Source organism: Rhinolophus ferrumequinum, chromosome 21 (genome assembly GCF_004115265.2).
Source record: "Rhinolophus ferrumequinum isolate MPI-CBG mRhiFer1 chromosome 21, mRhiFer1_v1.p, whole genome shotgun sequence".
NCBI classification, from domain to species: Eukaryota; Metazoa; Chordata; class Mammalia; order Chiroptera; family Rhinolophidae; genus Rhinolophus; species Rhinolophus ferrumequinum.
In genome coordinates this window covers 27,614,901-27,754,900 of record NC_046304.1, presented here as the reverse complement: position 1 = coordinate 27,754,900, position 140,000 = coordinate 27,614,901, and the positions used below count along the sequence as shown (strand labels likewise).

The 140,000-nt window shown below is 48.0% G+C and overlaps 3 protein-coding genes, 1 long non-coding RNA gene and 1 other non-coding gene across 11 annotated transcripts; 1 reads left to right on the top strand and 4 right to left on the bottom strand.

Moving 5' to 3' along the window:
• The first annotated feature begins 9,546 nt into the window (after positions 1-9,546).
• On the top strand, positions 9,547-19,329 carry LOC117013063 (uncharacterized). 2 transcript variants are annotated; one of them, XR_004421272.1, is made up of 3 exons: positions 9,547-9,679; positions 12,283-12,372; positions 15,613-19,329. It is a non-coding gene; the product is annotated as an uncharacterized LOC117013063 (long non-coding RNA). The 2 variants fall into 2 exon arrangements; XR_004421271.1 differs by lacking the exon at positions 15,613-19,329 and adding an exon at positions 13,932-14,099.
• On the bottom strand, positions 18,557-23,346 carry MRPS23 (mitochondrial ribosomal protein S23). Its single transcript, XM_033089762.1, has 5 exons — positions 23,193-23,346; positions 22,466-22,636; positions 20,285-20,362; positions 19,949-20,075; positions 18,557-19,563 (listed from the first exon to the last, which is right to left on the bottom strand). The coding sequence occupies exons 1-5, from the start codon at positions 23,234-23,236 to the stop codon at positions 19,411-19,413; spliced, it is 573 nt and encodes a 190-aa protein (XP_032945653.1). The 5' UTR covers positions 23,237-23,346; the 3' UTR covers positions 18,557-19,410.
• A 12,155-nt stretch (positions 23,347-35,501) lies between these two features.
• On the bottom strand, positions 35,502-106,459 carry CUEDC1 (CUE domain containing 1). The gene is given in 11 exon segments (XM_033089761.1): positions 35,502-35,557; positions 35,560-35,568; positions 36,362-36,420; positions 37,139-37,232; positions 38,110-38,181; positions 39,966-40,049; positions 40,942-41,134; positions 41,852-41,978; positions 45,974-46,101; positions 50,307-50,937; positions 106,057-106,459. Coding segments are annotated over 10 exon segments (1,158 nt in total). The 5' UTR covers positions 50,643-50,937; positions 106,057-106,459.
• Positions 106,460-116,939: 10,480 nt separating this feature from the next.
• Positions 116,940-132,778, bottom strand: VEZF1 (vascular endothelial zinc finger 1). 6 transcript variants are annotated; one of them, XM_033090228.1, is made up of 7 exons: positions 132,601-132,730; positions 130,545-130,702; positions 127,182-127,876; positions 126,360-126,423; positions 125,056-125,257; positions 123,306-123,443; positions 116,940-120,286 (listed from the first exon to the last, which is right to left on the bottom strand). In XM_033090228.1, exons 2-7 carry the CDS (start codon positions 130,578-130,580, stop codon positions 119,859-119,861), a joined length of 1,563 nt encoding a protein of 520 aa, XP_032946119.1. In that variant the 5' UTR covers positions 130,581-130,702; positions 132,601-132,730; the 3' UTR covers positions 116,940-119,858. The 6 variants fall into 6 exon arrangements, with proteins under 6 accessions (XP_032946119.1, XP_032946118.1, XP_032946121.1 ...); XM_033090227.1 differs by having other exon boundaries at positions 116,942-120,286; positions 123,306-123,446; XM_033090230.1 differs by having other exon boundaries at positions 116,942-120,286; positions 123,306-123,446; positions 125,056-125,239.
• Positions 123,987-124,060, bottom strand: TRNAI-AAU (transfer RNA isoleucine (anticodon AAU)). The gene has a single exon. It is a non-coding gene; the product is annotated as a tRNA-Ile (tRNA).
• Positions 132,779-140,000: the final 7,222 nt, after the last annotated feature.

Sequence of the window (140,000 nt, the reverse complement as noted above, 5' to 3'; positions counted from 1 at the left end):
TCTAGTACTCACATAGTTTTATTTTTATATTTTTAATCCATTTGGAATTTATTTTGGATATGGTAACAGAAAGAGAATTAAATCTGAATTTTCCCCAAAATTCACAAACTATTCCCAACAGTTTATTTAATAATCCATCCTCTTACTCACTGATGTGAAATGTTACGTTTGCCATATACAGTAAGTGTGCACTTGACGTAGTCAATAGGTTCTGCCACTTTAAGTGAAATGACATACAATGAAACCAATTTTACCATGAGCTAATTGATATAAACAAGAGTTAAGTTTCTACATCATCTCATGATGAAACAACATTGTATGAAATGACATTATTCAAGGACCTGCTGTACTGAATGCCTATACATACACAGGTTTTTTTCTAGACTCTCTGTTGTATTCTCCTAATCTGATTTCCTACTTATCTACCTGTATCATGCTATTTTAATTACTGTTGCTTTATAATGCATTTGATCACCAGTCAATATATAACATTCTGATATTTCAAACTTTTATTGGCTATTCTCACATTTATCCTTCCAGGTGAACTTTATTACCAAATTGTTAACTTAAAAATAAAAACTGCAATGAGATCTGATTCAAATTGCCCGAACTATTGGGAACAAGTTGGAAAGGACGGTCCAAGACTTCCTGAGTGAAAGGGAAAAACAAAAACTATCCGTGGAAGCCCATACAGACCCAGGATGCCACAGCCAGAATCCAACAGGCTCAGTATCAGTCCTGGGATAATACTTACCCATGCCCACGTCCCCCTCCACTCAGCCTGCTCTGTATTCAACGCCTGCTTTTTACTCCTAGTGGGCTCCCACTTTGATTCCTACTTGTACGTGCGTTCTGTGTTTGTCTGGCCTTCCAACCACTTTCTATTCTCCTAACATGGCATGGCTGGTCTCTCATTTAACCTTTCTGTAATCTGCTCCCTCCTGCAAGCGAGTGGTCCCATCCCCTGAAGTTGGTCCCCCGAAGATGGCCAGTAGGATCAGGATAGGGCAATGTCTTCAATGCCATAATAACAGAAGGAAGCTTAGGGATCTTCTAGCTCAAACTCCTTCCTTTGATTTCATTTCCATAACACAGAGAGCATGAGGAAAGGTGTTTTGAATTTTTTTTAGCAATAGTAACAGGTAACACCTTTCCCCAGTGTCCATCCTTCCCTGTATCCTGCAGAAAAATGTAAAGGAAACATTCTAGAACTATGTTGTCCAAGATTCCACCAGTTCCAGAAAGAGATTATCTTCATGTTGACTGGGAAGATTATCCCCGTCATCTTGAAATTTCTGCCATCTCCTGACATTAGATTCCCACATTTGACAGCACCAGGCCTAAGGTGAGGTAAGTGCCAAATTTGTATTTGGCTGACGTTGTAAGTGAGTGACTCCTTAAATTGGGGCTCTAGGAACCTCGTTTTCGTCTCCCTAGGTCCAGCACTGGAGTGTGACCCTTTGTGGTCCTCTGCCCAGACTACCTTTGCACTCATTCCAGCTGCTGGGACTAGCAGCGGATGATGGCTCACAGATGCGTCCCTCACTGGGAATTCCTCTGGCCATGAGAAACTGCCTTGCCCAAAATCACATCCCTGGGGGCAGCCTATCACCAAGGACTGGATGAGGCAGGGATGTAAATGCCCAGCCTCCTTGTCTCAATTTGGAAGAGCTCTACAGAGCTATGCCAGCTACAGAGCTCGAAAGCCTGAGTCCCTCCCACCAATCAAGAAGCACATGTTTGGTAGGCCTGTCAGGTTCTGGAGGAAGCACTGTGGAACACTACTCTAACCCATTTACCTGCTAACAGGTAAATGGCTGTCAACAGCTAACAGGCTGTCAGCTCTGAGTGGGACCCACAGCAGGAAGGGGCTCCAATCAGGTTCAGGCAGCCATACCTCCTATGCTGTATGACCCGGCAGGCTTCACAGAACTAGATGTATCTATAGTGGGAAAAGATACAACATGGAGTTTCTGGCAAGCCCCAGGAAGAGAATAATATTGTCGATCCCTACGGTTCTGAAACAAGGCATGACATCTGCAAGAAAAACTACACACCAATTAAAAAGTAGCTCCAAATGCTGCAGGACCTTGGTCCAGACGAAGTTTCTGACCGAGTGATATCAAGTGACCAGGCAACCAGAGTTGCCCATCATGAGCTGAGTTTTGTTGGACCTACCCACAGGGCAGGCAGGTCCACCATAAGACGGAAGTGGTACATTCAGGATCAGCATGACTAAGCTGCAGAAACAGGTAGCCCAGACTCCCGTGTCACACACCAGTGTTACCTTGGCCCCTCTCCTCAGCTCACACCTGTGGCTGGATGAGGGGTCCCTTGTAACCATCTAACAGAGGAGAAAAAATTTCAAGCCAAGGTCATAGATGGGTCACCTCAGTACATGTCAGTGTGAGCCACAGCTGTTGGTATTCAGTGAGGCGAGAAAAGAATATGCTTGGCACCCACCAGGGCATTTATTGGTGTTTTCATACTCAGTTTTAATGATAAATGGACAAGTACAGCATCCAAGGCTTGAAAAGAACATGGTGACTAAAAGGTCAGAAGCCTCAGGAATGAGAGTCTGAGTCATTCCACCAAACGAGCCACTTAGACCAGCAGAGATGCTAGCCAAGGGTAAGAAGGAAAAGGGACATATTGAGTATCAGAGTATTGAGATCAAATGAGTACAAGGGGCTGTAGTTTGTCCCACTAACCCTTCTCTTGTCAGTTTCCCTAGGAAACAATCTACAGTCCTAGAGAAGCCATGAGATGGGGCAACCTTACTATGAGAAGCAAGTGAATCTAAGCAGCTCAGAGGATGGTCTGTCATGGATCCTATCCCCTGAGCTCCCACTCTTTGGGGCCACCCAATACCAGCTGCTGATAGTTCAGAGCTTCATCCCTCACTGGAAATTGCTTTTACCCAAGGTATATCCTCTCCCAGGAACAGCCCTGGCCTTTGACTGGCTGATGAGGGGATGAAAAGGTCCAGACCCCTCACCTTGAGACAATTCTGAAGGGCCGTCCCACTTGCAGAGCTCCCTGTACAATTAGCTGAGGTCTCCATGGCAACCACATTGGGAGACATCTTTTCCCTCTGCCTTGTCCTGCCTTCCTTGCCCCTTTACAGACATATCTCCCCCAAATCCTCCTAATTAAAGTTTGCGTGCAGCTCTCCATCTCAGAGTCTACTTCCAGGGACCCCAACCTAAGGTATCCCCCAAGCTCAGGACAAGATATTGAGAAGCTCAAATGATGCTGGCTCAATGAAACATCAAGAGTTGCAGAGCGACCTACTGATCAATAGTTAAGCCTTAGATCGATCTTCAGGTTGGTTGTTTCCAACCTGTCCCCTCTCATCAGGGATCAAGGAAATTACCCAAAGAAAGAGAAACACAGCTTAAACCACACTCCATTTGTGACTTCTACTCAAGTGCCCTTTTTCCTCACTTAAAATCATAGGATTTGGGAAATTTTTAACTAATAATTGTAAGACCTTTAGCAAGACAAGGACAAATCCAGGGACCTCTGCTAGGGAACACGAATATGCTTATCCTTCAGAAGGGAAAGGAAGGGAGATTAGCATTTCTGATGTCTACAGGGTGTGCAGTGTTACACAGGAATATTTTTAGTCAATGACAGAGAAAAACGTAGAAAACAGGCTGATTGATTGACAGACAACGCAATTTTTAATCTGGACATCTTTAATAAATTCTGCAATGTAGCATTATCCATCTCTTCTCACCTGGATTTCTACCCTTCACAAGGAAATGGCCTTGATTTTTAGAGGCCAGAATACGTAGCTTCTTTATCAAAAGACTCACTGTAAATAGCCAAGGCCCCACAGCCCTGAGTCTGTCCCCAGGAGCCACGTCTCATCAACTTTTCATGGTAAGAGAGTTTTTCTGACTAGTCACACATAGGGAATCAATCTCTTTACAAAAAGCCTTCCTAGAGCTCTAAATGCAAGCAAAATGCAAATGCCAGCTTCACCTGGATGCTGTAATGCTGGTCCACGAAGCTAAGGTCACAAAGGCAAGTTTCATGCATTGGCCCAATACAAAGCTCTTTCTTTCCTTCTAGGATCTCTTTCGACTCTGACAAACCCTTGAAGCAGGTGCAGTGCTATTCTTATCCCCATTTTGAAGATGAGTAAATGGAGGCTCTGAGAAGTTATGTAATTTGCCCAAGATTACAAAATGTTGTTAAGTGTCAGAGCTGGAACCACAACCCAGTCTATTTGAGAGAGAGCCTGTGTTTTTAACTATGATGTTATACTCCAGTATCCTAAGGATTTTTAGCAATGTCATCTATTCATTATAGTATCATAGCCACTTACATTTCATATTTTAATACTTACGTATCAAATTTAATATTATACAGAGGGTGCCAAAAAAATGTATGCACATTTTAAAAAAGGAAAACTATATTAAAATCGTAATAATATATACCGATAACAAAAGATGAATACAAGTCACATTTGACTTCTGCAGTTACAAGAGGTGCTCAGAGTGGTTACCATCAGCGTCCAGACACTTCTGATTACGGCGAACTATTGCTTGAACAATAGTTGCCATTGTTTTGGCATCCCCAGTATTTTCTATGACAATTTAAAAATGTGAGGTTGTATGCCCTGCCCCCTTTTTGCAGGATAGTGGTGTGGTATATTGCCTGCTGTCTATTTTCAAGATTTTTCAGTCAATTTGTCTAATGGTATTTCTTACTTCCTCATTAATAATCAAATTGAAATTATAATTTTTTTGAAGTCACAAACAAAAGCCCAAAGGAAGTTCTATGTTTGATATGCTTTGTTGAAACTAAACATATTGAGGGCAGGACAATGTCTTTTCTAGTTTGACTAATACCAAGCCAAGGGAGATTTCCATAAGAAATTCTGCTGCCCAGAACGTCTTTCTTATTTGAGGGACAGGAGGGTGGAGTAGGAGGGGAGAACAATGGCTAAATCACTGCGTATTTGTCCTATAAGAGCTTCTTTTTTCATTGTTTTCTGTTCTCAAAAGATAGTTTCAAGCTTATCTTTCATTTGTTTAAACGTAAGAAACAAAAGTCATTTATTGTCTGTAGTCTGATGGTTTCAATATCTAAAGTCTTTATAGATCTGCTTGTATTGCCTGTTTTTTTGCCGGTTCTCCTCACGGAGTTGGGTTTCTTTGTGTGCCTGATTATCATTGACCATAACCCAGTATTTAAAAAATTCTTTATAGGAAAACTATGAGGCCTAATGCAAAAGTGCCTATAACCCAGAGATCTTCTTCCCTAATGTGTTGGAGCCATATCAGTCTGGGCCAACCTTAAACCAAATCCCAGGCCTGGGATTTCCTGGACTGCGACAATCTGGGTAATTGGAACCCGGGATGTAATTCTGCATGAAGATTGCTCCACTTCCAGGTCACCCTCACCTGAGAATGGGGTCACCTTCATCTGGGGATCCCAGCTTACTGTGGAGAGGGGCTCCTCTCCTTGGGCTGGCTCCTGGCTTCCATTCTATCGTCTCTGCCCAGTGGGCTACAGGATCAGTAGCCCCCAGGGCAAAAGGGGCCCCAGGGTTCATTCACCTCTCTGCTTCCTATTCTTTCATCTCTGTTGACCGAGTCATTTTTCTGCTGTCTTGTCAGCAATTTAATACTACTTAAGAAGATATCAAAAAATATTTTATGCAGCTTTAATCATTATCTCCGGGGTAGCTGGTTAGCTCAGTTGGTTAGAGCGCGGTGCTCTTAACAAGGTTGCCGGTTCGATCCCCACCTGGGCCACTGTGAGCTGCATCCTCCACAACTAGATTAAAACAACTACTTGACTTGGAGCTGATGGGTCCTGGAAAAACACACTTAAATAAATACAAGTTTTTAAAAAACATAGTTGTCTCCAGTGGGAGAGTTGGCTCAAAGAGTTTAGCCCTCCATTGCTGGGAAATCTCATCCTATAAGCTTCTCAAGAAATAATCGACTCAGACCAAATTTGGGACTCTACTAATACCTGAAGTGTGATTTTTGTGTCTTAAAACAACACAATCAATTTTTCCACGAACACATCTTCAACTGTGCTCAGTGAGGTCTGCAGTTCACAGAAGCACTGGTTTAAGGTCCTCAAAGGAATGGGGGCTCTGGGGCGGGAGGGAAGAGTCACCCCAGCATCAGGCTCACTGGCTCTGCCATTGAGCAGCTGTGCAACCTTGGGCAATAATGCCAGCTCTTGGCTGGTTTTCTCATCTGGAAAATGAGAATAATAATAATAATAATAATGCCAGTCTCACAATGTTGTCATATGGATTAAATGAGATTAAATAACACATGTGACGCCTTTAGCACAATGTTAAGTGTCTGATAAACATGACGATGATGATTATTCCTAAGATGCTGATGGCCTCACACACCCCCACCGGACTGCCCCCCTCCCCACACGTGAACACAGATCTAGTCGAGTTAATGGCCTTAGTTAATGAGGATTTCAATAAATCACTCAATTCTGATGGTTCAGTTGCTAAGGACGTCATTCTGAAGGCCTTAAAGACAGGCCTCCTGGATTTTATCTCCCTTAACTTGTCCTGTGACTACACATTGAAAGGATGACAATAATTCAGACGTGGAGAAGGCCTGGAGATACCCCTGCAGCCACATAGCAAGTGGTGCTGTTGCGATAAAGCGGAGGCTGTTTGAAAATCATCAAAAATTCTCTCAGGAAGCCCAATTATATTTTTACATCAAGAATCAAAATGCTGGTGCCGCAGCCTGCAGCCTATCATTCACGAACCTTTTATCCTGTAATTAAGCCAGATCTGCTGCTGGGCTAATTCTTCCCTGAATGACACCACCCTTTGAGCCAGCCCGTATGCCAGCAGAAGACTTCACTCTGATGATCTATTACACCAATACATCACCGCAGTGAGCTGCCTCCTTAATGATTTATCCATAACACATCATCAGAGTGAGGCACACTCATAATATATTGCTCAATAAGTCCATGGGGGCCAAGGGGAAAGCCACAAGCAGTGGCTGAGTCCATGCCTTACATGGTTGGTGTCAGCGCGTGAGGCCCCTGCTGGGCTCTCCCTTCCTACATAAATGTTTATATAGGTGGGAGGGCTCTCCTGCCGATAGGCTTTTAAAACATAAAGAACCATGACCTTAAGAAAGGCCTATAAATCCAAAGCAGAAAAGACCCTCCTTGTGCAGTGGGGTCTACCCCTCGCAGCCTGTCAAATAGGTAGAAAGCATTTCTTTAAGTTCTTACTTAGCAGAAGGTCAGGGCCACTGCACTGAATGACTCAAAGGGGTGCCATCACATTGTAGTCTGTGCAAATGGTGCCCCCTAGAGTTGTGCAAGGTGCCGTCTGAGTCACCTCACCAAGTAGCAGGCCTGTAGGAGGCCCTGGTGAAGAACGTAGACTCTGGCATCAGACCACCTCGTTGGGATCAAGGTTCTGGGAATGATGGTCCTATTCCATGGGGTTGCTGTGAGATTGAACAAGATACTGCATGTAGAACACCTATCACATAGGAAGCACTCAGCAAGTGGTAGCCACGACTAATAGCAATCTGCACAAATCCTGAGAGCCAGGAAACCTGTAGGACCAGGGCTGGCATAGCAGGCAGCCCCTGTGTATTTTGCTCTTCATTCCTAGGGCCCTAATTTTGGGGTATTTAAATCCTGCTTCATTCATAAGAAAAAGGAAAGTGAAGGGACCAAGGAATGCTTAGAGAAATACGTACTAGGATAAAAATAAGTAGCTGGGGACATTTGCGCAAAGGGAAAGAAAGATCAAACAAAGTTTAAGCAAAAGTACTACACAAAAACACCCCCAAGAATGGGCCAGGGTGGGAGCAATGGGCACCCTTCTGCATCCAGGCGAGAGTATAAATCAGCACAACCATTCTAGAAAGCAACTTGGCATCACCCAGAAAGCTAAGGATGGGCGCACCCTACAGCCTCACAATCCCACTCCTAGGTGTATGCCCTTGCTTGGAGGAACTCTTTCTTATACGCATGCACAAAGAAATAGGTATAATAATGTTCTCTGCACACAACATCCTCGAGACAGCAAAAAACTGGAAACTTAAATGCCCACCAACAGGTTGATAAATATATAACAATGAGAGCCAGCTCTTAAATAGCATACACACTGTGCCAGGCATGTTTCAAATGCTTTACATCTATGAAATCATGTAATCTTTACATCAACTCTATGAGGTACGTGCTAGCATCAGCCCCATTTTAGAAATGAGGAAAGTGAGGCACGGAGAGGTTAAGTAATCTGCCCAATGTCACAGAACTAGTAAGTGGCAGAGCTAGGGTTTGAGCCCTGGTACTCTGGCCCCGGGGCGATGCTCTTAAACACTACCTAGTTATTTGTTTAGTCTTATAGTAGAATACGATACAGCAGGGAATAACGAATTAACTAGAGCTGCATGTGTCAAACACAGATAAGCTCTAAGTAACATTCTTGAGTAAAAAGAACAAATTACAGAGGGATACAAGTACTATGAAATCACTTATACGATGTTTTAAACCATGGAAAACAATATACTGTACGTTGGTGACAGAGGCAAATATTTGGAGGAAAATTACTGTTTTTTAAATGGGAAGGATAAACACCAAGTCCAGGCAGATATGCACCACAGGGGTGAGGAAGAGGGAAAATGCGATCAGGACTAGGTACCCAGAGGGCTCCATTTGTATTAAGTTTTACATCTGACATTGGGTGGTGGGTACGTGGGTGTTTGTTACATATTCTCTGTAATGTCTGTATTCTCTGTAATGAACTATTTCACAATAATCAAAGCGAATTCCATCATAATCTCCTATATCAGAGCGGCACATAACTGTAAATTTAACTCTGAATTTCCTCACAGCTAAAGCTAAGAGGGAAGCTAAGATACCAGATTTGCCAAGACCGTGAAAGTAAACCATCCCAGTTGCTCAGAAGTAGCACAGGTTTTCTTTGAATTACGATGTGAAAGAGGGGCGGCCAGATGGCTCAGTTAGTTAGAGCACAAGCTCGTAACAACAAGGTTGCCAGTTCAATTCCCTCATGGGATGGTGGGCTGCACCCCCTGCAACTAAAGATTGAAAATGGTGACTGGACTTGGAGCAGAGAACTTGGAGCTGATGGGCCCTGTTCAGTTCACTGTTCCCCAATATTACCCCCAACCCCCCAAAAAAAACGATATGAAAGAAACCTTTCCCATGGTCTTCATAGTGGGAAAGGTGGGTAATAACATGACTACAGGAAAAATACAATAAAAAGGGAGCATCATCCAACCACTTCCGAGCTTCTCCCAATGCATGCCAGTGGCTTACTGTCACAGCAGGACTCAGAAGAAGCTTCTCTATGAGGGACGCTTCACTATGGCCAGTATCTGAGACATTTTCAGAGGACTGTGTGAAGCAAGGGGAAAGCAGGCAGATCCTGGGGCTGGTGCCTGGAGAGGCATGAGGTAACCTGAACTCTGGGCAGGATGCCCTCAAACTCCTGCTCCTGTTCTGGGGCCCAGAGCTGTGGACACACCTTCAAAACGCTCTCCAGGCTTAGAAGATGGAGCAGTTCTGGCCCTGGGATCAGGCACCCAGCCTCTGTCTTGTGCTGCTTATGATCACTCTGCCTGGACCCTGTGTCCCTCCGGCTGTCGGTTTCAACGTTTGGTTGTTACCCTCATCTTACCAGGTAGGGAGTCAAGAGGTAGTTGATGGAAGAAGAAATGGAGGCGTAAGTATTTGATGTAAGTGTGATGTGTAATAAGAAATGTATATTGGCCTCTGCCCCCAACTCCTGACACAGGGCTCCTGAAGCCCTTGAAGGTGCTGGGAGAGCAGCACACCTGGACAGGGTAGAGGAGCTCCGCGCCCATTCCCACAGACCTTGCCCCACAGATCTCTTCCATCTGGGTGTTCATGTGTAGCTTTTATAATATCCTTTAATAAACTGATAAACGTAAGTGGTTCCCTGAGTTCTGTGAGCTGCTCGAGCAAATTAATCGAAACCAAGGAGGGGTTGTTGGAACCTCTGATCTATATAGCCAGTCAGTCAGGAGCCTCGCAACTGGCACCTAAAGAGTGTGTGTGTGTGTGTGTGTGTGTGTGTGTGTGTGTGTATTTGGGGGTGGGGGGCTGTCTTGTGGGACTGAGCCCTTAACCTATGAGATCTGACATTATCTCCAGGTAGGTAGGTCAGAACTGAATTAAATTGTAGGATACCCAGCTGGTGTCACAGAGAATTGCTTGCTGTGGGGAAAACGCACCCCCACACACACATACACATTTGGTGACTGAAAGGAAAGTGTTTTATGTTAGTAAAGGAGACTCACAGGGAAGAAACACACAGTAGGAAAGGACTGGATTTTTCCTACATAGAAGGTAGAAAATCGAGTTTTTCCCTTGTAGTAATGCTCCAAAGGCAGAGGAACTATATTAGTTTCCTAGGGTTGCCATAACAAATTACCACAAATTGAGTGGCTTAAAACAACAGTAATTTATTCTTTCACAGTTCTGGAGGCCCGAAGTCTGAAATCAGGATTATCAGATCGACTATTGTGGGAATCACAGCGCTTATGCTCAAAAGTAACCCTGATTTTACTTAATAATGCCACGTTTACATAACTTTTATTATAGTATGTTATAATTGTTCTATTTTATTAGTAGTAGGTGTTGTTAATATCTTACTGTGCCTAATTTATAAGTTATACTTTGTCATGGGTATATATATATAGAGAAACATAGCATATATAGGGTTTGATACTATCCATAAACATAGCATATATAGGGTTTGATACTATCCATGGTTTCAGGCATCCACTGGGGGTCTCGGAATGTACCCCCGCATACAAGGGGGAGCTTCTGTAGCTGTTCAGTCCAATCACTGCCTCTGTCTTCACTTAGCTGTCCTCCCTCTTTGTGTGTGTCTGCTTCCAAATCTCTCTCCCTACAAGGACTCTAGTCACTGGATTGAGGGCCCATCTTAATCCAGCATGACCTCATCTTAATTTGATGACATCTGCGAAGACCCGATTGCCAAATAAGGTCACGTTCACAGGCACCAGCCATTAGAATTTCAACATATCTTTTGGGGGACACAATTCAACCCCAAACAGAACCTTAGTTAAGTGTTGTTACACACAAAGGCATTCAAGTGGAAATATACCACCACGGAAGGTAGGAAGAATCTCAGTGAGCCAAACCCTCATGCGCCCTAGCAGAAAGCCAAGAAACAATGACTGCTGTTGGTAAAGCAAGCAGTGGTGGCATAAACTGATTATTTGTGTGAAGGCAACCACCAGAAGCACTAAAACAGAAATGATTAACAGTGGCTGGCCCCAGGGACAGGCCTGAGGTAGGAGGAGGTGGAGAGCCTGTTCAGGAGACTAGGGGCAATTTGAATATGGACTGGTTATTAGGTGATAGTAAAGAATTGTTCTTTACTATCTTAATTACCATTTTGTGAAGCTTAGTAACGGTATTGTGTTGATGTACAAGGTTTTCTTTTTCAGAGAAGCAGGCTGAAGGCTTGGGTGGGAAGTCATGTCTGGACTTGCTTTATAATCCTTTAGGAAAAATATAGATGAGCAAATATGGCAAAATATTAATAATGGTTAAGTCTACATAATGAACATCTAGAGGATCATTCTATTCTACCTTTAGGAGTGTTTCCATAATTAAAGTTTAAAACATGAGAAGATTTTAAATAAGTATGCAATAAGTCTTGGAATGTGCTTGTTCTCCCCATCTTTGCAGCTCTTCTTGGACTTGCAGACCCAAAGAATAGGACTTCGGAGGTCTTATAGGTCAAGCCCCTTATTTTACAAATGGCTAGAAAGATGTAACAGCGTTCCAAGTCACGTGACCGATTAGTGGGTGAGCTGGAGCCGGGCTGGGGTCTCCAGGAGCCTTGCCAGTGCTCCATCTCCTGTCCCATCCATTGTCCGCCTCAGTGTGGGGCTAAAAGAGTTATTTTTAAATGTCAGTAAGCAATGATGGAACACTCAGTTCTTTTTTGTTTAATGCAGACATTGCCTATGGGTCACTGAGTTCTCATATATAAGCAATCTTGATTATACCCTGAAAGTTTTATTCTGTTCAACGTGACAGTGAAGTACATTGAAGTCCTTTAGATCTTAAAATAACCCCTTTGGGGCTTAGCAATGCATGTGTTAGCTGAGCAGTAAGCATCTGTCATCTATCTTTCATTAATATTAATTACAAGTGGCCGACAACTCAGGGGAACTAAGTCCTGCAGATGAGATGTTCCTAAATTTGACCTTCTTGACTTTACAGGTATTCAAAGTGGTTCTTTTAAGAAGCCAGTCTAGGCACTTCAATAATCAAAAGGAAAGGAATAAATCTTGAGAACATGCTGTATTGGAGGTGAGTTGCCCAGAAAACCAGGAGAGACGCGGCTGCAGGACCCGAGGTACACATTCCGGTATTCTGATGTCCTTTATCTGCCTGCAGCTCAGGTTACGAGACCCCTCCCACCCATCTGGCCGGTCTCACACGGCCCCTTTCTCTTCTCTCACATCCCAAAGAGGGAAAGTTAGGGATGTGGCAGGGTTGCCAAAGATGGGTTTTGTCTTGTTAGGATTTAAATTGGAATTTTTCTGGGATTAAGATGACTGCCTCTTGTTCTAACCTCAAGAGCCCCATGAGTGTGGCTAGACAGGGACACCAGGAGACGGGGCTCAGGGGCTCACTGAGGTGAGCCAGACTTCGTCAGGGCTCGGAGTCCTCCCTCTCCGTAGTCTGAAAAGGGGGACCCTGCCTGTGCTGAGTCCAGCAGCAGTGGTAACACAAGCCAGTGTCCCTTGAGTTATATCATATCCATAGGGGGCCAGAAGGCTTGAGGAACCAAAGTGACATATATGCAAGGGCAGGGGAATGGGTCCCAAGGGGCAGCCAGGCCTGAGGAAAAGGATAAGCTCCAGGAGGGCGAGAGGCCATGACCTGCTGCTGAGATGGAGCAGGGCCATTTCACCTCACCTGGCGGGAGTCAAGGGAAGCTGGTAATAAAGTTCAGGATCGTCCTCTCTTCGTGTTTTATATTCAAGAGATAATCCTGAGCATGCTTAGGGTTAAACTGGGCACCCCAGGAGCGGGATTGAAAAACAACCCGGCATTTCCTGCAGAATTCGGTGGCAGGCAGAGACTAGACCAGTCATCTTGGCTTGCTACTACACCTCCCCTGAGTCCACAGCCCCTGGCCCTGCTCTCCTTCTAGGGGAAACCGAGCACTGGCAGCTCCACAGCCATTTTCTTCATCCCTACATCTTTATTTTGAGTAACTGTAGAAGTCTTGAGAGTTTACAAAGTTCTGCCACAAACAACCAGCATCTCATTTGGGTTCTGTACCCCAAAACGTACTTGCTGCAGATTATTTATCCCCATGTTTTAGATGGGAAAAATCATTCCTTTGTTTATTCATTCACTCAACAAATACACTTCCAAAGATCCATTAGGCTTCAGACTCTGTGCTGGGACTCAGTGTGGCTCAGAAGAGTTAAGGGACTTGCCCAAAGCCATGGTCACACAGGCAATGGCCACGCCAGGATCTGAACCCGGTTCTTTCAATTGAGACCTAGAGAGGAAAGCGGCCAGATCTCTTCCTCTGTAACATGCCTGGCTGGCAGCCTCTGCTCTTCTGCTCTCTGGCCCAGCACTCCAGAAGCAGAGGGGTCCCACCACCTACCTGCAGACCAACCAGGTCAAATGGAGTGAGAACATACAGGACAGCGGGAAAGACAGGAACAGATCTTTCTCGCCCTCAAGACCTGTCTCCCATCCCACTCGCCATTTCAGGCCTGGCATCCCCACTGCCTTTTACTAGGAAGACCATAGTTCTAGAAACTCCCGCCTCAAATGGTGGGCAACTCAGAGCCTCAGGAACAAGGTCTCTGACATTGGACCCGTTTTCTTTGTTGGATCTCTAGGTATTGACCCTCTGGCTTCCCTCCACAATCTAGAGCACAGAGGGGAGAAAGAAAGGAGAAAAGTTTACCACAAGGAGGGCAGCGGGAGCATCAATAAGGAAGGAAAGAGACAAAAGCAATGTCATCAAGATACTGGTTTCTACACACACACACACACACACACACACAATCTGCCTCAGAAATAACTATTAATAAATAAAAGCAAGTTTTTCAGTGAAAGCTACCAGCACTTGTAAGTTCCACTAACGAACAAGTTCCCAAGACGGTCTTTGGTTTCCTCCTTTGTCTTTTTTTTTTTTAAATAATTGATTGATTGACTGATTTGGTGCTAGAAGGTTTGAAGAACAGAAAGGAGAAACTACTAGGGGAAGGGGTTGAAAAAAGTGGTTAAACAAGCGGCTGGTGAAAAGGTACACAATGCCATGTTTACGTTTCTTCTCCATTTTAATCTAATGCACATTCGTCTCCGCCCCCGTGAGAAGCAACAGCTGCTGGGCGCCTTCCAAGCTGAGGGCAGAGATGCCAAGAACTTGGTTCATGCTCTCATTGAAGCCACGTAACTATGAGGAGGTAGATGGTAGTGTTCTAGTTTTACAGATAAGGAAATTGAGGCTCAAGTTATTCACTAACTCACCTGATGTCACGAGACAAAGCAACTGATCAGAGTTTCAAACCCAGGTCTGTCTCTCCAAGACCTGGGGTTTTTCCACACTCCCCACTGCCTCGCTGCCCGCACTGTTCTCTCCCTCTGTCTCCACAGCAAATTCACAGATGTGTCATTGACGGGAGAAGGTAAGAAAACACTGCTCTGGGCAGAGTCTCCAGGGGCTCAGCTCCTTTCTCTCCTGCTATTATGGTGTAAACAGTGCTGGTTCCACCACCACCTCCCGTTCTAACCCCTGCCTTTGTCATTTGTCCTGCGGCCTAACTGCTCCCATCTTTACCCTATCCCAGGCACCCCAGGACCTCAGCTTCCAAAATCTCAGCCAGAACATTATTTTACAAGGGCACTCGCCAACCTTGAAAGGCAAGGTACCCAGAGGCAAAGAAATAAAAAGTATTGTGAACAGCATGAGAGTGCAGCGCCATCTAGTGGTGCTGGGGCCAATGGTCCCAGGCGGTGACATTTTCAAACAATCAATATCTCATCATTAAGCATAATCACAACGTGATGTTTACTTTGGGAGAAATGTTCAGTAGCGAGGGATGCACATGCACTTTTCTGCATGTTTCAGAGGCCTGCGATCCTAAATGCCACAATGACTATTAAACAGTGTCCTGCCCATGAGCAAACAGGAGGGAGAAGGGATTGATTGTATATCTTTTTCATCTAAGCTGCTCACCAAAAACAAAGCATCTGTTGAAGCCACTGACCTTTCACTAACTGCTGGAAGGAAAATGCTTGATAAATAATAAAGAGACCACTGCTGGATGTTGCTTAGAACCATCTTTTAATTAAAAGAACTGAGCCACTAGAAGGTCAGGTGACTGACATTTCAGTTCCAGTCCAAGAAAAGCATCCATCGGGGGCAAAACTAGACTCAAAATGTAATTTCATTGTCAGCTAGAATTCAACAAAAATCCTCTCTCTGTAATCTGCACAGATGGAGGGAGGCCAGTGGCAGCAACATTTTATAGGGGACATAACACTTAACTTCCTGCCTCCTTTGCCTTCCCCTAGCAACCTCCTGATTTTCGTGCTGCAGCAATAACCACTTGTCTGGCTCAGCATCTCCACAGAAACTGTTCCAGTACTGGAATCATCCAATCAGAGACCTGCCCACCACACTGAGCGCTACCCTAGGAGTGACATGAAAGCCATTTCCTGTCTTTTCCACAGGAGAGCAGGTGCCCTTCCTCCACCAGCCAAGGTGACCTCAACCAAGTTGCTCACTGAACCTGCTCAGGCATCCATCTCACTGAGTACCGTCAAAGACCCAAAACACAAGACTAACCCAGCCAGCCAGTCCTCCACCTTTTGTCTGTTCTAGAATAGCGCTCAGGAACATAGAGGCCAGAAACAAAAGAATGACATCACCCTCCCCACACATACCCAACTCATCTTCCCTTGTTCCTAGCTCCTCAGTCCTCTGGCTGAGGCCAGCTTGCTTACACTGTCAAAGCCATGTCATATACCCTAGCTCCTATGTAGTCAGGAAAACGGCCAGCTCAGTTCTGAGTCAGGCTTGGTCATAGCTGAGAGCCAAGAAAGATGGATGAGGCCGCACAATTCTGGTGTGCCTTGTCTGGATTCCCAAGACAAGAGGCAGGTACCAGTGCTAGCCTCAGAGAAAATCTTATCATCCCACTGGAACGACTCTGTTTAAAAAAAAGACTCCATTGAACATTTTTAACCGGCAAGCCATCATTTATTTAGAGAATCATTTTAACAAAATTAAGAATCGCTTGGAGGCACAGATTTTCTGTAATACCACTTTCATTATCCAAGAACCCAACACTAAATATTATACAAAATTACAAGAAGAAGTGGGCTTGCCTTTTAAGGGCACATGATTAAGGATCACGTCTACCCAACAAAAGCAAAGAAAGAACGCTATGAAATCTGGTGAATCCAACCACTTATGGGCCTCGCGATTTAGGTGTTGGAAGATGCAAGACCTGTTTTCCTTTGCTGACTTTCTTGTTCCTCCTGTCCTTTAACTGAGAGCATTCACCTGGCTCAGCCCCCAACGTCTGGGTCCTTCTACACTCCCCTGGGAGAGCTCAGTCATTCTCCTGGTTCCAACGCTTACCCTGCGCTAGAGATTTCCTCCCCTTCTCCCATACACCTAAACCGTATCTCTGTCTGCCACTGGACATTGCACCATCACCTCTAACTCAGTATGTTAAAAACCGAAGCTCTCATCCCCACCTTGCTGTCTTGTTAGAGAAGCTCCTATTGGTCTGGTCACTTGGGTTTGTCATCTTGGAACCTCTATCTCCAACTGGAATGGCTGCTGAGAGACCGAAGTCTCTCCAACGTGTCTCCTCTTCCCTCTCTCCTTCCCACTCCCCCAACTACCATCTTTGTATCACATTGGGCAAATCTTCCTTCCACCTGACCCTGCTTTCATGATTTACTTCCCTGCTCAAACTTTCTTACACCCGGTCAAACTACAGTGTAGTTACAGAGGCTACCACGATCAGACCCCATCCTATCGAAATCTGTGTTCCACTACTACTTAAGAGTAATAAAAGCTCCTGTCGCATACATTACAAGTGAGCTTTGCATTATCTCAATTCTCACAAGACTAAATGGAAGCCCCAGAGGAAAAGATTATTCCTATGTTGCATTGCAGTCTGAGATTGTGACAGGCATGAGGCCACACCAGCAAACACTGGAGTCACCAGAACTAGAATCCAGATCTTTAGGCTTGTCTTATGCAAACGTCACTGTAACCTGGACACAGGCCTTCCTCTGTGCCTTCCTCGGCTTCAGCTCAGCCAACCCACATGGCGGGTCTAGTCCTGAAAGGCTGCTTAATGCTTCAGTGGAGATAAATAAGAATTTCTGTCCTTGTTTACACTCTGAAGTGGGAGAGGACAGTTACCTCTCCAGAATGGAAGACCAGGGTAAATCAGGCAGGAGCACACACAGGGGACCAGGTGTGCCAACTGCATGCAGCGAAGCACATGAGTGCAGTCCGAAAGCGATTCGAGAAGGGCCTTGAGGCTTGAACGTTAGGTAAACCGTCCAGCACAGTCTCTATGGCGGATAATATCAGAATTGAAGATGAGCTATTCCTTGACCCAGCAATACCACTGCTAGGAATACACCCACAGCTACACCAGCCCATTTGCAGCACAAGAAAATATAGAAAAAAACACTTTTGTCAGCTGGGCGCTGATTAAATCACTATGTGTCCACACAAAGGATCTCTGAGACATAGTAAGTAGGAAAACAAGGTACAGAACAGTACACATAGTGTACCCGTATATATGCCCAAAATATTTCTGGAAAGGAAACGGTGATAGTGGTGACCTCCTGGGAGGGAAAATGGGTGGCTGGGGGGCCAGGGGTAGAAGGGAGACTGGCTTTTCACCTTTATATCATGAACCATGTGCATTTATACATTTTTGTAAGAATTATGCAACAAATAGCTTTTTAAAAATCTCTTCACTATGACAAAGAAACTGCCTTTTAAACCTCGGAAACACACAGTTTAGAGAGGTAACAGGTGACCCCAATTGTGCCTCTGAGAACAGAACTGTGTCCTCTACCTGCTTAAACCCTCCTCCAAACACTGTACTGGCCCAGCATTTGGAACCTAATGGCTGCCTAATATTGCTGAATGGGTGAAATTTACTTCCCCATCTAAAAGTAAAGCAGTCCCCCAAAAAGAGGAATGGTAAAACAGTGATAAGGGGGGCAGGGGGGAGAGAGAAACAGCATAGCTGAGAACTGCTTTTGCCGCATGTACTCACTCACTTACCATTGTGTGAGCACCCCTGGGAAGGTGCACAGAGGTGTACAGGCTGTGAGATGTGTGCCCCACCCTCAGTCTACCAGGAGACGGAAGAGACTGTACACAAAGAACATAGGGTAGAAGGGCTACACGAGTTTTAAAATAAGGGATTTATGAAGCAGCTTATTATTAGCAACTAAAAATCGCAAATACAAAGGCTACAATCTCAGAGGAACATTTTATTTACGTAATAAAACTACAGAAATAAAGAAAGCAGGACAGTCAGCAAGGACAGTCAATAAGCACACCTGGACACCAGGAAGGCAGGTGGATGCGAAAGGAGAGCCATCAACTAAATTAGCTGGCCCTCTCTTGGCAATACAGTTACCTACAGAGAGGTTACCCCGATTCAGTCTTTAGCTGGATGTAATCATTTATTCAACAAATCTTTACTGAGCAGCCTACCATGTGCAGGCCTAGGCTAACTGTCTCTAGCACATTCAATTCATATAGTTTTGACCTTTGGCTGTCATCAATGATGGGTCCCCACTCTTGCCGCAAAGCACAAGTCATTTTGGCCTCTCAAGTTGAAGATCAATATTCTACAGCAAAAAGTACAAAGATTATTTGCAGACAGAAACAGCGGACGAAGGGTCACATTACATGTGCAAGTGCAAGTCTGGTGGATCCAGAGAAGAGAAACATACCAGAGAACCAAGTGTAACCAGCCCACGTGTTAACACCAAAAGCCAAGCAAACCTCCTCAGCATGAGTCTCATTCAAACAATACTTATAAAGGTTTCCTCATGCTATTTACAATTTTAAAGTAAATTTACTTTATAAGCAGCTAGGGAATTCTTTATTTAATACCACCCTAACATCAAAGTTCACATAACTGCTTCTTTCAAACCATGATACTGAGCTTTATGACAACCTAGGAATCAGAACTAAAAGAAGGCAAATATAATGCCTTAGAGATCCAGAAACATTTACACAGCTCAGCTGTTAAAAACAGTTCAATATTCATCTAGTGAATACAGTTTGGATGTCAGGATACATGGTATACAAGCTCTTCAGGGAGGTGAGAGACCTTTCGACTGTTCTTCAGGTGCCTCCAAATGCTGGTCCTGTGGAACTCCTTTCAGAGGCTGGTTTTTTTCCAACACAGTTTGAGGTTTGACACCCGTGGGTTCGGATTTCCAGGAAGCGTGACTACCTTCCTGTTGCTTAGAAAACCAGACAAAAAAAGTACGTCACACAGATGCTATCACTTTCACTCAAATAACTGGCTGAGGCTATATGACTTAGACACATTCTATCACGGAGTCAAAAATTTAACGTTAGTATTTCAGGTCAAATTCTGTTATAACAAACAATAAACATGATAAGAATCTCCAGAGAAGCACAATTTCAAAAGCTCTAATGACAATCCACTTGTTCCAAGTCTCAAGTCATTACCACAAAATTCCAGTATATTCCATCTAAGACTATTTGACCTGGAGTTTAGGAACATAAGTCAAGGTTGTAGGAAAAAAACCAAGCTTTCCTTTCACCTCTGACAAACAGACAACTAATCCTAATAAATAAAATACTATTTAATAAAATACTCACAGCTCTTGCTTCTCCTACTCGTCTTAAAATGACACCTTCTGCCAATAAAGCCTTCCCTGTTTCCACAAATAACTTCTCTTCGTCTGTTTCTCCAAGTTTCTGTAGCTCAATGTACTTCTCCACAAACCTGGAATTCCAAGGAGTCACATCTTAGGTGTATATACCGAGAGGTGTCAAGACATGGTATTACACAGTAGCAAGCATTCCTTTAACAGATCTTTCCATAGGAACAGTTTTTTCCCTCCTCAAGTGGAATTCAACAAAACTCCTCAAACTGATAACTAAATCCTTTAAAAAACAAACAAAAAGTCACCCAAGACTTATAACATGGCTTACCGTTGACAGGTAGACTTAAAGTTTGGATTGAACAGATCAAAAGCTTTTTGACCAGATCCATAGGCTGAATAAAATTTCCTGGGAAATACAAACAACACAATATAAATCTCCAATTATACATCGCCGCCAAGAATAGAATAAAGAATAACTGCTAGGCCCTCAGGAAACATGTATAACGTGACCTACATAGCCTGGGCCTAACAGTTTTCATTTTTGTTTTTAAATAAGTAATGCACAAGCATGGTAAATACATCAAATGTTACACAAAGGTATCCAGTGAAAAGTAACATTCTTCCCCACTGCTGTACCCCAACACCCTCAGTTCCCATCCCAGGAAGTAACCCTAACTAGTTTCCTGTGTATCCCCAGGAAAATTCTAATATACAAGTATATATGCATCTATCATTCCCTGTCTCCAGCCACAATGTTTAACCCCAAGTAAACACTATTCTACACCTTGCCTTTTTTACTTAATATTTCTTAGGAATCATTTAAAACCAGCAGTGCATGTACTTTGTTTCCAGTCTCTTGCTACTCTTGACAGTGCTGCAGTGATTACCTTTAATTTCTACTGAACTGTGCAAATAAAGCTGTGGAATGAATTCATAAAAGTGGTATTATTGGAACAAGGTATATATATTTGTAATTTGGCCTTCCAAATTGCCAAAATGCTTTCTGCAGCAGCTGTGCCAATTTACACTCACACCAGTAATGTATGAGAGTGCCTACTTCCCCATACCCTGACCAAATTATAATTTCCAACTTTTTGATCTTTGTCAATTTGATATGTGAAAAATTATAATCACAGTAGTTGTGCTTTTCTCATGAAACAAACTGAACATCTTACCATGTCTAAAAAAAAATGAACATCCTTTTCTCTGAACTGTCCATGTTCTTTGCCAATTTTCCCACTTGGTCTTTTTCTTACTGACTTATAAGCAAACTTTATAGCAGTATAAATAGCCCTTTGTCATATGTGTTGCAAATTTTTTCCCCAGTATATTAGCTAACTTTTGATTTTGCTTACGGTAATTTTTTTGTGCAGAAAACTTTGATGTTTTCACTTATGGCTCCTGGGATTTATGTCATCCTTAGAAAGGCCTTCCTCAGACTATTTTAAAAATTCTCTCATGTCTTCTTCTAGTACTTTTATGATTTCACTATTTCCATTTAGGTTTTGATACATCTGAAATTTATTTTGTTGTTATAAGTTCTTAAAAATATAAAACACACCAAAAAAAGCAACAATGATTCAAAAAACTATTAAAATACAAGGTGTTATTATTTTGGCATTAATAGTAATAAAAGAAAGAGCTATAAAACATTCCACATTGTCTAATGACCTATCAGCCCGTTCCAAATGCTGTCCACACTGAAGTACAAATGGTCTTAATGTAGAAATGAACCTGGAAAGCATCCTGACCAAGTGCATCCAATGGACTTGGGCAGAAAAGTGCTGAAGAAATATTTAATGCTTCAAAAATCTTGTGTCCAACCCTGAAAAGTTTCAAGTAGTGAAGAACATACTTGTTCTCCTACCTCAAAGGAGTGTTGTGAAAAAGAACAAAAAAAAGATTCCTCAAATGACAGGTGCCTGAACCTCAACAGAGAACATAATTAATTTATAAATTCTGTTTTCTTACATCCAGGAAGAGGGGTAAGGATAAGGGATGTGTATTAACTTCAATTAAGCACAAACTCTGACCTTAACATTTTAGAGAAAAGAAACCGTATAGATTCTAGATACTGAACACTAAGCGACATCAGTATTTGAGGGAAAGGGCTTAGTCAGTGAACTCCCAGTGAGCTGACATCCTTAAGCTGCAGAGTCCTCATGACTAAAATGGAGAGGATACCGACGTTGCAGGGTTAGAGTTAAGGCCTAAATGAGATAATGTTTGTTAAGGGCTTAGCATCCTGCCTGCTGAAAAACAGATGCACAGAAACAGGTAGCTATAATTGCAATGATCAGTCAATTACTGGACTCCAGATTTCTCAGAACTTCTATTTCCCTCACACGGTGGAGTGCACTGATTCCCTAATTTGGCTAGATTTACAAGATCTTCTCTGCAGGGCAAGCCCCGACTCAATTCCTATTTTCCTAAGTTACCCAACTGCTAGTCAAACCTTTCCTTCCGCAGCTCTGCTGCCTCCTGTCCACCATGTGGGCTTCGCACTCACGCTCTAATTAGATCCTCGTGGTAGAAAATGTCCTGCACGGGAGCTTTGGCTTTGCCATATCGCAGGCGGGGCCTTCGGAAGACCGGCTCCCTCAGCGGGGGAAAGGCGTTATATATGTCAAACCAGAGGGGCTTCTCCTTCAGAACCCCAGCCCGAATCAGGTCCCGCGTCCTTACGGAAGGAAAAGAAGGAAAGGCAGTTACAACAGCTCGTCTAAGCCCCTGATTCAGTCTAGCCACAGCTGGGACATCGACGGGATCACGGAATCCGCAAGACAGCACCGGAAGGAGGGCAGAACAGGGGTGTTTCCCACCCACAATGAGCGACTTTCATATTCGTCACCAACCTAACGATGCTCAGCGATTAGGTCCTTCTATCTTCTCTGCATCCCACCGCTCCTCCCGGCCTCCGCCCCATTCCCGTCCCATCAAGGAAAACGCAAAGACGGACCACCCAAGCCATTCGCTGCTTCCTCCTTTCCTCTTCCTAGAGACCTCCACTCGAGGAGGGGGAGAGGTGCAATCTTGAACGTGAAAGATAAGAAGTTCAAGGAGTGATGTCAAGCACTATTCAGTAGCAGGAGAAAGCCCAAGACAGCCTTCCCCGGCTCAGACACTGCACCCCGGAGAAAGTCTCACCCCGCTCACACCCACCCAAGAAAGGGCGGGACTTGCCGAGAGCCCCCTCCCGGGAGCATCCTCAGCGCACCCCGGCTCCGAGTACTCACCGCGAGAAAATACTGCCCACGGTTTCCAGCCGGGTGCCCGCCATGGCCAGCACCTCCGACCCAGCACCGTTACTGGCTACAGGAACCGGAAGTGCCCGCGGCAGGCACAGGGGGAGTAAGTTGCTAGCCGAGCCGAGGATCTAGCACAGCCCCGAAGGGAGAGCGGAGCCAGGCAGAAGTAAAGGATGGGCCGAACTGGCGCGCTCCTCGGCCGCTGGCCAGGTTCAGACCGGAACAATCGATAGCCGAGCCGCAAAGGAGGGAGCCAGAGCCCGGCAGGAGCAATAAATGACCGGTCTAGGAGAGGGATTCATTATGGTGGTTGCTTTACCCTCTCTGGCTTCACTGAGCCAACTTCTCGAGAAGGTGGGGCGGCGCGGAGGACAGATGACGGGGAGCGAAGAGGGAGGCGCAGCCCACGTCCTGGGGGAGCCAGCCCGGAGGTCATCAGCACTAGGCCCCGACTGCGCCTACTCTTGGTTGGAGCCACAGACTACGCAGAAGGAAACCGAAGGCCTGGGGAGGAGCAGCCAGTCACTTGCCCAGGGTGACAGCGCTCCCCACTAAACCCTTGGGCCCTGGAGCACCATCTGCATACGCTCTAATAGGGATGCTGCAGGCAACTAGTGTTTTCTCCCCGGGAGGCGTCGCTGGCTAGCTCCTCCTTGGAACTTGAAAAGTGAAAGTGCCCGGAATAAATTCCGAGAAAGGAAACCCAAAAATCTTGGGAGAGTAACTTCTCAGGGCTACCTTTGGCCCAATAGTCATACTTCGGATAAAGTATCCCCATAGAAATTAAAGCACAATTTCGTGAGGCTATTTGTGCAAGGATAATCATTGCAGCATTGTTTGTAGTGGCCAAAAAATAATAATAAATAAATGTCTAATGGCAAATGGCTGGAAAAGTATGGTTCACATATTCTACAGAACCCTATGCAGCTATTAAAATAAACGGGTTAATGCATATGAATGCCCGTGACTTAAATGAAAAAGAAAGTTGCAGAGAAATGCCTTTAGTGGTACCCTAACCTGTTAAAAAAGAAAACAATTTACAGTGTATGCATTTGTGTTTGTATGAGGATGGAAACTTGTGGAAGGACACACCAGGTGGTGAACATTGGTTATCTCCAGTGAAATCGCAGGTGGGGAAGGGAGAATTATTTATCCCTCAAGAGTTTAACCTATAAAGAGTTTGTATTTATATTTGAACTTTTTAGTCCAGTGTTTTGAATCACATGCACACAAAATGTCTCCCAGGAGCCCATTATCTTTGTCAGCAAGAAAGCGTGCCAACTCATCCAAGAGTTCTCCTGCTCTGTGGGAGGCTGGTGAGGAGAAGGAAAGGAATGTGTGATGAGCAGTTACTGCTTGTTTGTGTTATCTCACTCAATCCACACACCTACCCACCAGGTAGCTATTATTATCTTCTTTGTAGATTAGAAAGTGAAGCCCCAGGGGCTTAAGTAACTTGTCTGATAGGTAACTGACAGAGCCAGGCTTTCAGCCTAGCCTGGGCCCTTTCCAGAACCCCACAGTGCCTCCATAGCTATGTTTCAAGCTGGAGACCATGTAAGGAATAGGTCAGGCAAAACTGGCCCCAGGAGAAAGGGACAGGGTGACTTGAGGCCCGGGGCTAAACTGGTAGGTGGGTGTCACAGCTGCCTCAGGGCCCTCTGGAAAAGGGAAGAGAGAGAGCACAGCTCTCGGGCTGGGCCAAGTGTGTGGAGGCTCCAACCTCCTAGGGCTAGGATGGTCCAGAAGACTTTGCTCTAGGAGAACAAATGCGCTTCCAGCTAAATATAGTCTTCCCAGACCTCATAACAAGTTTCTAATTCTGGCCAAGTCAGAGCTAGTTGCCAACACAGACCACAGACACACTTCCCTTCTCCCACTTGGGCCTGTCCCAATAGGCCACTGCAGTTACCTCTGCTAAAGAATTAGAAGGGTTTATTCCAAGTTCAAGGAGGGGAGTCAAAGACCTAAACCCTCATTGGGGGTGGGGGGGGAGGAATTTCAAGGCAGGAATTTTATCTCTTGATCTTTTTTGGGGAAGTCCCTTCTCTTCTGGCCTTTAAAGTTTCCCCTCCAGTATCATAGCTAATGCTTTTGTGGCTGAGAGAGCAGAATGTTGGTGGGTGGAGTAGGGGGGCCATGGAAATGTGGAAACAAGATGGACTGGAAAACTTCTGAGCCTACAACAGGAAGTGCACACCCCAGGGGGTGTTCATTCACAATATAGGAGGGAGCTGTTGGGCAGGTGGGGGCAGGTAGTAGAGGCTTGCTTGCTTCTCACCACAGCCTGTCAAGGTTGCAAGGAGCTGATACACTCATGCCATGCACACTGCACCAGGGACCTGGATTATCTCATTCAATTGTTCAACCACCTGACGTAATGTCCTGTCAATCTTCCAGATAAGGAAATAGAACTTGTGAATTCTCCAAAAGGCCATATTCCTTCCATGATGCCACTCGGCCCCACTGTAGTCCCACCGCATTACACTGTAGATGTGCCACGAATCGTGTCATCCTGGGCAAGTGGCATCACTTTTTAAGCCTCTGTTTTCCCACATGTTAAAATGTGGATGGCAATACCCACTCTCCGCATGGCTTGTGCAAGAGTGAAAGTGATCCTTCTTAAAAAGCACTAATCACAGTGCACACAATGAGCCCTCGTGATTCACAAGTCTGAGGGCTGTTACAGCATCACTGTTGCTGTCCTGTCCTGTAAACCACTGATTGCCTCCTGGGACGGCAGCATTTTGATGATATTTCATAGATTGCCTTATTGTTTTATTTTCTTGTTCAGTGACCCACTTATCCCACAAACATTTAAGCATCTGTCTGACCCTGTGCTGAGTCCTGAAGAAGTTGACCGTCCAGTGGGGGAGACAGAGAAGCAATTCATAATTGATGAGTTACGTGCAGAATAGCTTGTTAGTTGCATTCATTTGCTAGGGCTGCAATAACCAACTGCTACCGACTGGGTGGCAGAAACAACAGAAATTTATTTGCTCACAATTCTGGAAGCTAGAAGTCTGAGATCAAGATGTTGGCAGGGACGGTTTCTTCTGAGGCCTCGCTCGTCGGCTTGGAGAAAGCTGTCTTCTTGTGTCTTCACGTGATCTTCCTTCTGTATGTGTCTGTGTCCTCTTCTTCTGACACCAGTCACCATGGGTTCGGGCTTAACCTAATGGCTTCATTTTCACTTAAAAACTCTTTAAAGACTCTATCGCCAAACACAGTCACACCCTGAGGTACTGGGGGTTAGGACTTGAACGTATGAATTTTGGAGGGACGTCGTTCAGCCTGTAACATTGATTGAGAAGTGCTTGTGCTGAATACCATGCAGTTTTACATGAACCCTGTACCCTTTTTCACTCTGCTCTGTGCCCCAGGAGGCTGACTTATATGGACTGACTTATATGGACTTATATGGACTGCACCTCCAGCCCCTTGCCCTCTGCTTCCAGTTGAGTTCTAGTGGGTACTGCCAATGGCTGGCATTGGCAGGGGACTGGCAGGAAGAAGGGGAGTGAAGTCAGCCTCTGTTCCCCTGGCTCCCTGCCTGCACAGTCCAGGAGCGTAGTCACAGCTCTCTCACCAGGTTCCAGTTCCGGTTCCTTCCCTTGCCCCTTCGGGCTTAGAGACAGCAAACTGTGCCCCTCTATCACTAGCCTTGGGGCCGAGGCTATCTTTCGTGGCTTCCCTACACTCTGCCCACATATTCGTAAATAGTGCCCAGGAGCTTGTCAGACAAAAAGAGGAAAAGCATCCCCAATAGCAGAACAGCTGTTTTATGTGCAAATCCCAGCATATTGATGAAGTCATCAATACTGCTACTCACCTTTGGCACGGAGCCAGGATCAGGGGGCAATCAGCTGTTGCTTTCAAAGAGGAGGAAAGCAATAGTACACATTCCATGCACAGCACAAGGAGCAGGAGGACAAAGGGCAAGGAGGGAGGTGTTCAAGGAGGTGGGAGGACCACCTCTCACCGCCAGACTGGATGAATGCGCCCCCAGGACCGGCTCCCTCCCTCCCTAAGCTTATCTCTCTCACAACTTGGTGTTGTAACTCTGTGTACTTATCTGAGTCTGTCTAACTGCACCTCTCTGAGGGCAGGAACCAGCGCACTTATATCTACCTCCCACACCCAGCTTGGTGCTTGGCCCAGAGCTGTCTCTTAGAAGGAGTTTTCTAGCGAACAGCACAGATGAATAAAGCCAAGTTAGGACAAATGAGAATGCAGCCATCTCAGCCCTGCTTTGCTGCCTGCTCACATCCAGCCCTCCTTCCTGGAGGCCTTCCCCAGATATACCCCTAGGGAGAAAGCTGTGGTTGAATGGAAATAACCCTTCACCTCACCATGCACCTGGTTGTTGTCAGTTCTGGCTGTCCTTGGTGCCTCCTGATGGATAGATTTATTTTATAAATCTCTGGGCCTCAACTTTGTAATCTGTAAAATGGACATATTTATAGCACCCACCATATAGCTTTGTTGTGAGGAATCAGTGAGTTAATACCTGCAGAGTACTTAGAACAGTGCCTGCTATATAGTAACAGCTCAATAAATAGGAGTGATGATGATAATGATTTCTGACCATTCCATGCTTAAGAGCAATAAATCACAATTTATTGAATCACACCTACAATTAAATCACACCTAACAATTTGCATGGCTGCCCATTCATTTCTTCAGCAGACAGCAGCTCTGCCCCCAAGGAGAATCAAGTTCAGGCAGAGGAGAGAGAAGCACTTTATGCCTATACCTGCCCTGAGAGGTCTGTATCACTATGGTTCTTTATGTAGCCAAGGAAACAGGAGCCAGCTGGGCCTGGAGCAACATCCTAGCCTTTTATTATTGGAATCACTCTGCAGCGTTTTCCCAGCAGTGGATGAGACCCTTGAAGGCAGACATTTCAGGGCTGGTGTGGCCCTTCTTTCCTTGTGGAAGAAGACACAGCAACTCAATCTTTAATGTGGGCCTGAACCTCTTGGGGTTGTTGGGAAATGCAGATTCTGACTCAGTAGGTCTGGAATGAGGCCTGAAACTCTGCATTTCTAACAAACTTCCCGGTTGATGCCAATGGGGAAAATATCCACAGATCACTTTGAGTAGCAAGGTTATAGCAAGGCAGGCTTGTGCTGTTTGTACTGAGCTTCACAGCTCCTCACTTCAGAGTCCCTGGAATAATCCTCTTGACCCGACAGGGAATTGTGATTCTTTACTCTCTAGAAATGACAGGCAGGGTAAATGCTCATTTTGAGGGGCCTGAAGTTTACATAATCTTACTGGCCCTTTTAAGAAAAAAAAAGTTCAAAAATATCTTTGTTTTGTAAATTTTATGAAACATATGACCATGTGAGTAAATTCCCCCCGGCCTCAGGCCAAACAGGTGCTCGTGGCTCTCTTCTGGGAAAATGGGATTCGGCCTCTCAGTGGCTGACGACTGCCACTTCTGGAGATAACCACCAGGTGGCAGTAGATTTACACAGCCCCCTTCAACTTTCTGCCCTACCGGACTCATGTCCAGAAATTTCCAAATCTTTCTCCAGCTGGCCCAGCCAGCTAATCCAACAAATTAATCTATGCTGTGATAATGGGCAAAAGGAGTTCATGTGCTTCTCTCTCAGTAGCATATTTGCTGTTTAATGGAAATACTAAGAGATTGTTTTTAAAACCAGATAAAGAATGCTAAAAGGTGAGTTCCAGGCACGCTGTGGAGATGTTTTTTAGCAGGTGGCCCTTTCTGTGCTCCACAAATTGCATCTATGCAGGGATTCTGGGTCTTACCTCCTGTTTTCCCCACCCCAATATATAACTTAGTGTTTAGACACCAGTTCTAGAATTCAGCTGCCTGGGTTCAAATGCAGGTACTACCACTTACTAAGGGTGATGTTGAGTAAGGACCTTAACATCTCTGTGCCTCAGTTTCCTGATATGTGAAATGGGAGTAACAATACTGATTTCACATATGAGTTGTGGGAATTAGGTAAAATAACATATTTAAAGCACCCCAGAAAAGTGACTAGCATATAGTAAGCACTCATAAGCAGCTGCCATCTTTATCATCCCATACCTTGCCTGCCTTCTTCAAACCAAGTTCTCCTCCTGTCTTTCCTCCAACCTCAACCCCCTATCAGGTGACTCAGAGAAGAAAGGGATGGAGGGTTGAGACCCAGTGTGGTAATAACCAGACCAGTTCTTCTGGACACAGCGTTCTCCAGACCCGTGACCTCCTGTCAAGTTGGGGCTGAGCCCTGGGAACAGCAAAGCATACCAAAGGGGGAGGGGCAGTGGCTGGACCAGACTCCAGATAGCCCGGCTCAGCATTTTTGCAAGAGATAGTGATGAATCTGTGAGTATCACCGGATAGATACCAAGAGCCCAGCATCTGCAGACGAGCATGGTGTGTGGAGGTAGACGGCTAGGGTAGTCATCTGGCTTGGCCAAACTCCTTCCTGGGTCCTATACACGCTGTTCAGGAGGGAGGGACTCATCATGCAGCAGGGCCTTCATCTTCTGCACTGCTGAACCTGTCTTTCTTTGCCTTCTCTCCCCACGCGCTCCTCTCCGGTTCCAGTGACCGTTAGTCTCATGTATCCTACTAGGCAAAATGGTGAATGCTCCTCAAACTTTGCTGCATGTATAGAACCACCTAAGGAGCTTTTCTATAAGCTGATTCCCAGGCTAAATCACAAACCAATTAAACCAATATCTCTGGGAATGGGACCCAAGTATTAGAGATGATTCCAGTGTACAGCAGTTTGAGAAAGTGTTCTAGAGTAGTGTTTCTCAAGTCTTAACGTGCATACAAGTCATCTAACAAGTTCCCGGATGATACAGTTGCTGCTGGTCCACAGACCAACTTGTGAGTAGCACGGTTGTGGTTCTCACACTTGAGCATGTGTCAGAACCCTCTGGAATGCTTGTTAAAATACACCCCAGGTTCCGATTCAGGAGATGGGAAGTGGGGCCTGGTAACATGCATTTCGAACAAGCTCCCAGGTGATCAGTGCTGCTGTTCACCAAGCACAATTTGAGCAGCGGGGGGTGGAGGATGGGTCACAGGTTTTGGAGTTAGGCAGCCCTGGGCCCTGTTTCCTGGCTTCACACCTTGTGTATGAAGTCTGGCTTCACACCTCTGTGATCTTGGATAAGTTACTTAACCTTTCTGGTGTTATTATGTCATCTGTCACGTGGCCATTATTGGGCAAAAGTAATTGGGCTAACAGACGGCTTCGTGTGCTGGTCCACAAACGTGAATTACCAGAGGAAGTTTAAAAGAAACCATCCATGGTGGTTGATTTAATTGGTCTGGGTACTGAGCATCAGGATTTTCTTTAAGCTACTCAGGTAATTCTTCTGGGTGGCCAGTACGAGGTACTGGCCTGGCGCCGTGGCTCCCAAACTTGAGTGTACATCAGAATCACAGGTTGCTGGGCTGCACTCCGAGTTTCTGACACAGTCGGTCTAGGGTGGGGTTGAGAATTGGCATTTCTAACAAGGTGCTGGTGCTTTGCTCTGGGGACTATACTGGTCCACGGGTGTCAGGAAAGAACGTACAGAGTGGGCGCTAGAGGATAATCTTAGTTTGTCTGGGTCCTAACAGCATGTCTGGAATATCCCCCGCTGTCCCAGGTATGCAAATCGACAAGGCTACCTGGATCTAACTGGGGGTGTGAGGAGAACCTCTTTATGGGGAGGGCAGGAGGAACCTGAAGGAGACGGGCCACTGAGCTCAAACATAGCATCAGGGGGAAGAGTGGTGGCCTGGACCTGGGTGACCTGGAGCTCAGAAATAAGATATGCAGACGGAAGCCACAAGGAGGGCTTTCAACTCAACACAGGAAGAACTTTTTAACCTTGAGAACTGCCTTGCGTGGAAAGGGTACCAGCTTCCTCTTTTGGCAGTGGGTTCCCCGGTGTGGGAGGTAGTCCAGCTGAGCTGGGGAGTAGGGAAAACTGGAGATATTTGAACTGGGATATCTCTGCGGGCCGTTTGAAGTCTGAGATTGTACATCCCTCCAGTCTCCAGTCTGGCCCTTACTCCACAAGCTTTCTGTTTATTTAGAGAGGTGACCAGCTGGAGCTTTGGCCAGACACTGGCTTTCCCGTTGGTGTTTCCTTTGCGTATCAACAAGCGGTTTGCTTTCCCAGGGTAAACAGGAAGGCCTCCATGCTGAGCAAAGCCAGCAGGTCGGCAAGGTGGCACAGGGCGGGCAGCAGGTGTCAGCTTGTGAGTATGGTGCGGAGAGCGCTGAGCCCTTGGGGCCACTGACGCTGTGGCTTAATGGGGGCCGGCGAGGCAGGTGGCCCACGGGTGCGACGTGGAGCTTCAGAGACCAAAACCCCGGGAAAAGGGAGAGACGAGAGAGGGTCCAGCCTGCGCGGCCGGCCACATCAGAGCACCAAGAGAACACCAAGTCTTTATTACAGGAATTTCTATGAAACAGCCCCAAGAAAAAAACCCACACATAGGAGAAAACAAACACTAACAAAGCAACACACACGGACGTGGGGCTGGGTCTTCCCCGCGGTGCACCGGGTCCTGGAGCAGACAGGAGTTCGGCCGTCCTGACAGGCCGGCCCTGCGCTTCCAAACTTAGTCACACGTGGCAGCGGTAGCGCGACCCGACCCCTCCCATCTGAGTCCGGCCAGGCCCTCCTTTAGCAACGCGAGTAATGATGAGGTGCGATAGCAGAGTCGCCTCTGCAGCGGCCCTGAGCACCCGCCATGCCCTCATTATCTCGGGGTGATTTGAGGCCACCAGGGCCCCGCCAAGACTTGGCTCCCACTCCCAGCCCCGCGTGGTTGGGCTGGTTCCACACGCCGCGGGCGGGGAGGAGGGACAGGGAGCCAAGCCTGGGGCCGCCCAGGCTTTCAGGGTCTCTCGAGAGAGGTCGGTGTGTTGCCATCAGGAGAGTGGGGCCAGGGAGACCAGGCAGTCTCCCTCCCGTTGGCAGTGGTTAGTGCCAGGTAAGGTTTGTAGGACTGGAGTTTTCCTCCTCAGATCATTTACCTACTCACTCTTGGCAAGGGGCACCTAGCAAGCCCTTCTGCATCAGGCGCTCCCACCCAGGCTGGCAGCCTCTCCACCTTGCTCCTCAGGCCTGTACCTTCTCAAGGGTCACTTCAGAACCCACCGCTGCCCACCCTTGGCGACAGCAGAACTTCTAGTCCAGCTGGGGAATCAGAGCCCCTGTGATTGGGAGTGCAGGGTCCCAATCCAGAACTGGCTTTTTTGCCTTCTGTCAAAGTGTGGACTACCCCCGTCTCGCCAGAGTCCTCCAGCTCCGGGTGGCCACCCTCCCGTCACTGCTGGGGGCCATGCCAGCCCCTAGCAAAGGCAGCCTGAGGGGCCCAGGCAGGGCAATCAGCAGATACTTCTCTGTGGTGGCCCATCACTCCTCAGAGCGTCCCCCCAAGTGCCTGGGGCTCTCCCACCTGGAGCTCCGTGCAAGGGCTGTGCTGAGGGTCAGCAGCCCTGGGGAAAAGGCTGAGATATAGGAAGTGGTGGGAATAAAGAACTCAAGGTGCCCAGTAGGGAACTGTGGACAGGGGTAGGGGATCCAGCAGGGTCTGTGGCCCAGCAGGGCAGATGGGCAAGGGTGGGAGGCATGGGCTCCACCTTCAGGCCAAAGAGCCTCAGGGTCGTCCTGCCCTTTGCCTGCTTTCTGGGTTTGTTTTTGTTTTTGTTTTTTTTAAGAAGGGAGGTTGCATCCTGCATTTCCACTCATTGCCCATAGAACATCCTGGCTACAAAAGGGGTTCTGGTTGGCTATCCCCCTACCCATCCCAGGTCTTTCCTCCAATCACAGCACGCAACTTAGTCCGAAGTTCTAAGTCCCATGGACAGTGGCAGTGGCTGGGCTGGACTCTGGCCGGAGAATCAGTGGGCCTTGGTACTCAAGTACCATCTGTCCGGCTGCAGCTGGGTTCTTCAACTTTGGGCCGGTTTTGCTCTCTGGCTGCCTCTAGTGAGTCAGATCATGTCCAGCAAGGAGGAACTGCTGGCATCTGGCAAGGGAAAGATAGAAGTCTTTTTCAATGGAGCCCAGTGGTCTTTCATCGCTGGCTCCTGGAGAGATGGTTTTGGGTAGAAGCTACCCAAGAAAGGAACCCTCTCTTTCCTCCCGGGACTCTATGTCAGCCTTGGAACTCTGCCTGGACACACACCCACCCCACCCCCCCCCCCCCCCACACACACACTAGCAATGCAAGCTCCTAAAACTGTTCCAACATGCAGAACAGCAGGGACTCTGGCAGCTGGAGATGGGAGGAGGGGCTGGAATTCTGGTGGAAGCAGCTGTATTGGGAACGGCTGAGAGGTGGGGAAGTGCCAGCGCATTCTGTGATACAGTAGTAGCTCAGATGCACCAGATCAAGGGCACGTGTAGCATCAGAAAAGTAAAGTGGGGTCAGAACTTGGTGGGCCCCACACACCAGCCTGAGAAGCACATAAGCCTTTAGTACTCAGAAGATCCACTCAGAGAGCAAGGGAGAAATGGAAGTACAGTGTTTGGGTGATGGGGGTAGAGACTAGTGGCCGTTAAGCAGGTGATGAGAGTCTACCAGGGCAGATGATGGAAGAAATAAGGAAGAGAAATGAACTGGGGAAGTCAGGTAGGCTGTCTGGCCTTCAGTGAGTTGACAGCCAGGGCTAGAAAGACAATTGTGGGCACAGCTGGGCTAGAACAGGTTGGGGACACTGACTGAGGTGGAGATTGATTTCAGAGCCAACCGCCCAGAACTAATGCTCAGCGCCAGGAAGAGTGGGGAGTGAGACGACCTCGAAAAGGGTCAGGAGCAGAGCTACCAGGAAAGCTGGGATTGAAGGAGTGGAAGCGCAATGGGAGCCTCCAAAGCACCCAGAGAATAAAGAGTTAAAAGAAGATGAAAGTCCAGGATTCTGGGGCCACAGGAGCCAAGGGAGGGCAGCTTCAAGGAAGACGACGGGCCATGGCGTGCAGAAGAGAGCACCGGAGGACGCAGAACAGGAAAAGGCCCTAGACCGGGCAGGGGACCTTCCTGAGTCTGTCTGGGGTGGCGGAAGGGGCTGCCAGCCCGTCATGGGTGAAGGAGGATACCAGTTTTTTGCAAGTTGGGTGATGAAAGAAAACACCGAGGACTCTTGGTTTGTACGATGGGGAGGAGGAGGATGCAGACTTAAGGACGGAGGTGGAAAGGGAAAACCTGGAAGACTCAGGAGAGAAATAAATGACGGGCAAGGTCCTGATGCAGGAGGGGGAGCTTCAGACGGGACACACGGAGACTGGGGATCCATGGGGACGAGACGGCAGCGACACTGCGTGGGAGTGGGGGCCTTTCCCTGGGCTGGCTTTTACTGGAGCTTCCGGATAAGTGGGAAGGGTGGGTGCAGCTCCGTGGGTGAGGAAAGCCTGAGAGAACAGAGGGGTCTGCAAGTGTTCTGGTGGAGGATGTACTGGGGAGTCAACCAGAGGTGATGTGAAGGGCAGCCGCTGAGGCTGCGAGGAGAGGGCACCCTGTATTATTCCTGGCTGTGTCCCCTGCAGGCTGGTTTACCTCACCTCCATGACAACCATCCTGAGGGAACAAGTATTTCTCCACAGTCTGAAACGAGGCCATACCTGCAGACCATCAGCTCAAGAAAGCCTTGCAGACGCTGGCCCCTGGGACCAGGACAGCAGCTAGGGGAAGGGCAGGCAGGCAGCTTCCTGCTGGGGGGAGGGGCTGGAAGAGTGACAGGGGCAACTGAGTCCTGCAGGAGGTGTTAACATTCCGTTTTTCTCCCCCGGGGAGTGCACAGGAGGGAAGAGGAAAAGCAGCCTGGGGGCCAGGACTCCAGCCAAAAACAGAGCTTCCTTGAAAAGGGCTGTTTCCTCATCTTGTTGCGGCAGATCCTATACCACCCGACCCAAGCAGCCAATGGGCGAGTCCTGTGCATGCACTGCCGGGGTGAGGCCACTTCAGTTTTTCTTAAATCGGCCTCTCAGTGTGCTGTACGTGTCCTGGACTGTCTTCTCAATTAGGCTGTAAACTATTCAAAGTCAAAGCTGATTTTTTCCCATTGCCAGCATCTGGCAGAGGCAGGTGTGATGATCTTTTGTCAAATGCATAAATAACCAAGTAAAAGAAATGCAAAAAACTAGTTTCCCTTGCAGAAGACCATGTCCCCTGCGACGATGAGGAAAGAAATCCAGGGCCTGCGCTGTCCAATTTCCTGAGCCCAATGCCTCTGGAGCCCTGGGAAGACACTTGGATAGGGGCATGGCAGCCCCGGCCTTGGGCAGTCTCTGGGCAGCTGTGGCTCCAGGCCTTACCTCTTATTGTCCTTCCCGTAGGGTTTCCTCCACCTTGAGCACTTCCGGTCGCCTTCCCGGAAGTCTTCATCTGAAAAGCAGAAGAAAGTTGCTTCATCCTCCACCCTGTAGGGCTTCGCTCAGGCATGTCCCCCAGGTGGGCAAGAGAACACCCTGTGTTTGCTGGGGCACATGCTGATCCCTGGGGGGCAATGTGTGGTCTGGTAAGGCAGCAGGACACGGTGCAAGGTGAGGACACGGGGCTGCTGGCCTGGCTCCATCACCGAGCTCCAAGACCTTGGACAAGTTCTTCCCTCAGTGTTCTCATCTATAAAGTGGGACAGGGAAGTTGGACTATCCAGATGACCTCCAAGGCCCTTCCAGCCCTCGTTTCTGATTGTCTCCTGACCACCGCTGCCCTGAGACACAGGATCAGGACTGAGCAGTGGGCCTGGGAGGGTCTGAAGCAGCGTCTTAGACGACGCTGGAGCCCATGTGGTCTTTGGAGGAGCCTGGATGAATGAATGCTGAATGGCCTCTGGGCCCCGAGACTGAACCCGCACAGACCCTGGTTCTCACATTAAGGCCCCTCTGCGTAGGTAGGACTGTCTGCCCTCTCACATCCCAGAAAACAGTCACTAGAAACAGCACCTAGCACTTGGTGCTCCAGATGGAGATCTAGGTGGAGGTGCGGCTGGGGCCCCCTTTCGGGGGTAGAAGGAAGGGAGAAGCAGTACGGTCTGAGTGAAAGGACCAATTTCTCTGGGAACCCCTGATGTGTTCCCCACGTGGGGCCCACCCAGGAAACACCCAGGCCCTCCTCTTGTAGGGCCGCTGGTCACAGGCCACTTAGAGCTCCAGCTTCCCAACCCTCTGTGCCTCACCACAGGTGTGGCCCTCCACGTCATCCAGTAGATTGGCCGTTGATGCAGCAGCCCCCAGCCTGCCCAGCCATTAAGGAAAACTGTCCCAGGGAGGGGTGGGCACCGGCACAGTCCTCCTACTCCCTGCCCCTCGCCCTCCACCACCCATTCCAAACTCAGGAGGCTTCCACCACACCTGCCTTTATCCCTGCAGCGTTCCCCAAGGCCTCTCCCAGCTTCCTCCCCTTGACGTCAGCTGAGCAGCGAGGCCCTGACTATCAACCCAGCTCCCATCCTGGGACAGAGAAGTGACTTTCTCCCTCTTCCCCTTTGGCTGTTCAGCTTCTAAGTCCTGGGCTCTGATTGACAAGCATTGAGTGAAACACCTTGTTTTGACTCGAGGAACTGAAAGTAAGAAGGCAGGGCCAACATGCTGGACGTGAGGAGGCAGAAAGACCTGAGGATCCGTTCAGCTGGAGAAGAATTAGGGAAAGGTTTGCTGATTTCAATGAAGAACCAGGTTTTCTCCCAAGACGCAGATTACGCCAGACAAAAAGTACAAAAGCAACTTCTGAGCCTGCAGAAGGAAACGGGAAATACGGGCCCTCTCTCAAGGCTGGTCATGGTGGTCAAGACTGGCACAGAGAGACGGGCAGCAGGCTGGCAGCAGGGCTCATGGAGAAGGGAGGGGCACAGAACGTAGTCCCACTCTGAGGGAACGTGAAGCCTCAGGGAGCCCAGGGTGTCGGTGCCCTTAGCACACACTGCTCCTGCTCGGTGCCAGGCCAAAAAGGATATGACTGATGCTTCAACAAGTGTTTCCTCTTTGACTTCCTCATCTTGGTCTTCTCTGAGAAGGCCCTGGCCAGTTCAAACAGCTTCCGCCGGGTGGCTGGGGACAGAGAGACCTGTAAGGCAGCAGCCAGAGTACAGCAGCAGGCAGCTGCCCACCGGGGCTCAGGAGAGGCTGGGGCAGGCGCACCATCCCCACCAGGGCTGGAGGCAAGTGGGCAGGCTGGTGTGCGGTCCAGGGAGCCGGGGAGGTGATGCCAGGCTGGTGCCCTGGGGGAGTGAGGCTGCCATCCGGGATCAGCCTGCAGGGGCAGTACAGGCCACTACAAGCCAGACCAGGGACAGCTGGCAGCCGGAGATCGGGGGGTACTCCTTCTCAGCTGCGACAAACAAACATGCCTCTGGCTTTCTTTCCTGCCGCCTCCCCACCTCCCCTCGCCACCTCCGGAGTTGGTCTGGGATTCTCCGTGACTAATCTCAGATTTTCCCTGAAATGGAGCCTGAAAGGATGGCAGCCTCATTCACACATGGTGTGGGGTGGGGTGGCCTGGGGAGGGGAGAGGAGGGGGGAAGGCGAGTACCGGCTGGTAGGACTTTGTGGGAAGAGGTCACCAACCATGCAGGCCTCCCACCCACAGAAAGTCGATTAGCAAAGTCCGCCCCACTCAGGCCCAGCTAGGCCCCCTCAAGTCACCGAGAATATGAATATATGAACACTAAAACTCGGGGCGGGGGGGTACAGCACATTATTTTTCTGCAGACAGCTGGCTCAAGAGGATTTAAAACTTAATTTGTATCCAGACTCAGCTGCAGAGGGAAATGAGGCAAGAAGGCTGAGGGAGCCAGCCTGCGATTAAAATGTCACTTCGGTTCAACAAGAGTCAGCTGCATTAAAAATTCCAGGGGGCTCTCTCCCTCCCATGAGGCCACAGGGCCTGTCTTAGAAGAGTTGGGAGGGGGACATGGCCTGGACTCACATTTTCCCATGTGTTTCAACTTGTCCCTGAATAAGGCATCTTCAGACACAGCGGAGCTCGCGTCACTGGTTCCTGGAAAGAGGAGACAGTCCTGAGGGCCAGCTAGAGAGGAAGAGTGGGTCAGGGCTGCCCCAAGGGACAGGGGGTCAGCCCGACCCTGCTGTTTGAGGAAGGAAGCAAAGGGCAGGCTTCTTATGTCACCAGGATGGAGCTTAAGCAAGGGCACTTGGGGTTCAAGTGCCCTTTCCCCATCCAAGTTACGCTTTCCTCTTCTGTAAAAAGAGGGACCATCCTATGGTCTGCTGTCTGTGTGGAGAACTGGCTCCCTTGGGCTCCCGACTGCTTCTCTGACCAGCTCCATGTTGGTAGAGTCATATTGGTAGCTTGAAATCAGCCATGGTGGGAGTTTTTCACACCCTGTAAGTCACCAGACACTGCACATCTGGCCTTCCTCTGCACCCCCAAGACCAGCTGTTAAACATTCACCAGCATGTGGATGGCCCTGCCTGCATCCCACAGGGTGTGAGCGTTAATGAGGTAACGGCAGGAAGGTGCAGGGCACGGAGGCATTCACCCGTAGTGGTTCCTGTCTCCTCCCTCCAGGGTCAGCCCCTCCATTGCTCCCTTCAGACAATGAGTAGGAATGAGAAAGGGGCTAGTCCTAAGGTCAGAACCCAGCTGACCACCCAGAGTCTCCCTATTTACTCAGCGCCCACTTGGGTCTCCTACCGCCCTTGTAAAGCCCCTGCTCTCTCCCCTGAAACTCAGCTAATCCCAAGTCACCTTGCTTGCTTAAGTCCCCTGTGAGTCATTCTGATCCATCTCAGCAGCCCTGGTGTCTATAGTTAATTCAGGATCAAGGACAGAGGCTGCTGTTAAAACCCTCAGACACACATCTGGTGGGAACTAAGCTCCCAGCAGCCCGTTGCTTATGAGTCAGGTCCCTGGGATTTTCTCTCTTCAAACTGGCATCAGCGGAGCTCCCCATCTTCTGCTCCCCTGCCCCCACTTCACTCCACGATGTAAGGCCTGTTTGGGGCAGAAGCTGCTGATTCTGTCTCTGAGGGGGACAGCCAGTGTGCATGTGGAGAGCCCTGGCTGACGAGGAGCCACCGTACACACATACAGGCAGAGTCCAGATAGCAACTGTGGCACCAGGGCCTCTGGGCTATCTGTCCCATGTTCCCAGCTTGACCGTCATCCGTTCATCCCAACAGGCTGCTGTCCACCCCAGCCCTCCTTCAGCTGGTTATGGATCCTGGAGGGGCCTGGCCCTCTCTGAGGCAATTCTTGCTTCTTACCATCTTGTACATGAAGCTCAAACTTCTCTTCCTCTAACACAAGGGCAGGCCTGGCTCACGGTAGATATTCCCCAGCTACTGAATATAAATGAATGAGAGACCCCTTCCCAGATTGATCCTGCCCCTTCTCACCACGCATTTACTATGTTCCACAAACATGTCCTCAGCTTTGCTGGTTTGCTCTCCCCGTTCCTGGATGTATCTCTGGAAGCTCCCCGGGGCAGAGACCAAGACGTGTAAGTCTCTGAGTCCTTCTTTTCCCCCCTCTCCACATGGTGTGTTATGTGATGTGGCATGTCCCCTGCCTGCCCATGTTCCAGGCACCTCTGAGTTCAGCCAGCCTGTGAGCCAACCCCAGCTGTGGTCTCCAGCAGCTGCTGGATTGGTAAGAACCCAGGGCTGCTAAGTGGAGGGGCCATCTCACTCGATACCTATTTCTAGAACCCTCCCCACCAGCCTATTTCCTCAGCCTACCCCCGATTCCAAATACGCAGAGCACAGCTGGGTGTGAGCCTCTGTGCCCCCCAGGCCTCTCTCCCAGAAAGGCCAGCTTACCTGGGGCAGGAGAGGGAAAGTTAAAGTCATTTCCCACAGCCACGCTGCTGGATTTGGATTTCTGGGACTCGTATTTCAATCGATCTGGAAAAGAACCACATACTGGTCAGGAAGGTAGCGCCTGGGCTGAGACACAGGTGGTGGGTGGTTGGAGGCCAAACTCCCAGATGCACACGTGAGCACACACAAAATATGTGTATACACAACGTCTGCTGGCTCTCAGAGAACCGGCGATCATAGAAACGACTGCCTGACAAGCACGGGAATGGCAGAATGGCAGAATTAGAAGGACCCTGGGTAGTGTTGTAGTCCAACTCCTTCATTTAAAAGGAACCCCAGCACCTTTGCTACAAAGCTGGGGCCAGCATTCTCCCTGCACACCTTGCCCCTCCCCCATGACACACTGTCGGCACACACACACACACACGCACACGCGCACACACATTGTGCCCTGCACAAGACAGACGTCCCACAGCCCCCTTGCTCTATTCTACCCCAAACACATTCCCATCCTGAAGGGGAAAGGCAGCCAGGCTGGACAGCAGGGTCCCCAGGCCAAAGACAACCCAAACACCCAAAAACTTCAAGAACCCCTGCTTTAGCATCCTCCACTCAGGCAGGCTCACGCTTTGGCACCCAAGGACCCAGTCACTCTATTTCTGGAGCTCCAGACTCATGATGCCGAGGCCAGTGCCCGGCAGCAAGCAGATGTGTGGGGGAAGGAGAGGGTCTAAGAAAGCACACCTGTCTTTCTCTGAGTATGGGGAAGGGAAAAGGAGTGGCTGGTGACAGGTCCCCATGGGCAGAATTCTGGGGCTCCCACAAGAACAACATGGGGGGGCCATGTCTCAACAGTTCAGAGGTCCACCTTGGCCGCCAGCTCCCTGCCTCTCCTGAGCCCCAAGGCTGCAGCCAACATCAGCGCCCTTCTTTAGCCACGGAAACGTGGCCGCAGCGCCCCCACTCAGTGTACCACCTCTCTCCAGAGCCAGGAGGAAGTCGCGATTGCGTTGCAGCTCCTTCATGAACTCTTCATTCTGCAGGAAGAGCGCGATCCTCTCGTCCTCCAAGTACTGCTTCCAGCGGCTCTCCTGGTCCCGGGTCCCAGGCCCAGCCACGGGGAGCAGGTCTCCCTCTCCACTCACGGGCTTGGAGCCCCCAGGGTTGCCCTGAGGAGGGGAGCAAGCATGTTGAATGCCAACTCACAGGGCACACGCAGCACAAACATCCGTGCACATTGGTGTGCACGTTCCTTCCCAGGATCCTCCAGCCACACCCTCGGGCCTGCACCTCCTTCCAGGAGCTAGCCGTAGGCCAACATCCAACTGAAGAGGCCAGGGCCCTCTCTGCTGGGGAAGCAGCAAGGGCTTAAAAACAATTTTTTCCTCCCTCTTAGACCACCCTATCCCTTTATCTACAACCTGAATAGCCCCAAAAAGTGATCAGCAAACTGCTCAAGAGCCTACACACGGATTCCCAAACTCAAAACTCTCCCTGCACCAGCTATCTCAGGGTGATACCCCTGTGAAAAAGCCCCTTGGGACATGCCAACATGTGGGGAGAAGCCACTTCTGGCCCTTTCCCAGGAAACAGAAGGAAGATGCTCTGGCCTCTGCCATTGACTGCCTCCATGCCCACCTCCCTCAAGCTTGGAATGATGGCCGAAGCCTGGGTCACCTCAGGCCTGTCACCTTCCCTGGCTGGGACAGGAAACCTCCAGGCCCAGACGGGAAATGAGGCTTTTGGTTCAGCATTCTTTCCCTACAAACCCAGGGCAACCGAAATAGCTCAGCCTGGGCTTAAACATCAGGAAGTGAAAGTGGCTAGCACAAACTGTGTAGGCACGCAGAGAAGCTGCACAGGCAGGTGGGGACATCCCCCGTTACCTGTATGCTGTCCAGCTGCTGGGGCAGGATGCGGAGAAAGTCATCCGGGAGGTTGCCCAGCAGTGGTGGGTTCCAGTTCCGATAGCGTCTCTGGCTGGAAGGGGGCGCAGAGCCCAGCACATCAATGCTGGAAGACAAGGGGTGACAATGAGGAAGGAATAGTCAGGCCCAAACACAGGTGACCCGGCCCATCACACCAGGATCCTGCTCAGAACGGCACCCCTGATTCTCAGGGCCTCCACTGCTTCCAGCACAAGTTAGGTTGGGCGCTCTCACTTGTCTTTTCAACCAGGCCTTGGCTAACCCCTCCTCTGGCCCCGGGCCTGGGTTCCTGCTGCCCCAGAAGTTCACTGCTCTCCAACCATTCAGTGCCCTCAAGGTCTCTAGGCCTGTTCATGGCACTCAGGGTGGGAGTCGTGGGTTTAGATGTAGATGTTTATGAATGTCCTCTAAAGGCATCAGGAATCGTGACTTTCCTGCTTATATCCCTAAAACCTAGCTCAGTGCAAGCTCATGGCTGCTGAGTAACAGGGGTGCTCCAACAGACACATAAGCCACCAACAGCCCAGTCTACCCAAATGTTGGTTTTCTGGGGTCGGGGGGCCATGGGGCAGCCAGGATCTCTACAGCGTAGAGCAGATCTGGGCTCCAATTCTGACACGGCCACAGCCAGCAAGGTGGTCTTGGGTGAGTCCCTGTTCCCTTCTGGGGCTCAGCAGTTTCCTCATCTAGAAACTGCTACCTCCCTGCCAAAGCAGGTGGGAGCCCCCTCAGTGCGGCAGTCATGAACAATGTTCTGAAAAGGTTGAGACGTGGGGAAGGGAAGGGTTCTTGTTCCAGGGGGCACTCAGGGGCCACTTTTCTAGGCAAGATGCCTCTGTGCCATGGCAGAGGCCAACAGCAAGGTAGGAAGGAGAGGAATAGAGTCACCCTCCTGACCCCAGGCTCCAGCCCTACCACCCTGGCCTGAGGGCAGCCTGGGGCCAGGCCAGGAGCTCCCCACAGCTCCCCGGCAGCCTGCAGCGTGGCAACCGCAGGACACGTGTTCTGCTGAATCAGGGAAGTGACACACACAGAAGGCAGCCGAAGGGCGGGGGCGGTGGGGGCCGCTCTGGCTGTGGGGCCTGGCTTTGATTTGGTTTCCAGCTCCAGGAATCCCGCAGCCCCCTCACTGGAGGAGAGCTTTTCCGCTGGGCTGCCACTGCCCGTGAAAATAACTTCCTTTCCTTTTCTATTTTGGGCAGGTGGCCTGGGGGGGGGGGGCGGGCGGTGTGAAGGGGTAGGGAAGGGGGGGGGGGGGGGGGGGCAACAGCAGACAGGATAACAAGCTGCTAAGTGCATGGTGGGAGCAGCACACGCAGACTGGAGCCAAGGGAACCCCAGCACGCCTTGTCCACCCTCTTGCTGTACAGATGACGGGATGGTCTGGAGCAGAATTTGCATCACAACCCGGGACCTGCTTCCTAGGCAGCTTTCTCTCTACATCACTTTGCTGACTTCTGCCACTGTCAGAGGCTTCCTTTTTCCCAAGGGCCTGAGAGGCAGCAGAGAGGGTGCCCCATCTCTCAGGTACCCGAAGACCACCTTTGGTCCGTCCAGTATGGAGCAATCCTCCCCAGGGTCACCACCCTTTCTTGGGCTTCAGGGTCTTCATCTGGGACAGGGGTGTGCACACCGACGCAGCCACACCTACAGCCACCCAGGACAGCAAAGGGAGAGCCCTGGAGTTACAGTTGGACCCCACTAGCTATTTACTGAGAACCCAAAAGGGGAAGAGGGCGAAAGAGTGGAGCCCCGTCCTCAGCTGAGTTTCCCTCGCTCTTAGGTCCAAGGAAGGGCAGGCCCAGCCCCCCCTGGGCCCCTTGCCCTGGCACCAGAGGAGATGAGGTCAGCCTGCAGCTGCGAGAGACAGGGGGGCCCTGAGCCCAGGCAGCCCAGGCAACTCCATTGTGGTCGGAATGGAATGTCAGAAATGAGCCGAGAGGCAAATGAAAAACTTCCAAGGCTGTAATTTCAACAGAAAAACAGCAGGTGGCCTGTGCGGAGGGGTGCCTCAGGGTTTCAGAGCAGGCCTTTCATTCAGGACATAGAGGGAAGGACCAGCTGGGGGAGGGGAAGGAGAGAGCCAATCGGGGAGGCTCTTTCCTGGCCCAGAGCCTACCTCTGGATCCCAAAACTAGAACTTCACCCCCCATCAGACTTCCAGGTTTATCCATGGAACATCAGACCCCAGAAAGATTTCAGAGACAAATCTTCCAGGCAGGATTTTTGGTTAAAAACTGGACACTGAGGCGAGATGGGGTCAGGCTCTGTCCGAGGGCACACAGATGGTCCAGGCAAAACCAGGGATCCTGGCACTTCAGGCACGCTCCCCTGGGATCACCCTGCCTCTCTGTGCCCCAGCAGGACAAGCTCCCAAACTCTGCCCCATCTGCAGTCTCACAGGCACCCCAGTGACTGGAGGTGGCAGAAAGGCACCAGGCCATTGATCCCCCAACCCCCTCCTCAAATCTAATCTCCCCCAAGAGCCAGAGGGAGATCCTAAAACACTAACCTGATCACACCACTCCCCAACTTAAACCCACTGGCTGCGGGATAAGGTCAAAGCTCCTCAAAGGACCCAGTAAGACCACCTAATCTGCTCGCCTCTGCAGCCTCACCCAGCCATTCTATATTTCCTGGAATCCCCCAGATGGTTCTCTCTCTCCTGCTTCCAGGCCTTTGCACATGCTGTTTCCTTTGCCTGGAATGCCCTTCTGTCCTCTGCTTCATCAGGCCACAGCTTGGACATCAGCGCCTCTAGGCAGCCTTTCCTGTACCCTCGCCCCATGTCTACATGTCCCCCAGACTCTGGTCTCCTTGGTGGCGGTGGTGGTGGGGATGGGGTGTCAAGGCAGTGCTGTATTCATCTCTGCATTACACACAAAACGTTGCTCCCCTACCTCCCCTCATAACGTTCCAGGCCTGTGTCAGCTCCCTGAGCTGCAATCACAGATAATTTTCTCATTAGGGAGGCAACAGGGTGCAGCACTGAAGAGCGCTGGTTTTGGAGTCAGAATGACCTGGGTTCAAACCCCAGGTCTGTAGTCTTGGGGAAGTTATGAAATCTCTCTTAGGCTCAGTTTCCTTATCTGTAAAATGGGGATGACAACAGTGCCTATTTCATCAGTTGTTAGAGGATTTGACGGGATGATTTCCAGCGCTTAATCAAGGGTAGCTGTTATTATCGTCTATCCCTGTATGATAACTCGTACTATATATAACGATAACTATCCTTACTCTTCACTACCACTGTCTAGGGCTCCCAAGATCTCCGGAAGGGAAGATCCACTGGAACAAGTCCCCTGTCCCGTAATTTCACCCCACCCTTCACCGCCCCAGGCCTGAATCATTCTATAACAGCAGCCCTAGGACAGAGAGAACCTGGGTTCCAGCAGCCCCACCACAAACATGAAGCCCAGAAAAAACAACCACCTCAGCAACCCATGGGACCCAGCTGGCAACCAGTTTCATGTCAAACTTAAATTACAGAGTTCCTGACCCGGAGGAAGTCTCGGAGGACCTAGCAGTTTATTCCCTTGCCTCCCGTTATTGAACCATCACAGAAAAAGAGACTTACTTGCTCCCATTGCTTAACAATCCCCACACCGTCCCCAGACCAGGGACGGCAAGCACAGATCCATCCATCAATTACTGATGACTGTCTGCGACTGCTGTATGGAGAATTCTGAGATTCTGCCTCAGCTGAGCAGGAAAGAGCACAATGATCAAGCGGTAATGACCGCCATGGGCTCAGGAGAGGAAATGTCAGGACACGCTGCATGTGTTTGTCATTCCCATTCTCTATGCGCCCTGACGACAGCTCCCAGAAAGCAGAGGCTGAGCCTTACTTGACTCTGTGCCCCTGTGGTGTTCGCATAGCAACCAGCCTAAGGAAGGAATTTAGTGAATGTTTGCTCTTGAAATCCTTGCAGTTCGAAAGTTCTCTTTGGTATCTAGCTAAAATGTCTCTTGCTGCGGTAGAAACCTGTTCTCGCTGAGGGGTCCAGCCCAAATTCCCACTGTGTTTGTACCCAGTCCCAACCCCACAGCGCTGCGCTCTGAGAGGAGCTCGATTCTCACCGGGGAGGTGGAGTGGGGGGAGCCAGAGGGTAAGGCCTGTCGAACATGTGCATGTGGTAGGCTGGTGGGGAGTACACAGGCGGGGGTTCTTCATCGGAGCTATCAGGTTCCAACGTCCTTTCCAAGATCTGTATCAGAGAGAATAAAGAAAGAAATCTTAATGACCCTTCCTTGAACTTAAATAGCATTTATACAAAATCCAGTGTGGGCGAGGATGTTAAGGGAACCCTGCTTTGCTGGTGAGAATGTAAATTGCTACAACCAGCACTTTATAAAAACGGTTTGGCTTTATAGACTGAATGGCTGCCCCTGACCCGGCAGTTCCAACATACTCAACAAACGTGAAAGCACATGTCCCAGAAAGAATGTTCAGAGCAGCATTATGCACCCAAGTAAGGCTTAGAAATAAGCAAAGCGAATTGCGGTGATAGAAGTCAGAGAAGCGTGACTCTGTGAGGGTGGGGAAGGTCGAGAAGGGGTACAAGGGGCTTTCCAGGTTCTGTTGATGTTTCTTGATCCAGGTGCCGGTGAGATGTCACTGAGCTACACACTTGGGATTGATGGCTTCTTCTATGCATGTGTTATTGTTGATAACTAACTTGGACATCATTCACACCCTCTCTCAAAGTACTTCCACATGGATTAACCTCAAACAACCTGGCAAGGTAGGATATGGATTGTTACCCCATTTTACAGATGAGGAAACTGAAGCCCAGGCTGATTAGTGACATAGCAAAAGCCACATACTCAGTTTTTAGAACTGAGTCTTCAACTTGGACTGGTCTCTGCAGCCACAGTCCCTGCTTCAGGCATAATGCCTGCATTCCCAGGGTGAATTCTCGGGGTGGACAATGGCAAGGGGTGTACCCAGGATGTCTCTCTCCCAGACTCCTCTCTTCATCCAAAAGCCAGAAAGAAGGACAGGGCGAGGCCAAGGGCTGGGCAAAGGCTGGGGTTCCTGCTACGTGGACTGACCTGGACCCTTCCCCAAAGGTCCACAGAGGAGTCTGGGGTAGGAGGCAGGCATCAACCAGGACACACAACCCCAACCAGCCTATACCTTAGCGTCCTGCTTCCCTCTCCCCTCCTTCCCAAGTTTGTTCCCATCTCCTCCAAAACCAAGGAACTTGGGAAGTGTTCAGAGGCTGTCTACTGGCCCCAGAGTCTCCAGGCCCCATGTTTTAACCCCAAGTAAGTTTGTAGAAGTCACTGCTAAACTGCCTTTGGCACACCCCTGCTCTGAGCCCAGCCATGCCCAGAGTCTCGCAGGGACACCTGGCAGATGGGCAGGTGGTGTGTGAGCACACACACAAGAGCACACATGTTCATGTACACACACACACACACACACACACACACACACACACTGCCACGCTCTGTGCTCACACAGCCAGCTTGACCCAAGGAGGCCTCCCGCCCTGGAATGTACTAACGTTCTTTCCTTTGAGGCGGAAAGTATTTAAACAGATGCTTTTGAAGAAAAAGAATGTAGCTGCTTTGCGGGCCACTGTTTCGCCTACCCCAAATTTCCACAAGAAGAAAAGAGAGAGAGAAAGAATACTGTGAGCTCCGTTCCTGTTCACCAGTGAACCGCCGGTACCTGGTGCAGGACAGTGTCTCAGCAACTAGCTGGCACAACCAGAGACCATGCCGGCGCTGTCCTCCAGCCCCCACTCCCTAGACCCCGCTACTCTGAGGGACAGGACTCCAGGCAGGGGGCCTTTCGGCCAAGTCCTGGAGGCTGAGCCTCTCCTCCCTCAGTGGCTGGTCGGTCTGTCCCCACTGAGGTTGGTCTGAGTGAGATGGGTGAGGAGGGGAGAGCTTAGTGGGAACTGTTCCCAGAGGGAAGCTGCTTGGGGCTTCCCATGACTGGCCTAGCAGCTGGCCCCCCAGACGCAGGGAGCTCAGGCCTCCACGAATGCATCAGGAGGGCCCCTTGCCTCTCAGCTGCTCCTGCGCCTCAGTACGACCTCCTGCGCGGCAAGAACCAGACGTTCATCAGAAGCTCCTGGAGCAGAATGAGGAAACGCCAAGGAGGCAGGCATTGGGCCAGGCACGCTCCGGAAAGGCTGATCCCGTCTCCAGGGAGAGTAACCCCAGCCATGTTTCTGGCCTCCCCCTACTTCTCTCCCCCCAACCCCACCAGCCACAATGAGGTTGTTCTTCTGGCTCTAAAGGTGGTGAAGTTTTCGGCTCTGCAGCCTCCTGGCTTAATTCAGTGTGGGTGATGAATGTCTGCCAGGTGCTCTGGGGGCCAGGGTCTGGCCATTTATCTGACAAAAGATGTTTCTCTGTGGCAAGGCTACCCCTCAGGCCAGCCCACCATCCATCAGTCCCCAGAGAGGGGGCTTTTTCCAGTCAGCAGTTATTGTCATTCCAGCTGCTGCTCATAAATTTTCCGAAGCACTTTCCGCTGGCTCAGGAACTGCCTGCCTATGGGCCTAGGCAGAGCTCCAAAGGTGGGGGGTTGGGGAAACAGCTGAGGAGGGGTGCTGAGGGGCTCAATCTGGAAAGCATGATTCTTAGAAAAACAGAAGCACACACAGTGCGGGCCTATCGAGCGGATGTTGAAGGCTTGCAGGGGTTCACAAAGCTGTGGGTGCTGTGGACAGAGGAATTAGTATCCTACCTGCCAGACTGTCAGAACAAATGAGACCGTAGACAGGTCAGAGTTTGCAGATAACTTTCCTTCCAGCTCACATTTAAAGGATGTGTCTTCTCTCTCTGTCTCTCTCTGTCTCTCTGTCTCTCTCTCTCTCTCTCTCTCTCTCATACACTCACCCCTCCTTTTCACAAAGACAGTCTGGGTTTTCCAATACTCCCTCCACTTTTTAATCCAAGCAGGTCAAAGGAGTGGTCTCCTGGGGAAAAAGACTGAAGGAAGCTGCGTAAAGACAGCAGCAACATTTACTCATTCGACAACATTCCCTGAATGCCTACTATGTACCAGGACTTTCCCAGATGCTACAAGGTGACACAAGGATGAGCCAGATGTCATTGCCCACAGAGCTTCTCCTCCACCTGGAGAGAGAAATCTCAGGGAGGGAGAGCAAGTGGGCTTCACCCTGTGGAACGACACTGACTGACGGACAGTGGCTGCCTGCAAGGGCTGTGCTGAGTAGGACGCTGAGGCCGTATCTGGGTCTAGGTCAATGAGGGGAATAATAATGGCACCCCACAAAGTTTGTGGCGATTACAAGAGATGATACATCTAAAGCACAAGGATGGCGCCTGGCATAGGCTGGGACTCAATGAAGAGCAGAGTCAAATCCCACCCACTGGGTCCTTCCGTATTGTTCACGGCTGCATGTGCCACATGCCCCTGCAGGCAGTGACCTTCTCACTGAAAGACTCTGTGTGCCTGTTCTGTACCCAGTTCTGCAGGTCCTGAGGGGCTGAGGTGCCAAACGTGTACTGAACTCTTGGATGGTACCAGGGAGGACTGGCCATGCCCAGCAGGTGGGTCTTGATGCAGCGGGGAGATCACATCTCCCCCATCCACCCCCCTGGAGTGAGAAGAGAGCCACTTGGGTATCTGTCACTCATTACCACGTTCCTCAGGCCTCAGTCAGAGGAAGTCTGATGTCACTCCTCTTCCATGGCTCCCTCTGCTCTAGCGACTCAGCCCCACTCTTTCTCAGCAGTAAGGCTTCGTCAACCTCCTGGTCTCCATTCATTCTACGATCCTGTCAGATGGTCCTGCTGTCAGTTCCCTAGCGACTCATGCTCTATTTCACCTCCGAGCCTTTGCACAAGCTGTTCCCTCTGCCTGCACACCCTTTCCCTCACTCTCCACTCTTCCTTCAAGTTTCAGTTTAGCCCTCCCCTCTCTGGGAAGCCATCCCCTCCTCTCCTCCTTCCGTTTCTACCATCATAGCACTTACTACTCCAGGCTGTCATGGTCTGACTCTTGCCCCTAGTCCCCACTGAACTGTGAGCTCTGTGAGGGCAGAAATTTTGTCTGACTTGACCCTGGGATGTACCCAGAGTTTCAAGAGTAGCCTTTCTTTGAAAAACATAGACCAGAGGGCTCCAGTTTGGATTGGCATTCACTATGTTGGATGGGGCCCAGGTGTCTGCATTTTTAATAGTTCTTTGATTCTGATGAGCCCTGCCCCAGGGTCTAGTACCACGTCTGAGTAGATGCTTGGTGCTTGTTGAACGACTGTATGATTCCTGCCCCTAAAACAAGGCCACTGACTGACTTGGGTACGGTTTCCTTAGGAAAAATAAGACTGCTCGCTAGTTAGAACCCAGACCGGGGTATAACCCAAGTCCTCTAAGGTCAAAGAGCGCTGGAGCTCCTGGTGAGTTACCAGGGCCTCGCCCCTACCTCTGGGGGAATGCTGTCCTCGGAATCAGAGCTGTCCTGGTAGACACTGCCGCCACTCCCCTCCAGGTTCATCTGCAGCAGCTGGTCGATGGTGGCGTCCACTGCGCCGCTGTTGGCGCGCAGGACGCACTCAATGATGTCGTAATCCATGTTGGGGAACATGGTCTTGAAGTCATCCATGGCCTGGTTGAACTCGAGGCGGCGCACCTGGCGGGCGGGCCGGCTGTTGTTGAGCTCCTGCGAGGCAGCCGCCGCCGTGCTGCCCCCGGCCCCGCGCGTCCCGGCGGAGCCGCCCCCGGCGCTGCCCCCGCTGCTCCGGCGGAACAGGCTGGTCATTTTGCCGAGGCGCTGGGCGAAAGTGCTGCCCGCCGGCGCCGAGCCCCTTCCCCCGGGTCCCTGCGCCGTCGCCGCGCACTCGGCGGGCTCGGGAAGCTATTCCCGTGCCTCCCCCGGCCCCTGGGCGGCCAGGCGGGGACCAGACCGGTCAGGAGACTAAGGCGCTGGGCCACCGGCGGCCCTCGGGGAGCGGTCCTCGAGGGGCGGCGGCATCCGGGCCTGGGCCGTGGGGGGCTGGACGGCTAGTCATCCACACCCACGGAGCATCCTGGGGCCGGCTCCACGGAGGTCGCACCTGAAACCGAGGGAGACAGAGTCAGGGGCAGCACGCAACAGACTGGAGCTCATCAGGGTGATGGCCGAGGGAATTAGGGTGACTCCTGCCACGCCCACGGGAGAACTGCTTCCTTCTGCTTCCTCTCCAGCTGCAATAATTAAACAGCCATAGTTCTTCACTAACACAGGAGAGCTATACCAGTTGGCAAGGGCCTACTCTGTGCCAGGCACCATCCTAAGCGTTCTGTGTTGGCTAACTCATGACACACTAATGAGGTAGGTGCTAGTGTCCCCTTGTGGAGATGGGAAAACTCAGGCATAAACGCTAAGGAAGTGGCAGAGCCGGAATTTGAACCCAGGACTATGGCCTCTGAGCCACTGGTCTCCACCACTACACACACTGCGAAGGATGCCTGAGGATCTCATTGGGGTAGGAGGGGCTCTGGATAGGTGATGTCCTGCCCCTCTGGTCTCCAGCCCCATCTGGTTCTTGCTTTCCTCATCTTCCCACCCTACAATCCCAACGTCATGGTCCCACCATCATGGCATCCAATTTGTACAGAACTCCATTAAATCTGTGACAGAACACCAACCTGCCTTCTCAGATGCAGGCATGTAAATCACTGCCAAGGTCACATTTCTGTTAGTGCAGTCAATTGAGTTGCATGTGTCTAAAATCAAGTTCTGACTGTCTCATGCGTATCCCAAGTTTTACAGTAATTTTGCTAATTATAGAAAAGTGGCAGCTTTAGTTTAAGGGACTGTTCTATCAAAGGATATTCTTAAGTTTGATGAAACAGGTGCAAACCTGTTTTCCCTTTTCTAGGACTTGTGTTATAATCTTAATAGCTGATACAGTAATGTTTGTGTGAGCAAATCAATGTGCTGATCTTCCTTGCCGTGATCTCAAAAGTCAGATAACTGATGATGTAAGGAAGACAAGCCCACGGGGGTGAGGAAGGTGCAGTGACCCTCCCGCACCCTGGGGTCAGAAGACCCATCACTACCCATTCTGTCTGTCTCATTCTGTTAGTCCCCTCGCAGGTAAATGGGACCTCATACTGTCCCCCAGTGCTTTCCAGAGCCAACATGCTGAGATTCTAACCTCCTCCAAACCTCTACTTCTTTGGAGGGATGTGGAAATTATCCAGGCCTCATGTTCTGGGCCTTGCTGGGTAGGTGTGTGCCTAGTCCCAGGGAGGTGGGCTGTTTTCAAGAATGGAAAACTAGAAACACATGGCCTCCATGCAGCCCCCTGGCACTGATGTTACAGAATTACAATCCCCTCCCACTCCCAAAGAAAACTGGTGCACAGTGGTATATCTACACCTCGATCCTTTTTCTATGCATATACTACCATATGTATGAATTTGTCTTACTGAAATGTGATCAAACCAGAAATTCTATTTTGCAACTTGTATTTTCCACTTAATACTTTATTATAGCCATCTTCCCATGTCAGAACATATAGAGCTACTGCGTCATTTTTCATGCCCACGTAGTAGTCTGTTGGCTGGTAAAGCACGATTTATTATTCAACCTCCTCCTGCCCGTCATTTCCCAGATGAGCAAGTCACAGCCCAGAAAGACCAAAGCCTCAAATGATCAGGCCAAGAATTTTGTTATGAGAATGAACACAGGAAGGCAGTCAAGTATGACATGGCCTCCCCCGGCTGGCTTTAGACACCCCAACTCCCTGCACCCACACCTCCCACCACCAACACACTGGAAGGTTGGAGGATGCTGCTTTGACTGCCAGAATGCCCGCCAAGATGGGGCTCCACCATGGTGACTGCCTTTGTCCTGGGCTCTGGAGACTTGCCTTGAGGCCTCTAACAAGGGCCTTAAGGCCAGGAGGCCCCAGAATCCAGTGCCCTGGGCTGCCACCTGATGTCGTCACACATAGGGATCAGTGCCTCGTGCTAATGCTTTTGGGAATAAAGCCACCGTCATCCTGCCCTTCAAGTAATTTAATAAGAGAGATGGAGGGACCCTGCTCTCACCTCGCCAAAGGCAGTCCCTTAGAGAAAGAAGCCGGGACCTGACCCACCTTTGGTGGAGGGAAAAGGAAAATGGTGGGCGTCACATTTTCCTCATTACTAGCCCTCTGGAATAGTCAGGCCCTGGGTTCCTCTGAGTATCAGGAAGCCCCCAAGAGTCATTCTCACGTTTACTACTTACAGTAAGTGCACTGGTTCAGGCCTAGGCTGCAATTCCTGCTCTGTCACTCCCTGGCTGTGGGTCCTTATACAAGTCTCCTCTCTTCTTTGTGCCCAGTGCCCTCATCTATACGTATGGAGCTTCAATGAGAAGTCAACAAAAAGTCCTCAGCCCAGTGACTGAAACATGGTTAGCTGTGTGACAGCTGTTGCCACTGCCCCGGAAAGTTGGTGGGGATACAGGAGTAGTCAGTATACTGGCCACGCTGCTACCTGGAGTGGATGGGGCAGGGGGATTCTAAGGGAATCCTTCCCCACCAAGTGGATGTCAACCCCTGGAATTTCCTCTGGAAGGGGATACTGGAAGAAGCCTCTTTTATTTACCCCAGGTGCAAAACCTTGAAAACTAGTATTTTGTGTGTGTGCTGTGACATGGAAACGGCTGACAACTCTAAGCCAGCCCCAAACCCTGCTCCACATTACAGATGAAGAGATTAAACCTAAGACTAAGAGGGAGTTGCCCACGGATACAGAGCCAGTAGTGGCAAAGCCCAGACTTTTCTGTCAAAGGGTGGTTCTGTGGATGAGGAGAAAGTGGCTCAGAAACAGCAATGAGAAATGCAGGGAAATAGTGTTTGATGGACAGAAATCCATTTTCACGGGACTCTGCAAGGATTCAGACTCCCAAGCCAGACTGCCTACAATTAGCACCACGTGGGACTCTGAGACCCCCCAACTCTCAGAGGACCATCCCCCTGCCCGCTCACTAAACTCAAGTGCAATCTGAAGCCAGGGCTGAGGTGTGGCTAGCGTGGCTGGGAGCAGGGAGGACTGTTCAGGGTCAGAGTCAAATGTCCCAGGCTGCCTTTTTTGTAACCAGCACGGCTCAAATGAAAAGCAATTTAAGACACATGAAAGAATTAAAGCAGGAGATTTAGGTTTACGAGCTGTGCCAGGCACTTTCACATTTAATCTTTATTACAACTCCAGAGATAAATGTCATCGTCTCCATTTCATAGCTGTGGAAACCAGTTCAGAGATGTTAGGTAACTTGTGCAAAGTCACACAGCCAGTATATAGGGAGGCCAGAATCAGGAACCTACTACCTAAAAGCCAAAAACGCCAAGTCAGGCTTGCAGGGCTAAGAGCCAAGGAGCCTCAGAAATGCAGCCATGTGTGCCCCAGGCTCAAGAGACCGGGCACAGCCTGGCTGACATTCCAGCAGAGGAAATGTGACCCAGACAGCACTGAGGAAGGGAGGGGGGGAGGGGTGTCTGTTGGCTCTGCCCCAGAACTGGCTCTGTGACCTTGGGGAAACCACTTCACCTCTCTGAACCCCAGCTGCTGGACACTGGCCGGGAAACAGGGAGATAACCCCTGACTGGCTTCTGAAGAAGGAAGTGAAGCAAACTCGCTGAGTCTGTCTGTTATAAGTCTTGGAGGCTAACTCAAAGGCTCTCCTGAACTCAGAGTTGTGAGTGACCTGGGGATTGGGAAGCAGACACTCCACACCTGTCCTCCCCCAGGTCCCAGGGAACCAGGCCTTCTACTTCCTTGTAAAGGAATCCAGGCCTGGCAGGGGGCGGCAAACCTTCACTCCAAGCCTGAGGAGACAGCCAAGGCCTGAGTCACTCCCTCCTGGCCCAGAGAGGTGGGCAAGCTGCCCTGGTGTTGTTCTCTTGACCTTGCCCAAAGTCTTCCTCGTCAGTCTCCGGCAGGGCCAGGTAGGGTCCACGTGGGGGGTGTGAGAGCCCAGGAGGAGGAGCCAGAGTCCTCGGTTCCTACTCTGACTAGGAGACTAGGGCCTAGGAGACTGTGTGACTTGGAGAAATTATTTCACTACCCTGAACCTCAGCTTCCTCGTTTGTAAAAATAAGGATAATGCTGACCCGGCAGGGGTGTTGTGATTAAACTTCCAAGGGTGCCTGGAGCATAGTAAGCACCCAATGAGACAGGTTGGTGTGATATCAGACACAGGCCTTGGCCCTTTTCCTGGAGTACGCTCACACCCTGAGCGATCTTATCCAGTCCTATGGCTTTAAATACCATCTGTATACCGAATACTGTCTCCCAAATTTCTCTCGCCCGGAGGCCTTCTGGGGATACACCCTTCTACTCCACACTTGCATATCTGACCTGCTGCCTCCACTTGGATGTCCAATACCAGCTCCAACATAACAGGTCAGCTGCATTCATGGTTTCTTCTGACCCCAACCTACACCTCCTGGCCTCCTCCATCTCTGCTGATGGCAATTCCATGGGGCTCAGATCTAACACTTGGGAGCCAGTCATCCTTGAGTGCTCACATTCTTACTCTCCATGTCCAGGAGACAGTCTCCCCTGTCTTCAAAATGATTCCAGAATCGGGCCCCTCGTCGACCTCCACTGTTACCACGCCTGCCTCGCTCCCTGTCTCCCCCACGGCTTCCCTACAGATTCCTCATCATGGTGGTCATGTCATTCCTCTGCATCAAACCCCTCAGTGGTCCCATGTCCTCAGAACACCACCCAGAGCCTCATCAGAGCCCACCCGGCCCCACGTGGTCCTGCCTGCACCACATCCTGACTTTGCCCTCAAGCCACGCACGCGCGCACACACACACGTATACGCAGACCCTCATTCTTTCCCCTCCCCTCACTCACACTGGCCACCCTGGATCCTTGCTAGTCCAACAAGCCTTGCCTGCTCCCATCCAGGGGCCTCTGAACTTACTCTTTGTACTGCTTTCCATGCTCTCCTAAGTATCTACATGGCTGCCTCCCTCCATTCCTTCTGTTACTTTATCCGAAAGGCAACACCAGCCACCCCATCTGCTGGTGTTCTCTAACCCTTTATCCTTGTGAAACAGGCCCCCAGAGAGATTACACGCTTAATTGTCATTGACCATAGTCCCCGTTCAAATGTAAGCTCCCTGAGGGCAAGGTCTTTGCCTTACTCGCTGTGGCATCCCTTAACCGGTGCCTGCTCCGTCATAGGTATTTCTTAGGTGGGTAAGTAAAGAACGGGAGACTCGGGAGCACAATAACTGGATTGTCTTCCATTCCCTTCCTCCACCGGCTTCACAGCATAGGGGTGGGGCTTTTTCGTTTCCAAAGCCCTTCCTCCTCCATGTTCTCACTTAGTCCTCACAACAAAACTACCATTTACATAAGGGCACGCATTACTATCCCACTTCACAGATGAAGCTACTAAGGCCAAGGCAGACGAGTGACATGGTTAAGGTTCCGTGAGCCTTCTGTCGCCTGGCCTGAGGGCCTCCTCCTTGGCCCACAGGCTGATGTCAGGCTGGTCCCTTGTCCACACCAGCGCCAGCTCCAGGAGGCAGGAGGTCGACCCTCTTCAAGACCTGACTTGACATTGCACTCCCCTGAGGATCAGGACCCACCTCTGAAAGGTGGGGGTTAGAAGGGTGTGAGGCTTGAAGTCTCAATTGCCAAGACTTCCCTGCCCACCTCTATTCTTCTGGAAGTGGGTGGGACCACCCAAGTCCAGCTCTGTCCCCACACCCCCCTGGCTTCCTTCTCTGAAAATCCCCAGGGATCGGATCTTGTGATCCATCTACAATTGCTTTGATCATGGCCAGCAGAGGGACTAGTTGTCCCTTATCTAAGATCTGGGCCCAGCCCAGTGGCACCACCACGCCAGGCCACTAGGTGGTGTCCCAGGGCTCAGGCCATGGCTGCTCCCAGGGAAAGGGCAAACAGCAGTTTCTCTCTCAACACAAGAATCGGCCCCACCCCATCCTCGGACTGACTAAAAAGGAAAGGAGCGGGGGTCTTAAAAACCAAGATTCAAGAGTTTCAAAATAATTTATTCCCGAGGTAGAAAATACAAGGCACACTGGCCATCAATTTATATCCCATGTCCTTGGCAGACATCACTAATCCATCCAGGTATTATTGTCCTGTGGAGCCCACACAGTCTCAGAACTCTTCTCAACACAGCGCTCTGAGCAAGCCACTACCAAGTGATTAGAACTGGAGAGCAAGACACAACCCACTTGGCAGCCCTTTCACTTCCCGTATGAGAAGAGGAGGCCTGGACTAACTTTGTCTCAGCAGGAATCCAGGCTGCAGAACGCAGCAGGGCCAGAATGAGGTCATATGACCCCTGGGACGCTTGTGTAACCATGGCTAAGTCCTGGGGAGACCTCAAGTGGGTAATGGCAGTGTTAACGGAGAGGCTGCTGAGCCCAGGGCAGCTGCATCCTTCTTGTCCAATTGTCACCTCAGACATGGTGGGGGCGGGGTGCAGAGACGTCTGCTTAGTTTCTTGGCTTCTGCGCTGGAGAGGCCCCAAAAGGGAGAGAAATGCAGGGAGAGTGGGACAAGAGACAGAGAGAAGCTCTCAGCGTCTGCGTGTGTCTGTGCGTGTGTGTGTACAAGTGTGTAAGTGTGTGTGTATATGTGTGAGCTTCCAGAGGGCTGGAGGAGGGGACAGTCCTGACAGAGGCGCCTTGTCCTCCTGCCCCTGCACAGGCTTGTTTTCTTCCCAAGCTATTAATGTCACTGCAGCTTCAAAAGCCGGGTGACCTTTAAATGCCGAGCCTCCTGCTCCTGCCCCAACGCTTGGAAATGGCTTAATGGAAACCCAAACCAGCTGCTGGGGCTGCAACAAAGCCAGCCTCATTCCCTAGGTGCCTGGAGCTCCTGGGCAGCCCACCTGTGCCCACCCCCGGAGCAGGGGGGATTGGGGTTAGGAAAGCAGAGAGGACCCTTGGGTACAGCCATTGGGGAAAGGAGGCCTGGCTGGACCTAAGAGGAGGAGGAAGAGAAAAAGAGACAAACTCAGCTCAGGCATGCCCTGCTGTGTGACCTTGAGTTAGCCACTTACCTCTCTGGGCCATCCCCCATCATTTGGTCTAATCTGAGGCTGGGGCAGAAAAAAACAAAAAAAAACCCTCTCCCCCAAAAAGTCTTTTACCTATCTGTAGAAGAAAAAAGGTGGTGGGGGGGAGACATTTTCTGTCTTAATTTTTCTCTCACCTCAACTTCTGTAGCCTGTAGCCTGTGGGGGCTGTTAAGCAAGGACTAGGACAAAAGGTTTCAAAGGAACTTAATAAGGTCCCTCCGCTGTGGAAGGATTGTCCCCAGAGCCTCAGTCCTAAGGATACCACCGTTTACCTCTGCTCCTGAGGCCCAAATATCAGGTTTGGCTGCCATAAAAAGCACCGTCAAGAAGCCAACTCTGCCTTCCAGTTGAAAAGATCCAAGATGAAGTTCCTCGGGTACGAGTAACATGACATTTGTTTGGCTCATCTTGGTAGATAATGGTAATAATAGTAATAATGATAACATAACACTATAGTCTGCTTCTCGATGTGCCAACCACTATTCCAAGGGCCTTATCCAGGTCACCTCCTTTTAGCCTCTCTACAGCCCTATGAGGTTCATATTACCACTGCTTTTTCCACTTTATATAGAAAAATGAGGCGAGTAACTTGTTCAAAGCCACACAGCCAAGTGGCCAAGCTGACAATTGAGCCTAGGAAGTCTGGTTCCAGATGTGACACTAAGTCCCTGGGTTTGACCCCCCTCTATATTCCCTGGAGCTGAGCACAGCGTCTCAGCAAGAACTCAGTAACTATGAATTGCATTGAGTCCTAATGGGGCAGAGTCCCTGGGGAGGCTGGGGGTATGTCCTCATGTCAGGGAGCAAGAGGAAAAGGGAGGAGTCTTCAAGCAAAGCCTCATCTGAAAGGAAAGACAGAACCCTGGCAGTTTCCTTACAAAACCCTTTTTCCTACCCCACCAAGGTTATCAAGTTGCCAGGGCAACCAACTGTTTTCCACCTCTACCTGAACTGGTTGGGACTATTTCCACAACAATCCCTCTCTCCATCAACAAACATTACAAGCTCAGCCAAGACACTCAACCCAGGTGCTTGGGAGGAGATCAAACCTTAGTAGATGGACTGGAACTGCTCCCCACTGTCCCAGCTGGGAGCCACAGCTCTGGGGGGGCGCTCTGGGCTGGCGTGAATGTGTTTGGACCTGGGACTGAGTGCAATGGCTCAAACTGGGAGAAGGAGGCCACTGAGCTCAGGTACATGGCAGTGAAGCTGGGCTGGCTCCAGGCATGAGCTCATACTGGCCCAAGTCCAGCCTCTTGGGAAAGAGGATCCAGCTGTTCCTACCTGGGCCTCTCCTTCAGGCAGTGAGGCGGAGGGCCCCTCCACAGGCGGAGCCTGCATGGTCTGGGGCTGAGCCCTGAAGTCTGGACAGCCACAGGAGATGTCTCCGGGCCCGAGACAGGTGGTCAGTCAACAACGCCACATTCAATATTTAACTTAGTATCTGAGTATGCCCCGGGAATCCAGGCCAAGGAATCAAGATTAGGGAAGGTGCTCGGGGTGAGCAGAAAAGGGTCCAGAGAACAGAAGTCCCAACTCCTACCCCTTGCCCCCCACACTAACACACACTTTGCACCCACCCATTAATCCTAATTCCATTTCTATGGAATTCATATAATATATATAATGGAATACTCTACAACAGTAAACAAAAATGAGACATCTCTGTATGTCTCTATGCCCAAGACTTACGGCTCCGGGGAAAAACGCAAGGCACGAAACCCGAGTGGAGTCACTCCAGGCAGACCTCGGAGATAGTGCGGGTTCAGGGGTTCAGTTCTGGACCACTGTAATACAGTGTAATACTGAGCATCGCAACTGTGTTGTAATGTTTGCTGGCGGAGATTTCTCCTTCAATTTGTAAAAACCACAACATCTGTGAAGTACAATAAAGTGAAGTACAATAATACGTGCCTGTATACTATTGCGCATTGTGGTATGTGTATGTCTGTATGTATGAAGAGGGAGAAAGAGAGAGAGAACTAGAGAGAGGACTCCGAAAGGATTCGTAAGAAACTGATAATATTGGTCGTTACTGGGAAGAATTAGGTCATAAAAGACAGCAGGGAAACTTCACCGTAAATCCTTGTGTATCGCAAATTTTGCTTCATGTTCATTTATTCATTTAAAAATAAAATAAGCAAATAACCTATAAAGAATACCAAAGTGTCAGTCTTGTCAGTGGTTTTTTTTTTTATGTTCTTTTTGTTTATGTACATTATCTACAATGGACATGAATAACTTTTTAACAACAATCACAGCCCATATCTATGAGCACTTTCTAGATGCCGTGCACTTTTCAAGAGCTCGGCATATATTATCTCATCAAAGCCCCACAGTAAAGCAATTATTATACCCGCTGTACAGAAAAGGAAACTAAGGCTCACAGAGTTTAAACATCTCATGTAGGGTCACACAGTCAGTGACAGAGCCAAAATTTGAATTCCAACAGTCTGTTTCAGAGTCCATGCTCTTCTTAATCGCCACCTTATACTGTCTCTCTAGTTAAAAAACAGACAGGGACAGCCGGACGCCTCAGTTGGTTAGAGCACGAGCTCTGAACAACAGGGTTGCTGGTACGATTCCCACATGGCCAGTGAGCTGCGCCCTCCACAACTAGATTGAAGACAACGAGCTGCTGCTGAGCTTCCGGAGGGGCGGCCGGATGGCTCAGTTGGTTAGAGCGCGAGCTCTCAACAGCAAGGTTGCTGGTTCAATTCCCGCATGGGATGGTGGGCTGCATGCACCCCCTGCAACTAAGATTGAAAATGGCGACTGGACTTGGAGCTGAGCTGTGCCCTCCACAACTAGATCACAACTAGATTGAAGGACAACGACTTGGAGCTGATGGGCCTTGAAAAAACACACTGTTCTCCAATATTCCCCAATTAAAAAATTAAAAAAAAAAACAAAACAGCAAAAAAACCTGAATGATGACAGAAAAAATATCTTAAGAAAAGAAAGTGAACCATAGAGCATCCAGGGGTTTAAAACTTTTGTAAATCCTTAGAATCCCAACTTAATCCTTCCTGCCTCGACTATTTCAGAAGCCATCTTCACTCCTGCCTCAGTGGGAACGAGTTCCACTTCTCCAGTGGTGCTTCCTTGCTCCCTCATGGTCAGGGACCTGCCCACCTCCTGGTGGGGTTGCCGGGGAGAATAAGGCCCAGTGGGCAAGGTGATGGCGGGGGCCACAGCTCTTGTGGAGGTCAGACTACAGCATGCAGGGCCCACCGGGGCAGAGCAGGGTCAGGTCTGGCCAGGAAGCTCCTGGTGGAGAGGAAACCACAATTTGGTTTTTACTGAGGCTGAGTCTGGGATAAGAAGCCACAGAGTACAGTTTTAAGGTGGTGTTTTAGCTCAGGGCCAAGCTCAGCTTCCATCCTGATCCTCAGGATGTGTGTGTGGGGGAGCGGGGAGGACCATCTTCAAGTGAGTGAGTGCCCTCATCTGTAGAACAGGATACCTACACCTCCTCAAATCGGCTCCTGCGGGGGACTCACGTGATGGGCACGCACCAGCTCCCCACCCAGATGCTCTCAGTGAGGGGCAGCTGTTAGCAAGCCCTAAGGCCACGCAGTTCTCAGGGGCTGAGTCTCCGGCCAGGCCCAGGGGTCCAGCCTGGGGTTATGATCTTCAGTCCAGCCCTGAAAGGGAAGCATGTCTAGCACAAAGGCCTCTCCTCAGGGTTCTCTGGGGCCTCAGGCTGGGGGGCTCTGGGGCCTCTGAGCGGAGCAGAGAGCTGGCCCAACAGCCCCATTCCTGCCTACACTCTGTGCCTTGAGGAGCTTCCTAGCAGAGGAGAAGTGACTGGAATACTACACTGGCCCTGAACTGCCAGGCCTCCCACTCTGCTGGGGGCTGCGGGGTACGGGGTGGTTTGATAGGGGCCTGCCCTCTCAGGGAGAGGCTCCCTGGGCCCTGTGCAGTGGGAGCACAGGCACACGGCCGAGTGGCCTTCTCAGAAGTGCGGCCTCTGGCCGGGGAGGAATGCAAGCACAGGGCTGGGAGCAGCGGCTTCGACAGTGAGTGGTTGGCCCTGAGCTTCAAAAGAGCAGGCGGCAGCTGTGGCCGGGAAGGCCGTCTGCGTGTGCAGCCAGGACACCCTTGGGCAGCCAGAACGCCATCAGAAATTCCACCCCAGCGAGAAGGGCCCACCCCAGACAGCAGATGGGATTATTTAGAGCCACTTACCAGCCCAGCTACTCCCAACCACAGGCTACTCCCTCCTCCTCGCCTCTGCCCCTTCCTGGCTTGTGTAGCAGCAAATCTTCCCTTCCACAGTCACAACTGAGGCGCCCAGAGGCCAGCTGCCAGCTCTCCCCTCCCCACCGGAGGCCCTCACTCATCCACATGACCTCACCTCTACATACCCACGTGCCCACACATGCCCTCTGGAGATATCACAGTTGGGAAGGCAGGAAGAAATCTCATGTTCTCACTTCCAGATGGTGCATGTTGCCAAAGGTCACAGAACTCAATAGCCACAGAACTGGGATTTGAACCCAGATCTCCAGACTCCTGGGCCAGCGCTCTCTCCCGGTGCAGGCGCACACACTAGCACACTCCAAAACAGCGCCTGTGCCTGTGTGTGCCACAAGCACCGGCTCACTCAAACCCATTCACTCACACAGTGCCACATGCTCGTCTCAGGCCCCCAGCCACAGGACACAGACACCGTCTTTAGATTTTTCCTGAACTCTCCCATCCAGCCCAGGAACTCAATCCACTTCTCTTTCCACCCAACTCTGAAGCTGTGTTTTTAAAATTACAGCCACACTCTCCTAAACACACACTAGGGTGCACTAACAGCACCCTTACCCTCCCATAACCCACCCTGCAAGCCATTCCCTTCACTACACTGATGGCAGGGCCAAATGTGGCCCGGAATCCGTATCTTTTCCCCACCTTTGCCCAGAATGATTTTTATAGTATCTGGTGCAGTGGCAGTGAGGTTGGGCTGATCTGATTTGCAGCAAAACTGACCAGAAGTGGCACACCCTGGCCAAGATACCAGCTTCCTGGTTGCCTGCAAGACCAGCTCCTGGAAGGGAGTGCAGAGAAGGGCCTGGCCCTCAAATGTGACAGAGAGGGGGAGGGAGCAGGAGCTCTTAGGGGGGCTCCCATAACAGCTTTCTTTGCCTCCAGGGGGCTGCAGTCTACAGCTCTAAAAAATGGAGAGAAATTATCCCTCCGTAGTCCCAAATCGGACCTTTCTCATCACTGAAACCTCCCAGGGATGCAGGGACACCGGTGGGGGTGGCGGATGGGTTGAGGCCAGAGAGAGGCACCAATTACTGTATGAGACATTAAACCATGATGACGCCTCTGCAGAAGGAGGTGGCTATATGCCAGCCCTCCGGGGCTGGAAGGACCTGTACCCTTTCTTCAGCTATAGAACCAGACCCCTTTCCACAAATGAAATCCTCAGCAGAAGTCCATTCTATAAAGACATTAAGCAGAAGCCTGCCCTCACCCCGCTCATCCAGCAATTATGTGTAATCAGAGAACCTGCCACGTACTGACTGCTAGGCAGTATTACTGGGGCATGACGTCAGTTAATCCTCGCAATAATCTAGTATGGTAGATTATTACCGTCTACTTTTATCAGAGCCATTTTACAGGTAGGAACACTGAGTTACGTGTGACCTAGAGGCTGTCCAGGATTGCACCATATCTGAACTACATGGCCATACAAGGCAGAGACCAGTGTACTTGTCAAGTCTCCTCACACACCAGTTACTTGCAAGTGTTTTAAAACTTGCAAATGTTTTAACCCCACATGCTCTCATCTCCCAAGCCGTTTGTACCTCTGCCTGTTTCCCCACGGCTACCAGCTGCTATTTGGGAAATAAAAATGTACTTCTCTATCAGTCTAAGAAGCAAATGCTTTTTGCACTATAGCACTGCATCTCAGAGGGTGTTGAGACTTCATCAGACTCCTCTGAGGTGTCTGCTAAGAACATATATTCTCGGTCCCACTATTAAATCAGAATCTCTAGGGGTATGGTCAGGGAATCTGCATATCAACAAACTCCCCAGGTCAGTCTGATGCCCAGTAAGGTATGAGGACCATTATCTTACTGAGTGATGCAGTTTGAAGCCCTGGATTCTTGTTTTAGCTCCATCATGAACCAGCCAAGTGACCTTAAGCAAGTCATTTTACCTCCTGGACCTTCAGGTTCCCATCTGAAAAATGGGCAGGGAGGACTATATGATCTCCAAGCGCCCTTTTACCCCTGACTTCCTCTGAGTCTTACCTGAGTCCCCAGATGCCATGAACTGAGTTTCACAGACTGTTCAGTCCCTGTAGCAGCCAATGTACATTGTAGGCACACGTTAAAAAGAGTTCCTATCTGTTTGATTTAGGGAGATCTGCAAAAAGACCGTACCTCTGGCTCTAGGCCCTAAACAAATGCCTTTTGGATTATCCATGACACCTCCCTGCCCCCCTGAATATCTATTTTCTTCATTCCAACCTGAGCCAACCAGATTCTGTAAACATTGGGCCCCACACCTGAGCTCAGTCAACAGCCATCAAACAAAGACACTGCCAAGTCACCCCACAAGCCCAAACTCATCCCGCTCGGTCTCTTACAGGGAAGCAACCAACCTGGGCTGCGTGGACTCGGTACCTTCCTCCCTCACACAATGGGCATGACGGACGGGTCGGATAGCGGATGTGGCTGGAATGGTCCCAGCCTGTTTGTACAGATGGATTACAAGGTTATCCAGACCTAAGGGCTATGAGCTGACGGCATGGAAAGCACCCACCCAGCAGTCGCTGGGACCTTCCAAAAGCATCCAGACATTTGTCAGTTCCTTGGCACCAGGTATTCAGCTAGTGCTCAAGCATTGCTTGCTAGGGGAAAATATATGACTCACTCATCCTTCAAGGCCTATGAATCCTTGAGTGTGGAGTGTGAGGGTTATCAGACCCACAGCCGATGGACATGAGGTGATTCAGATTCATGCTACCGTACCTTTGTGTATGGTGAACCTGTGTGTGCACACGTGGGCAAAATAACCAAAGAGGAAGGACAGTGGGAAACATCTGTGACTTGTACCCAGGGTCTGCTGATCCTTGTCATTTAAGAATCCCAGAACAGATCATTTTAACACGCTGAGCATATTGACTGCTCCAAATGATTGTGCTTTTCGTGTGCACAGCACTTAACAGTTTACAATGCTGAGGGAGCGCCCACAAGACCTTTCCATTCAGCCTGGCTCTAGGGTGGGCATGTACCCCACAGCAGGGGACTCTCCCTGGCAGTATGCAAGGCACTTTACCTATCTGGCACCCTCACAACAGAACCGCAAGGTAGGAAGTGTTATTTTGCAGATGAGGAAATTGAAGCACAAAGGAATTAAATAACTTGCCCAAGGTCTCACAGCCAGAAAGTAGTAGAGTCAGGATTCTACCCTAAATCCCACAGTCCCAACCACTCACCGCACTGTCACCCCACTTAGAGCGGTGAGCCACTGCAGATGTGCCTAGGGCAAAGAGAGAAAGAGGGGCTCCCGAAGGACTGGGAACATGGGGTCAGCCTGGCAATGGTCCCACCACCAGGCACCCAGCAGGAGAGAAACAGCTGTGTGGAGTAGGCCCAGCAGCAGGGAGATGGAAAAGAAGCGGGTGCCCCCAGCTCAGTACCACCACACGTCTCCTCTGCGCCACAGCCATCCCAGACCTGGAAGGGAGCTCTCCAGGCTCCCACTCCCACCCCAGCAGGGCCTCCCTGTCCCAGTCTGGGCTCTCGTCAAGTTTGTTTCCATCCCAACCGCACTGGGCAGCAGCCTGAGTGAGTCAAGGCCTGGCAGGAGGAAGTGGCCACACTTGAAAATCATTAACATGCAGGGCTGAGCTTGGGCCCTTTGTTCTTGAGCAAGGACTGAAGCATTTCACTTTCAGGAAGGAGCTGGGAAGGTGGGGCAGGCTCAGAATTGTACAACCAAAGGCACAGGTTCAGACAGACACAGGTCCCACGTGGAAGTCAACTTCGGCGGCCCCTGAGGGAAAGCACCGGCAAACCTGTGGCCCTCACACCTGGCGGGTCCACGCAGAGTCTGGGCCAACCCAACTCCCCTGCTTTTCAAATCAAAGAGGCCTTCCAACAACGGGTACATCTGGCTCGGTGATCAATCGTCTACCAAGTCAGGGAAGCCAAGTAGAGAAAGGAAGCAGAAGGACAGCAGAGGGACGGTGGGAATTCAAGCCATGGGACCACAACCATGGTGGGAGCCCCAGGTCCCAGAGATGAGCAACGCCCCCCTTACATCCAGCTGGGAAGGGCAGCCCTAGCTCTGGGAAGACTGCCTTCCTACACCCGCCTTCTCAAGAGATGGCATCCCTCTTCCAACCCTGCAGGTGTCATGTCCCCCCACCGTCTCCCAGATGCAAGGCAAGAAGAGCAAACAGCCTTCCCAGGTATCCCTGTGGCCCTGAATCACTGTGTCCAGGGCGACTGTCAGGAAGAAAAGTCAGTTGACAAGGAAAAATCTGTTTGTTTTTTTTAAAATGCAATACAAACAACAAGAATAAAACAGGCTTTGAGCAAGCCCCGCAGGTCCTTGGAAGCAGGACTGTCCCTACAGCCAAGGGAATGGGCCCTGCTCCCCTCCCCACCTTGCAGGGGTCAGTCAGAGTCTAAGCTTTCACTCTGCTCCCCTTCTGCACCCTCATTAGAGCTTAACCTCCAGGCCCTTGAGGAAACGGGGAGAAATGGGACCCTTGTCTTGTGTCAGTTTCAAAGTAAACAGCTCTCTGTGGGATCTCCCTCCTTTGGGGGGTCCTGTCACACCCTCGGACCACCCCTCCTTCCCACCTTCCTTAGGCTCTGGGGGCTGGGAGGGGAGTCGTGGCGGGCGGCGGTGGCGGCCTGTTTAGGGAAGTTGCCCTTTCCACATGGCAGGCGCAGGCCACCCACCAGGTCCAACTTACCCCCCTCAAAGCTTCTCTGTTTGTAAAGGGCTTTCAGGGACAGGAAGCAATAAACAGAGTCAAGCGGCCAAGGCCAAGACGCAGAGGCTGATTATGCAGTTTATGGATTTTCCAGGCCTCTTTGTACTCTCCCCCAGCTGCCTGGGGCTCTGCAGAGAAAGGTGCTGGAGAAAGATAGTCTGGTCCTTGGCTTGAAAGGTGGCCTTTTGGCAGGACTAAGCTGGGTCTTCCCGAGCATATGTGAGTCTGCCTCGATGGCTCTGCAAGCACCTTCTCACAACCCCAAAGAGACACCCCCACCCTGCGTGCCCCATATTACTGGAACCTAGCCTGCTAATGGCTATAACTTCTCTTTCTCTCTCTTTCTCTCTAGCGCCTGCTCACCTCTCTGCCCAGCTCTAAATTACTTCCTTACTTCCAAGGAGGCTGAATCTCCTATTCCCAGAGGGGAGAGTGTGCCCAGTGAGGCTGCCAGCTAGCTAAGGCCCGGTGGGTGGCCCTCCTTCACAAAGAAGTTCACAGCTCAGCTTAGTTTAGCGCCCTGGGAGTAGAGAGCAACTTGAGAAAAGCTTAGACTGGTGGAGAAGATGGTTCTGGGCTGCATGCCCTCCCCAATGCCAAGCTCAACTCGCATTCTCCAAAGGGGCTGAGAGCTGGGGAAATAGTGACCCATGTGTGCAAAGCCAGGAGTGCACAGCGGTTTGTGACAGCAAAAAGAGGAAGCTCCCTCTTATCGAGTCTCAATACCCAGTAACCAATAAATAACACAAGGTATTTACCACAACGTGGAAAATCATGCAGCCACGACCTTCAGGTGCCAACAAGGAATGGCATGAAAAACCAAGTTGCAGGGCCACGTGTACACGAGGATTTTTGTTGAAGTATCTGAGTGCACGTTCGTATATTTTGATATGCACAGGAGGATGTCTGAGTAGACATGCATCAAATACCAAGCAGCAGTTACCTAAGAGGCAGGGTTGCACGAGGGCTGTGCTGTTTACTTCATGGGCACCTCTACATCCTTTGAAGTTTTTACCAACACGCATTATCTCTGTAGCTTAAAATTAAGAATTTTTTGAAAAGTACATTACTGGTGCAAATGTAATAATGGTCCAGCTGCCATGGAAAACAGTTGGGTGGCTCTTCAAAAAGTTAAACACAGAGTTACCATATGATCCAGCAATTCCACTCCTAAGTATATACCCAAAAGAACTGAAAGCAGAGATTCAAACAGGTATTTGTACCCTCGTGCTCACCTCAACATTATTCACAGTAGCCTAAAGGGAGAAACAACCCAAGTGTCTATCAACAGATGGACAGATAAACAAAATGTAGTATATACATATGGAACATTGGAATAGTATTCAGCCTTAAAAAGGAAAGAAATTCTAACATATGCTACAACATGGTTGAAACTTGAAAACATGCTCAGTGATAGAAGCCAGCCACAAAAAGACAAGTACCGTATGATTCCACTTTTATGAGGTACCCAGAATAGGCAAATTAGGATCCTAGAGACAGAAATTAGAATAGCGGTGACCAGGGGCTTCGGGGACAGGGGAATGGAGAGTTATTGTTTAACAGGCAGAGTTTCTGTTTGGGATGATGAACAACTTCTGGGAATGGATAGTGGTGACAACTGTACAACACTGTAAATATACGTAATGCCACTGAATTGCCACTTAAAAATCGTTAAAATGGCACCTTTTTTTGTTATGTATATTTTACAACAACAAAAATAAAGCGCCGTCAGGCAAGACGAGGCACTGGGGTGTAGGAGAGGCGGGGAATCACCAGGCAGAAGGGGGCACTACTTGGACTATTCCGAGAGGGCAACCAGCACACAGGAAATCCTGCCCTCACAGAGGAGCTCTGTCTCCCTCTGCATGCAGTGGGCCAGGGGACAATGCCAGCCCTGTTGGTGAGGACTGCTCACATGGTCTGTAGAGTCACACATGCCAGGGCTGGGGGGAGATGGCGGTACAGGGATACTTTCAGGGACACGCGGAATACTTGGCTTATGATGCCTTAGGAAACAGCCATTAGAAAAGGTTCGTGTGCCAGAAAATGAAGCATGCATGGGAGAGCCTCGGATAGAAGGGGAAGGGAGAGGAGATGGTATGCCTATACTGCAGGAGAGGAAGAGAAGGGCAGAAGGAGGAGTGAGGGTAAGCGGAGGTCCGTCCTAGAGGGCGCTCTGGCAGGCAGAAATCTCTCATCCATTCATCACTCATTCAACAAACATCACAGAACACACCAGGTGCTTGGCAGTGGGAAAGTGGGAGTGGGTGGGAATAGGAGGACCGACTCATCTGATAAATATCTCAGTGCACTTTCAGTTCCACCACCCACCTTGCTCAAAAATATATACACATATAAAAAGGAAACCAAAAGCTGTCCCCCACCTCCATCTTCTCGCAGAAGGCAAAAACCTCTCTTACTTAAGGCCAACCATTTCCATCCAGAATAAGAAATAAGATCAAAACTGCCAGTGTGGGCTGGCCTCCCTGGTGACTAGGCCTTATTCACACCAAGCACCAGGCATTGACCGATACCAGATTCTTCCTTCACAAAAGGGAGAAGCAAAGAGAGGCGCGTGGGCATGCCAGGGTGGGACACCAGGTTTGGAGGCCTGTGATTGCTGAATTCAGCCTCCTGAGGTGCAAGGTTTCCTGAGGCCTTATCCTGCTTATCTCCAACTGCGCAAGCACAGAGGAGCCATGCGTCGGGGCACATCTGTGGTCAGTGGCAGTTCTGCCTCACTGGAGATAAGAATATGTAAAAAGTGGACTTTGTTGTAAAAGGACTGTGTCCAGGGCTTTCCTGGAATGTGTAATGTGTGCATATGTGCACATAGGAAAGGGGGCGCAGGCCGTTCTGAAACATCTCCACTTGGCAACATACAGCCTTCTCAGAGACCCACTAGTCACACGTGGCAATATAAATTTATATGTTAATTAATTAAAATTAAATAAAATTTAAAACACAGATTTTCAGTTATACTACCACATTTCAAGTGCTTAAGAGCCACCTCGGCTAATGGCCGTCATAGTGAACAGTACACACGTTTCCAGCATCGCAGGAAGTTCTATCACAGGGCCATTCTAGAACCAAGAGGGGAGCCCTCCTCCTCAGCAGTATGAAGACTGGAGGGCTGTATTACAATTATCTGGGGAGACCAAGCACTGTGGACAATTGATCCCCAACAGAGAAGCCCTTCCATATCCTTCTGGGATGGCATATAACTGCAAAGACCCCTTCCGGGCAGGCAGAGGTAGGGTGAGCTCTAGGCCCTCTCCCCAGGTGTGCTCAGGCCTCATCCAAGATCCAAACATTGGCCTGGTTGTCCCGTGAAACTTGCCACCATAGGCAGAGAGAAGCAGGAATCCAGCTAGGAGTCCAGGTTCTGGTTTCAACACTTGCAGTGCCCCTCTCCAAGGACCAGATTCAGAAAAGGCCCTCCAATTTGCTTTGCCAGGAGGAAGGGGGTGCTTAGCATCATCAGGGCTTATCCACTGTCCCCTCTCCAGGGTGTGTCCCATGGTGGCCCTGGCACTGCCACCTTAGGCTTTTCCAGAGGAATGGGAAAGGGTCAGAGGAAAAGGGCAGCTGTGGCAGGGGTATGTGTGTGAGAGGTGGGGGTGGGGGTTTTGTGCTTATTAAAGGTAAAACAAACAAACAAACAAAACCGAAAACATCATTTCAAGGAACCAGATGGGTCAGGCTAAGGAAATGAACTGAAATGGACTCATGCAAATGATGACTGGGTGTTTGGCTTGTGTTTTTTAACTAACCAGAGGAAATAATGGTCAAGGCACCTCCCAGTCGTGCAAAACCCACCACATACGATATGAAATGGCTGAGACACCGTCACTCCTCACACCATTCTCCTCCTAAATTGTCTCAGCTTGGTCCTGAAAGTCAACCAAAATGAGCTGTAAATCTGCATTTTTTTTCCAGCAAACCACAGACTGGGGGCTGCGGGCTGGGCAGTGAGTGAGCAGATAACCACAAAATATGGAAACAATGGGGAATGAAGACCTGAGGGGGAACCTGGGAGCCTGGGTTCTGGTCCTGGCTCTGCCACATGGATCCCTGAGCAAGTTCCTTTTTTCTTTTTAACCTTTTTTAAAAACGTAAAATAAAACAGACGTGGAAAACTGCATGGAACAGATGTAAGTTTAATGAATGAATTCAATCAATAAGGCCAACACCTTGTAACAACTCATGTCAAGAAATGAAACTTTGCCAGCCATTCCAAATCCCCTCCCTGTGCCTGCCACCAGCTGGTTTTTATAGTAATCACTCCCTTGCAATACTTTGTCACGTAAGTGTACATCCCTGGACACTTATACTTGAGTCTCGTATGTTTGTCTCTTAAGTCTATTTTAATCTACAGGATACCCCCCCTTTAGCCCCTCTTCCCTTATAATTTATGAGTTGAAGATCCTAGGCTATTTAACTACTATAGACTTCCCTACTGTCTGAAGTTCAGAGAGCACGTTTCCTTTTCTTTCTGATCCTCAGTTACTTCCTCCTGACCATCACTGCCCTGCTCACCTTATGGGACTCCTGTGACAATAAAAGAGACAGCCAGAAAGCACATCAGGAAATGCTCATGATATTTTGTGAAGCAAAGCATCCAGGATGCAAACTGATACACATGGTATGCTTTCAACTACATAAAAAAGAAAAAATGCGTAGGAAAAAGGACCACAAGGAAATAGGCCAACATATCAATAGTTGTGCTGGATGGCGGAATTCTGTATGCCCCACTTTTTTCTTTCTTATATTTTTCCACGATTAGCATATAACAATGTGATAGCGGACAAGTCATTTTTTAGCATTTTAAAGACAAGAGTGTTCTTAAAGTGTGGCATGAGATCAAAAGTGGTACCCGGCTTGTCCACTCTCCCTTCACAGGACCAACTTGCTTTGCTCTCTGTTCCCACAGCCACCACCAATCCAGCTGAGGTCCTCAGCATCCCAGGCCTGCTTCCTTTGATGTCTCCTAGTTTATCTTCTGTCTCCCTCCTGTCTCCAATCCGTGCCACCAACAGAACTCATCTAAAACAAGCCAGGTCACTTCCCAGCTCCCCAGTCTCTCATACAATGATCAGACCCCTTCCTTTTTCTCCATCAGGGTCACCTGCAGGGCTAGCTACACACACATTGCTGGGCTCCACCCCCAAAGCTCCTGGTTCTCCAGGTCTGAAGTGGAGCCCCAAAATTTGCATATCTACCAAGGTCTCAGGTGATGCTGATGCCAGAGGTTCAGGGCCCACTCGTTAGAACCCTGATTTGCACCTCTCTTCTGTCCTCCTTTCCAGCCCTGTCCAGCTTTCAAGACCTAGCTCATGTTCACCCTTTCCATGAGGCAGTTTCTGGAAACTTCAGTCAATGTTGATCTCTCTCTGCTCTTCCAGAGCACTTAACGTGAGAGTGAGAGCACATCATGGCCGTAGTGATGGGCAATGTGGCACTTCATCATTTGCTGTCTTCCTCCCTCCATCATATCAGCTCTTCAATGCGGAGACTGGGAGGGACACTTCAGTGACCCCACATTACCCAAGAGGTATTCTGCCTGTCCCAGGTGAAATGAATTGCTTCATTCACAGCACCCCGGTGACATCACACATAGACTTGTAATTATTCACCCATTCATTCACTGTCTGTCAAAAAGCACTCAGTGAGCAACAACTGTATGTCAGGATGCACAAGATAGAGAAAAATTTCTTTTCTTCATGCAGACCAAGAATTACAATAGCATGAATGACAACAGAAGCCTGCAGCAGGATCTCTGTGAGGGACCCTTCCAGCTGCAGTGAAACACTCACTACCCCACCCCTCCAGCCCCAGAGAGCACTATACACACACAACCTTGGCTGAGGTGCGGGTGTGGATGGCTGCCAGCAAGGACACACAGTTGTGGTCACACCCTCGTGTAACCACGGTGACGGTTTGGCGGCCAGTCGTAGGCTTCGTTGTTCCCCAGCAAAGACACCCTGGACTTGCGAATAGGATTTATGGGCAGATACTGTTAGGAGAACAGATGTCCGGGCTAGTGGGCAGAGCCGCTGGGAACAACGGTTGTAACTGAGCAGGCTTGGACCCACCAGAAGAGGCAAGAAGACACCACCTGCTAAGGACAAGGCAGCAAGTCTGAGGAGCAGACCCCTGCCCCATGTCCTCAAACATCTGGGGCTCTGCACACTTAGGCCTCTGCCCACCAAGACATTTTGAGGAGGCTGAGGAGACCACGGCTTCTCTGGGACCTTGGGCAACTTTTACTTCTCTGTCACCCAGTTTCACTATCTAATATCTTTTTTTTAAAGCAGTAAAGCCAAAAAGAAAAAATGAGATAATAGAGATCCCTTTTGGAAGAAAAGAAGGAGATTAAAAACAAAGAATAATGACACTATGAAAAGTAAAAGAAAGAAACTGCAAGGAGACGGGCAGGGAAGACCCATTAATGCCTGGTGGGGAAGCCCAAAACATACACAGGCCTCCCTGGAGCAGTGATGTCAGCTGGAGGGGTGTGGCAGGATCTCTGGGGAGCTTCTGAAAGACAAAGGTCCACGGCCTCCTACTGAATCAGAATCTCCTGAGGTGCACACAAGCCCCCTCCCCCAAAGTCCAAGCAAGTCGAAGAGGTTCAGATATTCTGGGCCACTCCTACTTAAGAGACACTACACCAGAGGTGGGTAGCAAATCATCGTGTAAGAGGGGAGGAGGGAGAGACAATGGCTGCAGGGGCTGTAAAGTGTCAAGGGTGCCCAGAAACCAGCTGGGGAGGAGAAGGAAGGGAACCGATGACTGTTTTACCCTGGACTGCCCCCTCCTGCGGCTACCACCAGACCTCAGCACATTGCCCTGGTCCCTCACCCTAAAGCCGTGGCCCCAGCAGCCTCTCCCTGACCGACTGTGACTCTTTATTTCAGGATTCAGACTTCAGACCTCCTCCTCCAGGAAGTCTTGCCAGATGCACTCCTTGGCTCACCCCAAACAGCCTCAGCCTGTTAGATCCTTACTCCTCCTGCACAATCAACATGGCATCACTAGTCACATGATATCACAATGACTAGTGTGCCAGTTGGCAGCCCTCCCCAGACAGTGCTCACGTGAAGGGCAGGGATTGTTTTTTTTGGGGGGGAGTATCATTCAGCTCCCTGTCCCCAACGCCTAGCTCAGTGCCCAGCAGAGAACAGGAAAGCAATATGTATACTTATGCTGATCAGGAGAAAGGGAGGGGAGGAAAGTTGAAATCAAACAGCTCCACTAGGCAACTATTTCAGAACTCTAGGGAAATTAGAGCAAGTATCTTTTTAAAGCGCAGAGAAGACTGAGGCACAGGGAGGTAAGAGCGCCCCCAGTGGCAGCGCTGGGCGAGAACCCAAGGTCTCAACCAAACTGCTATGGTACCTGTGCTTCAAAGGGAGGAAGATATTTTTTTTTAAATCGGGGGAAAAAACAGCTGTCCCTGAAGTCCTTGCTCTCTGTGGCTTTGGGGTCACAGTGAGTCCATACTTCACCCTCTGGACATAGCACAGACCCAGATTGCTGTCCACAGGAGCAGCACCAATGTGTCTCTGCTGCAGGACCAATGTGTCTCTGCTGCAGGCCCCTCTCATGAGGTACCAGGGACACTGCTGCATCCACCGGGGAGAGCCCAGGAGTCAGCGGTCCCAGCTAGGAGCGCTTGGAAGTCAATCTAGAAATCAGGGACAGAGACAATGCCATCCAGGGCCTTAGCATGAAAAGGCTGCTCTCATACACGCTCAAGTCTCCTGGTCCACTGGTTCACGAGCAGCAGAAAGGTGTGGCTCTCTGCTGCCCCACCTGGCTCCCCTGGGTCCACCAACAGGCGACTGAGGATGTCCCACTAGCGCAGGGGCTTTACTAAGAAAAGTCTGTGAAGAAAAGCAGGAAACCTGAGTGGCATAAAAGGGGGCAGGAAATAAAATGTATTCAGAGTCAACGAGCGTAACTGAAAATGAACCATATGCCAGGCACTTGGCGAGGTGGGTCCCCACAGTCTTTATTTAATGTTTACAACAATGCAGTGAGGCAGCTATTCTTCTCCTTGTCCTACAAACAGGAAACTCGGGCATTGTGCTGCTGGAAGGAGGGAAAGTCAGGAGGCAACTCTCAAAGATTAGGAGTGTTTGGCCAAGACTGAGTAGAGATTTAAGGGTCTCTGAGTAAAGCACTAAAGATAATTGCACTTTGTTCTCTATCTTTCTTAAAGACAGACAAAATAAAATGAGATTTAGGTTAGATTCCAGAAGACACTTCTTGATTGTAAAGAGGCGTTACAGAGTTCACTTTCTGGGATGAAGTGGCAGCTCCATCAAGTGTCCATTCTGCAGGCAGAAGTCTGGACCACTTGACCTTTAAAACCATGAAAGCATCACCGAACACGCTCAGAGTTCTCCTCAGGCAGCTTGGCTCCAGCGCCAGTCCCGAGGGAGGCTTTTAAACAATGCAAAATCTGAGGCGAAACACATCCTTTACAAAATTTAACAAGCAGATCGGTCCAGAGAGCTCAGCTATTCAAATGAAGCGTGGATTTAACCACTGAGGTTAGTGTGACTGCATTCAAGTTAGCAGGAGTGTGGTATTGCTAAAAGTCTACTACTTCCCTGTTGGATAACGTGGTTTCTCAATCCAGCACTGACAGAGCTGACCACGGAAAGTATGGCAGGCAAACAGCTCAGGCAGAAAACTGCTACTTGGCCTTAGGAAGCCCCGTCCTGCGTGGGCCGTCCTTGCCCATTGGCCACTGGAACACTGGGATGCCTGTGAAGATACAGAGGATATCTGGACTGCCCCGGACTGCTCAGGCCAACCCCTGTGCTTTGGCCTGGAGCAGAAGCCTCCCCTAATAGGCTGTGATCAGCTCTGAACACACAGCACCCAGGCCAGAAGGAGGGGACACCTGGGGGCACTGGATTATAAGCAAGATGCTCAGGCTAAAGAAAGGTTCCTGTTTCTAAATGTTTCATTTCCAAGCAGTTGACTCACTGGTTTGAATCAAACACAGGATTTACTATTCACCGTAGAACAATCATGTGACAATAACTTTGCAGAGTTTACACAGATGTAGGGTTTCCTTAAGGTAAAAAATATCACACATTACCAAAGAGGTTCAAAACCTGTCACCCCTGCAGGAGAAACCAAAGCCTGAGAAGGTAAAAGGCCTTACCCTCAAGGTCCCGCCAAAGACTCAGAGCTTGTGCCAGCTCTCCCCCCAGCCACCGTCCCCAGGTGGCCAGCAGCTGCCTCTAAGAACTGGAGGGGGCTGCTGAGACTGCCTATAAACCACTGCACACTCTGCTGCATCCAATGGCATCATGAGGCACCAAGGCTCCCTGCCACAGAGTCCCTGGCTGGAACTGAGTCCCCGCACCCAGGGAGCTCCAGACCACTACAAGCCTTCCGGTCAAGCCCCACGCTGCCCCCCGCCCACCTCCCCCTTTGATCCCAGAGAGGGGAAGGGGGTGAAGAGCAAAGAAAAACCCTCGCTCCACATCGATTTGCCCAAAGTAAAGGCAACACAAAGCCTGCACCTGTTTCCATGGAGACGTGATTGGCGAAGCAAAGAAACAAAACAGAGGGAGAAACACAAACCCGTCACCACCTTCCGGGCCAGCGTGATCGATGTTGGCTGGCCAGCGCCCTGACAGGAAGACAGCGGGAGGATTAAAGGTAATCAGAAGATCTAGAAGCCATACCAGGAGCCCTTTCAGTTGGTAGAGAGGGAGGCCCCCCACTCTTGAGAAAGATCCTGAACAAAAAAATTCAGAAGGGAAATCCAAAGTGAGTGATTATTCACTTTACAAAAGGAGTCTTTGCTTGACAAAGGGATTCCTTGAAACAGCAAAACCCCACGGTGGATTGGAGCACTTGTTTTGTTTCATTATTTGCTCCTTGGAGGCCAAGGAGGAGGAGGGAGTAACTAACTGCCAGTGGAAAATCTGTCAGGAAAGATGACAAAATTCCTAAAGGGGAAAGATGGATGGATGGGCACAAGACATCTGTTTATAAGACATCTGTTGGGAGTGGCCCACAAGAAACTGAGACAGGGCAGCTTTAAAACAGAAAGAGAGTGCCTGTGGCCTGGTCACCGTGGAGGGCCTGGGACCCCAGGTTACAGTGGAGGAGGCTGGGCAGCCCCAGGTTTCCAACAGGTCCCCCGGCAGAGTGGCCCGCCACTGCACTCTCAAAACCATCAGGCTAAGAGGAAATGTGGGGAGCAGAAGGGGGCAACCCTCATCCTCCCAGGGCATCAAAAAAGCCAGAGACTTGAAGTGCTCTGGGGTGAAGGCCTGAGGAAAACGCCAGCAGTAGTCTCAGCAGATGGCAGGAGCTCAATAGGAACCTCCTGGCTTGCTCTCCCCGTTCATCAGGTGACGTGTGTTAAGCGCTTCTTCACACATGTTGTCATCCTGGGAACAGCGCCACACACCAGCACAGCCCTGTCCTTGGAGAGTCGCACCCAGGCCTTCCCTCCACTCAGTCTTTTCCTGACTCTAATTCCTACAGAGAACAAAAAACAAGCATCACAAGAACAATAATATTTACTGAGCATGTTGTGTGGGTCAGACAATAAATACCCATTGTCTCATTTACCCAGGAGGGACAGATTATGCTTACCGCCATTTACTGATGGGGAAACAGGTACAGAGAGGTGATTCACTTGCCCAAGGTCACCCAGCTAGTAGGTGGCAAAGCCAGGACACAAACACAGGTGTGCCCAACTTCAAAGCCTGGGAACCCTGGGCTAAATGCCTGCCGCATCAGCCCATTTAACAGATAGAGATGCTGAGGATGACAGAATGCATGCAACTTGCACTAAGGCTGAGGACGGACTCTGAAGACCCACTCTCCTGACCTACCCAAGGCTTTTCTGTCTTGTGATGCCTTCCCGGGAAGGCCAGCCGGCTTTCTTGGTAGGGTACATGCACTGCTCTGTGGCCATGCAGTCACCCTCCAGTTCTGGACCTCAGTTTTTCTATAACCAGGAGGTATCACAGTGAGATGGTATCCTGCCATCTCACTGAGAGAAGAGGAACTGGGAGGAAACATAAGGCTTACGTCCAAGGTGTCACCAGGGAACCCACAGGAGGACACGGCTCAGTCCCAGCTCTAGTAGAAGAGTCCCAAAGATCCACAAGCTCTGCAGTGACAAGTGAATGTTCACAGAGCAAAATTTCTAGGAGGCATTCGGTTCAATTGTCGTCCCATCAGGGTATATTTGGGAAACTGGGGGACTTCTTGGGGGTGGTTCATACACAAATGGTTTTCAGGCAATCAATTTCCAAAGCCTCCACTTCCCCGTAGAGTCCCTCCTTAAATTGTGCTGGGAACCGTCTGCTCTACCAGCTCTCCTTTCACAATTGCCCCCCAAATCCTTCCCAAAGGAAAGGCCATACAACTGTACCCTTCTGCTCTGCCCTGGGGTGTAAAAGCCACCAAACAAAGAGACAACTGGAGAATGCAGCATTCCTGGAAGGAGTCCCGAGGGAGGATGGATAGTGAGAAGGGGCCTTATCTATCTTATCTACCCATCTGTTTATTTTAGGATTAGAGTTAGGAAGCAAGGAAGCTAACAGAGGAACACCTATTTAACACACTTGTTCGAATCAAAAATGGAGTGGACTTTTTCTGACCTGAAGCAGGATTTGGCTGATGGCTCTAAAAATGAAGCAGGATTTGGCTGATGGCTCTAAAAACTCTGCGTGTCAGAAACTATGGCGGACATTTTTATAACCACGTGGGCTGAGTTTGCCATCCTCAGGCTGTGACAAAAATGTATTTGAAGCAAGTATAAGACATACAATAAGGCTGGAGATACACTCTACTCAAAGTTACAATAAAAAAATTTTATATGTGCATTTTAAAAATGTGTAAGGGGATACGATTTTTCAAAATTCTTTTGACCAGTGCGGGAGCAAAAAAAAACGTGTGAAGCCTGTCACTTCGCTTCCCTTGGAGCCCCGCGCAGCGGCTGCAGTTTCCATGCCCCCAACGGACCCACGGGGCCACACACATAGTAAGTTCTCACAAGAAGATGGCTGCAGTGGGTATGACAAGCACTAGACATGGGTATACGTTTGTTTCTGCTCCTTCTTAGCTATGTGGATCTGGTTAAATCCCAAACTCCCCGAGCCTCAGTTTCCCCATAAGTAAATGAGAATAATACCATATGAGGCTATTAAAAATCCTGACAAAGATGATGAAGACATTAATACATAATGAAGGAGTGCATCAGCATAAACAGCCCCAAATAGTAGCTAACCAGCCAGCGTTTTCTGCTGGGCTTGGACAACTTTATGGTATTTGTCTCTAGATGATACTAATAACCGATATTTATTGAGCACTCACTATGAGCCAGGCACTTGACTAAGTGCTTCTTCACAGGCCCTCGCTCATTTTGTTTTCACAACAATCCTTTGGGTAAGTGTGTCCTTCTTATCCCCGATTCCCGATTTACCAGCATGGAAAGCTTATACAGTTGCCCAGCTCAGTCAGCTAGCCATGAAAGGTGCAGGGGGCCTGTTTGATTCCAGACCTTGTGCTCTAAACCCTCCCTGCTCAAAGTGTGGCCTGTAACTGGCAGCATCTGCCCCAACTGGGACCTTAGAAACGCAGTGTCCTAGGACCCACTCCAAACCTACTGAGTCAGAATCTGCATTTTAGCAAAATCTACAGGTGACGCATATGCACACCCAAGTTGGAGAATCACTGCTCTAAATCACGTATCTGGCTGATTTACCATCCCGCTTTTATTTTGCTAAAGGCAATATTAGAATGTTTGCTTCCTTTACACACATGCATGTGCACGCGCACGTACACACACAGCTGGCAATTAAAGCAAGAGAGATGGTTAGGGATTATAATAGTCCATCAGTAACACAAACAAAATGCATTTCGTTAAAAGGGCTAGGAAGAGGCACATAAAATTGTCATCATTGGTTACCCCTAAGGAGGAGGAGGGATATGGAGAGAGTGTTGTCAAAGGGGCTTTCTATTTGCATTATTTGAAATCTTTAATAAAAAGAATGCAGTTGAGTATTGGCTACATAATTGAAAAGGGAAGCATGTCTCAAAGCACAAGTACAGGTCACTGGAAATTGTACTTTATGAACTACATCTGTCCGAGGCTAGTGACAGTTCCCAACTCCAGACCTTGCGAGGCCAAGGGAAGGAGTCAACAGGGAAAGGTCAACGGACAAAAGCAGTGCTGGGCTTGCAGTCGAAAGACCAGGCTTGGCCCTTCATTTGCTGTGGGACCTCAAGGCTCACTCAGCGTCTGTGGGCCTGTGTTTCCTCCACGGTAAAATGGGGGTCACCGCACACACCCTTCCAACCCTATAGCATTGGAGCAGGGACCAACCAAGCAGTGAAATGCATGAAAGACCCCCTACGAACTGCAGGGCTCTGTGCAACACAAGGACCAAGTGTTTTCTTGGAAAAAAAGAAGCGATGAAAAAAAGCAGTGAAACATTCACCCTCACTCATTCCATTCCCTAAACACAGATATTCCATGACTTTATAAGGAAGATATACAGAGTAACCTGGATTTAGATTCTGTGGGAGCCTGAGGCTGACTTTCAAATCCTTATTCGAACTTAAAAGTTAGGTTTGGCCATGGTTCAAAGCAGGAAAAGAAAGGGCTATTTCTCTGTCTGGCCCATTTTCTCTGTGCTTGTCGCCGGCTTTCTCTGCAGGCTCCCAACTCCCGGGAGGTTCTGTTTCAGGGTTCTGTGTACTTCCTGTGTGGGCACAGTGGCTGCACTCTTCTGTACTTTCTAAGACTCTTACGGCAGCCATCTCCAATGCTGCTTTTAGCACAAAAGACTTGGGGTCTGCAGTTTGGCTCGCTTCTGGCCAGTGCCTTAGTTTCCCCGCTTTTATCTTACAACTCAGATTTGCAGACCTAGCAGTAAGAACCACCCCCTTGCTCATCTAGAGGGCGTGGAGCTTGGGCACAGAGGGATAAAGTGACATGCTGAAACCCACACAGCCAGTTTAAAATAAACAGAGCTGGGTCAGGTCTCTATGACCTTTGAAAATCCGGCCTTTCCTTAAGATTTCTCTGTCATTCGCTTGCAACTTGTCTGTAACTGATCTCGTCCCTCTGCCCCTTCATTCTAGGAGACACGGGAATCTGAGGACTAAAAGCCGCTTGATTTTCATCAAACTGAACGATCCTAAAACCACACAATCTGAAAGTATCCTTGAAACTGAGCCAGAATGGAATCCCCTGCCAGATTTTCCAAGGAGAACCAGGCCCTTCTAAACCATTATGAGTTTCAGTCCCGGTTAAATAATGACAAAAGACACCTCAGGGCAGACAGTTCCAGCCCCACTTGCTTACGTGGCCTTAGGCACCTCACTTCACCTTTCTGGGCTTCAGTCCTCTCATATGTAAGACAGTGAGAGGACTACCACCTTCCAGGTTTGGAAAGAAGATTCTAGATAAGGATGAAGCCCTTCCTGCGGACTAGGAGCTCAAACAGCAACGACCACCATCATCCTCCTCCTCCCTCGGGACCATCCCTCCCAAAGACAGCAGTCTAAATCAGTTCACCATTATAGCTGCACGTTAGAATCACCCAGGAAAGTTTCTTCTTTTTTTAATGCCAATGCCCAGATCTTATCCTCAGTGATTCTGATCCAGGGGTCTGGGGTGGGAGCTAGGGCATCAGTACATTTTTCCTAGCTCTCTAGGTGAGGCTAACGTGCACCTATGGCTGAGATCTGTGATCTAAACCAGCACTTCTCAACCTTTAACATGCACACAAGTCGCCTAGGGATCTTGCTAAAATGTAAGTTCTGACTCGGTAGGTTTGACGTGAGGCCTGGGAGTCTGCATTTCCCACTAGTTCCCAGGGGGTGCCAGCATGGCTGGTCGTGGCCTCAGGAGGAACGGCACCTAAGACTCAAGGTCTTGGACAGATGGCTAGAAAGCTTATACGGTTCTTCTCTGCAGGCCTTCTCTGCAGGCCATGGTTGTTCTCTGTCTAGCCAGGCTAGAGCCCACTGCCTCCGGGAAGCAGGCAGTCAACTATGACCTTAGACTGGGGACACAAGGACCCAGAACTAAAGCCTGTCCCCAGATGACTCTGACTGTGGCTTCCTGTTGGCTTGTTGAGTTCTAGCAAGAGCCTGCAGACAAGTGTGGCCACAAAGACACACTAGCAAATTAATCATGACACCACACCCTGCATTCACACGGAGTTGCCTTCTCAACACCGTCCAAGGGAAAAGCCAGAAGGAAAGGGCCCTGGTTACTTTCACTTGGATAAGCGGGGTGTAGGAGAACATGGTCTGACTTGGCAGGATGTCCCAGCCAGAAGGAGCTGGAAACAATAGCAACTCTGGTCAGCCAGACTCCTCTGATCAGCCAAGCAGGAAAGCTTCCTGCCTGGAGCTGGCTAGGTAAGGGCACAGTTGAAGGGACTCCAGGAAAATGTGAGCAGGGAGAGGGCTGGGCGGGCAAGTCCCTTCTGGCTTTGAAGTTGGTGTATTTTGTGACCCTGAACAACATCAACAGAACGACACTGACTGGGCACCTACTTACTGTGTGCCAGGGAATTTCACAGAAATACTCTCATTTGATCCTCACAACAACTCTGCCACTCAGGCATCACTGTTTTCATTGTATAGATGACAAAACAGAGGCTCTGTAGATAAATGACAAAGGAAATGACAGAGGACAGAGCCAGGATTGGAACCCGCACTCGGCTAATCCTTCCCACTTCCTTATGTTGCTGCTGAATACTTTGCAATCTCAGTGGCTCAATTTACTAGGGCAAGGAAGAAAGAAAAAAGGACATAAACCAACAGAACTAAAACTGGCTTTGGGTCTCCAAGAACAAAGGAAAACGCTTATTATCGTTATACTGATTGTTAATCATTATCATCAGTCGTGTAATTAAGAGACACTGCGAGAAAAGATTGGTGTTTACCCTGACATTTAGCAAAGCACCAGCCGTAGGCAGTTGCCAGAAGCCCAGGTGACTACAGTCCTCAGTCCCTCTGAAAAAGGGTGAACAGCACCTGATGACTCCAGGGTGAATGCCCACGAGACTCTGGGGGAAGTGCCTGGTTGTGAGCGAGAGAGAGTCCAAAAACCCGAAGCTCAAGGAAGGAGACAGCAGGATTACAGCAGCATGTTCCTGGCACCTGGGCCACCACGCTAGGCTGGAAATGAGATTCGACCAATGTACCAGCGGACTCTGACAGCCAACCTGAACCAGTCTCCCATCACTTCACCCCTGCATAAGCCACAAGAAGCCTCCTGAAGCAACCAAAGGCCACTCCGATGAGTGCCACACTTTCAGGACTACAGAACTGAGGGCTGAAGAGACCGTGCTAAGTAAGACCCTCTGTCCCATCAAGGACCCAGGCCCCTTCTTGCCAAGTCCCTGGCCCTGGCAGAGGACCCACTCTGGATTAATATTATACCAATAGAACCCCCCAAAATGGCTCCTGACTCTCATGCTCCATAAAGTTCTAAAGCTTAAAACAAAGATGAGTTGGGGAGGGCGTGGTCAGCAGTAGGGGAACGCCCCAGTAAGCAATGGTACGGCCAATATTTCGCTGGATGAAATATTATACAGCCGTTTAATGTAATGTTTTAAAACCATACCGTTTCATTAAAAATGCTCATTACACAGCATCACATGAAAAGACTATAGACGAAAATAGGTAATCAGTGAGATCACAACTATTGTTTTAAATCTATGCACACAAAAAAAGAGCAGAGGGAAATACAACCAAATGTTATCAAGTGGCAGTATTTAAATGATCAGAATGATCATTTGGAATTAAGCATTTTCCATTTTTTCTTTAATGAACATGTAAACGACTCAGGGGCAAGAGGAACACAGTCTAACTAAAATCAGTATGTCTGAGAAGTGATGGCAAATACCCCACTCCCACCGCAGGCAGCCCACAGCGATGAAACGGAACACAGCTGCAATCTCTGTGGGACTGCTGTGGTCATATCTGGACAAGCAAGCCAGTGGGGTACCTATCCCAAGGGGCAGAAATTCTACAGGGAACATAAAAGCCTATTAGCCCTTAAAGTGCTCTAAAGGATTTTGGGGAGAGATGCCAAAGTGAAATAGTCCAGTCAGGTGCTCTGCCCCAGGCAGAGAGGCAGAAGACAGCTGACACTGTGGGGTCCAATGTCCCTCAGAGACCCCTAGCAGATGAGGATTCCTGCCCACTACACAACCCCCACCTCAGCACAAGGATATAAAAGAGACAGGCTTCACCATATGGGGTTCAGGGGCCTCCTGGGAATGCCAGTGGGACGGAGAATGGCAGGTCCCTAAGCCATGTGCAAATGTGAAGAAGGAAGGAGGTTTAAAGAGAAGGAACTGCACCAGCTGTCTCTAAAAGAGCACTAATTACAGGGGCTGCTCCGTCTGAACAAGGCCTACTACTGCAAGCACGGATCCTCCCAGGGGCCCAGCAGTCCCCCAGCCGTCTGTGCTCTGCGGCCTGCGGCTGCTGGCTCAGAGACGGCGAGCAGGAATCTGGCTGGGGCTGCAGGCCTGCTGCCTCCCCCAGCTTGACAAGGAGGCCCAGGTCCGGAAAGGAGCTTCCATAGGTCCTGCTTACTGAGAAGTCTGCAGGATAGGGTCAGGAGGCCTGTGCCCAGTGCCAGGCTGGGAGACACTGGAATTTAGAGAGGACTAGAGAATTTCCTTTGCTGGAAATTTTAAAGACCTAAGCATCTGGATCAGCTCAACATTAAAATAAAAAAAAAAAAAAAAAGTGATGTCCTTGTTCCTTGAACCCAGGAAAGGAGCAGGATCAAAAGGAGAGATTAGAAATGCAAGTTCTGGGAAAAAAAAAAAGAAAGAAATGCAAGTTCTTAGGGGTCGCTCACTCAGGACTCAGGGCAAGGAGCTCAAGTTCACCAGCACTGATGGGCCCCTCCTGGATGTCCTGCTGCCAGCATTTCTGCTGAGACACTGGGGAGAACTGAAAAAGGCCCACACTCATGAAGCTATGGAGGCAGGAAAGGCCTTGGAGTCAGACTGGGTCTTGTCCGTGTTCTGGGGCTTCCTTGCTGAGGGGCTGGGGCAGTCCCTCGATCCCCAGAATAAGGTGCACGTGGTATCCATCCTATCAACTACATGAAAAACGTTTGCAGATCCATGAGGAATGTATGGGATGGTCCTCTAAAAACTATCCAATTCTAAACAAATGGAAGGTGTCATTATGATTAGTGGGGTGTCACTATAAAGTGGGGGCATTTTGCTTCCCTTCCATGACAATATGCAAATGAGTAGCAAACTCACACGAGCACACACAAATTTTTTTTAAACTATTCACCAATCCATTCTAAAACAGAATTGGATGGGGCTTTCTCAGGAACGTATGAAATGGGGCTCAGAGGCTGCGGGCCGCACGGGCCCTCTAGAACCAGAGGGAAAGGAGAGAGAAAGGAGTAAACAAAACCAGGGAAGAAGTAAGAAGGTTAGAACCGAGATCCTACTCTCCTGGGAATGGCGCCCACATCCCTGGGAAAGAGGCTGAGATGAAAGGGAGGCGCAGCTGGGGGAAAACAGGCCGTGAGAACAGAACAGCAATTGTTCCCCAGGACCGGCCAGGCGCTGCACCCGAGCAGCCGGCCAGCACTGTCGCTTTGTGCCTTAATGTAATTAAGGGGCCAGTGGGGGCCAATGTTTGGAATCCTTCAACTCCTTGCCATTCTCACACAACAGCTGAGCCAGAGCGTGAGGCTGTAACTGAGGGCAGCACTGGGTTTTGGGCAGCTCAGCTAAAAGGGGGCAGGCAAGGGGCAGGAGGGCTAGGGCAGCGAACCCTTCATTCAGCGCCTGCAAAGCACTTCCTCCTCCTGGGCACTGTCCCCAGGAGTTCCCTGAAGCCCTGCCCTGACCCCAGTTAACACGCCCACTAATTGCTGGGGCTGCAGAGAACCCGAAAGCCTGGGGAGCAAAAGAGCCAGAGTTAATTAAGGAGAGAGAGAGAAAAAAAAAAGCCGGCTTCTCAGTTCTTCATTTCCCTCCTCCCTGCATGCTCTGAGTTGGGCGTCTAGTTTCAGGGAAGCTCCGGAGGCAGGGATCTCCACGCCAGGAGCCAAAACCAACAACAGCACATGGAAATTATTGAACAGGAGCAGCTGGATCTAGAGAGCTTCTAGTAGCCTTGCTCCAATGCTCTCCAACACTCCAAATTTCCCAGAGATATGTTAAGAGGTCCACTCCCCACCCATCCAAAGGAAAACCTCATGTTCTCAATCCAAATCCCACCAAGGTGGGATTCCTCCAGAAGGCAATGAGACATTCTGTTGGCTAAACAATAATAATGCAACGTAAGCATCTGACAAATATCACCTTATCTAATCTCACAACTACCCTATGAGGTAGGTACTATTCTTATCCCCACTTTGCAGATGGGGAAACTGAGGCTTAGATAAGTAACTAACCCAAGGTCAGCAAGCTAGCAAGTAGCAGAGGAACAATGCAGACCCCAGCACCCTAACACTACAGCCTGTGCATTTAGCCCCTACCATGCTGAGGGTCACGCAGATATTCTAGTAGACTGGAAACAAGCCCTACAGAGCTTACAATCTGGTAAGAAGCCAAGGGTCCTTTCAATGAGGTCCATGGATGTCCGTCCCCCCACCCCGAAATCAAATGCACAATTTAATGTATTTGTGTGTGCATGTTCTTTTCAGGGTAGCAGGGGGGTATCAAAGTTCTCTTTAGAGTATCAAAGGGATCTGGGACCCGAAAAGAGGTTAAGAACTATGTGCCAATGAGGTAAAACCCCAATGCTTGCTAAGTTGACTCTAGAACACAGACCTTCTAACTTGAGAAAAAGCCTCTACTTTTTCATTTCACCTCCTTGCTCTGATGAGATAGCCCAGAAGACCGCCTGAATTTCTCCAGAGAGTTTCTTCAGGCGAATTTCTCCGCCTGAATTTCTTTGCAGAGAGGATGCACTGGCAGTTTAGAGTTAGGCAACTTGGCACTGAAAACCGACCCAGACTTCTTGGGAGAGGGTACCAGGAGATACACTGTGGGGGCGAGGAGGGAAAAGGCTTCGTGCTTTACTCCCATTTATTTCATTTAATCTTCCCCCCAGCCCTGGGACAGTCTCTGACTTTCAGATGACAAAATTAAGGCGCACAGAGGTTAAACAGCTGTCCAAGAACACACAAAAAGTGACGGAGCCAGGATTCAACCCCAGGACCACCTGACCCTAAAAGATGGGGCCCTAGACCAGGGCCACTAAAAGTGAGTCCACAGACTATCCACACACTGTCAGTTATGGGTCCTTGGCAAGATCAGTACAGAAAACGAAAATAAGGATTTAAACACATTTCTAGCCATTTGACATTGCCACAGCATCCGAGCACGTGACAGTGAACGTGCCCTCTTTGAACAGGGTACGCAGAGATCAGTTCGGACATTGTCCCACTTGCGCAGATTGGTCACACTCCTTGGGACCACATATGAAAATTCATTGACGAATGAATGAAAAAAAACAACCTGTCCTTCACTTCAGGTAGTCTGAGAAGCACTGCTCTAAAGGACTCTGCAAAGACAGGAGCTTATATGCCACTTAAGCGAGGCCTCCAGCCATCCCTCCGTGGTCCCCTCAGCATGCAATTTCTTCTAACACAGCGCTTCTCAGATTTGAATGTGCACAGGAGATACCCAGGGGTCTTGTTACAATGCAGACTGCCTTGGGCAGTCTGAAGGGGGGCCTGAGGCTCTCCATGTCTAACCAGGTGACGTACGCTTGGTCTGGGGACTGGATGTTGAGAAGCAAGACTCTAATTGTACAAATGCACCGAGGCAGATGGGGCTGGTGTGGGAAACTCCGCCTGACAACACCAACCAGAGCCCGGCAAAGGGTCCAACCACAGGTTCACCACTCAGGACTGGCTCTGAGGAGGGCAGAAGGCCTTGCGATTGGGCTCAGCTCACAGGCAACACTTCCAACACCCCTTTCCCCACTCCAGCTTGAGCCTGGGACACCCAAAGGCCCTTTTTTCCTGAGTTGAAGAAACAGAAACCCTCTCCGTCCCAAGGGCTTGACAGAAGGCAGAGAAAAGCAGCTCAGAAGCATTTGGAAACATTCAGGGGGATCTACCTACAGCCACACCCTAGAAGAGAAGGTATTCTGAGAATACTGTGCTGCCCGCCTTACCTCTGCTCAGGCCACACTATAACTGGATCTCAGACTGTGACGCCCTGGGAGGACTACTACACACACGTGTCAGTACAGCCCCTTTTACTTCTTAAGAAAGGATATTCATGTCTATGGTAAAAGCTAAGAAATCGAATTAAGAGCTGGAAGGGGTGTAACGTGGGTCGTCCCCCGGAGGTCAGAAATGGCCCCTCCATGGCCACTCCTGCAGACAGAAAGGGCCACGAGCAGCTCACCTCCAAAGGAGAAGGGTCTGCACATCCCTCAGGTTTCTTGTTCTACTCCCTGGAAATTCTTGACAGTGGAGCCCTTCCTCCTTATTACGGAACTTAGTCTCTCCTAATTCAACTTACGGCACAAGCACTGAAGACTATACTTATTAAAGGGGCAATTCACAGTAAGAGCTCCAGATCGCCCATTCATTCAGGGTGTTCACTCATCCATTCCGAAATATTTATGGAGCAACTGCCACGTGCCAGGCACCATCAACACGTGGGCCTAGAGCATGGACTTGGAAACCAAGGGCCCTTTGCCTCCCTTCTCTAAAAAGCAGAGAATACATGACAGAAGGGGCCATAGAGCTGTTAACTAAGGCAAAGGGCACTGCCTGTTCCTGGAGCCAGAGGGCAAGTGAGTTCACATATGCACAGACGCAGGAAAAGTCGGCCCCAGGATGGGACTGGGCATTTGAAGTTGATGTAGTTGACAGGGGCTCCTTCACTTGACTTACACTAGGCAGAGAAAAGCCTGAGGGTTACCAACACACAAAGCAAACAAAATCAGAGGGGCTTGATGTCACAGCCAAAAGCATCCGGACCAGATGGCAGCCCAACTCCAGGGAGCGTCAGGCTGAAAAGTTCCCCTGGATCTTGGGTGACTCTTGTGAAACCATGAGCCTCTTTTTTCATTGCATAAACCAAATCACATTCTCCAACCTCCAAGCCATGCCATGTGCTATTTCCCTGTACACGATGGCCCCACCTCACTCCTCTCCACCCAACCATGTCCCTTCCCTCTCCCAGAATTCTGCTGAAAATAAATCTCCAGAAGGTCTGGTCTGGGCACTAAAACAGGGTTTCTCAACCTTGGACACTACTACTGACATTTGGGACCAGATAATGCTCTGTTTGGGGGGTTGTCCTGTCTATTGGAAGACGTTTAGCAGTAGCCATGGCATCTACCCACAAATTCCAGTAGTACCACCACTCCCAGTTGTGACAACCAAAAATATCTCCAGACACTGCCAATGTTTCTAGTGCAGTATTCCCAAATCGTCCCCATTTGGGAATACTGCACTAGAGGGATTGCCCACAATACTCACTGCACATGAAAAACACCTAGGGAGAGCTTATAAAACTCATCTATGCCTGGGGGCCACCCCACACACGTTCTGATTCTGGACTAAATGCTGCAAGTAAAGAAGAATGTCTGTCACTTTACAAGTCTCTAATGTTCTTTTAATGTGGTGGCTGGGTCATCTCTCCAGAAGCATAAACAATATCTTCTCTTTTTTTCCCCTCTCTTCACAAAGTTCCAGAGAGTGCTCCATGCAGTTCCTCCTATTTTATGCTAATCAGAAAAGTTTGGAAAGTTACTGAGCCTCCTTCACCCCCACTTCAAATAAAGAAGCCACTTTAGCCCAAATTCAACAGCATATGACAAAGAAGAATTTACAACCTTCTGAACTACAAAAGGAGGTGGGGACAGAAGAGATGGGGGTCGGTCCATGAGAATCCAGCTACCTGTTTTTGGTCCCAGTGTCCGTGAAGAATCCCCATCCATGTTCTCTCTGGGGTGTGAGAAAACTTTGCTGAGTGACCAGGGTGCCAGCTATGTGTACTCAAGTTTATTGAGCTCCATACCTCCTGACAAGAACGGAAGGTATGAGGGTGGGGGTCTGCAGCAGTAGCAGAAACTCCGGTCTACAGACTGGATGCTGCTGGTTTCCTCCGGCTGACAGTGACTTGAGAATAAATGACACAAGCCCAGAATCAGCTCCTCTCTCAGTTGGAAAGTCTAGGATCTTTTCCCATACCTCCCTTAAGGATCCCCAGTAGGATCTTGGAGAGTCGACTGAGAGGCCTGGCCAGCGTTAAGACATGTAGTCCTGCCTCCCTTTCTCCACAGGCCTGAGGCTGCCCCTTCAGACAAAGCCAAAGAGGAATGCAGTGTCAAGGGAGAAGATCTGGTTATTACCTCCTGTCTTCCCTAAGAAGTGGAACTGCGTTCACCATTCACTCATTCAGTAACCATCATAGCGAATACCTTACAAGAGTTCTACCGTGTTTCCCCGAAAATAAGACCTAGCCGGACTATCAGCTTTAATGCGTCTTTTGGAGCAAGAATTAATATAAGACCCGGTCTTATGTTATATTATATAAGACCGGGTCTTATATTATAGTAAAATAATATAATGACGCTGTTATATTATATAAGACCCAGTCTTATATTATAGTAAAATAAGACCGGGTCTTATGTTAATTCTTGCTCCAAAAGACGCATTAAAGCTAATAGTCCGGCTAGGTCTTATTTTCGGGGAAACACGGTATATGCTTAGAGAGGGAACATGCCATCCTTCCTGATGTGTAACTTGGGTTAGATTAAGGACAAAATGATGAGAGGTGAATCCCAGGACCAAGCGCCTGCAATGACAGCAAAGGCTATTCAAGCTCCCAAGATCAGCATTCTCACTAAAATTCATTGGCTAATACATAAGAATGCAAATTGCCAATGGTTACATTACATCTAATGAATGATTTAGAGTTTTTACTGAGATTATACTTATTTGGTATTCATTGCCAACAGGATGAGCAAGCAAGCCTTAACATCTGCTTCAGGTGGCCCTGGCTAGTGTGTTGAAATAGGTCTAGGGCACTGAGGCCTTCCATTCTGAGGTGGCCAGCAGGACAGCGATTTTTTTTCAAGCTTCCTTCCCTCCCTCAATTACACACATACACATACACCCTGTTGCCTAGAGACTGAACACATTCCTGATGCTTAGGCTTCTTTTCATGCTCCAGAAGCAGAAGCTTTGAAAACTGGGGCCTCCAGGAAGCATGCCTGGGGCAGGGGAGAGGAGGGGAACCCGGAGTGACATTTCCTCACAACAGGCCTGCCCCGTCCCTCCCTTTCCTCCCCAGGTTTGAAAAGCCCCAGCAGGCTGGAACTGAAGGGCTCCCACAGGGAACAAGGCCCCCTTTGAAAGCCTGTGTTTACCACAGCCCAGGGCAGGGGTTGCCATGGCCACGGTCCACCTTGGCAGCCCAGAGCAGGCCTCAGTGCCAGGAACTCGCCCTGACCCCCTTCTCAGGGACAATACTGGCCCCCCACACCCCTCTCCTGCACACCTCTCCTGAGCCCCACCCCCTTGCAGCTGTGGAAACGCTGATTTTCATCAAGTCCTCGGCAGCAAACATAATCCTGTAGGGAATGAAAGCAGATTAAGGCTCCTGGACCCAGAGCGGGCCAAGCAGCCGCCTCCCTCAGGGGCTCTCCAGAGAAAGACCTGGGACTTGACCTCCTGAGACCAAGGGCCTGAGGGAAGCGGCCTGGCAGGGCCACACCCGCCTCCAGCGCGGCCCTGCCTCCTCGCCCCGACCGTCAGGCTGCTAATGACGCTGACTTATTTATGTAATTCATTATCGCTGCATCCCGGAGCCAAGAAGGACCCGGCCAGGCGAGACCTCAGCGGCGGAGGAAGGATGGGAGGGGCCGCCTCCTGGGCTTCAGCCCGAACCTGCGGGCCGCGCGGGCTGCGGGCAGCCAGCACCGCGCAGCCCTGGGACAAAGACGGAGGGCGGCGCAGGGAGCTGCAGCCCTCGCGGGGCCCCACATTCCTCCCTTGCCCCTTCCCCCAAGAGGAGCCAGAGGGAGCCGAGCCTCTAAATAATTCAGCCCTCAAATTGCTCTGTGGTCAGAAGGGTTTCTTCATTTATTTTTTAACTCTCCAGGCTCTGCAGTTTCACAACGGCAAGCGCTTTAATCCCAAACCTGGCCCTGGATTTAGACTCAGAGGCCTCCCAAGTTCCTAACCCAGGACTGAAGTGAAAGAGCCACTAAACTTCTAAGTTTCTATGGCTGTTATACCGAATTCAACAAATTGCTGGAGCCCAGGTACAGTGGCTGGGAGGCAGCTGGGGCACTGGGAGGAGAGGCCACAGGCACTGCAGGGGCTGTGCCTGCTTTCAACTGCACTTCGCAGTGATGGCAGAACAGAATAAACAGAAAGACCTAAGGGCAGCCTGCTATACCTACCTCTCTGTCAGTGGGGTCTCCCCAACCTCCAGCTTCCTATCCCCTCACAGGCTTCTTCCTGCACCCCCCACGCACCCCTATACAGCATTCATGTTCATGCTAACTTTTTTAAAGGCCAGGGCACACAGTATTACTGCACAGCCGAAGGTCCTTCCTTCGACTTGGCCAGCTTTGCCTTTTATTAACAATATTAGCTGTACTGAGCACTCATTTCATGGAATCCTCACAATAATCATATGAGGTAGGTACTATTAATATCCTCATTTCACAAGGGAGGAAACCGAGACCCGAGGAGGTTAAGAAATCTCCCCAGGTCATACAGCTAGCAAGTGAAGAACAAGGATTCAGAACCAACTGTCTAATTCTGGACTCCATGCCTTAATCCCCACATCACACCATATATACATATGCTGCGCACACATTACCTTCAAAGAGCAGGACTAACTAAGCCTAGAGAGGTGAAGTGACTTGCCCAGTTGAGGCAATCAGCTGGACAAGGACCGAAGTGCCATAATCTGATCTAACATCCTTTCCACATCACACAATTTGAACTAAGGAAGCATCCATATTTACACAGGTGAGAGCACAACCGAGGTACTCTCTCTTTTACAATGTTATCATCTAACGGCCTATAAACGTAACTTGACCCCTGGCAATGCCCCATGCTAGTCCTGTCTGCTCCCTCTGGTCCCTGCTCCGTGACCTACCAACAAACAGCTCCCCTGCTTCCATCAAGACTTTTTGTTGTTGTTGTTCTTAAGACTTTTAAATTCTCTCTCAGTGTTACAATCTCTCTTATCCCTCTTCAAGCAGTGCAGTCTCCAAGTTTCCTAAAGAGAAATCCCATGCCACCATGCCAGCTCACATTTATGTAGCACTTTACAGTTCTCAAAGCTTTCTTACAGACATTATCCAATCGACTTGACAACCCTTGAACCAGGTAAGCATGGGCTCCTTTTTGAGGACTGCCTCCACCCTCATTCACAGGGAAAGGCCCCCCAAGTCATGGTGGTACTATATGACCATATCCTCCAGGCTACAGCTGATTGGACCAATGGGAGACAGCTGACACAAACAGGCCAATCAGATTCTTTCCCCAGGAATTTGAATCAAGGTTCTGAGATACTATTCAGTCTGGAATGAGGTGGGTATAATTAGAAGCTGACAAGCCATGACATCTGGCACACGTCCACAGAAGCAGTGGCATCCTGCAGTTCTCGACACTTAGGAGGCCAGCCATATTTCCTGCCCTTGATTCTTCCATTCCCCTGTGGCTTCAAATAGTTCAAGCTGGTTTCTGTTACTTGCAATCAGTAGAGTCCGAATGAGAAGATGGGCTGAGTTTTTGTCCTCATTTTATAGGTGAGGAAAGAAGCTCACAGAGGTGAATTGACTAAATGAATGTCACATTACTAACATGTCATAAAGGAGAGGTTAAATCCCTGCTATGTGACTTTCTTTCAATACCATCCCAGATTAAAGGAAGTGGCAGGTGTTCCCTTCCTGTCAGTGTGAAAACATGGTAACTGAGGATAAGCAATTAGGCCAGAGGAGCTCCAATGGACTAAAGCCTGGGACAAGAAATACAAAATGCTCTTCTTTGACATCATGATGATGGCCCTTTGCCCCTCTGCATTTCCCAGCCTCCCTGGAAGTTAGGTTGGAGCCATGTGACTAGTTCTGGCCCATGAAATGCAAATGGAAGAAACAGGTGTCAGTTCCTTGCCAAGGCTGTTAAAAGCCAGGAGCTGCCTCCATCTCTCTCTTCCCTTCCTGCGGTAACCTCGAAGGCCCCACATTCCAGATGGCTACAGCTGTGTGGCTACAGATGGAGAAGGACAGCCTAACCCACATCAGACTTTCCATGAGCACAAATTAAACCTAGATTGTGTCAAGCCCCTGGGATGTCAGGATTGGATAATTACCACAGCATAGTCTAGCCTCTTCTGACGGAAGCATAGCAATGACTCAAATGGGGCCCTTCAGCATATTGCTCTGGTCTGCAGGATGCTACATTCCTTAACATGTATCTGTTTAACAAATATTTCTAGAGCACCAAAGACAGATGCTGTAATGGGTACAGCCAAGAGCACAGGAGTAAAAAAGACTCAATCCCTCCCTGTAAGAAGCTCTTTATCCAGTGACCTCCAGGCCCCACTTTGACAGGTGTGAAAGCAGGACCTCCCACCTGGCCACTGGCTAAATTAGGCCCTGTGAAAAGGTATGCTACCAGGAAGCAAAGACAGCTTTGTCCCAGCAACTGAAGGAGGGTGGCAGCCAAGAGTGAATTTGTACCTGGTTTTCACACCCTGGACTTTACTAACTCCCCTCCTGCCAGCTTCATGGCCACACACAAGTGTTACCCTTGCCCTGGGCACAGAACAGAGGAGAGAAGGCATGAAGGAAGAGTCATCAAGAGAACAGGTGGATGGCAGAAAACAGAAGTAGTAAAAGATGCAGCTCAGGTGCCCTCACCCTCCTCTGCAGGAGAATTATCTCTTCCGGGAATTACCTACCTGCTTAATTTATTTTAACCCACAAAGTCCCCTACAACTGAGCTTTTCTCCCCGGACCCCATGTAGTGAAGGACCAACTAGAGAAACCATCACTCTGTCAGGAACTGGTGTCTGGCTACATTCTCCTTTATGCCAAAAGCTAGATGAGAAGAGAAGTTAGGCAGGCAGGGTCACCATATACGGTTGTGTGGCCTATTCACTGCACAAGGTGTCTATACAAAGGAGTGAATGGGCTGGAATCCAGCCTATGCTCTGCTTACCAAGCTGTGTACTTAGGAGAAAGGGTCCCTTCTAATTCACACCAAGGTGTCTGCTGTATGCTGTAGCCACAGGAGCACTGGAGCTGGGGCTTCTTCATAAGGAGTGAACTTTGGTGATGGGTACACGGGAATTTACTATCTAGTCTCTCTATTTTTGTGTATATGTGAAATTTTGTGTATATTTCAAATAAAAGGTTAAAAACAAAAGATGAAAAAAAATCATCCCAGCTAGTAAGTGGCTGTGTTACTTGGACAACTTACAGGTAGTCCTTGATAACATTGTGATTTTGTTCAATGTCATTTCATTATAATGTTGATGAGATGCCATAGGAACTTAACTCTTGTTTATGTTAATTAGCCTGTGGCAGAATTGATTTCATTATCCATTGTTTCACCACAGTTCCAAGAACCTATGGACGCTAAGTAGGGACTTACTGTACTTTACCCCTTAGGCCTCAGCCTCAGTTCCCACATCTCAAAAGACAATAATCCCTAGCTCATAGGGTTGGTATAAGGACTCAATTAAATTAAGTGAAATGCTTGACACAGAGTAAGTCCTCTTATACATGAGAGCTATTTGCTGCTGATGGCTGGGGGCAGGAAGGAGAAGAAGGCAAAATGGGGGCAGAGGGGCATTGTCGACAAAAGCAAACCCTCTGGGAAAGGTGTGCTAAGAAGCTACAGTCTGAAAACATAACCACCCTATTAACGTGCCTAAATCGGGCTTCCAGGGAGTTGGCTGGAGGGAGTTTTCTTGCAACCCCTCCCTCCAAGGCAGATTTCACATTCCTCTGGGGACACCAGCCTCAGCTCAGAATCCAAACTAAAGTCCACAGAAAGGTCACAAAGAGTAGCTCAGAAAAGGATGTGCTCCCCAGCCTCCTGGCAAACTTAAAGTACTGGTGGGTGGGGTGGGGTGGGCAGGAAATGCTCACTCCTGGAAGGCTCCTTACTGGTTGTCCTAGAAGAGAACCAGAGGTCTCCAAAGATGTCCCAGGGGTTAAGCATTAGCACAGAAAGGGCCCCTGCCACCTTCACTGGGACAGGGTAAGAGTAGCCAGTCACATCCCTGAAGGTCAAAAGCTATTTTTGAATTGCCTACTTTTATGCAATGAATTTTTATGTTAATATTTTTCAAAATGATCACTGCTGTGTGGGAATTTCACCAGTGGTTTATCATTAGAAAATGAAATTTAGAACCCATACTCCTTTCCCCTTAAGGCCTATTCATGCTCCAAGACTCACAGGGATGGAGAAGGCTGAGGGTGGCAGTGACAGGAAGCTGGAAACTCTTCCCAAAGCCCCTGGAGGGACCTCACCCTTGGCTCAAGCCATCAAGGCCCTGTGTGTCAGCCTGGCCTCTGCCCCAACACAGAAGGCTTCTGGTTTCAGTCAAATGCCATCTCACTCACTCACCCTCTCCTTTCTTTTTTTCTTTTCCAGGATAAAAGCAAATAGGATGATTCATTCTCTTATTAAGTCAACTCATAAGAAAAAGGGAGGTCACCCAAGGTCCCAAACCTCTGTTGAACACAAGCTTCTCCATGGCTCACCCCCATATACACTTCATAGAAAGGCATCGAAATGACAGCAATTCCACAAAAAAGCCCATCCTTCACCTTCTCTTTCATGTCTTAAGAATTCATTATGCTTGTCAGTTTTCTAAGTTTCTAAAGCTGTCACAGCTGAGGGCTGAGATGGGCTTTAAAGACAGGCTACCAAACAAAATGTGATAGGAAAGAGACACGTGGCTCTTAAATCCTCCGACGGCAAAATCCCTCACAGCAGATAGTAAAAAATCCACCCAAAAAAAGTCCTTCTCTGTCCTGCCAGCTCTCTTCAGCTCTGTCCCAAACTTAGAAACAGTTGTTTCCCTGCAACTCCAAAAAAAGCTCTCATATGTTCCGTCTTCTCATTCTTTCCAACACTGTGATCTGTACACTTAATCTACCTCCAGGCTCAGCTTATCCCTCCCTCACCTCATGAAGTAAGAAGAGAAACAGTCATAGAATTAGAAGTACAACGCTACAACATCATAAAGCCCTCTTGGAAACACCACGTACAGACTCAACAGCCTCGCTGTCTGAGTTCAGACCCCAGCTCCTCAACTCACTGTGGCCTTAGGCAAGTTGACTTAACCCTCTGCACCTCAGCCTCCTCATATGCAAAACGGTGATAATAATACTATATTCATATAGGATTGAGTAAACAAATTAATACTCTTAAAATACTTAGAAAGGTTCCTGGCATGCAGTAAGCATGTAATAAATGTTAGTTATTATTAGACCATCACAGCAATCCTGGGTGTAGGGATGATTATTACCAGCTTTTTTTTTTTTTTTTTTACAGGTATTCTTTTTTTTTTTTTTTTAATTGGGGAATATTGGGGAATAGCATGTGTCTCCAGGGCCCATCAGCTCCAAGTCGTTGTTCTTCAATCTAGTTGTGGAGGACGCAGCTCATTGGCCCATGTGGGAATCGAACCAGCGACCCTGTTGTTCAGCGCTCGCGCTCTAACCAACTGAGCCATCCGGCAGCCCCACCAGCTTTTTTAACAGATGTGTTCAATAGCCACTTCTTATTATAGGTATAATAATAGATTAACCTCAAGGAAAGTACATATTAAGAAGTTAAGTAATCTGCTCAGGATGACCCAGTCCCCACGTGGCCGAACTGAGACTGGATCTCTGGTCTTGGACTCCAAATCGCACACTCACAAATTTCATACTTTAAAACTCTCCCTCCCTCAGGCATGGAAATTTGAGAAGTCCCATGCATCAACGTCAAGCACACATTTCAATTCTGTAACCCTAGAGAGTGGCAGTATCTCAAGAAAAGTGCTGCAGGATTCGCCAAACAAAATTAATTCTATTTGTTTTCATATTCCAAGAAAATATACCAAAGCAGGCTTCCCGGAGAAGGTCCCACCCCACCGAAGGTGTCAAAAGACCCCACAGGGTTGAGGATCACACTGACCTCAAGACTAAAAGGGCTCCCTCGGGAGGCTCCTAGGCTGTCAACGATTTGCAAAAAAGGTCAGTGCAAATCATTTGGGAGCGCGTTCTGAAGGCATGGCCTAAGACATGTGGACTTCTGCCAAGCCCATTTTTATTTAAAACATGCACTGTCTTCACCCTTGATATACAGCAGCCAGGCTACAGAAATATTTCCATTACTGCCAAAAGCCTGCATGCCACCACAACTCATTGAAGTGGATATTTCCAATTGGAGAACTCCTCAACAAACACATCTAAAAACACCCCAACCTTTCCTGCAGAGGTAACCCATCTGGCATTTAGGAAACCTCTAAATACTCGTAAACAGTATTTATGGAAACAAATGGTTTGGGGATCATACAACCTCATGCCCAAAGTCCAATTAGATCTAATAAAAAGATTGAGCCCATTTCTTCCAGCTCTATGATGAACATTCATTAAAAGATTTCTACACAAGCACTTTCAGAAATGCTCTTCACATATTTCAAGACTGTGATGAAATCACCTTATGAGCGTGCTGGAGAGGACTAAGAACAGAGTTTAGCATTGTAGTCCTGGTTCTACCACTAACGAGCCACATGATTTCATGAAATGATAATGGTGATAATAACAACCACAGCAGCAGAGGTAAACATTTATTTAGGCCAAACATTGTGCTAAGGTCTTAATGAGTATTTGACCTTCATTAGCAACCATTAGGGATTATTATTACTCCCATTGCCTGGATCAAGAAACTCAGAGAGATTGATTAACTTGCCCCAAGAACACAGCAGCGACCAGCAGAGGCTGGATTGAAACGCAGGAGGTCTGACTGGGTGGTGCTTAATGACCCAGGACCACAAATTCCTCTAGGAGCCGTCTGGATGATCTTCGAAATCCTTTCCGGCTTTAAAATTCAATGAGCCTCTCTTTTAGAAATAAAATGAATTTATGACTGTGAGAAATAACATGCAATGATGCTTTAGCACTGCTAAGGTGGAATGAAACATCTGTGTATGCCTCACCCAGATCCAGCCAGGGGAGGAAAACTGATGATTTTCTAGGATAATGATGCCCTCTGAAACAACCAGACTGGCCCCAAACCATCTCAGGAAAAATGACAGCTTGAGGTTCTTAGAGGATGCATCAAATTGCAAAGGTCTGCAAGTTCTCAACTATCAGCTCTCAAACCTTAATTTGACCTTTTTTTTTTCTTAAGGAAAGCCAAATGCAAGAAAGTGCTGCACAGTGGGGGCTAGTGTTAAGGATAGTACAAGATGTATGTAGGCCTTGTGGCATCCTTGCACTTTGCTTTCCTCTCGGGTCTACACCTGCTCATGGAACACCCACCTCATTCTGGTAATCGGTGTTTTGCAGCTTCCCTATGCCCTCCTAGCCCGTGGCTCAGCAGTCCTGTAATTAATTGCACAGGGCTTTCGCCTAAGCACACCTGCTGATATCTTCATACACTCCCTCCCTCACCACCTAGCCCAGCCTCCAGACACACAGACATTCAATGGCTGCCTTCCCCGACTCCGTCTCTGATTCATCTTCCAGGAGCTGAGCACGGGAGTTCCCTGCCCACCCACCCTGCAATTAGCGGACAGAGCCAATGGTGAAACTCTCTCCCATCTCACCCTTCTCTTGCTCTCCCCCAGCTCGCTCTCTCAGCTCCTGGTACAGCCTGAAACCGAAACTAATCTCAGACCTGAACGAAGTGAAATCATTTCCTACGCCTGATCACCCTATATGAACATGACCACAGAGAAGCTTCTCCTCAAAAGAGCTCCAAATCCAGCTTGCTGGTCACCCAAAAAAAAAACCAGAGCTCTGTAGGTGTCCCCCTAGACCCCAATGCTCCCTTAATGAATAGGGGATGGCAGGGTTAGAGGAGGAAGCGAGAGTTCTTGCCATAGTGTTTTCTGCTGCTTCTCTTCAATTTGCACAAGTCAATTTAAATTCACCCCAAGAACTACAGTTCACGACCCGGTATTTTCAACTCATTGTCCAGCATCAGTTCATATTTGGCTCATTCTTAATCAGATTCTCTTTGAGAGCAAGTCTTGTTCTCTTCAGAGATCTCTGTGGCCATCTTGTTGAATGCAGCTTAGATTGCTATACCACATGTTTTTCCTAAATTTGAAGAACGCAGCCTTTACTTTTGTGCAAGGAACAACAAGAAGAAAACTAAACCAAGCAAAAAAGCAAGTCAATATAAATGAACAAAACATCAGCCCTTGATGATCTTTCAAAGAATTATAAATTTTAAGATCCTAAGCTGTTTTGTTAATTACCCTTGGCCCCAGCACACTTTTGGGCGCCTTTCTCTGTTGTTGGGGGCATTATGTAATGGTTCTACTGTTGGCTTAAGCAAAACAGAATTGAAAGGGTAAATGCATTGACCCAACAAGTGGATGGTAAAAGAGTAATAAATAGCTCTTGGATTGTCTGCTCTTTACTCTTCATCCAACAAAGTTTACTGAGGGCTCCATATAGGCGCCCGAAGCTCTGCTAGGTGCTGGTCCAGCAGGGTGAATAAAGACGACCCACTAGTTCTGACTGGGCATGACATTCTCAGGAGCATCTTCTGAGTAAGAGCTGATGCTTTCTCTAGTTCCAACAGCCAGACAATACTGGCAGGTTTCTTGCAACCCTCTTCACAAGGCTTGGACTCCAACCAGTCAGGCTGTAGGGCACTTCCAAGGAAACATCACCTCCGACCGGGACCAACGCAAGGCAACACGCAGCTGTAGGGCAGATGTGGTTTGTGTCTTGGTTCACTAACTAAGGGGTGAGCCGCTCAATGTTACTGGACATTCTTCAGGCACTTCAACAGTACAATGAGGGGTTAGGCCAGATCTGAGCAACCTTCTAGCTCAAAAATCCCGGTTCCTTTGACCCTCCCATTACTGAGCTGACACAGACCTCTTGGGGCCTCTACTGTATCTTCCTGTCTCCAGATGAAACCTCATAAACCACAGAAACAAATGGAACTGGTTCCCATTTCTAAAGACCTTCGTGGGAGGCCATTCCACTGCTCTCCTATGAGTCACTTGTTCTCACATCCTATCTGGAACGTTGTCCCCGTACCTAACTTGAGTCCTTCCTCCGCAGCTTACATTTATTTGCCTCTGGTTCTGCTTCTAAGTACGAAGAGGCAAGAGTGAATCACTGTGTTCTGAGCAGTACTCTTACGAGACTTTTATTTCTTCTTCGGCATGTTCACTGCAGGCATTCCATGAGGTGACTATTAAAAACCACAAAGGCATCAAGGAAGCTAACCACACTTCCCAGTTCCTGCCTTACCCTGGCAAGAGTGTTGCAGGATTCAGAAAATATGACTGCCCATTGAACTCCCGAGTTCAAAGAGTAGGAGAGTAATGTCACAGCAGAGAGAGCAGCCACTTTGACCATCACTCAGTTTAAGTGCCCCCTCTTCCAGGAAGTCTTCCCTGCCCCGACTCCTCTTCCAGAAGGCAAAGCACCCCTTTCCTCAGTGCTTCGCCTCATCACAGCACTTGCAATGGCAACTGGAGTTCTAAGCGAACATGTTTGTCTCCTCTACTAGACGGTAAGTATGTTTCTTGCAGGCAGGGGCCACGCATGTCTTAGTGACCTTTGTACTTGGAGACAGGCTCCAGTAGAGTATCTGGCACTTGGCCAGGGGTTCTTAGCAAATTGTGCTAGCCTGAACCTTCCAGGCATGTCGCAAAGATGCCTGAGCGTTGCATTGGCAGCCCTTCAAACAGAGCATGAGCCCTCCCAGCCCCCCTCCCACCCACTAGCATCCTTACCTCCTTCCACCCCCCAGCTCAGTAGGGGTCGCTGAGAATTTCTCTAAGGATATAAGCTCTGTAGCCAGGCCTCTTAGCTTCAAATCCTGTCTCTGCCATGTGATCTTGGGCTAGTTATTTAACCTCTTTATGTCTCTGTTTCTTCACTGAAAAAGAGAGATAAGATCTCCGAGAGTCTTGAGAGGATTAAATGAGCTGGTCCATGGGAAACACTTGGAACAGGGTCTCACCCAGAGCAAGTGTTCAGTGAGCATTGGAATTATTATTTCCCAAGCCTATTACTTCACAGAATCCCCCACCCACCCCCTGCAGCTTCCATTGCATTCCCCACTAAAGGGGTCCGTTTCTCCAGGCCCCCTTTGTCCTGTTCCTCTAGGACTAATGTTAGCATTAACATAAAAAGTCAATCACGGATTATAATCCTCCCTGCACCCCATCCAGCTCCACTAGCTTATAGGGCAAATGCTCCCAAGAGAAGGAACAAGAGTCCCACTCAGCAGGGCTACAAATGCTGAGTCATTATGTCCCCAACTATGCTTCTCAATCCTCACCCTTGACGTGATACCCTCTGCTCATAATTAGAGAGTCTCACTCCACCCCGTCTCACCCCTCCAAAAGCCAGCCTCAGCCTCTATCGTTTTTACCAAAGATGTTCCTTAACAATAAGGAGCCTCAGAACATTAGCAGCCATGTGCAGAAATAATAATAATGGCATCTAAAGAATGCTTCGTCTGTCCGGTGTACATGTTAGGTCTCCTTTAACTCTTTCTAGAGCTGAGAAACTGAGGCACGTACAATCACAGAGGAAGAAAGAGAGATGGGATTCTAACTGGGGATATGTCATTTCAGATCCTATACTCTAAACTACTAAGCTACATGGAAATGGGCACTACGTGGCCAGATTGCCTCCTGGGGGTGGAAATTAGACCATTGGAGCTGGAATTTTTTTATCCCACCAATCATTCCTCAAAGACACTTGGTGCCACTATAACAGAAATGAAATGGTGACATTTTATGAAAAGGGAGTTTATGTTTATAGGCATTGTTATCGTATTTATCATCATGACCTGTTTTAAAGCTAAGAGCAATCAATGGCTGTGTCGAGCCCATATATTGCTCTGACACATCAGAAGTACTTACTGGAAGGCTGGAAGCAGAAGGGATCAGAGAAGCGCTGAGTGAGCCAACATAACCAGCATCCTAAACTCCCCAGTCTGTGGCAGCCAGGGCAGCAGCAGACAGACAAGTCCCAGCCACTGAGGAATTTGAATCTTCACTCACTGCCACAGGACCCTCACATTCCACCAAGGAAACTTCCAAGTCCTAAGGCAGGGACTGCTGGACCACAGTGTCTCCAGGGCCCTTCATGGCTTTTACTTCCCATAAGTGCAAGAGCCAATAAAACAGATGCTTCACCTCCTCCAGGCCATCTTGTTTAGCCACAGGTGATCCCTATCTGACTCCCAGCTTCCTGCCCCCAAGGCTGTAGAACACTTCTGCCTACCTCCCTCCGTGTCAGGATGGGAATAATCCATCAGGCAGAGTAAATGTAGGAAGCTCTGCAGGAAGAAACAAGTGTGAGTGGTACTACATGCCAAACACTGTGCTTGTTAGGTAAACATAGAAAAATCCCCATGAGCTACCTTGTCTGGGAGCACTTGAGTCTGAGCAGGGTGTCTTAAAACCAAGCCAAAGACATTGCAGGTGCCAGACTCTACCAAAGGCTCTTCCATATCCCCAGTAAGTGTAGATGCCACAAACACCTAAGCAGCAGCTAGGCCCCAGTGAGCTTTGACTAAGAAAGAAATGGCATGGCGATAATCACCATCTGGCCCCCACTTGCCTTTTGAAGTCTAGAGGGATCTAAGGAACCTACAATACCTGGGCCTTGGCCTTGGCCAACTCTGCCCCAAGACCTCCTAAAGAGGAAGAGAATCTTTCACACTTAAACTCTCCCATGAAGCACCTTCTCCCACCTCAACCCCTTTTCCCCCAAGAATGAGCTGGGGCTCTTAAGGTACCTGGCTTTTATATTCAGCTGAAACACCAGAATATCCATCCCTTACTCTACTCCTTGTATTTACCTCTAATTCAATAGCCCTGAGGCCCTGGCCCAGTGCCCAGAGCCTTCCCACCACATAGACAGCAGAATCAGCCCTTGGAGAAAGGCCTCCATCTGCCCCATCTGCCCCATCCTGGCTAGCTATAGGGAGCTTGGATCTGGTCCAGAATTTACAGGTCTCCATGGCCACAAATCCAAAGTGGTGTTGGAAGGTCATGAGAAAAGACTTCTTGAGAGGTCTGCTCTTTACACCCTGGGATCACTGACCGGCCACAGAGGAGAGCACTGTTCTGATGGACCTAGGCTGAACCACAGACTGTGGATTAGGGATCTTTATAGGGGTCCCAGTTCTAAGGAATATAGTAACCCTCTGATATCACATACAAAACATGTCCCTGCACACACGCATGTTTCTGAGGGCGGAGGGGAGGAGAGTTTTCATCTGCTTCTCAAAGGGGCCCATGACCCCAACCTCTGGCCCCAAGTTCCCCCCAGTCATCGTACCATCTCTAGGCCACCTGAGCTGTCCAAGGTCTTTCTCCTGTCCAAGGATGTGCCCAGACCTGAGGCACCACTCCTATTCCCTTGTCTCCTGCTCCTTCCAGCTACAGAAAGTAGACAGGAGTTTCAAACAAACCTTCCTGTCCACACCCGCCAGCTTCCTGCTGACCTGAACCAGGTTTCTCTCTCCATCTCAGAGATGCCCCCTCCACTCAAATTGAGATCCCGAGGGCATCAACCCCTAACAGCAGAGAGGACCCAATTTCACATTTAATTGCACGCGGGCTAAATCTCATGGTGAGATGACTTCCTGCGTCATAGAATTCCTGGTGTCCCTCACCTCCTTCAGGCACACCTAGCTAACTCTGCCCAGCCGGCAAAAGAAAGGGATAAAAGGCCCAGAAAAAATCTCCCTAAGGCCTTTCTCCTGGGCCAGGTGGCTCAGGGTGAGGCAGGATAACCAACAGGAGGGTTTGCTCCCCGTGCCCCATTACCCAGCATCCTAGGGCGGGCAGGTTCCTGTCTCATGGTCTTCTTGTATGCGGTATCACCTCTAGGACATCCTATTTCTAAACTCCCAGTCATTCCCCTCACCCTCCACTCTCAAAAAAAAAAGGAAGGAAGGAAGAAAGGAAGGAAGGAAGGAAGGAAGGAAAGAAGGAAGAAAGGAAGGAAGGGAGGAAGGAAGGAAAGAAGGAAGGAAGGAAGGAAGGAAGGAAGGAAGGAAGGAAGGAAAGAAGGAAGGATCTAAAACCTTCCTCCCCCCAAAACAAATTCCTCTCCAGGAATTTAATTTCAGTATACATTTCTTGGAGCTAAAACTTCTTTTAAGGGGAAAAGAAATGGGCACGCCAGTGCTAGGTGTAAGGAAACAATGCAAAGAGAAAATGAAGAGGAAAGAATGAATTAAAGCAAACACCAACCCCCCAGAGCTCAGAGCCCGGGGCCAGAGAGCCGGAGGGGCGGGGGAGCAGGGGCGGGGACAGTGCGTTCTGAACTTTCCCTAACCGAGACGTCGGGAGATGCAGCTCCCAGGGGACCGGGTGGGACCAGAACAGGCTGAGGCGACCTGTGACATCGGCCGGGGCAGGAAGCGAACCTCCCCTCCTCCTAAAAGGAGCTCTGTCCGCAGCAGGCGCCCCCGCCAGCCGTCGCCAAGAAGCCAGCGCCCCAAGGCCCAGGCAAAGCTGGGAGGGGCGCACACACAAAAGGGGGAGCGGCCGGAGAAGGGGCTCCGGGCGGCGCGGGCTCAGGGAGGCCTCGATGCCTTGCCGGGCACCGCCTGCCGCTACCCACCCCTTAATCCCGCGCGGCTCTCCCAACCCCCAGATGCCAGCACGCCCCGCGCGCCTATAGCCCAGGATGAGGTGGGGGATCCGGGGGAAGCGAGGCCGGGACCTGCCGCACGCGGCTGGGCGGCGCGGGCGCCAGGGAAGCCGCGGCAGCAGCACCGGGAATCAAACTCGCGCCGGCGCGGCCCTCCCCGCCGCTCCTCGGCGATCGGTGCCCGAGAAGGTGGGGCCGCCGGCCCGGGGCCGGGGCCGGGAAGGCGCGCCGGGCAGCCCACTAGGGCCGCGGTTGGGGGCGAACGGCGCGAGGGGGCGGAAATCTTACCGAGCAGCCGCCACACGCGTCCGCGCCCCGCGGGCCGGTGGGGCCGGCGGGCTGGGGGAGGGGAGGCAGTCCCGCGGCGGCGGCTGCGGCGGGCCCGGCGAGGCCGCGCAGCTGGGGAGCGGGAGGCGGAGAATGCGAGGCGAGGCCAGCTTCCTAGCGGCGGGCGGCGAGAAATGCAGCTGTCCCTGCGCGCCTGCCGGCGGGGCCACAAGTGGGGCCGCGCGGGGAGGAGCGGGCTGCGGGCGGGGCGGGGGCCCGGCCGCAGCGCCCCCAGACCCTCTCCGGATACCCGATCCCTTTCGAGAGAAGAGGGCAGCCGGAATGGAGGCCGAAGGCAACACGGTGGCGGGGGCTGGGGGACGCCCGGTGAAAATCAGGAAAATCCCCGCCGTGCCCACTCCCACCCCCGCACCAGCCGCAGTGACTCCCCCGCAGGCGGGCAGGAGGGCGTGAGCCAGGGCCTCGGTCTCCAGGGCAGAGCAGGATGCCGGGCGTCCTGCCCCTCCAGTGTCGGGGAGCGGCGCCAGGAAGGCGCACCCGCGAGAGGGTGGGGCGGGGATACCCGAGACCTCGGCTCGGAGGGGAACCGAAGAGCAGGGCTGCCTCGAGAGGGTTCCGAATGTGGACGCACATCTGAGGCCTGGGACCGCTGAGGTGTGTTTGTGCGGTGGGGGTGCCCTGGGTCAGAGCAGATGGTGGGGACTAGGTCAGGAAATCAAAGATTTCCATTCACACCGTTAGATACTACCTGCCATCTCATCTCCCAAACAGGCCTGGCTATTTCAGGGGCTTCTGCGACCTGAGATTTTCCACAGAAGAACTTGTTCAATAAATGAGAAATCAACTTTGGTATTCTTTTTCTATGTGGTTTAGGTCAAACTACACTTTGGGGGTGGGTAGATGGGGCAGGTGGTAATCGTCAAGCACCCCACTTGGCAGAGGAGCTACCTAGGGGGTCTGAGGAGGGTGAAGGCCATAAACAGTTCTAGCTCTGCCCCCAGACCTCTTGCAAAGGGTCAGCGCCCTCCTCCTGGACAAGTCTGCCTTAGAGACCCACTTGCCCATCTGGGCCCAGCCCCCCCTTCCGCCAGGAAAAGCCCCTCTCCCCTCTGAGAGCTTGCAATCGCCCAGCTCTCCTGAGGCAAATCAACATGCTCAGCCACAGAGACATCTGATGGTAAAAATCACAAACCAAAGCACCCAGATACCAATGTGTTTCCATCATGTGCATATCAAGGGTAAGTTTCTTCAGCAAATTGGGAACCTTGAAGGGTGGGAAACCTTAGAATCGCACCCTCCTTGGGGAGGCCCCAAATTAGGTTAGTGTGTTGAGTGGAGCATCAGGAGTGGGTTCCCAGACCCCTCTGGAGATCTCCCAACCCCCTCCCCAGGCTCCTTCACTTGGTGCTACATTTGATTCTGGGGGGGCCCTTGAAACCCTAGGAGGTGGTCCCCTCAATCCTAGCTTAAAGATTTTTAATCTAGAGGGACTGATCCATGCTGACTTCTGGTCTGAAACTGTGACTGACAGGTCAGGATTTATCCTCTTGCCAATCATCTAGATGATGTTATCTCATGTTACCTTACACTTATCCACTGTGCAGCTCATCTGCCACTTTTCTGCTTACTTGCAAGATTACAATGCAGTTCCTCCGTCACCTAGGCATTTGGGGGGCCCAGCAAATGCATCTGCAAACTTGGGGATGTCCCTGTCTGTACTCGCCTCCAAGTGCTCATAAAAGCATTTAATACATTACTAATATAGTTATCAAATGAAACCAATCACTGTAATAGACGTTCTTCCTTGAAGAACTCTTCTTGAATGTTGCTAACATACTCTTCCTTTCAGAGCTGTCTTCCTAGAAGCTTTCCTCAGACCTATTTCCTGCCTCTCACACCCCCACTGGGTAACCTCCCTCACTCCCACCATGGCCTCTGAGCTGAAAGTTCCCCAGAGTTCCAGGACCCCAGGGTCCCAGGCCATACTTCCCTCCTGTGCCCCAGCCCCTCACACACAGCTGCCTACAGAAACTTTCCACCTGCAGGCCCCTTGGACACCTCACACACAAGAAGGCTAAAAGCAAACTTGGAGCCCTTCCCTCCCAAGCCTCCTCCTCATCCTCTGGCTTAGCAGCTGGAAACCTGTCCTCACTGTTCCTTCCTCTGCATCTTACTGGTTACTAGGTACTAGTCATTCCTCCTTCACTTCCCCCTGCTCCCTTATGCTCCCAGCTTCTGCCCTGGTTCAGGCCCCTATTGTTTCTGTTCATCTCTGAGGATGAGATGTCTCTTTTGCTTTCAAGCCCAACCTTCCTGTTTGCTTCAGGAGACTCTATCAGTTCTTTCTTTCTCCTCCCTCTCTGCTTCACTATAGGTGCCCCCTTCTAAGGAAACCTTACCTCTACCCTCAGGCCATTCCTCAGGCCATTGTCCTAGTTCTCTCTTGTCCATTCATCATGGACTTCCTTTAAGAAACCATACACACTCTCTCTGCTTCTTCATCCCCCCATTTAACCCTGAGTCTTCTACAGTCCAGCTTTCTCCCCATCATTCCAGGGACCGCTCACAGCAGGAGGCACCAGTGGCTCCTAATAGGTTCAACCCATGGGCCTCCTCCTTACCCTGCTCCTTGGCCCCCTGGCAGCCCTGGCTGCAGTTAACACCTCCTTGGAATGACTCCCCCACCCACAGCTGGCTTCCAGCCCTCTTGGTTTTCCTACCACCTACTTCATTTCTTCAGCTCAACCTGCTTGAAGAATGAAATTTAAACACCTTAGAGAGGGCCTTCCCAGCCTGCCCTTAGCTTATGATCCAGCCCCTCCCCTTTCCTATACTCTCCCCACCTGCCTACCCCCAGGCTAGAACAGCTAAGACCACTTGCTGTTCCCACAGAGTACATGGGAAGCTGAGGAAAGCCTCTGCTAAGTCTCTGACTACATTAAGCACAGATAACTGGGGGCGTGTCTGCCATGTGTCCCCTCCACCGTGGGGATGAGGCTGATCAGGAGCTGTAGGGCTCGGGCTTGAAAAGGGTGGGCTCCAGCTGGAACACAAGGAAAACAGGACATTTCCCTTTTGGGATTTCCCCAGCCCAGGACAAATGCCGAGGCTCGAATAGTGGACAAGAGCACATGGTTGCAGCTTTGGAACCAACCACATTGTCACAGCCCCAGGAGTCCCTCTCCTCCTCCTTGAACCATCAAAGGCAGCTTAACAAGGCCCAAGGTGGAAAAGAAAGTGGTGTAAACATCCAGATAATTTGGGTAATCCTATTCCTTTCTCCATCTTCACCGATTTGACAGAGAAACTCAGAGGACACTTTGAAAGAAGTACTATCACTTGGGAGGTTTGAAAGAATACATGGGTGAAATGTGGAAGCAGTGGCCCCGCCACCCCAGAAATGAGTAAACGACCCCCTTCTGGGACAATAACGAGATGGATGTCTGTGGGACTGGCAATCTCAGTTTCAGTTTAGAAAGGAGTTCAGGAACCCTTACACTTTCCCAGAGTGCCAGTGCCAAGGTCATGCCTATGGCACTTTCTTTGGACCCTGTTCCCTTGCATAACAAACTGTCCCTTTGTCCATCCTGCCAGACTATCTACAGCACAGAGCATTATAGTTGGTCCGTGTGTGTGTTCCAGGGGCGTAGTGGGTATCTTATGTCTCAGTGCCCGAACCTCCCAGCCTAAGGCCTGGCAGGCCCACGAGTGAGTAAATATTTGCCAAAGGGCTGACTTCTGACAGGTGGGTGAGATATGCCTGGTTAGTCCTCACAAAACCATGTGTCTTCCCTTCACTGGTAATAGTTTGTGAGGCTCCAGGGGTCCTGCCCTCAGAACAGAGGCTGCCAGCTTGTCCTGTACAAGGTGGTGGGTCAGAGAGTAGGCATAGATAAGTGGGAATTCCATGTAACCATTAAAATTGCTTTTAAAGAATATTTAATGCCTATAAAAATGTTACGATATGTTACGGGAAAGGGAGGCTACAAACCAGTCTATGCAATATGAGCCTATTTATTTTTATTTAGTTGTAAACATAGAAAAAATATGCCAACATGTTACCAATTGTTAGATGAGGGTTTTATAGATAATTTTTACTTCGTTACGAATATTTTCCCAATTTCCTCTATTGAACACACATTCCTTTATAATCGTATGAATATGTGCCTATATTTAGCCTTCAAGATCATTATGATTGGAAGGAGGAAAGTTAAACATAACTAACTTTCTTCCATAATTATATTAAACTTAGGCTAGTTCCATACTGAGACCCCCAAAATGAATGATATGTAGCCCCTCTCACCCCCCAAGTCTAAGGCGAAGGGAGATGTGAAGCAGCTAGCAAGTAACACAAGGTAGAGTGTGACACTTACTAAAATCAAGGTACACGCAGAGGGCTCGCGGGACTACAAGGGGAGGAAATGGTTAATTCTTATGGGGGAAGGTCAGAGAGGGCACCTTTGAAGAGCTGGCTTTTGAGCTGTGCCTCGAGAGATGAAAGGATTTTAACTGGGGGTAAGGGCATTCCCATCTGGGGGCACAGTGTAAGTGAAGGTATATTTGGACGTGGGTGAATATCCACTGTGGCCAGAGTGTAGGGTGGTTGGCAACAGAAGTGACGGGTGGGGGTGGGGGGTGACACAGGAAGATGAGGCTGGAAAGGTGAGAAGGATGTGATAGTAAATGGCCTGGAACACCAAACAAAGGAATCTGCAGAGAAGCACTGTGTTACAGGTTCAGGCCTGAATTCAAATATTAGAATAGAAACATTGACCTTGACTTTCCTGACACCACCAAGAGTTGAGGCTTGTGGTTCCTGGTTCCTGCCCTGAACCGGTTCTTGGGGAAAGCCAGCCTGGAGCTAAGCATTTCCTACAAATAGTTCACCTAGGCTAGAGGCTCAACTCCAGTTTGGAGCAGCAGGTTCCTTCTTCCTCCCAAACTCCTTCTAAACCCACTAAGTATAGTGTGGTGGCTTCATGCCAGTTAGAGCAGGGGACAAATAAATCCCTGCTGTAGTTGCTTACAAGCTGGATGAATTACTTAACCTCTCTGACTCTCGGTTTCCTCATCTCTAAAGTGATGATAAGAATATCGCTTTTCTCCTCACTAGATAACAAACAGCAATAATAATGATAAAGTTTCTTGAACATTTACAATGTGTCTAGCCCTGTTTTAAGCACTTTTGCACATTTTATGTCATTTAATCTTCAGAAAAACCCTAAGATATTTGAATGGTCTTAAAGTGTGTCCCCAGAGACGTCTTATTAGTTGCAGGAGGAGAAAGTAATTAATTACACAGTGGAGAAACTGGGCAACACCTAGCCTGGGTGATCTAAATTAACATCATCCAAGAGGAACAGAGGGACATCGTGTGCCTCCAGATATGATATCCTGAGGACACATTGCCTCAGCAATTTTCCAGCTGAGAATGCATAATCTCAATTTAATCACAGGGAAACATCAAACACAAAATGAGGATTTTTTTTTTTTAAGGCAGGAGTGTGTAATTAAAAAAAAAGCCAGCTGTGTAAATATTCCAGACTTAAGGAGACTAAAGAGACATGACAACTAAATGCAATACTAGACCGTGTACTAGAGGGGAGAAAATGCTATCAAGGACAGAATTAGATCAACCGATAAGATTAGAATATGGATGGTAGATCAAAGAAAAGTATTATACAAATATAAATGTACAAAGTTAATAACTGGGCTCTGGTGTGAGAGCGTAACTATTTTTAGGAAATACACACAGAAGTATTTAGAAGTATTCTAAATACACAGAAGTATTTAGAAGTAAGGGCCATGATGTATGAACACCTGAAATGTTTCAGGAAAAAAATTAGAAAGAGAGAAAGGGAGAGCCCATATGTGACTAAACAAAGGATAAAACGTTAACAATTGTGAATCTGGGTGAAGTATACAAGTGTTTCTTGCACTGTTTTCATTTTTGCAACTTTTTGTAAGTTCGAAATTATTTCCAAATAAAGAGTTTTTCAAAAATGTTCCAGGCTCACTTTGTGTTTTCCCTGTCCAAACCCTGCAATCAGCTTTTTCTCCAGAGGATCCGAATGAGCAGAAGTATTTAACCACATTAAAAAAATAAATAAATAAAAATTAAAATTAAAAAGTTGGTGAATGAGAAGGAAAAGTATTTCTAGCATATGGAACAGCATGACTGAAGGCAAAGAAATGTGAAATATAAGAGTAGATGGTAGAAAAGACAGGTTCTGGCAAAACTGGGTTATCTGAAAAGCTAATCTAGCAAAGGGCATCCCAGGACAAACCTTGCCTCTCCCGGGGATGCAAAATGCAGCCTCCCACAGCTTCCCACAAGGCTCTCCCCATTCACCCGCACAAGTGTGATTTGGATATAGGATACAATAAACAGACAGATTCGGCCATCCTTCGGGGGGCCAACACTGTATTCGGGGAAACGTCACCTGTGGAAAACATAGAACTGAATTTTCTCTACTTACATAGAATGTGTACACCTATTGTGCTGCGTGTAGAAAGTGAAGCCACATGTAAAATGGAAACTTCAGCAGGAGAGTAGCAATGCTCTGTGTGAATGAGCACCCTCACCCGACCAATCACAACACAGGAGACATCAACCAATCCCGGCTCGGCAATGCTCTAGTAGGGGCGGGGCCGACACGCCCAGAGGTGTTGGTGTGCCTCCGCTCCCACTAGCCCCGCTCTAACTCTAGTTTACCCTGCGGGAAATCGCGGCTTGGAGGCCGGCAAAGTAGATTAAGCTAAATGGTGGAGGGCATCAGATGCTAGGACTGGCAGTAGTGATGCTAGGGCACCACACTAGGTTGACTGATCCAACCCTGGCAAAACTCACTTTTGCTGCGTGCCCTGCGGGGCCCCTCTCTCAGAGCGCAGGCAGGAGTCCTAGACGCAGTTCGGAGAGTAAGGGGAGCTGATGAAGGCCGACTCCAGACTGAGAAGGTCTGAGAAGGATGTCAGGCTTCTCTTCCCATCCTGTCTAGGTAGGTGGTGGCGTTTCCTGTCCTCTTGGGAAGGCAGGAGGTCAGGCCTGTGCCAGGCTTGCAATAAGCTCTAAGAACTAACTCCATCAGGATGTTGAGAGTGCAGAGGGAAGCAGTACAGGCATCTCCTCTGGATATAGCACATGTGGGGGAATGAAGCTGGGTGGAACGACTTCTCGGAAGCACGATGCACCAGCCCTGGATAAGCACACATCATGGCACCTTTTCCAGGTCTCCCAGCTTGGTGATTCTTCCATGAGTCTAACCTGAACCCTCCCTGACACATCTCTGGCCAGCTGCTTTTGAGATGTGTCTTCCATCTAACTCTCTCATTCCTGGGATGAGGTTCTGTTTCCCCTGCTGGACGCCCATCCTCAAAATCTCATTCTGAAGTGGGGAAGCTATGCAGGAAGGCATTTGGTTCCTTTGCAGGTTCGGAGAATGCAGTTGGTGCCTCTGAGCCAATTGATGTTGCCGTTACTGAGGAAACAGGAGGACCAGCTGGGGGTGGGGAATGTTGAATTTGCAGCCCCTTTCTCTATACCAGGCTCTGTGCTAAGCACTTGAGATCAATTAGATTCTCAAAAACTTTCCTAGGTTGAAACTATTATCCTTGTTTCAGCTGAGGAAACTGAGGCCAGAGAAGTCACACATCTTGCCCAGGGTCACACAGCTCCAAGTGGCACAGCCTGGATTTACACCCAGGCCAGTCAGATTCCAAGCCTCTGCTCTTGATTGTGATCCTGTGTCATAGCTCCTCCCGGCCGGCTGGCCCTTTTGCCAGGTCCCACCCTGATCTGGGTCCTCTGTCCTGTTGCTGCTGTTTCCCGCCTTGGTGCTTTGTTCCTTGTTGCTTTTCAGGCGTTCTCAACATTGGGACTCATCAATACAAGGGAAAGTCAGCAAAAACCACAGGCTGCCATGGCCCGACTAATTTGGAACCAGAGATTTAAGGGATGTGGCAAAACATTTGCAACTAGGACAGTTGAATTTACAAACTAGCCTTCCTTCTGGGGACGCTGGACTTACCTTCACTTTATTTGGGTACTTCCCAACTCCTCCTGTTATATCAAGGAGGAATCAACTAACAGCCGAAAGTTACAGGTTTCAGAGGGAGCAACATTTAAATTGGATTTTGCATGATATCTAGAGATTCACAATGGAGAAAAGGTTTTGGACGGTTGTTTGTGGGGCAGCCATTCTAGGCCTAGGGAACAGCACATCCAAAGGCTCTGTCTCCTTTTCCTCTTCCTCCAATTCCACCCTCGTTCCTTTCTTTTCCCTCAGAGATCCTTAACAGCCACAAAGCTTCTGGGATTGACAAAGTGGCAGAACTTTCCTTGTATTGGACATGCCACCCTGGAGTCAAAGCCCACTCTCTTGGGATGAAGAGATTCCAGGAAGGGGGCCCCCCACCTCTTCTCTGGAAGGGACTCATGGGTCCCCTCCACAGGGGCGATTCCCCACTTGAATCTTGTCTGTTTCTTCAGCTACTGATTTTGTCCTTTTTCTGGCTAAGAAGAACATGTCTTCTTTTCTGCCCATTGCCTAAAGCTGAAAATATCACAGGTAGCTTGGACTAGCAACAGCCTGTCTTAGAATCCTCTAAGTAATCATGTTCAACCCAGAGCAGATGCATGGAGAGGGAAGGATGTCAGCATGGGGGTTACACCACAGGAAATACAAGGGCATTTTCTCCTAAATCTCTCTCTCCCTTACCTGGGCCTCTTCCAAATTTCCCCCTTTTCCTTCTCCCTTTCCCCCCATAAACAAAGGTGATTTCTCTCTGGCTCTTTATCCATCATTAACAAAGCTAGGAATTTCTTGGCTCACAAGCAAGGACCTTGGGGATCCAGGCTTCTTCAAGCCAGATCTCTGAGTGCATTTAGGCTGATGCTATAGGGACTGCAGCTTTGGTGGCCCACAATTGCCTCTAAGATTGACAGACTCATCTTCCTGTCCCCGTCTCCAAGACTGCCTCCCCTCTCCATGAGCAGCTTCTAGAATTGACACATCTGCTCCCAGCATTGGACCTGGGCACTGAGTGCCAGACAGAGCTGTTGGGCCAGTCACTGGAAGGTCCCTTCCATTCCCTTGGTCTCATCCTTTCCAGCTGCCATGACAAAGGAATAGCTCACTGGCAGAACACCATGTGGTCCTCATGCCCATCTTTAGCCTAGTAGTTCTTGCTCCCGGCTCTTTATAGATGTCTTTAGGAAGAAGTGACATTCAGATAACAAGACTGATTCAGCCAAATGCAGGTGAACCTCACTTGGAGAAAACTCCATGAACAATGTGAATTTACCAAAAACCGCCTGAGAATTCTTCCTGCATGGTTGGTAGTTACATACATCAGAAAGGATTCATTCCATTAAGAATAGTGATTTTAAGTTCTTATTTTATACACTCTTCAAAGAGATATGCAGGAGTTGGAAGGGAAGTGGGATGTCAACTTAAAGAAGAAAATCAGGGATGAAGAAAAGTTCTGAAATTATGATGCAAATCTCAAGTGTGAAAATCCGTTCCTTTCCCATGACGGCAGTTTTTGTAAAGTGAAATATACTTGACCCTCATGGTCCAGGGCCAAGATCGTGGTCAAGTGCCTGTCTTGATGGGTTGGTCCAAGGAGAGGGCTAGGTCACACAAAGATCCAAAGCAAAGCCCTCAATCCTCCCTCCATTCCTTTCTTGGGAACTAAAGGAGCTTTAGTTTGCCCCAAAGTGGGCAGCCACGAGAAGCTGGAGTCCAGATCAATGACTGACTTAGTCAGTATTCAGCCCTGAACCATTACACACTGACCTACCTGCCCCCCTACTTTTACAGGACAGGAGATTATTCAGTAATCTGCCAGGGTCAGATTAGCTGTGGGGGAGATTTATAGGCCCAAATGAGGTCAAATGGCATTCTTTCAGGCTACAAGACACTTTAAGGAGGAAATAGAGTGCAGGACTGGGGGCCAGATTAGGGCAGGGAGGGGAAAGTGATTACCATGCCGTGAACACATTGTACTGTCTTTTAGTCCAACAGTCTTTGACAGGATACTACAGAAAAAACCTCCACTATCCCATCTGTATCTCAAGCCCAGGTCTCTCCAGAGAGGACCAAACTGCAGGGGTCCCTGAGAAGAGGGGAGACACCTGGACAGCCAGGACTGGAAAGATTAACTAGCAACTCCGTGAAAAAAAACTTCTGTTCCCAGACAACACAAGGAACACTTTTCCTCCAGCTGTTTTCACTGAGTCAACAGCAACTAAAGCAATTATCAGAGGAAGTTTGGAAAGCCTCAATTCTATTAATATATAAAACAGATGTAGGTATCCAAAACTTTTTCACTAAATGAAGTGTCATATTCATCTTGATTTGCTGTCTAGTGATACTCTGGTTACTCTATGTCTCTTAAGAGCCTCCTTAGAAGCAGCAACCATGTTTTCATCACCTTTACATGCCCTTTAGTGCTTAACAGTGCCTGATGCATTGTTGGTACTCAGTATAAAATGAATCTAGTTGAACACAAATGGGTTGGAGACCCAGTCTAAAGCCCATTTCAAGTAAAGAAACTGGGTTTTAGAGTGTAAGAAATGTTCTAAACCCATCTTCTCTTTTGGATAGGACAGGGGCCTAAGCCTGTGGCCACTGCCCCAACGCCTGACTTCCTGGACTTTACTCGAGCTGAATGGCAGGGGTAATTATCCTGCAGTTAGTATGGAGCATTCCACCCTCCCTTCTCCGTGGTATCTCAATACCAACCAGCCTGACATTAGTCCCCTCCCTCTCTCTCCAGCCCAATACTGAGATGTGTACACCTGGAGAAGCAGTGCTTCAAAAATTTCTCTATCATCATAGTGAACTGGTGAAGCTTCTGAGATATTAAGCAATCCATCATAGCATTTGTGACCGGTTAACTTTAATTTGTCAAAATAAATCTGCAGTATTTTGCATGTTAGTAATACAGTGCTGGTATTGACAGGAAAAATCATCTGCTTACATAGAAACCTTCATTTAGGAGCACACCTTAGGAGGAAAATGAATACACAATAAAAGGCAAATGCAGGCCAAGCAGTGAACCCTAGAGCATAACAGGCTGATGTCAGATTTGAGGATTAGCTAATACAACTGTCCAGCTGCCAATCTGATACAGGGGAAGCTCTCAACCAGGTTACAACCAGAGAGGAAAAACATCTCTGCTTTTTCGTAGAGCAGTGGCCGTTGTGCCTTCAACACTTGGTTGAATCAGTTCATCAGCATCAAAACTCAATTCCAGTTCCAAGACACAGGAGAATTTCACCATACAACCTACTCGGCCCCCCTTTCAGTGGCCCCGCCGCCACCCCCATCCTGCCAGCTCTCTCCCTCCCAAAAGAAGACACAACGTGGCTTTATTATTGCAGACAAGCTTCTTAAGTGAATAAAGAATTCATACAAAATAGCATTTAACTGAAGTCATACAATGAAGTCTCACTCCTGTTTATTATACAATGAATTGATAAAACAATCATTTCTAGTATATATCTTTTTTTTTTTCCTTAAGAACTAATACTTTCAGGGTTCTGACAACCACACTCTAGCCTGGGGGTAGGGTTCACACCTGCCCCCACTGAGAACCACAACTTGGGCCACCGTGGAGGAAGCCTGGGCTGTCGGAATCACGGAGGACTGTGATTACCAGCCCCGTCAGAGATGACAGGCCCCAGCAGGCAGAGCCAGAACCCCGTCCTGGGGCTGCATGCCAGGAAGTGTGGGCTTCCTCCAAACGTGGCCGCCACCTGCCCAATCTAAGCCTCAGCAGGGCCATGCCTGGGCCTTCCCTACATGAGTCCTTCCAGTAGTCCACACATAATGCTCTAAATATTACAAACAAACCATCTTTGTACTGTGGATAGGAACAGTTGTAACAAAGTCATAGCTACATATTTTTCTCTACATTTTGTTTATTGAGACAAACTAATTAAAAGGCACAAACATAGGGCATGTTTACATGGACATTATAACAAACATATACATTAAAAGTGTAGGAATGTGTTGCCTTCCTGCTAAACAGAAAGTTCCTAAGCTTTTATATATACAAAAGTTGTACAATTTAATGTCCTAAAGTACAAAAGATCATTTATAAAATTATTTTACACTAAGTACTATTTATTTATTTTTTACTATGTAGTTCAACCCCCTCGAACTGTTTTGTATAATGACACACAGATACCTGTCTCTGATGTAAGAAGTTTGCCTCAGATGCAAGGTATTTTGATGCTTGAACTGACACAGTGGGGTGCGGAAGTCATCCAGTTTGATAGTCAGTCCTGCAAACATTCTGCAAGATTAACAACTAATTTCCATTTCTTGTAACTGCAAGATTAAAAAAGGAAAAAAACCAAAACCGTATCGCAACTTAAAAAAAAAAAAATCACAGCGTCTTGGTTTTAGTAACTATTTTTTAAAACACAATGCTTTAAAAACATTAATGTGTAGCATGATGGTGTAAAGAGTATCTGTTTCCCTAGCTTTTGGTTTCTACTTTATGTACAGAGATAAAATATCCTGCTAAGAAATAAAAAGCACATGTCTTAACGTGCATAATCATTGCTGGGTTTCTACAGGGAGTGCAGACAGTTGTCTCCCTGAAAATACCACAAAGCTGATACAAGTGTTTTCTCAAAGAAAAAAAAGTGATGTCCATATTTACAAAGTTGAACAAATCTGCACAATACTTGATTATGAAAGGAGAAATGAGAGAAACAAACAAAACACTCTGCTTGTTCTGAAGGGGCATACTACCTAGTTAGTGGTTAGAATAAAAACTGTATACAATTTAATATAAGACATAAACTCTAGTGAGCAACTAACACATCTTTCCCTGTTGTAATATCAACAGGCTGTGATTGGGAGAGAGAGGGGCCTATCACATCCCAGTGCCTCAGCGTCTTCCAATTTAAAGCAATAATTTTAAGTGTTCCAAAGTACTCCTTGGCTCCTGAATAGGAGTCCCATTAGCCTCCATTTGTCAGGAGTCTGCCTGTCCGTACACTTGACTTCTCCTTTGTCAGGTGCGGCCTTTTCTTACCAAAACACAATTTGTATATATATTTTTAAATTTTTTTTAAAAAGTCAACTACAATGCTATATACCATCAGGATTAATATGCTGAGCAATATTTACATCTCCAAATATCAGGTCACAATCCCTATTATATGTTGAAGTTAGAATGATAAATTATCATATGCTTTGCATATCAGAGCTGGTATCACCTTTCCCATAGGGAATGCTGCCTGAAATTAACATATTCCCAAAGGTAAAATGCATATTCTCTGAAATGCATTTTATTATGACAATGCATGTATTTACTCATAAAAACAATAAACACAGACAATTCTACACTAGCTCTCAATCCGTGGATTTAGAACTTCAGGTTAAAATCAGTTATCCACCTTGCATTGAGAGAAGAGTTCTGCTAGTGTTTAGAATAAAATGATTTCTTGGGATTAGAAACTAATGCTGTTTTTTTTTTTATTTTGAAATGGGTTTTGCTTTTTTATGACTGATTTTAATTCTGGCATTTCATCTTGCCAACTACTATCCTGTTTAAGCAGTGCTGTCAGCTAAAAGGAATTTCTGATTAAACTAAAGTGGTCCAGTGATGTTACGCACACACCCTACTTTGAACAATCCCAGCCAAATTGGAGAAAAATGCTACTATACTAACTAATGTGACAAAATCTCCCAATTTCATGGTTTACTTTTTGCTTTAATAAACTAAAAGTAAGTTGCTGGTAAATATTTACTTTAACCCATATTTTGATTTTATAATACTGTTTACCAAGGTGGTGATGTAGGCAAAGCTTGGGGTAAGAAAGGCATGCTCTCTACAGGCCTCATTGCTATATTAAGAGGGGCAGCTAACGTCATAGGCGTGGGCAGGTTCATCGGAGACGTGATTGTGACAGGGTGTGCTATATTCACTGGAGCAGTGACGGAGGTGGGGAGGTTGACTGGGGTAGTGAGTGTTAAAGGAGAGGTCATGGATAACGGACTGGTTATAGTGACAGGGTGCCCTATGTTCATTGGGCTGGTTATGTTAACTGCACTTGAAACATTTACTGGACTTCTCATGCTCATTGCAGCTGCCACTGTGACTGGGTTTGACATAGTCCCAGATGACACAGAGGATGTTATATTGAATGGAGTAGTGAGAGTCACAGGTGTCGTAGCAGCCGTGGAGGTTTGGCACAGGTTAGCAGCTTCTAAAATAAGAAGATAAAAGGGCCTTTAGACTCTCAAAACAGTGAACAAAATTCATAAACAGCTTCTGAATCAACTTCTCTTAATTAAAAAGAACAAACATTTAATAAATTAAATTCGTTTTCTACCAAGTAGTTTTCATCAGGAAGGGAGGATCCTTCTGAGCACAAGACTGGGAGCCAGGAATCTCAGTGTGTGCGAATCTCTTTTCTGATGCTGTACCTCCCTCCAGGACTTAGGCAACTTGATTAGCCCTGGCACTTCTGGTTTCCAGTTTAGATTTACTTACCCGCATCACAATAATACTGGAAGATGAGTTAATTTCTGCAAAGCACTCTGGGGGCAGAGAGATCAAGGAGGACTAAAGTATTCTTACTACCACTTTATGCAGTTCCTCTAAGTTCTAAAGACTTTCCTGGGAAGAGCCAATCACCAGCAGGCCATGCAATAAGAGGCTGTTTACACAGAGCCGGGCCACAGTTACACAATAACAGATAATCAGAGAATCTCCTCACAAGGCACACGGTAACTATCAGAAAGAGGTGTGTGTTCTCAATGCTATATGTATTCTTAAGACTTCCCAGAGGTAAAGAATTCTGTTAAGGTTTTAAAAATCCATAAACAGAGACTGATAAACAAGCTATTTTAATATCATCTATTTACTTCAGTCTTAGAAAAATCGTATTGTTTCTGGTTGTGTCTTAACTATGTTAAGAAAAAAATATCCCTCAGTAGGTTTATGTTCCCCTCCCCACTCCCATTTCTTCTCTTTCTGATGCTGACGTAACCGCCTACTTTATGCCGTCATTTCACTGCACATATTACACACACCACCAACCACACCAAGGAGGACTAACCACACAAGGAGACCTTCCAGAGAGTTGGGGAGACCCTGGTCTTTCTTGTCCAGCAAAGCTTTCTTAAAAAAAAACTTCCTTCAGAGGTGACACCCCCACCCAACCTCTCAACAAAATTCAGCACCACCTGCTGGTGTGTCACGAAATAGTAGTACGAAGACAAGAAGGGTGAGCTGGCTGTGACTTGGCTATCAAAATGGAAAAATGCATTTGAGACTAAAGATGAAGGTCTGCACGCATTCCATATATGGGTCAAATCACCTCTGAGTCAATAAGCAGCCCTTCCTTGATCAATATGATGTAACTATGGCATACTCCGTACTCTGTATCGGGGATTACCAAACCTGGCTAATGATCAAAGTCATTTAGGGAACTTTGTAAAAAATGGCTTCCCAGGAAATTCTAGAGTGAGATTTAGATGGAACTGGGGAGATCTGTATTTTTTTAAAAGCTGCAAAGATGATGATCTGATTATCATCCAAGTTTGGGAACTTACATTACTTAAGCACAATATTTAAAAGGGACATGTTGATTCAAGTTTAGGTTTTCAGGCCAGGAGTCTCCTCTCCCCCAAAATGTGACATTTACTAACATGAAAACAGAAATTTCTAACATCAGTGGTCATTTCCAGAGAGATTCATGTTACGAATGGGAATACAATAACATTCTGTTTCATGGAGGTCAGAAGATGAGCTAAACAATTGAGTCTTATTATGCAAGCAAACTGAAATACAATACCAAACAGAAGAGTCCAGAAAGAGAGAATGAGGGAGAAAACCAACTCACTTTTGAGGTGATGGTAGCATTGCTAAGGATTTTCTCCTGTGTTCACCAAAGAAGGAGTTTTCACTCTCCCACGTGCCATCTCTCCACCTCCTTCCCACATTTTCTTTTTAATCTAACAGTGTCCTTTTCTATAACTTAAACACTGCTACTCCTTCTCTGAGTAAAACATCCTTCATAATATGCTTTAAGCCTGCTATGCAATTATCATAGCATATATACACATACACATTTTTCTACCCTCCTCCCTCCATTCCCTACCCCTTCTCCTACCATAAAACATTTTATCAAAATAACGACAAATCTTCTCTTGGAAGATAGGAACAAGAGGCATCTGAGGAAGAGTGGAAAGCCTATCTGGACTGCTGCATTCTTTTCCTCCAATGCCAGTAGATGTATGAAAAAGATGCTATTTCTTTTATTTTCATCCAAGTACAGACTGTTTAGAGGGGATCTGAGGAAGGGAACAGTCCCACCACATGAAAGCGAAGGATGGAAGAAAGTACACAGCAAAGGAATTACAGAGGAGCCTACATGCAGAGGATTCCTTATGAATTTAAAACAAAACAGTAAGACATGGCAGGAATGGGGGAAGAAAAGAAGGAATTTAGGAATCTGTCCTGTAGCTGTTGGTACACTGACAAAATGATTTACCTGAAATGGCTGCACAATAGTCCGGAAGCCAAAGCTACAACTAGTTAAGTTAAAAAGTTGTATTGAAAACTGATATTCCAACTGATTCTTTATAAGACACATATGAGAGAAAAGCAAACCATTCTCAATTTTAGTAGCAATTACAACAGTCTTTAACAAATGAAGTACATATATATTAAGCTAATGCCAGGCCCAGTGACAGAATGAATGAGATTAAGGGTGAGACCAAGAGAAAAGACGTCAGCATTATAAAATCTGAAACATGTAATAAATAAAACAACACAGAAAGAACACTAAACAGCAGAAAATAGCACAGTTGTAAGAAAGTGAACTTACGTATACTTAAGGATATTTCATCCGCCTCTAAAAGTGGGAATATTTTATATAGAAAAAAGGGGCTGTAATGCCTAGAGTTTGACATAAAAATAAACATACAAACAGACCTCTGAAATACATAGCAAAGGACCAAATTTGTTCTAAATTTGTAACAAAAAGTAAATCAAAAGAAAGAATATGACAAGAAATACTGAGAATTTTTATTTCCTAGTTAAAAAACTGATCTGGAAGCTTGAAAGCTTTGTTGCCAATAATTTATACTTCCCAGCATATAGCATTCCCATGTTTCCATAAAGCTGGATTCCCTAAGCTGTGGCTTCTTTGATCACTTGGCACACTGAATGAAAATATTTCTCTAGCCATACTTTGGGCACTAGAAGCCTCATCTTACCTTTCTTTCTTGCTTTGACAGCTTCCTCCCACAGTCTCAGTGTCTCTACCTGCTTCCCTGGCCAGCTTGTCACATGTTGTTGTTGCTGCTGCTGCTGCTGCTGCTGCTTCTGGTTGCTGGTCTCTTCATTCATGCATGCTACTCCAAAGACAAACCAGAAATACTACATTTACTTTGAAAAAGTGCGGCCATTTTTTCCAAAACCCAAAACTTAAGATATTTTGACTCCTCATGCCTCTATGATCTTTATCATTTGACTTGCTAGTTTTTACTACAGTGCATCTTTTTTGCTGCTCGTGTCTAAATTAGTCAAAACAGATAAATTAATTTAAAAAACTAGAAAGCTAGAGGGCGGCTGGTTAGCTCAGTTGGTTAGAGCTCAGTGCTCTTAACGAAAAGGTTGCCAGTTTGATCCCCGCATGGGCCACTGTAGGCTGCGCCCTCCACAGCTGGATTGGGACAACTACTTGACTTGGAGCTGATGGGTCCTGAAAAGGCACACTTAAAATAAATAGTTAAAACACACACACACACACACACACACACAAACTAGAAATCTAGAGAAAATGAAAAGAGAAAATAATTCTTTGTTATTTTAGAAAGCAAGTGTCTTTTATTTTTATTTTTCCTGTTTGTAACATTCATGTGCTTTTTTTTTTTTAAGGAGGGCACAGCTCACAATGGCCCATGCAGGGATCGAACCGGCAACCTTGGTGTTATTAGCACCACGCTCTAACCAACTGAGCTAACCAGCCACCCCACAAGTGTCTTTTAGAATGGAACTTGGGTAATACTAGCATGGACTATAATGTTCACCAAAATATCTAAAATACTGGGTCATGTGACCATAATGATGTACACTAAAATTAAAAATTTGTAAAGTTAAAGAGTGACATGCTGGATAATAAACCCAACGGACTTACAAGGAAGCAAAAATGGATGCGATTAAAACAGACTAAGCATTCTTTCCTACTCACTTTTGTTCACCTATTTTGAGAATTTGATGTTTCTGCTGCATAAAGTACATTTGCATATATAATAGAATATAGAATTAGGAAAACACTTTCTTCTGGTGGTTAGGAAGATCTTAAAGAAAAAGCCAGGGTAAATGCAAATATTGAATTTTATCTACAAGTCCCTGGAATATTCTATCTTCAACTTTGAATTTAAGGTAAGCAAAGCCTTTAAACCTTAAATTAGGTTTGATATTCTATTTATACAGATTTGGATTTGAGAAGCGAATTTACTAACAGTGCTTTCATCTTTAAGGTTATTAAGGACATGTTCTTAATACAATCAGGAGTTAGGAGACACTGATGCTTGAGAATCTTCCTAACATTAAATAAAAACAATTAAAATTGCTTGGGTATAATGCAACTTCCTAGTGTGGCTTCTGCTGCCACAATTCACACACACTAGAGCTTTTTTATTCAAATCCCAAAGAAGGGGCACACTGAAAAACAGCTATGGGGAAATTTTGCTTTTCTAACATGGGTGTTATTAGTAGACAAGCACAGGATTGAAAGCAAAATCAGTGCTGTTTATATACATGCATGTGAAGTTTATTTCCAATACTAATACATACTCTCCATTACTGCGTGTTTGCACACTTTAGTAATAGCAGGAGACATGTAAGATGAACAATACTACAGTCTTGAGAGTACAGCGAAAACACTTTTGATACATTATAAAAACATCTAGATTTCATGATCTGAAATGCAAAAGAAATACAATTTGAAGTGTCACCTACTTTTACTGATGCCTTGTTTACATGTATTACAGTTGATACTTTGGCTCTGCCCGTGTGTCTTTAAGTGGCTGGTGATGTATGCTGCGCTCAGGAGCTTCCCACAGATGTTACACGATACCTTGCCTTCGTGGCGCACCATGTGTGTCCGCAGTCTGTCTTTGGTGGCAAAGGCAGCAGTGCATGTCTGCATGAGGGAGGAAAACTTTTTTTAAATATAGACTATCCTGTTCTACTCATTTTAAAGTACGTTATATTCTAGGCATTATCCTACCCATATCAGCAAGCAGACTGAGTTAGTTGAATTTTAATTGTATGTGTTACGTGGAATCATAATCATAATAAAACACTTGGTGAATTCTAGATAGACCCTTACATTTTAGGGGAAGAAAAAATGTCAACACAGAGTAGTGAGAAGATGTGAGCTTTAGAGTCAGTTAAACCTAGATTTAAATCCAGCTCCCCAATTCACTCAACAGTGTAACACTGAGCAAGTTTGTTAACCTATCTAAATTTGTTTCTTCATCTGGAAAATGATAATACCTACCTCACAAAATTACTGGTGGATTAAGAGCCTGGCCCAAGGCCTCGCGCATAGAAGGCACTCACTCAAAATGACACTAGCTTTCTTCCTCTAACTGAATTTTTCTTAGAATCCAAATCATTTACTTAATAAAATCATTAACAAATTTCACTGAAAGGAACACAAAAAGACTTCCAGCAACAAACTAGAATTACTGACACCTAAAACAGTAATTTGACTTAGCAAGATTCTTAACCTTTTCATTATCATGACTTATAAAATCATTAACATGAATAGATTATCAAACAACTAGAAAATGCTCTAATTTGACAATAGCAGACAAAAATCCAGTAAGTGATAACATTTGGAGGAATATTCATATTTTCTTCTATTACAGTTAAAACAACCTCAACCATCAACCCAGAAATTAATTTCAAGCACTTCATTCATTTATTCATTTCAATACATGACCTTTGCTAGACTACATTTTTTTTCTTATAACAATAAACACTGTTACCCAAGGAAAGGGAAATGTAGCTTAACAAAAAACAAAAAAACACATTTACATTTTTAAATGATCTTGCACCACAGAAATAGAAGCTGTCATTCATATTTTATAAAACTAGAATTCAAATGGACCACATTTACTCAAGTCAAATGGACCACATTTACTCAAATCAGTGATTTTTAAGACTATTCAAGAACGGTGAGATTTGATTGGCTCAGACCTTCTGGATAATGTGCATTAAGTGCTACACTAAGGATAAGTCATTTTAACTCTTACTTGGCATTTGAAGGGTCTTTCTGTTGAATGGACATGTTTTACGTGACAGCTTAAGTGGTCAGGCCTGTGAAAGAGAGAGTTTCAACAGAAGATATAATGGAACACACATAGAGAAATGCTACTTACTGTGATGTTTACATGCTTGGCAGATTCGGGTAGGGGGCATTTTAAAGAAAGCTAACAGAATTACCAACTCCCCCACCCCCCAGTGCAAGCCTCCTTACCTCTCTTACCATAAATAAAAGTCCTTTACATGTTTTCTCTCCTAGTCAACATCAAATCATATTAGGTCTTGATTCTTTACAATTAATTACACAATACCCAAAGTTTTAGTCCTGACACTTGCCAAAAACAGCTACTACTATATATACTTTATATTTTACAAGCCTTTAAAAATGAATATTAGTGAAATGTTAGTAACCACAGAAAAATGGAAAAACATTTTCTTAAAAGTTTTATTACGAGTATCAAAGGTCATCCCAACTTCCAGAAAATAACTGATTTGCGCAGACAGTGAACCTCATGCCTAGTCACCCAACTGAACTGGAATTTGGTGGTTTTGTAGCGATAAGTATCCATGTACCAAATGAAGACCTGAGTCCACCAAGGTACTTCTTAAATGAAATAATAAGTTAATCACTATGTCACCACTTGTCAATCACACCAAACTGAAATTAGACTTGGAAGTGTAATACTTTATCACTAATCTCCTGTAATAACACAGGCCTGCCCACATCTATCCTCACATAAATCTTCTAAAGCACACAGAAACAACATTGAAGTTCACTGGCTACCATAATGAAAAAAAGCAAAATGCAGTACCTCGAGAAGCCTTTCCCACAAACACTGCAAGTATAGGGTTTGGTGATGCCTCCTTCATGAGACCTCACATGGTAAGTCATCCGGTCCTTCCTCTTGAAGCGCTGATTACAAATAGGACACTCGAAGGGCTTTTCGTCTGAATGGGAGAGCTTGTGCCGATTGAGGTGATACACATCTCGGAAGGCCTTCCCACACATCTCACAAGCATGGTTCTTCTTGACAGGCTTACTGGGTTTCTTGACAGACTGGGTCACAGGCATAGCTGTGGTGCTGGCACTGCTGCTGGGGTTGGTGCCCGAGGAAGATGTAGTGACTGTTGACAAGATGCCTGCAATGGTTGAGACCAGCGAAGTTCGGCTGCTCTCCCCAGCGATGGTGGAGATAAGGGGAACCACCGTGGTGGGCGTTTTCTTTGGCCGGGACACCAACTTGATCCCTGTGTGGCAGGATTCGTGGCGCCTCAGGTGATAGCTGTCCCTGAAAGCTTTACTGCAGTAAGTGCACACAAATGAAGTTTTGGGTTTTTCTTTTTTAATCCCAATGGCATCCTTTAATGTTTCTGGTGCAGCCTGAGGTTTCTGAGTTATTGGTATTGGAAGCAATGGTTTCTGATCAGGGGGCTCCACAGCAGAGCTCAGGAGGGGCAGCAAGCTGTTCTGTGCTGCCTGCTGTTGGTGATGAGAGCCTTCATGGGTCTAAAACCAAACATTTACACTTCAGAAACTCAGCCCCTCACAATGATCTTCAAATTCAACATGCTCCAGATAATAGAGACCAGAAGAAACAATCGAAGAGCCTGTAAGCTACTTTCTACAGCAGAGATCCAGCAACCACCTAGTTATTCTCCAGAGTTGCCAATACAAAGCATTAAAATCACTGTGTGGACACAAACTTTTGCGACTAAGTTGCTGACAGTGATCTTGCTTTCAAACAGCTGACTAAACTACACACCACTCTGGTTCATAAGGGACACACCAGGTGATGAAATCAGTTTGCATTAGTCTGTCAGTGCTGAAACCAAGTTTAAATAACTTGTCAAAAAAATTACACTCCACACTTAAGTATTGAACAGTATCATACTGCAGTAATACACAAACCACACCCACCCACCCACCCACACACACACACACACACACACACACACGCACGCACGCAATCATCTACTTGTCTATTACCTAGAAAAAGAAAGACATTAAGTCTTCCCTTTTCCATAAGAACAGTCTTAGTGACTAAGGAAGGAGGCTGTTGCTAAGTGACAAAAGGAATCGAATCCTCTGAATACATATGCTATTTGTTAGGTTTACTTTTAAAGTTTTCACTTAACTACTAAAAGATTTGGTTGAAATGAAACCTGCTATTAATCAACCTGGAAGGCACCTGTGAAGGTAGTCCACAGCCAAACACCTGTCAGTTTTCTCAGTTCATTTAACCTTACATTAGAAGTCTGCATCCTTTACCAACACTGGTTGTTCAAACTCTCAAAGACAAAAAAAAACAAACTATAAATAATCAAAATTCCTTTCATTTTCATCTCCTGCCAACAGTTACAGGTTCCGTTAAACTATTAGACATTTGCTGTTATAATGTGCTTCTCCACTCCAAAACCAGGCTGGACACTGTCTGGAAATTTACTTTAGCTGCACTGAAACCAAAATTTCATCATGGATCAGGTTCTTGGTATTTATGAGTAGTTACTCTCTTGGTTTTGATTCTTCCAAAATTCTCCAGACCTCCATACCGATAAACATTTAGGAAATGAGGGGGAAAAATTCCTGGAATAGTTCTTCCTAATATGTTGTACTTTACCAACATTATTTTTGAAACTCCTGAGTGAGCCCAAGCCCCTGTGCTTGAGTTTTGTAATCCTAAAAAGATACGTGCACTCAGAGGTTAAGAGTTCCAAATACTTTAAGCATATAATGTCCTAGGAGGAGCCCATCCCATCATCTTAGACACTCTAGACACTTACTTACCCTTCTCACTCTATAATCACTAGTCCAACAGTTAACTTAAGGAGAAAAAAAGAAAACAAGGAGACAGACACACACACACTCACACAGAGCTCCTCCTCTGATGGATAGGAATCTCTACCACACATTGCTCCATATTTACTTACTTGATGGCAGCACAACAGCCAAACCTAGAACCAGTCTCCCCCAAATCATTAGGAAGTACGGTATCCAGAGTTACCAGTTTCAATTTAATAATTTTGATTGAATCTCTCTTTGAGTCCTGGAAGTACTCATAGAAATTGTGTACTTACTTATGAGTATCTTTCTGGATTTAGTGATCATACCAAATTATAGTCCAATTTTAATTTAATTTATGGAGCTCTTATAAATGTCAGTGTCCACCCAAGATTACATCAGTAGAAACTACAGAATCTGGACTCTAATCTTACCCCCTTTCCAACCTGGCTGTAGGATACCCAAGTTTCCATACAGTATACAAACGGTTAATAGCTGAAGATAGCTCAAGATATACAATTTCAAAGGCTAACAGATCAGATAATAGGGAATGCAAATCTTCTGGACAAAGTTCAGACTTATAGTGTTTAGAGGCATTTTTCAATTCTAAACAACCATTACTGTGATGGAGTACTAAAAGCACTTACTGCCATTTTACCAATTCAGATGTCTGTGGCAACATAAAGTATTTTTACAGCATTGCTGAAGCTCACTCTCACACGAGGGTCACACCAGGTCCCTGCTTCTTGGGTGAAATGCTGTAGAATGCCTTGACCACTATGGAAATCTCTGAGGATTCCTAGGACCCCCACACTTCTACATGAAGCCTTCTAAGAGGGGAACTGGGTTTCCCCAACTTGTTCTCTGGGGGAGAGATAGAGTAAAACAACAACCATGGCCTGCCTTCAGTTAAGCGATTTAAAAATATATATATACACCTACATATATAACTTCTGGGTAGACTTTTATATGACTAGCATTACCAAACCAAAGTTTTAATTTTATCTCCCATCTTTTTCAACTGCAAGGCTTTTTAAACCCTCCCAAGTTGTCCTTTTTCTGGGGCTGGCAAAAAACAAAACAAATGTTACTTCATCACCCAGGGTGGTAGGATACTGCACCATTAAATCTACAGTGCCAGAGGGTAAAAGATTTTGTACTGAAACAAATTAGCATCAGTGAGTCATATCTTGAATGTCCTGTTAGGAGAAACATCCATCAAACATTTTAACACCTATGGCTTTCACTTTCCACCAGGTTATCTGGAAAGCAAGTAGGTATTAAATTGTTTTAAAATGTAAATTCAATAGGATGCACCAGGAAACAAAACAAGACTGTTTAAGTCTCCATTTCCCCAATAAAAATTATTTAAAACTGGAACTAAATCTATTCATACCTTTCCATAGAAAAGACTGAAATATTCTTTACCCATTCAACTGTCCTTGGCTCTAAATTATAAGTTTTCCAACAATTTTCACTGCACACATTGCCAAGCCCAGGATCAAATATTAGCTTTCACACTTCTCCATCAGGTGGAAAAAAAGATTTTAATAGCTGAAAAAAAATTAAATAATATAAAATCTAATTAAAAAGTTGATCAATAAATGCTTGGCATTTGCTTTATCCAGGAATAATAAAAGTATTCCAAAAGATTTTTCAACTAGTTTTCCAATAATTAGTTACAGGTTTTTCCTTTACATAAAGGACTCTCATTTTTTTCAATCTCCATTAAGTTTATAGACAGCAAGTTTAATATGGTCAATCTAATTCATTCCTCACATGAAAATCACTTCAGTGGCCCATTAATCCCACAATTTAAAATGACCATTTGAAAGCTTTTCTAGAGAGGGCATTTGCCACCTTTATGCCAGCTAGTTATATATCAATTATTTTCTAATGCATTTTTAAGTTGACTTATAACAATTATCAAGCTCAACAAAGCCCGGTAAAGCAAGACTAGATCAGAATGAGAAAGGAGGGAAGTTTGTGAGTTCCATAATTTTGCGTATCTTCAATTTTAAGAAGCTCGAATGTATTTCAACAACTACTTAAAAATCAAATTACTCACATTTGAAAGAATATATGTCTTAAAACAATAAACCTGCTTTACACGAAGGTAATGTTTGAATTATCCAACTCCCTGTATTAATTCCACTGGGATGGGTCCAGTGGCTGGGAGAAGTTTCTGAAAAATTTGCATCCGTTCCTGGTTAATTCAAAAAGGTCTCAAGCGCCCAAGCTACGCGTTTGGGATTTCACGGAGTTACTCAAAGAAGGAAAATAACTCCGAGAGGCGGGAAGAACGCACTTCACTTGACGAGCTTCCTAACCTTCCCAGGTTCCGAAGTTTCCCCGTCAGCTCATCACTACTGACCATTTAGTGCTTCGTTTGCAAATAGAAACGAAGCACAAAAAATACAAGCTCCCCGCCTATGTCTTCCAGATAGGGGTCCCTCACCTAAAGTAGACTGGCAAGAGCATTGCCAACGTATCGGCTACAGTCACTTTCAAGTTTTCTTGCAAAAAGTGGAGACCAACACCCCAACGAATGACTCATCTGGGGGCTTTGTAAGCTGACTTTGTTTGCTCTCGCCACTTTCCGTCTCCCCCACTTGGTTGGAGGAAACGTTCGAGGTGGGACGCGAGAAAAAAGCGCTCCTGGAGTCCCGGCCCCCACTGCTCCCCCTCCCCGGCCGGGCTGGGGGATTCCCCGGACTGAATGGGACGGCGGGAGAGCTGGACAGAGGGAGAGGGTGTCAGCTGCCAAGGCTCGGCAGAGGCTTGGGAAAGAAAAAAATGTAAATCCAGTGAAAAAGTTTGGGGAGGGAATACACACTCACAGTACCCCCAACTAGGTAAACACAACGGGGGGGGCGGCGGGAAGGGGGAGTGGCGGGGGAACCCAGGGATACCCGCTATTCGTGGGGAAAGGGGGGGGTCAGAAAGTCACCACACACAAAAAGGAGAGGAAGGTGAAAAGGAAGGAGAGCGAGCGAAAGATGGATGCAGTGGGGGCGGGGGGAAACTTAGAGTAGGACCTGGGGACCCCCCTCACACCGCCGCGCTGGCCCGGGCCCGGCGCGCCGAGGCCGAGCGGCCCGCGCTATCCAGCGGCCCGGCGCCCTCCTTTCTCTGGGCCGCGGGTGGTGACAGAGACCGGCCTCCTCCCTTCCCCTTCAGGGCGGGAGGGAAGGGTGTGTGCGTGTGCGTGAGTGTGCTGGGGGGGGCCGGGGTTCACCCCGAGGCCTGTTCTCTCCCCCGCACCCCGTGAGGCCGCCTCCTTTCACCTCAGCAGCCCCGCTCCGCCGGGGCGGGCGGGCGGAAAAACAAAGGGGGATTAAGGCCGGGCCGGAGAGCGGAGCCGGGAGGGAGGGGAGGAGGAGCGCCCGCCCGCCAGCCCGGGGCCCGGCCCCCCTGTCCCCCCCCGTACCCCCCGGGGGGGCCCCCAGTACCTGGAACAGGAACGTGGTCCAGTTGGCCTCCATAGCTGCGGCGGCCGACCCCCCTCCTCCCCACTCCCCCCGCTCGGGGAGCCTCCTCAGCCGGAGGAGGCGACAACAAAGCGGCGGCGGCGGCGGCGGCAGCGGCAGCGGCGGCTCCTCAACATGGCAGCGCCGAGCGCGGCCACTTCCGGTAACCTCCGGGACGCACCACCGCCGCGGCGAGCGCGGGCGGGGGGGGAGCCCCGACCCGGCCGCCGCCGCCCCCAGTTGCCCGGACCCCTTCTGGGCGTCCTCGCTGCCGGCTCGCCGCCTCGGAGCTCAGCCAGTGCCCGCCAGCGTTGGGGTCAGGGCCCCCGCGGGGGGGCTGGGGTGGGGCCGGGGGCGGGGATGGGGCGCGGCGTCCCCCCCCGCGGGGGTGTGTGGTGCTGCGGTCCGTGGCTCAGGCAGCTGGAGCAGGGGGAGCTCAGGAGAGAAGATGGAGGACGCCAGGGTCTGGCGCTGGCTCACTGGGCACCGCTGGGCCGTCTCCCGTGACTCAGACACGGTGCCCAGCCGCGTCGCGTCCCTATCAGACCCTCTATGGAAGGCACAGGCCACGGCGGTCACCGGGCTTTCCAGTCCCTTCTGCGCAGCACAGCCCCCGCCTCCAAATTGGGGGAAGCCCCTTCGACTTCGAGTCTCTCCCTTCTGGTACTTCATCCCCAGCTAACTAAATCCTCCGCACTCTTGCTCTGATATGCATCTAACTCTGTGTGGCCTTCCAACTCAAGCAGGGAATCCCACTGGGGTGCAGCCTCAGATCCTCCCAGTGCCGAGGGAAACACTTCCCACGCGAAGAGATGTCATAACTGGGTTATTCTTGGGTGAAGGGCTGAGCTTCCCCATCCTCCCCTTAACTCCAGATAGGATGTGAAAATCTACCGGAATACCACCTCTCCCGCCAAAAAAATCAAGAACAAGTGAGAAAGCATAGTCAAGAAATTATTTTGGTCCTTTAGTGCAGTCGTCTTCCTCACTCCCCAAAACAAAAATCAAACTTCTGGTTGGACAGCGTCAGATGTCACTGAAGTGACCCCAGCCTCTGTTTGCAGTTCCAAGTCTTCCGTGTAGGCGTCACTGCTACTGGTACTTTGTATGATGATGTCCTGAACGTTTTCTATCCTTTCCTCACATAGAGGTAGCTACTGGGAATATCAGAGACTAGCTATTATTATTAAGCAAGTGTCTCCAGTCCAAGAAGTCTCCTGTGGCAAGGAAATGAGGGGGCCGGTTGTATCAGTGATATTTTTATAAACTCTGGTTTAAAACAATTCTTCAAATGGTCACGTTATTTCAAGACTTCAACATCTTTTATAACCAACTCATCCCCTCCATTTATTCCTCTCCAGACACATTCTAATCAAGGTCACCATCTCCAACTTCTCCCATACATACACAATAAAAATAATACGGTTGAAGAATTCTATTGGTAAAATAAACTGAAGAGGTATAGTAACTTGAAAGTCTATTTCCTTTCCATCCACTACACATGTATACCCACTTCCCACTCTTTCCTTCCCTCAGTCACTAGAATGAAGGGGCTGGAAAACATTGGTCTGGTTCCTTTTAGAATTGATTCTCTGTTGGATACTGCCTGGAGGCATTGGGGACCAAAGACAAGTTCTGCAGTTTGGATCAGTAGCAGAAGCAGGTAACATATCAAGGAACCCGTCAGCCTAAGACAGGGGACAGAAAATGAACAGTTTCTGATACATTCCTCAGCTAAACTGCTACCCTGGCCCCTTTATCTCCTACAAACGTCCATTAGTATCTTTTGGAGAGAAAAACAAAATGATTTTTTTATTAGGAAGCCTAAGTTTATGTATACATGCAAGATAAGGAGGGAACTAAGAGGTAAACCTAAGGAATTAACTAGATAAACTAAAACATTTTTGCTCTGACTTGGACATTGCATGTTCTTTCATTTTCATTCAGTGAATTCAAGTCTCTGCTTCTTTCCTGCCTTAACACATTCACTTCATCTCTGTAATTCATCTCAGTTTTCCTCCTCTCCCACTTTGTTGCCTTTCAAACTGTGGTAAAATGAAGCTTCAGGATTATGAAAACTAGTACTTAATGAACACTATTATTCTAATGACAATATTGCTGGACTCTGTTGAGTTTCTTATCCCGGGATCTAGAAATTTTCTCCAATATTCTTTCTCACAGCACCTCTGGAGAGGGGTTTTCCTACTAACAAGAAAATAGAGATCAAGTGAAAATAGTCCAGTTCTCATTATTGAAGAGCTGGGATTCAGAAATATCAATTTTCTTGAGGAAAATAGTTAATTTTATCTCTATCCATGAGGTGACACCCGAATTCCTGATTGCTTCCCAAACCCTCCCTTAAAAAGGAAATTTAACAACCTTTTAAATTCAGATGAAATTTTAAATCTTAGGAACAATTATTCAATCAGCTCCAAGTGTTTTGAGGAATATAATGAAACCAATAAAATCAAAGACTCCATCCTTAGAAGGGGCATTTCTACCTGTAGGACAGATGATATCCTTAACCACAAAATAAGACCCTCCTCAAGCCAGCTTCCCCAGACCATATTGGGGTCCAGCCAGGAAACTAGGGATGTCTAAACACAGTAAATTCATCTTAAACAACTGTCAGTGAGTGACTAAATGGTATTACCTTCAGAAATGATGAATAACTTAAATATTTGGTATCTAAGCAAAAAAATACACTGCTTACATCCAGCCAAATAAAACTCAGATTCCCCTCCTTACCCTGTTCAGGTTCCTCTTTCCCACGCCCCTGCCCCAGCTCATATAAGCTGTCAGTTTAGCCTCAGTTTCCTCATCTAGAAAATAAGGACAAAATAAATACCTATCTCAAAGGGGTGACTTGTGAATTAATGAGAAATGTATGTAAAATACTTAGAACATGTCCTGGGATATAAGAGGTGCTAAGTATACATTTTTATTGGTTTCATTGAGTGGTTCTCCATAACTGCATAACAGCTCTAAGCCAGTCATTTGTTCCTCTCATTTTCTCTCAAAGTGACAAGTTTTTCCCTATGCCCTATGCCTCTCTCCTTCAAAGAGCCCTAAGGTAAGTGGCCAAAAGGCTAATGACACATGACAAAGGAAGATACCTATTAAGATTAGCGTTTCTAAAGACAACTTTTAGCAAATATTAGAACACAATAGAATATTTCCTTCCTATTTTGCAGAGCATTTAAAAATTTTGTGAGTACATTAAGGATTAGGATTAGATTTAGAATCCCAGGCATAGAAAGCATCTCTGCTGTTGTTACATACCTGTCCCCCCATAAAACCACTCAACAAACCAAAACCAAATCAAATCCAAAACTTTCAACAGAGAGTATCTAGTTAGAAGAAGCTTCAAATTGGCAAGGTAATGGACTACTCTCATGCAAAAAAGCTAAAACTGATAATTCACAAATCTAGTAAAAAACCAACACTGCAATATTTACCAAAAAATGTTGGCCAGAGAGAAATGTCACCCTTCATTACTAGTCTCAATGCAATTGAGAAAAGGAAGCACACTCTACAACAGACTAAAGGGAACAACCCTCCTCCTCCCCCAAACAAAACTAAAAACAACCAAACCTCCCTGAGAGGAAAGCAGAAGTAATCTCCCCGCCCCCCTCCACTCTACTCTACCGCAAGCTCCATAACCACACTAAGGATTTAGCCAACTGCCTGTGGCCCATGCGGCCAGAAGTTGGGTTTGTGTTTCAATTCTACCACCTAAAGTGTCATCACTAGTTATTTCTGTTTTTAGTGGTAAGGTGAGGAAAGGGAAACAATAAAGACTTTTTTTTCTGAATACCTATTTAAGTTCCTTGACAGCTGGAAAACAGTCACAGAGAACAAAGTGACAGGGAACGAATCTACCCATTTTCCTAGTAGACATTTAGTTCAACTGGTAGTTGATGGTTCTTAAATACTCTATTGTTTCTAAGAAGGGTCACACACCCAAGATGCCAAAAGCAAGATCAAAGCCACGTAAACACATTTATCACCTTAACTCTTCTTGAAAGAAGCTGCCAGAAATCAGTGCTAAACCTATTAATTTCATCCACAAAGCATTTGAGGAGAAATACTAACTTCCATTTTACAACTCTTGAATGACTGACAGAGGACATCCAATAAATAGCAAGCAAAATAGCATAGGACACAAGAAGGAAAGAAACTAAGACAGGTCAAAAATACACCAAGTAAGAAATTCAATACAACTGGAAAACATACTCTAAGGCACCAACATTTCTCCTTTGGACACCTGTTCCTCCCTGCCCTCAGATGCCCCAAGCCCAGAGTAATGGCTAGGCTTGAATAAACAGTGCTACTTGAAAGGTCGTGCAAACTTGGTGGGCCTGAACCAAATTACAAAGCTTCACTCAGTTAAAACATCATGCTAATAGTCAAAAACATAAATTAAATCCTTATATAAGGTTATTCTGATACAGAGGTAAAGCACTTTTCAGAAGCTATAGCCTCCAAACCAAACATACTTCACGGGTTAAAAGAGGGATGTAATGACACTGAACAGCATGTGCTACCCATCTACGTTATCATAAAAACGCCATTCACTTACCAAAAAAACTACTAGTACTTGTTAATGCCTGTCCAAATCTGCTTGTGAAGAGTGGCAGCAGAGCAAAAACAGGTATATCAAGTGAATACTCTTTCACCCAAACTCCAATAGAAACATTTATTCCATTTTTTCTTCATATCAGATTTGGGGATAGTTCAGAGTTCAGGAAGGATTTTGTTTCTCAAAAGTGTCTAAAGAGTTAACATATTAATACACGGAGATTTTATGAATTCCTCTTTCTGAGTGTACTCCTCCCCCTCCCTTTTATTGGCCTAGGCATTAATAATAATAATAATAATAAAAAGCCTCATTGGGTCAATCTGATTTTCAACTGAGGATCCCTCCATTCTTAGTAGTGAAGGGAACAAGGAATAATGAAACAAGTTTTGAGGGACCTATGCAGTATGTTCCCTGGATAAGGGCAGTGAGCAGTGGTGACCTAAGACATTGCTGTGATATCACAAGACAAGTTAGACAAAGCTTTAGGAAGGCTGCTCCATTCTAGAAAGCAATGCCAAGATATGGCAACACAAGGTGAGGAGAGCATAAGATCTGGCGAAGGCTCCAGGAGAGGGAATTAGCTCCTTTAAAGATGTTTCTCGACCCTGAGAAGTCTCTGAGCTAGACACTGCCTAATGTTCTACAGTCATTGGGTCCTGGCATAAAAACAGTTGCAGGGACCTGGTAAGCTGGTCATTGAAGCTCTACAGAGAGACAACAGTTGCACTCAGCACTTCCTCCTTAAGCTGTGAATAAAACATCAAGTTTACCTGCTATCCACAAATAATCCTTGAGGCATTTCATACTTGGTTGCCTGAGCAGTAGCAGCAAGCTCTTTGCTAGATCTGAAGAAAGAGGACCAGAATTCCTAGAGGGCAGAATAGATTTTGACTCAACAATTTACGACGGTACACAGGGAGGACAGAGATTCAGCGTATCTAGCTTTTTCCTTTGAAGCAAAGTTAGTCTCTTTAACAAAGCATGCAAGGCTCTACTCAACTAGTTGACAGAAGTTAATTAGCTCTCTACCCCCAGGACCTGACCCTGTCCCTCTGCTAGCTTTTTGTTTTACTGACCTTACGTAAGTCCCCACCACTCCTCAGCTCCCCAGCTGTTTCCTCTTATTTTTCTAGCTTCCTCTTCCCCGTGCCCCCCTCTCCTTTTACTTTCTCTCCCCTTTCATTCAGCAGTGAGTGCTCAGAAAGCAGATGGCAAGTCGTCAATCCAAGCCAGTGAAAACATTTCCTGAGCATCAGGTATAAAGCAATCCCAGAAATGCATTCTGGGAGTTGGGATCAGTCCCATATATGTTCCATACACAAGTTTATTACACTGAGGTGGTTACTCTGATCACCTAAGCAAAGCATGTGGAAGGGTCCACATTGGTACTATAATCTGTGATTAACTCTCTCTACCAGAGAAGAGCTGAGAAAACTGAAAGGGAAACTTGACTACTGAGGTAAGTTTGGGATTTACTCTACAGTGATCTCTTTAAAACCAGAATATTGGGAGGAAACTAAAAATTCGGGTGTGTGTGGGGGAAGGGCACTAGTCCCGTTTCTTCAATCAACAATGTTTACTCTAATTTAGTCCTGGTGGCTTTAAGTGCCACCTGGTAAACACCCAGTCTTAGAGATATTTCATGGGTGATATCTAAAGAGAATCAGCTCAGATAAAGCCCCAAAATTCTGGCTGTTGATTACCACCTAGAATGACAAAATTTTGAAAGACCAGCCAGGACACCCCAGGGACTAACTTCCCAGTTCGTAATGGATTCTAATCAGCTTGAAGATAAAACAAAGACCTCCCTAATGTGGACTTTCTCAGGAGAAAATGGCTCAGGCATAGAACTATTCTGTAACTATCACGGAGGCTTTGCTATTTAAGTAAACAAGTATTTATTGAGCACCTATTAAATTCCAGGAACTTTACCAGTCCCTAGAACTACTTTTAAGGATCGCCTCCAGTAATCAAAACTTGAAAAGAAATATAGACCAGTGAGACATTTGCACAAAATGCTTAAAAAGCACTGGAAAGGAAGCGAGTATATACACACACACACACACACACACACACATATATACATACATACATACATATATATTATTTTTTTTACAGGACACTTATTGGGGAAGTGTGTACTTTCCAGGACTTTTTTCCAAGTCAAGTTGTTCAATCTTAGTTGTGGAGGGAGCCGTTCAGCTTCAAGTTGTCCTTTCAGTCTTAGTTGTGGGGGGCGCAGCTCAGCTCCAGGTCCAGTTGCCATTGCTAGATGCAGGGGGCGCAGCCCAGCATCCCTTGCAGAACTTGAGGAATCGGGAACTGGCAATCTTGTGGTTGAGAGGACGCACTCCAACCAATTGAGCCATCTGGGAGCTCAGCAACAGCTCAGCTCAAGGTGCCGTGTTCAATCTCAGTTGCAGGGGGCGCAGCCCACCATCCCTTGCGGGACTGGAGGAATTGAACCGGCAACCTTGTGGTTGAGAGCCCACTGGCCCATGTGGGAATCGAACCAGCAGCCTTCGGAGTCAGGAGCAAGGAGCTCCAACCGCCTGAGCCACCGGGCTGGCCCCAGGAAGCATATTTTTAAAGGGGCTCTCTTTAATACTACATCTGTCTTCATTTCATTGGTTCTCACGTGTTAGCTGACACCAAGGATTGTCATTTAGGGTTGCTGAATATCAAAACTGATGCCTAAGAGGTTGTATATTTAGGGCTAAGTGTAATGCAGATTTTTATTTAAAGTGGGAAGTCACTACACATTGGCTTTTAAAACTCATCTACCTAGAGTGGTAAAATA

What these genes read in the sequence shown, in the direction of transcription:
- MRPS23 (XM_033089762.1), bottom strand. Translation starts at nt 23,236, where the DNA reads ATGGCGGGCACCCGGCTGGAAACCGTGGGCAGTATTTTCTCGCG. An exon ending in GTGGGCAGTATTTTCTCGCG is followed by an intron (nt 22,637 to 23,192) that starts GTGAGTACTCGG and finishes TCCTTCCGTAAG; the next exon opens with GACGCGGGACCTGATTCGGG. An exon ending in GAGTAGGAGAAGCAAGAGCT is followed by an intron (nt 19,564 to 19,948) that starts GTGAGTATTTTA and finishes TGGTTTTCTAAG; the next exon opens with CAACAGGAAGGTAGTCACGC.
- VEZF1 (XM_033090227.1), bottom strand. Translation starts at nt 130,580, where the DNA reads ATGGGTAAAGAATATTTCAGTCTTTTCTATGGAAAG. An exon ending in TGTGGGAAAGGCTTCTCGAG is followed by an intron (nt 126,424 to 127,181) that starts GTACTGCATTTT and finishes TCTCTTTCACAG; the next exon opens with GCCTGACCACTTAAGCTGTC. An exon ending in TGTCAAAGCAAGAAAGAAAG is followed by an intron (nt 120,287 to 123,305) that starts GTAAGATGAGGC and finishes TTCTTATTTTAG; the next exon opens with AAGCTGCTAACCTGTGCCAA.